Source organism: Loxodonta africana, chromosome 11, assembly GCF_030014295.1.
Source record: "Loxodonta africana isolate mLoxAfr1 chromosome 11, mLoxAfr1.hap2, whole genome shotgun sequence".
Taxonomy (NCBI): domain Eukaryota; kingdom Metazoa; phylum Chordata; class Mammalia; order Proboscidea; family Elephantidae; genus Loxodonta; species Loxodonta africana.
In genome coordinates, this window is record NC_087352.1 from 56337830 (window position 1) to 56482008 (window position 144179).

The following is a 144179-nucleotide window of genomic DNA, read 5'->3' on the forward strand; positions in this document are numbered from 1 at the left end:
TCTAGGTGCTGAGTATACTTATCAGAAACAAAACAAAGTCCCTGACCGCCCAAAGTTTAAATTCTAGAGGAGGAAGATAGATAACAAACTAATGTGTAAATACATAATATGTGAGCTGGTGATAGTGCTATGGAGATGATTAAAGCACAGTAAAGAGAAAAGGAAGTGCAGGAGAAGGGGTTGCTGTCTTTGTAGGGAGGTCAGTCCAAGCCATTCTGATGAGGTGACATTTGAACAGAGACCTGAAGGAATTGAGGGGCTGAGCTCTGTAATAACTAGGGATGGAGCCTTTCAATCAGTAGAAACAGCAAGTGGAGAAGCCGTAAGGTGCAGGCAGGCTTGGAGTGCGAGGAACAGCAAGGAGACAAAGTGGACAGATGATTGGAAATGAGGCTGGAACAGAGGGAGATTCACTGCTAATCTCACTTGACTGGGCAACTGGAATTGTGGAGAGTTCTAGGTGGGGTGAGGGAGCCAGGCTGCAGTCTGGAAGCATTACTATGTCAGCATGTCTAGTAAATTGCCTGAAAAGATATCAGAAGAAAGGGACTGGGACTTTCAAGTCTCCAGTAAATCGTTGTGATTTGTTTTCTCGTTCTAAATAAATATCCAATTTTGCACCTAGCTTTATATTCCTAATTCGTATTCTTTTTCTGAGCATGCTCCCCTCCTCCTGCCCCCTGCCCCCGTATGGTATAAACTTTGGATCTCAAAAAATCTGGGTCTGCCCCAGACCAGAGAGGTTGGGGTGGGGATGGGTAGGTTTGATCAAGTAGGACCTGGTAGACTTCGGCCTTTACTCTTGAGCAAGATACAATATTCTGGGGAGTTCTGAGCTGAGGAGTGACATGATTTGAATTGTATTCTTAAAGGTTCACTCCGACTGCTGGCATTGTGAACAGACTGTCTAAAGCAGCACTGTCCAACTGAAATACAATGTGAATCGTATGTAATTTTTAATGTTCTAATAAAGACCAAACCCACTGCTGTTGAGTTGATTGCAACTCCTAGCGACCCTATAGGACAGAGTAGAACTGCCCCATAGGGTTTCCAAGGCTGTAAATCTTTATAGAAGCAGACTGCCACATCTTTCTCCCATGCAGCAGCTGGTAGGTTCAAACCACCAAACTTGTGGTTAGCAGCTGAGTGCTTTAACCACTGTGCCACCAGGGCCCCTCTATGTTCTAATAGTCACATTAAAAACAGGAAAAAAGAGACAGGTGAAATTAATTTAATAATGTTTTATTTAACCTAGTATGTTCAAAATATCATTTCAATATATAAACAATATAAAACTTACTACTGAAATAATTTGCTGTCAATTTTTTTTTTATACTGCTTGGAAACTCAATGGTTATTCACAGCACAATTTGATTTGAACTAGCCACATTTCAAGTGCTTAATAGCCACCTAGTGCTATAATAGTGGCTTTAACAGAGGTGGAAAGCAACTTGCTTTGCCCCACACTCCCCAAGCTGACAGGTGGCTGTAGGCACTCCCCACCTCACCCTGTGGGGTGGTAAAGCACTAAGAGGGCAATTTCTAAACCTTCTCAGGAATTAAACCTCATCTGAATGATGAGGGATCACCCTAGGCTCCAATTTGAGTTTAATAATGACAATATCTAATCTGTATATGGTACTTACTAAATGTTTTACATATGCTAAATCATTGGATTCAATACGCTAATTATTTCCTTTCTCTTAATGCCCTTCTTAAGTTTTGGCTGGCCTCATAAAATGTTCTAGGAGGTGTACCCTCTTTTATTTTCTGGTAGTGTTTGGGGAAGATCAGGTAGAAAACTGAAACGTAAGAATAGGCCAAGAATACGTGTGATGAGCATGTTGGTAGTATGAGTACCTGCTTCCTTAAACAGATGAATTCCAGCCCACAGACAAATAGTACAGGCTTTGGGTTAAGCCTGCAGGTTGTCTATCTTCCTTAATTGTTTAGAAGAATTCATAACAAAACCATCTGGGCTTGGAGAAGGTATTTAATACCTTGTAAGAAGGTATTTAATCACAAGTTCAATTTCATTAATAGATAGCAAACCGGAATAGTCCTATATTTCTTGTGTGAGCTCTGGCAAACTGTTTTTCTAGGAAGTAGTCCATTTTGTCTAAATTTTTTAATTTATTAGCATAAAGTTATTTATAGTGTCCTCTTTTATGTTATTAATGTTTGTAAGATTTGCAGAAATGTCTCCTTTTTCATTCCTGATATAGGTATTTTGTAAGAAATGTTTTTGATAATCTATCATTGGATCAGAGCCCTTGTGGGACAGTGGTTAAGAGCTACGGCTGTTAACCAAAAGGTCAGCAGTTAGAATCCACCAGCTGCTCCTTGGAAACCCTATGGGGCAGTTCTACTCTGTCTTATAGGGTGGCTATGAGTTGGAATTGACCCTACAGCAATGGCTTATCATTGGATCAACTGATGAATAAATAAACTATGATATATAGATACAATGGAATGTTATTCAGCCATAAAAGGAATGAAGTAGTGATATAAGCTACAACATGGATAAACCCTGAAACCATCATGCTAAATGAAAGAAGTCAGTCACAAAAGACCACATATTGTATGATTCAATTTATATGAAATATCCAGAAGAGGCAAACACATAGAGACAGAAAGTAGAATAGTGCTTGCCTACGGTTGCAGGATCCGCATTTCATTCTGTTACACACAAGGACGCCATTACTCAGAACCAACTCAATGGCGACCAACAACAATGGTTGGGAGGTTTGCTGGGAAATGGAAAGTGAATGCTAAAGGGTACAAAGTTGCTTTTTTGGGGTGGTGAAAATGTTCTAAAATTTGTTATAGTTATGGTTGCATGACTCTGTGAACATACCAAAAATCACTAAATTGCATGGTATGTGAATTAGATCTCAATAAAGCTGTTTAAAAAATTTATCATTGGACAACTTGACTAAATGCTCTTTTTTGTTCAAAGCAACAAATTGGAAACTACCTAACTTACAATACAATTTGTTACCCAGTAGTTCATCTTTTAACCCCAATACCAGTATTTCAATTGTCCCTTTCCTTGGTATCCCAGAGGTTTTTTCCTGCTGGGGCACTACACAATGGAACCAGCAAAGAATTTTGACCACTCAAGTTCTCAGCAAGTCAATTTTAGGAACTATTTCATATGAAAATACGCTTGTGTATCCTTAGACAAGCCTCTGCATATCCCCAGGGATACAAATGTCCTAGTTTGAAGGCCACTGCACTAGGCTATGGTGTCTCTCAGTATAGGCATGTGGTGGAGGGAATCAGTTATGTGCTATTGTCTGCTAGCTGTATGGAGATGAACTCCATGGCAGAGCCCTTCACGAGCCAGTTAGGATCAGCGTTTGGGTTGCTGACCCAGACACGGGTACATCTTCAAGGTCAGCTCCAGTCCAGGATGTTTGAAGGAGATTTGGCCATGGTCTCATTCCAACAAGTCTGTGATGTCTGGAAACCACAACATTCTAGAGAACTGCCTAGACAAAATAACTTTAGTGTCATTTGGTGACACTGAACTAAATGTTGCTTTGCTGTACCTGAGGCTGCCTGAGCAGTTTCTGGCAGTTCAAGGAGGATTTATACAGCTGGGAAACTTGATCCCTCGCCTTTCCCCTTTTACTTTTTTGTGGGCGAATTTAATCTTTGTACCTGCCATGTCTGCTGAGTGTATAATTAGCATGCTGACATCTGAGCAGCCGCGTTTCTCAGCTAGCTTTATTTAGGGGTGGAAATATTTTTTACTTTGGATAAACTTAGGCACCCCCCTTAACTTCCTTATTTATTATCCTGAATTTGACAGCTTTTTAACCTTTAAGTATGTGTGTCAAGGGCACAGTAATATGTTCTTGTTATTTTACATGTAATCCCGAGGTCTGCTGAAGTTACTCTGTCCTTTTATACGTGAAATCGGTTCGAAACTCCCATTCTATGGATTATGCAAAGGCCAGTGTCCTCCTCACAAATTTCCGAACACTTCCAGAAGACTTAGGGTCTCCTGGTCACCTCTGACTCCAGCTCCCATGATTTGTATTTGTTTGGGGATTGTCCCACCCTCCCACTCCTACAGTCCCTCTTCCACCCCAGGTCAACCTAGTCATGGACATCAGAACTTGTCCTTGTTTGATGGTGTGTACGGGTGGGGAAGGATCGCCAAATCACATGTGTCTAGCAAACCTCAAAGGAAGTTTGGGGAGAATGGAAGGATTTACCTCCAGGCAACACAAACCAAAACCAAGCCCGTTGCTGTAGAGTCAATTCCAACTCATGGCAACTCCATATGTTACAGAGTAGAACCACTCCATAGGGTTTTCTTGGCTGTAATCTTTTAGGAAGCTGGTTACCAGGCATTTCTTCTATGGTGCCACTGGGTAGGTTTGAACCTCCAACCTTTAGGTTAGTAGTTGAGCATAAGCCACTTATGCCACCTAAAGACCTCCCAAGCAACACTCGGAAAAAAACAAACCCGTTGCTGTGGAGTTGATTCCGACTCATAGCAACCCTATGGGACAGAGTAGAACTGAAAGCCTGAAATCTTTACAGAAGCAGACTGCCACATCTTTCTCCTGCAGAGTGGCTGATGGATTTGAACCACTGACCTTTTCATTAGCAGCCAAGTGCTTAACCACTGAGACACAGGGTTCCTTCCCAAGCAACACAGCCATCATAAAAGTAAATGTCAGGCATCTGTATTCTTTTTTTTTTTTTTAATTAATTTTTATTAAGCTTCAAGTGAACATTTACCATTCCAATCAGTCTGTCACATGTAGGTTTACATACATCTTACTCCCTTCTCCCACTTGCTCTCCCCCTATTGAGTCAGCCCTTTCAGTCTCTCGTTTCATGCCAATTTTGCCATCTTCCCTCTCTATCTTCCCATCCCCCCTCCAGTCAAGAGTTGCCAACACACTCTCCAGTGTCCACCTGATTTAATTAGCTCACTCTTCATCAGCATCTCTCTCCCCCCCCACTGACCAGTCCTTTTCATGCCTGATGAGTTGTCTTCGGGGATGGTTCCTGTCCTGTGTCATCAGAAGTTCTGGGGAGCACTGTCTCTGGGATTCCTCTAGTCGCAGTCATACCATTAGGTGTGGTCTTTTTATGAGAATTTGGGGTCTGTATCCCATTGTTCTCCTGCTCCCTCAGGAGCTGTCTGTTGTGCTCCCTGACAGGGCAGACATCGATTGTGGCCGGGCACCAACTAGTTCTTCTGGTCTCAGGATAATGTAGGTCTCTGGTTCATGTGGCCCTTTCTGTCTCTTGGGTTCTTAGTTGTCGTGTGACCTTGGTGTTCTTCCTTTGCCTTTGCTCCAGGTGGGTTGAGACCAATTGATGTATCTTAGATGGCCGCTTGTTGGCATTTAGGACCCCAGGCGCCACAATTCAAAGTGGGAAGGCATCTGTATTCTTAAGGTTCTTCCACAACTTTTCTACCCCAGTTCCAGGCTCCTGCATATCGCTCCATCTTCTATCTTCTTCCCTCTTCCTTTCTTATCTTTGTTCTGACTTTGCTATCCGTAGCAAAAGCCAAACATCCCAATTTCTTAGAGAAATTCATTTCTCCATGTCCTTCCCCAGCTCTAGATTTTTGTCTGTATATCTTAAGTTACCAAGCTAAAGCTTTAAAAAAACAAAAACAAAAAACGTAGGTCTCAGTCAACCATTCTTTTCCTTCTCAGTTTTAGATCAGAAATTAAGGGTACGGATTTTTATTTGTTTTTAATAATAATAATAATAAAGCCCTAGGAGAACAAGGTAATACATATTAATAGAATAACAGGATGGCAGAAAAAATCAAGCCAGTCAACACCATTTACTGAGTGCCTGGCATATTCCAAAGGCATGGGTAGTGCAAGTGGTTTGCAATCCGCTGCTAAGCTAAAGGCTAGCAGTTCAAACCCACCCAGCAGCTCCGCAGAAGAAAGGCCAGGCAAACCACTTGCATAAAGATTACAGCCACAAAAACCCTATGGAGCAGTTCTGCTCTGTAATACATCAGTCAGGGGTCGACTCAATGGCAGCTAACAACGACCACAGCCATGTTTCAGGCACTGAGCTAGCAGCTAGAGCAAAAAGAGAAGCATTAATCAAATATAAAAGCAAAATGCTTATGAAGTGGCGAGCACCAGGAAGGAGGGGTGCAGGTGCTGTGAGAATGAAATGCTACCTATTGGGGAGGTCAGGGAGTTTTCTGTGAGGATGTGGCTGCAGAGCTGTGATCTGAAGGCCAAGTAAGGGCTAATTCGGGGAGGGGAGAAAAGAGCATTCCAGACAGAGGGACCAGTCCATATAAAGGCCTTGTGACAACAGAGAACCCTGACAAAGGAGGGAAAGAAGGCCCGTGTGGCTGGGGCTGCAAAAATGAGGGGTAGGGGAGTAACATCAGGCTGAAAAGGTGGTCAAGGCAAGGCCATTAAAAGTTTTAAGCAGGAGTGTTAGGCTCAGAGTTGCACGTTGAAAAACACACTCTGGCTGCAGTATGGAGAATGGTTTGGAATGTTAAAAAGGCTTGTAAGGAACTGTCAACTGCCTGGAGCACCCCTTTGGAGACTAGTGATTGATATAATTATTTAGGGCAGTGTCTTATCTATGCGGATGTGTGTGTTTTAACATAATTTTTAAAAATGAAATAAATATGTCTACACACACAGGGATACATAGTTGAAAATACCAAATAGTTATCAACTAGCACTCATACTATTGTTGTTGTTGTTACGTGCCATTGAGTTGGTTCTGACTCATACTAATACTATTAAAAGAAAAAAAACATTGCCATTGAGTTGATTCTGACTCATAGTGACACTAATATTATTAGGCTTATAAAAAATAGCAATCACCTTGACCATCCCTTCCCACACCATTTACATCTTCCACTAGGGGCCCCTTCTTCCACTCTTCACTGTTCATCTGGTATTTACTTCCTTTTTTTCTTCTTGCATAATATGCTTAAAGTGGTATTTCTTTATTTTTCAGCTTTAGACATTAACAGTTTACTTCCTGCTATCGACGACACTGGGTTTTGATGGGATGGAAAAAAAACATTTCTTGATCTTACTCCATATCCCACTCCCTCCTCCAACTCTTTTCTTATCCAGCCAAAAGCGAACATTCAAAGCATCACAAACACTTCTTTTTTATTCTTCTCATATAGGAAAAATGCTCTGACTCATTTATTATCTGAAAAATCCATCAATCAGTAAAGACAGAACCAGTACATTTCACTATAAATTTATACCTTTGTGAGGACAAAAGTACCTTCACTGTACATTTGCCATGGGCATATTTGAAGCAGTAAGGGCTTTTACCCCTTTAGGCAAAAACTAGGAGCCCTGGTGGCGTAGTGGTCAAGCGCTTACGGCATTCAAACCCACCAGCCTCTTTGCAGAACAAAGATATGGCACTCTGCTTCCACAAAGATTTCAGTCTTAGAAACCCCATGGGGCAGCTCTACTCTGTCCTATAGGGCTGCTATGAGTTGGAATCGACTCAAGAGCAATGGGTTTGGCTTTTGGTTTTGGAAGCAAAAACTGCCAATTTTTTAAGCTGGCATAAAAATATTCAAGGAAACTACGATTGAACTCTGTGTTAGAAGGTATAATAACTCCATTTGCACTGTTGTTGATGTTAGGTGATGCTGACAGACTTCGGCTCACAGTGACCCCGTGTGACAGAGCAGAACTGCTCCATAGGATTTCACAGGTTGTAATCTTTATGGCAGCAGATCACCAAGTCCTTCTCCTGTGGAGCCGCTGAGTGGGTTGAAATCGCCAACCTTTTGTTTAGCAGCCGAGTGCTTAAACATTATACCAGCAACCCTCCTTTCATTTGTACTAGGAGGCAAAAAATAATATCTATAGGACTAGTATCTTAGAAAAGAAGTTTCAGAAAGGTCATTAATTGAGGATAATATTATATATCAATGGTGTAGCAAAACAGGCCTCTCACATGCTGCTGCTATGAGTGTGGGTCAGGAAATAAGTGTGTGAATCTTACCCAGAGTTTAAAGAAATAAATCATATATGTCTGACCCTCAGAGAAATCAGTCCCAAGGAAATACTCAGAGATAAAAATGATTTAAGCACAAGAATATTCATGACAGTATTATTACAATACTGGAAAACAATTTCGATACTCCAAAAGTAGGAAAATGGTTAAATTATATAACATCTACAGACTGGAATAATATAAAATCATTTCATTCATGTTTCCAAAGAACATTTAATGCTGTGGGAAAATGCTCATGATATGTTAAATGAGGAAAAGTTGAGGTGGTCAACAGACATGTAAAAATGTGTGATATACACCTATGTAAACATATTATGTATGTAAACATACACAAAATATATACACACACTCTAAGTTTTTTAAGTGTACAGAAAAAATTCTTCTCCCAATGTTGTCTGCTACCCATATATACTTCAGGATCACAGGGGGAGCTTATTAAAAATACAGATTCTTGGGTACCACTCCAGACCTACCAAATTAGTCTCTCTGGAAGCAGAGTCCAAGGGTCTCCATCTACCTACTCACTCTGAGTAATACTGTCTCACACCTCAGTTGAGGACCACTGGACCAGAAGTAGTAGCTCTCTCTGAATGGTGGAATTATGACTAATTCTTTCTCTTTTATCGAACCTTTTTAAAAAAATTCTTTACCGAGCATATGCTGCTTTTATGATTAAAAAGTCATTAAAAGCTTATGAATATTAGAAAACAGAGCTGACTTAGGGTGTATTCTGAAATCGACTTGACAGCAATGGATGATGATGAAACACCTTTAAAACGTGGACAGTGTTATTTCTCATCTACAACAAACAGGTATCTAACGATTCCTGACATGTGAAAGTCAGTTTAAGACAGAGAAAATACTATGCTAAGTGTACACATGCAATTCTTACCTCAATAAATTGTGCAGGTAAAAGATATAAATATAATAATTTTGAGAAGTATTAAGGACCAGCACTTCTCAGTGTTCCAAGATGTTCCTTGGCAAAAAAGAGGGTTCAGTGATCAAATAAGTTTGGGGCACGATTTACATAGTATAATACCCCCTAAGAGTCACAGAGCCCATGAGCAGATCACAGGCTCTGAGAGGTCCGATCTAAGCTTCATTCTCCGTTCTAGCTCCACAAATTCTTGGAATGATCTTATTATTAAGAACAAATTCTAGGCCAGAAGAGGGTCCTAGAAAGAATTCTCACCATGGACTGATACCCTACGTTCGATTCAACCTATCAATTTGTTCCCACGTTCCCATGGTCTCTAAAGGCTTAACCCACATATTAATGTATGTACGGCTGGATTCTAAGGGCACAGCTCAAATCAGTTACCAAGTAATGCTTAGAGGCAACAAAACTTAGTGCCAGGCTACAAGATTAGGAAAACATTTGAAAGAACGGTATATTTATTTTGTTTACCTATCTGTCCCTAGCATTAGACTGTGTGCTTGGGGCTGCAATTTTGTCTTACATTCATTTATGTATTACCAACACAATAAAGCATGACATTTAGTTGGTACTCAAAGAATGGTGCACTCAAACAAGGTGATTAAAAGTTTTTTGATAAGTACAGTATGAAATGGGGTAGGCACAGATGTATGTCCTAAAGTTTGCACACTAATTATATCAAGACTTCATTTAATTCAATTAACTTTCTGAGTGCTTACTAGGTGGGCATTTCCAAGAATGTACTGGTGGCCAAGACACACTCTCTATGCTCAAGAGCTCCATGCAGTAGAGATATCAGTCATTATAATAGAGATATTTGCCATTCTCTCATGTACAGTCCTGGGCCACAGCAAATATAAATGCATGCTTGTTTGGACTGAGTTTGGAAAACAAGTTGCACTTTAAGTTTGGTCAAATTTTAGTACTTTGAGAGCTGAGAGCTTAGAGTAGGACAGAATCAGACCATTCTAGAGACTGCTTCAGGATGATTGAGATCTAGGGTAACCAGATCAATCCCGACCATCACTACTTTGGAGACTCCGGAACTAGACAGAATTTTGACCAAAGAAGCTTGAGAACCCAAAGGAATTTGACACTATCAAAATGTTTCTTAATGCGTGTACTGTAAAATTCTCTAGTTCTTGTGATGTTAATAGATATTACATGGTGCAATAGGAATGAGAAAGGGCTTCAACAGAGTTGACATATCTCTGTACTATGCTATGCTCCTTATATGCCTTGTCTTGTTTATCTTCCTAACAGCCCTATGAAGTAGATCTTATTATTTTTCCCATTTTAAAGATAAACAAGCTGCAGCAACATGCTGCAGCCCTCACAGCTCAAAAGGTAAAGAATGGGATCTAGAAATCAAGTCTTTCTGGCCCCTAAGACTGGTTTATGATCACTCAAGCAATACTTTTTCATATGGTGATGGATACTACAACACTCCCAGAGGGACACATAGCATAACAGGTTTCTCCAACTGATTTGATTAGGGAGTCCTTCTGAATCAACCAGCGCTCGAGACTAGCTTTCTGTAGAAAACATTTTGAGAAATATTCTGGGGCAAAGGAGTCAGAGATAACCCATGGTGGACAGACGATGGACAGCTCAGAAGGACAAGTTATTCTAGAAAGGGCGCTTATTAAACTTGTGCACAAAGAAATATTAACAGGGATATATAAATCAAAGCTCAGTTTAACAGACATCATTTCTTTACCTCCTGATTCATAAGCTCCAGCTGATGGCTCATTTCTTTCAAATAATATTTGCTGTTACACTCCAATTCCAACATATTCACTTAGCTAGTTCTTTAGGATTGGTTGTAGGATTTGACTAGTAATTCAACTGGTTATGTTACTCATTTTGATAAGGTATATTCACATTGGAAGTACAAGTTTTAACTTGCTGTGTATCTCAACATGTCTGCAATTTGCATTTTGGGATGAGATAATTCTTCATTGCACAGGACTGACCCAAATTTTGCAGGACATCTAACATCCCTGGCCCCTGCCCACTAAGTACCAGTAGCGCCCCCAAGTCATTGTGACAACAAGAAAAACATTCCCACAATTTCAAAGCCCCCCAGGGGTGTGGTATCACTCTACCTGAGACCCTCAGAGTTACAGCAAACCAGGAAGTTCAGTAAAATATACATTGAAAGAGAAACACCTAGCCTGACCCTGCATTCAGTTTCCCAGCAAAGACTTCAAGATTTAACATGCTGTCTCCAATCTTACATGTTCAATGCCCCATTACATTTCTCTCTATTGTTAATAACAAGAGCAGATTCAACACAAACTGCCAAAATATCCCGAGCCCTTTGCCAATAATAGCAATAAGGCTGGGCAGAAGTTAAACACGGGATTGTATGGGGTATTGGCTTATAGCTGAGGCAGTAGTCACAAAACAAGAAGTGTATCTGAATAGCCTATCATTTTGTCAAATATGAACTTTAAAGAAAAGAAGGATGCCTGTTCTTTTTCTTTTTAAAATTATTTATTATCAAAAAGCTTGCTCCCTCTTACTGCTGAGTCAGTTCAGCAATGCAGCACCACCCTTTTTAGGGTTATTAAAAAAAAAATTTTTTTTTTGTTATTAGGCCCCAAATAATTTATTAGGCCCCAAGACCAAACAAACAAAAAACCCAGCTGGACTGGAGGTTCAGTAACATACCCACTGACGTGTCAATATGCATTCAGGAACACTGGTTTCATTTTTTGATTGGAATGCCAATCACCATAAAATCTTCTGCTAGAGTCACTTCTTGGAGATCTAACACTGATTCAGCTTGCTTTTTCAGTTCTGCAATACCATCTGTTTCTCCTTCTCTGGCCAAGGCAACTGGTTTGTACCTCTGACTGAAGTGAGTCAGAACCAGCCTCTTTGCTTGGCACAACTTTGCAAATGTTGCGGCCATCTGTGGTGTGCTATGGCCGTGTTCCTTTGCTTTGTCCATCTGGGTATCATCCAGGGTCGCTTCGTGGATCAACAGGTCTGCTTCAGAGCACAGCTTCACTCCTCCATCACCCACGACCCCTGAACAGTCACCTAAGATGCAGATTTTTCTTCCAACAATAGGCGTTTTTAAAACATCTTGGGGAAAAACTGTAACCCCGTTTTCCAGAACAACAGAAATTCCATTTTTCAGCTTCCCATAGGCAGGACCGGGTGGAACACCTAATGATGAAGGCAGATAATATTACATCATGGGAATGGAATTTATGGCTTCCTAAAGGAGTCTCTTTTAATAGTACAGCAAATAGCAAATGGAAAAGGCATCCATTTCTTTTCATAATTATTGTGTTTTTACTACTTGTATAAAACTGGAATATTTAGATATTTTTTTAAATTTATTTTTAACCTATTGATATTAGAATGCCCTAGTACTTAAAGTACTCCCCACATATATGTGTCAGATGAGTTTTAAGCTCCTAAGTCCCACTAAGACTTCATTACAGTCAAAACAACAGCCTCTGCTTCGCATGGGAATGACAGTTTTGAGAGTGCTTTCTTTAATATGTTTATCTTCAGGTAAAATTAAAGAATACATTTAAATAACAACATAATCAATGCCTAATTAAGACAGGTACCTACAAACTGGCTCACTTAATAAAAACATTATAAAAGGAGATTGTTTGGATCACAGGATTAAGTGAAATTTCAGGGAATCATACATAATCCACTTTCTTGGTAGACAGAGGCAGCTCCACATTTACCAAACTGGGCTTAAGTCTCATAGAAATCTAGAATAACACCTAGTCATCATGCTGGGCAAAACCTGTATCAAATATAATGTGATCACCAATTCCAATACAGATCACGTTTAAAGTTTCCAAATAGAACAGTAGCTCTTCATGCTTTTATGTAATAAAACTACCTTTGGCCAAAGTGGAAACCCTGGTGGTACAGTGGTTAAGTGCTACGGCTGCTAACCAAAGGGTCAGCAGTTCGATCCGCCAGGCGCTCCTCGGAAACTCTACAGGGCAGTTCCACTCTGTCCTATAGGGTTGCTATGAGTTGGAATCAACTTGACGGCAACTTTTTTTTTTTTGCCAAAGTTACTTTTCCTTAGTATCTATCTTTATGTTTTAGTTGGGGAGGAAGGAAAAGATTGTGCAAACATAGAAACAAACATACAAAAACACCACCATGCTTTTTAGAGTCCCTGCTGTGACCATGCCAAGAAGGGCAGTGATGCTGGAGGAATAACGGGCTTGGACGCTGTTTCACAAGACGTGCAGGGGACCCATCTCACGCAGGATGGCCTAGCACAGGGGAGTGTGAAGGTTTACAAGGGGCCCAGCCCATCTTTGTGTGCTTTGCTTCCAACTGTGATGATCCTAGGTATGTAAAATTGGTAGAGATGGTGTGTTCTAAACACCAGATTAACTTAATCAAGGTTGAAAGAGCAGACTGTAGTTGCAAGTTTATTAAGAACTATGGCAAGAAAGATTTCAGGCCAAAGATGTCAACAAAAAGATCTTTCAAATGCAAGGCATATGCAAATAAATGCCCAGATCTAAAACAACCACCACCAGCAGCACCCAAACCACTCCTGCCAACCAAGAGAGCATAAACTGAAGAGAGGACAAACTAAGAATTTGGTTTTTGGTCTGAATAGCATCCTTCTGGCTCCAAGGCTTTCCCTTAACAAATAAGCAAACTTTGGGCAAGGAAATAGAAAACGTATTAGTTTTAGGCCTGGGAGACAGGAAAGGAAGAATACTATGATACTTGTAATAGCTCCAGTTAACACGAGCGGGATTGATGAGAAGGGGGAAAAAAACAAACTTACCCAGGTCTTTTAGTTTCTGTGCGTTGAGTTTACCTGGGCGTTTCTTCTCCATGACTGAAAATCCAAAGGAGGGAATTCGGTGAAAGAGGCGAAATGCTTTGACAACAAACTGTTCATCATCAACCAAAAGGTATGAGTTTTCTTCTGAGTCTAACAGGATAGTTCTCCCTTGTCCTTCCTTGGGAGGGCTGTCTGCTCTTTTCACATGAGTGAATTCTTTCTGTTCTTCTGTAGGACACTGATCTGCAGTGGGTACCAGCTCATGGACCACATATGGGAAGACCAGTTCTGTCTGAGAGAGTTCCATGGTTTGCCAGATAAAGTCCCGAAGACCTACAGGGCCATAGATTTCGAGAGGCTGTTTGGTGACCATGGAGCCACTCTGCAGACTGATTGTGCAGAGGAGGCCAGGAAGTCCAAAGAAATGGTCTCCATGAAGATGTGTGATGAAGATCTTGGTAATTCTCCCTTTTGATTAAGATAGAGAAACAACATTGGAAATTTTTTAGAAATGAAAACTCATACAAAGCTATTTGAAACAGGTATAACAATTTATATAAGAAGCAGTAAAATGAATTTAGAAATTCTACTTACCACTATGAACTAACATGTCTGCATTTTTTCACATGATTTCAGAAACAACAAAGATAGACTTTATTTCACTGGATGGTTTTAACATTACTTTTTTTTCATAAAACATCTTCAAATTTTACAGTTTTACAGTTTTCAGAGTATTTTCCTACATATCTCTCATCTAAAAATAAGTGAAATACACAAGTGTACCAAAATAATTTATATACTAGATAGGCCTCAAGTGTCAAAAGCACTGGCAGTCATACTGCCCCCTACTGCTCCCTCTAAGAATGGCAAGCATGTACTTTCAGCAAAACAAATGTTCCACTGGCTCCAAATGACTGGACGAGTGCCCTGAACCCAAAACTGCCTTTTAAGGACTCTCTACGCTGGCCAGAGATTAACCAGCCAAGTCAGATTCTGCTTGTTTGGAAGAGGTTGGAGGGAGAGGACAAGAAAGGAGGGGGGTGAGGGAGGAAAAGGGTAGGGAGGTGAGGGAAACAGGGAGGTGGGAGAGGAATGGGCTGAGGAAGGGAGAGGAGAGGAGGTGGGTAGTAGACACTGGAATGCAGTTCAGAGATCTGATCTGCTCTGGTATTATGCAAGGGTACTTGGGCTCATCTCTTCCTTTCAGTCTGAATTAACACAACAGCTTTTTCAGTTTATATTGGCTCAGGTTGTAACCTGATTTAGGCAGTGGTGAACTGAGTTTACTGCTGGTATGTGGCAGGAGGTCACATCAGCATTTTTCTGAGATGCACCACAAGGCATTTGAAAAGTGACAATCACAATTGAACACATTTTCAGTATAACAGAGGCTTCCACTGCTAGCTCATGGCCCATGTATTTCAAATATGTGATACCAAAGAACGGAACGGTTTACTTGTAACGTGATTTCCAATGACTTCAAGGCAAAAGTGTTCTCCAAGCAAGTCTTGCCAGCTTACCACACCAAGGGCTAGGAACCAGGAGACAGAGAACACTAGCTGGAACAGAGGTCAAGTTTGGACCTTGAGAATTCCAGGAGGCACTCTAGAAATTTCTCCATACTCCTCTTTTTCTTTATAGCTCTTGTTTTTGCTGTTATTTGACTTCTAGAACCCTTCCATTTTCTTCTTCACCCATCCAGGCTGCTGAGCACCTCTAATGTGTCCTGAGGCCTCCGGAGACACAAAAGCTAGGGTGGCTGCTAAGTCCCACTGGTCTCAAACCTGCCAACATCAGACTTTTGGGGCCCTCTCCCTATCTCTCCAAAACAAAGCCAGAACTGAACACCAAAACAACCTGAGAACACAAACCAAGTGAGACAAATTAAGCAGGCAAAAAATTGCTTCCCACAGTTATCACAGTTTCACAGAAGACAAACATTCCATTTTTCAAGAAACTTGATTTCACAAGGAGAAGGAATGGCAACCACAATTATCAAAGATATGAGGAAGTTATAAAATGAAGAGAAAAATGCATGAGTTCTTTTTCATTTGAGAACAAAAAAGTTATGGGGGGAGGAAATATGTCATCCCATAAAGGACTAGAATACCAAACATCCACTAAAAAGGATGATGCAGTTATATTTACTGCCATGGGAAAGTGCCTGCAATATATTGTTCAGTGAAAAAAAATTCAGGTTACACCTAGTATGATCCCATTTATACAAAACTACACATACATACACACACATACAGATACACCCATGTTGTTGTTAGGTGCTGTCGAGTCGGTTCCAACTCATAGTGACCCTATATACAACAGAACAAAACGCTGCGCAGTCCAGCCCACTGCTGCAGCCTTTGTGTCAATTCATCTGTTGAGGGTTTTCCGTTTTTTCGCTGACCCTCTACCTTGCCAAGCATGACGTCCTTCTCCAGGGACTGGTCCCTTCTGATAACATGTCCAAAGTACATGGCACTAAGTCTCACCATCCTCGCTTCCAAGGAGTACTCTGTACTTCTTCCAAGACAGATTTATTCGTTCTTCTGGCAGTCCATGGTATATTCAATATTCTTCTCCAATACCATAATTCAAAGGCATCAATTCTTCTTCAGTCTTCCTTATTCACTGTCCAGCTTTCACATATATGATGCGATTGAAAATACCATGGCTTGGGTCTGGCACACCTTAGTCCTCAAAGTGACATCTTTGCTTTTTAACACTTTAAAGAGGTCTTTTGCAGCAGATTTGCCCAATGCAATGCGTTGTTTGGTTTCTTGACTGCTGCTTCCGTGAAACTGATTGTGGATCCAGGTAAAAGGAAATCCTTGACAACTTCAATATTTTCTCCATTTATCATTATGTTGCTTATTGGTCCAGTTGTGAAGATTTTTGCTTTCTTTCTTTCTTAATAGAGTTTATTATGCCAATTGACTTAGACGTCCCCTGAAACCATGGTCCCCAAACCCCCGCCCCTGCTACACTGGCCTTCAAAGCATTCAGTTTATTCTGGAAACTTCTTTGCTTTTGGTTTAGTCCAGTTGTGATCTCGCCTGTGTTGTGTTATCTTTCCCATCACCTAAAGTAGTTCTTATCTTCTACCTAATTAGTGAATACCCCTCTCCCACCCTTCCCTCCCTCCCTTCCCCCTCTAGTAACCATCAAAGAATATTTTCTTCTCTATTTAAACTATTTCTCAAGTGGTCTCAATATTGTCCTTTTGCAACTAATTTCACTCAGCATAATGCCTTCCAGATTCCTCCATGTTATGAAATGTTTCACAGATTCGTCACTGTTCTTTATCAATGTGTAGTATTCAACTGTGTGAATATACCATAATTTATTTATCCATTCATCCGTTGATGGGCACCTTGGTTGCTTCCATCTTTTTGCTATTGTAACCAGTGCCGCAATGAACATGGGTGTGCATATATCTGTTCCTGTAAAGGCTCTTATTTCTCTAGAATATATTCCAAGGAGTGGGATCGCTGGATTGTATGGTAGTTCTGTTTCTAACTTTTTAAGGAAACGCCAAAACGATTTCCAAAGTGGTTATACCATTTTACATTCCCACCAGCAGTGTATAAGTGTTCCAGTCTCTCCAGAACCTCTCCAACATTTATTGTTTTGTGTTTTTTGGATTAATGCCAACCTTGTTGGAGTGAGATGAAATCTCGTTGTAGTTTTGATTTGCATTTCTCTAATGGCTAAGGATCCTGAGCATCTCTTCATGTATCTGTTAGCTACCTGAATGTCTTCTTTAGTGAAGTATCTGTTCATATCTTTTGCCCATTTTTTAACTGGGTTATTTCTCATTCTGCAGTTGAGTTTTTGCAGTATTAGGTAGATTTTAGAGATCAGGCACTGATCGGAAATGTCACAGCTAAAAACCTTTCCCCAGTGTGTAAGTGATCTTTTTACTCTTTTGGTGAAGTCTTTGGATGAGCATAGGTGTTTGATTTTTAGGAGCTCCCAGTTATCTAGTTTTTCTTCTGCATTGTTAGTGATGTTTTGTATACTGTTTATGCCATGTATTAGAGGTCCTAATGTTGTCCTTATTTTTTCTTCCATGATCTTTATCGTTTTAGATTTTATATTTAGGTCTTTGATCCATTTTGAGCTCGTTTTTGTGCATGGAGTGAGGTATGGGGTATTTTTGTTTTCTTTATATTGAGGTGTAATCCATAATGAAGGTTGTAATCTTTGATCTTCACCAGTATGTGCTTCAAGTCCTCTTCACTTTCAGGAAGCAAGGTCGTGTCATCTGCATATCACAGGTTATTAACGAGTCTTCCTCCAATCCTGACGCCGCATTCCTCATATAGTCCAGTTTCTTGGATTACTTGCTCAGCATACAGACTGAATAGGTACGGTGAAAGGATACAACCCTTACGCATAACTTTCCTGATTTTAAACCATGCAGTATCCCCTTGTTCTGTCTGAACGACTGCCTCTTGGTCTATGCACAGGTTCCTCATTAGTATAATTAAGTGTTCTGGAATTCCCATTCTTCACAATGTTACCCATAGTTTGTTATGATCCACACAGTCAAATGTCTTTGCATAGTCAACAAAACACAAGTAAACATCTTTCTGGTATTCTCTGCTTTCAGCCAAGATCCATGTGACATCAGTAATGACATCCCTCATTCCACGTCCTCTTCTGAATCTGGCTTAAATTTCTGGCAGTTCCCTTTCGATGTATCGTTGCAACTGATTTTGAATTATCTGCCACAAAATTTTACTTGCCTGTGATATTAATGATATTGCTTGGTAATTTTTGCATTTTGATATATCACCTTTCTTTGGAACAGGCACAAATAAGGATCTCTTCCAGTCAGTTGGCCAGGTAGCTATGTTCCAAATTTCTTGGCCTAGATGAGTGAGCACTTCCAGTGTTGCATTCATTTGCTAAAATATCTCAGTGGGCATTTTGTCAATTCCTGGAGCCTTGTTTTTCACCAATGCCTTCAGGGCAGCTTGGGCTTCTCCCTTCACTACCATTGGTTCTTGATCAATGCTAACTCCTGAAATGGCTGAACATCGACCAATTCTTTTTGGTAGGATGACTCTGTGTATTCTTTCCATCTTCTTTTGATGTTTCCTGCATCATTCAATATTTTGCCATAGAATCCTTCAATATTACAACTTGAAGCTTGAATTTTTTCTTTAGTTCTTTCAGCTTGAGAAATGCTGAGCATGTTCTTCCCTTTTGATTTCTAACTCCAGGTCTTTGCACATGTCATTATAACATGTTACTTTTGTCTTCTCAAGCCGCCCTTTGAAATCTTCTGTTTAGCTCTTTTACTTCCTCATTTTTTTCCATTTGCTTTAGCTACTCTATGTTCAAGAGCAAGTTTCAGAGAGTCTCCTGACATCCATTTTGGTCTTTTCAAATACACCCATACCATTATTATATCTACCTGCACAGAAAATTTATCTATGAGCAATGGACTTGGGCTTTTTCTTATTTAGACTTTTCTGCTTTGTTTGAACTTTTAAAATAAGCACATATACCTTTTGTGATTATACTTTTGTATTTTTTTATCATTTTATAACCCTTTTTGAAGAGAAAAAAGGATTATGCTCATTCTTTAAAATTATGAAAGATACAGACACGTGAACTTGTTAATCAAATGCTTACATATTAGAACCATGGAAGCTTAAAAGATGTATGTTTAGATAAATAGAAGGTATTTCCTTATTAAACTCAGAAAACATACTATTCCCAGAGGTAGTAGCAGCTGTAAAGAGTTTCAATAAATCAAATAATGAATGTTCCATTATGGGTTACTGAGAAAAACCAGTGTGTACTGAGGGTGCTTCTTTCCAGTTTGAGACTGGCAGCATTTGAGATGCTAGAGACATAGGTAATGCTCTGGGATTACCATCCTGCCTTCCTCTCTAAGGACAAGAATTTTTTTTCAAGATAATAAAAATTTAGTAAACTAAAGGTTCCCTTTGGCCTTTTTGTTCTTGTTTCTGCCAGGTTGGTTTAGCTTTGTATGTTTATTTAAATATACACATATATATAATAATTGTAAAATATAAAATATTACAGAAGAGTATTACTGCAAGAAGATCTAAGGTAGCCTCCATGATCTCTGCCTCCTGGTGTTCACATCCTTCTGTAATCCCCTTTGTTTGAGTGTGGGTGGAACTTGTGACTTGTTTCTAAATAGCAGAAAAGGGCACAGGGATGTGACATGATTCTGTTATGTAAGACTCTGTCTTGCAAGATGACTCACTCTAGAGTCTCTCTTTCCTTTGCTGGCTATGAAGAAGCTACCATAGAGCAGATGCCCCACATGGCAAGGAACTTTGGGCCACCTCTAGGAGCTGAGGGCAGGCTTGGTTCTACAACTGCAAGGATACTGACAATAGCCTGAGTGAGGTTGGAAGCAGATTCTTCCCCAGTTTAGCCTCTGATGAGACCAGAGCCCTAGCCAACCCCTGACTGCAGCCTACTGAGACCCTGAAACAGAGGACCCAGCTAAGCAGGGTCTAGACTCCCTGACTCACAGAAACTATGAGATAATAAATGTGTGTTGTTTTAAGGCTGTAGGTTTGTGGTAATTTGTTATGTAGCATTAAATAACTTAGAAAGGTATTAAATAAAAAGTAAAGATTCACCCCTACTCCCAAAACTCTGAAAGCCACACTAAACAGTTCCTTGTTTCTATTTTAATCCACTGCCTACCCCATCTCAACTCCTATTCTCTAAGATGTTAAATATCACAGCTTCCACTCTGGCCCGTGCCTACCCTGAGAGTGCTCATGAAAAGAACACCGGTGTAATCCAAGGAACGTGAAGCGTACAGTATCTACCCTCACCTCAAGGTTTCAACACAAGACAGTATATAATTAGGGTTGAACCGCATGCACCTCAAGGCCTTGTGTCCCAAACTCTATGCATTAGTTCCTTCCTCCAACAGCTCTTTTCCTAGCTCCCTATTTTGGTCCAGGGCATCATCACTGGTGACCTGTTACACTTTCAGTTCTTCACTTCCTCACACCCTAGACATCTAATCAGTCACCACTTCCCGTTGACTCCACAAGTATCTGTAAGTTGAGTTCTTTGTCTCCATCCCTACCCCTACTTCCTGCTTCAATGTCCTCATCCACTCTTTCAGATGAATGCAACTGCCTTGGAACTGGTCTCCCTAATGGTAGTCTCTCTCTCAATCTATTTGTTATCAGAAAACTCTCTCCTAAAACACAAGACAAATCATGTTAGCCCTCTGACTAAAAACTTTTAATGGTTTCTTAGTCCAATAGAATAATAAAGTCCAGATACCTTAACATGCATAGAAGACTTCTGCCCTCACTTTTTTTTTCAGCATTCTCATTTCCCATTTCTCCTAGCCAAGTACTCAATGCTGGATGGCTTAATGTTCCCCAAACATGCCATTTCTTTCCTGGAAACTCCCTGACTTTCTGTTCACTTTGTTATCTCTTCCTGGAACATCCACCCCTATTCCTCTCCCTGGAGATACGTCTATTCATCTTTTAAATCTTAGTCCAACTGTCACCATCTCTGGGATGCTTTCTTTGAACATGCAGGCATTTAGTGTCGCCCTCCCTCATGCTCAAAAAGTTCTCAGAAACACCCCTATTATTCTGCTTATCATCTTACACTGCACCTGTCTGTTTGCACATCAGTTTCCATCAGTAGGCCAAGGATCCTCAGACTCTGGAAGTATCTTTCCTAAATTACAAAATGCCATGCACTGTGATGGAATAATGACTTTCGTAACTACCATTTACCAAGACCTGAAGAGTGAGAGGCATCAAACTAAGTGCTTAGCATCTTATCACTCATTAGCTAAACACTATCTATTAGGCACCTACTGATACATAATTGGAACCTTGGTGGCACAGTGGTTAAGAGCTTGGCTGCTAACCAAATGTTCAGCAGTTCGAATCCACCAGCTGCTCCTTGGAAACCCTATGAGGCAGTTCTACCTTGTCCTATAGTGCCGCTACGAGTTGGAATCAACTCAACAACGAGTTTGGGTTTTTTTTTTTTTTTAATACATAATTGACCACTGAGCTTACTTTGTAGTGCAAGGACACGGACAGTGAATACAGAAACTATTTAGATAACATTATTTCAGATATTGATGATGCTAAGAAGTCAATAAAATAGGACAAAGCAGTAGAATGACTGGGGTGAAAGAGGAAATACTTAATCCAAGAGGCTCAGAAATCCTCTGAGAAATGGCATTTGAGCTAAGATTTAATTGATGATAAGGAGGCAACCACACAGAGATGGGCCCATTACATATAATTCTCATAACACCTCTTCTAAATAGAGTTTTCCCCTCATTTTCAACACAAAGACATTAAAGCTTAAGAATGACTGGCTGATCTGCTAAGATCACAAGCTCAAGACAGAGCTTCGACTGGAACCCAGATTTGCCTGATTGGGCAATCAGTCTCCCCGGTGCTGGGCTTTTGTTCATTCCACTCCCTCTGACTAGAATGCCCTTCCTCTCCTCATCCTTCAACAACTCAGAGGCCACCTTCTCTGGGATGTCCCCCTCCTCTGAACATTTAGTGCCCTTTGCATCCCTCTCCTGATACTTCTATCTCCTGTTGGAAATAAGTATGTGCACCACTTCTCTTTACTGAGCTGCTGGGGCAGTATCCATTTACTGTGCCTGATGTAGCCCATGCCACGCTCCCTCAAGCCTACATAAATCCTTGCTCTCAACATTTAGAGGATAAATGAAAAGCAAATAAATAAACAAATGAGCCTCAGTGGCCATAGCCAGATGACTGGGGGCCTTCCAAATTTTGTCAGGGCTCCAGCGCTGAAGTGGACACAGGACTGTTTCTGAACAAAAGAGCCAATGAAAGCCAAGAAAATGAAGCACAGCCAGAAATCATCATAATGAGGTAGCTGAATGCACACTAACCTGCTTTAAGCTGGCTTTTCATAAGCTGTGTCTGAGTTCCCTCTCCACAGTCAAAGAGCCAGCATTCGCCCTCACACCGAAGGACCACAGCAGAAGCACCTCGGGTTGGGGATGGGTATGCTGCACCTGTTCCCAGAAACGTCACATCCATCGACATCTTCCACCCTGCAATGGAAAGATCACCTGGGGAGTATTTCACAGAACTACTCACAATCACCAAAAACAGGTTCCTGTGAGATCACTGCTAGTTATTTTTTGGTTATTCAGAACAGTTTGAATCCCTGTCCTCTAACAGTTTTCCACACAAATCCAAAGTAAGATTTCTGTGGAAAAAATCCAAACTCCTAATTGGCTAAAACCACAAGTTATCAAATGTTGTGTGACTGCTAATAACAAAACAAAACAAAGCAGCCGAGCTCAGTCAATTAAAAGTTGTAGCTGAGGTTCTGGGCAAGAGATGGACTTTAATTATGTTCACCAAGTGGTGACTCTGGGGCACACTGAGCAACCATAAATAACAGTAATGCTCTACGGTACTCTACAGTAACGCTGGTACTTCACAGTAATGCTGAGTGAATGTCTCACCAGCTCAAATGACAGGGTCCATGACTGGTTGGGACTTCAAACACAAAAATCCCATTGCCATTGAGTCAATTCCAACTCACAGCAACCTCACTGGACAGAGCAGAACTGCACCAAAGGACTTCCAAGGCTGTAATCTTTACAGAAGCAGAGTGCCACATCTCTCACAGAGCTGTTGGTGGGTTTGAACTGCCGATCTTTTGGTTAACGGCTGAGCACTTAACCACCGCACCACCAGGGCTCCTGGGTTAGTACTTAGGACTCTGCTATTGTAAGTGATCAGCAGTCACCTGTTGAATGTGTAGATTCCTGCCAACTGGTAGCACTGCTCTTTTTTCTTTCACTATTTCTGGGAACATCTCCTGTCTCTGGTATACTCCTGGGATGGAAGATGTGCATCAAACAGAATAAATGTGAATAAACTGAAACTTACAGACGGCCAATGATAGATTATTCACATTGATGGCAAGGAGGAAAACAGACATATAAATAATTCTAAGAATTACTTATATAATTATTATATAACTCTTATACATTACCGGTGGCGGAGAGATGAATTGCTACTATGTTTTGGGGGGTAATCTGGTAATACATATTACCAATAATAATGATGATGTTGATAATACCCTTTAGATCAGCAATTCCATTTTTGGTGATTTACCCTACAGAAATAAAGGATCTATGTAGGATGTTCATCGTGGTAGGATTTAAGACGGCTAAAAATTGGAAGCAACCTGAATATATGTCAACAGGGAAATGGTTGAATATTTTATTGTACATCCACACCATGAACCATTTATTCTTCAGCTAATAGTTAGGTTCGCAACTATTGTCCTGGAGGGATGACAATGAAAACGTTACAGATGGCTATGGCATGATCTCATTTTTATGACAACAATCTCCCAAGTCCCTACATTTATATAAATGGAGAAAGTCTGGAGTGGAAGGATATATATGCTACACTGTTAATATTGGTTATCTCAGGGATGATTACAATGAGAGGTGATTATTAACTTCTAAACTTTTGGATTGTTTCTGCTTGCCATGAGCAGCATTAACTTTTATAAAATAAAATATTTGATAAATTTTTTTAAATGTGTCATAAGGATGAATGTGCTTTTCTAACCACACATCATCTAGTCTTCCTTTCCATTCTGGGATCCAGTACGCTCCACATCCCACCCCACAAAAAAAGGTAATGCATCTCTCTACCCCACACACAGACCCTGAGGTTCTCTCTAGTGTCCCTTCCAGGTGTTACTCCACATTTTCACCTCCAAGATCAAGCCTCCCTCCCGGAGCCTTCCCTATTGGATTGCAGTTTGCAAGAGAGGCGAGAATAAACAGTGTACAAAGCTTTAAAAAAAAAAAAAAAAGCAGGCGCTAATAATGCAGGAGGAATGATACAGTATCATCATTTTTTTTTTTTTTTTTTAACAAATAATAGATCTAGGCCAGTGAAACACACCCTGGAAGTATATTAGAATCACCTGGAGTGCTTTGGAAACCTATCAATTATTGGGCTCCATCCCAGAACAATGCAGTAAATTCCTTCAGTGAGATGTGAGTTTCACTATTAAAAAAAAAAAAAAACTTCCCGTGATTCTAATGTGCAGTCAAATTTGAGAATCACTTAGTAAAAAGCTAATGAAATCTATAATGGATGGATCAGGCTGGCCTGAAATTACTAGTCAAGTAATCAATCCATTTTTTAAAAACTTTCTATTATGAAAAATTTCAAACACATACAAAAGTAGAGAGATTAATATAATGCGTTGCCATGTATCCATCATCGAGTTTCAACAATTATCAACTCATGGCCAATCTTGTTTTGTCTATATCCCCACCCCACCCCCATTCCTCCAAGTGTACTTGATAGGTGCTATTAGGCATTTCCATCAGGTGGCACTTCCATCAGCAGGCTGTATCTCTTGATGTTAGTAACTACTACTGATTGCTGCCAGGAGCCATTATTTCAGTAGGGGTTGCTAAAAGATGGTATTGGAATTCTCTTATTCCTTTTGGAGTTATTAGCTGTCATCTTTGTATAATTGCCTGGACAATTATTTAGTTACTCAGTGGTACAGCTGGAAACCCTGGTGGTGTAGTGGGTAAGTGCTACAGCTGCTAACCAAGAGGTCGGCAGTTCGAATTTACCAGCTGCTCCTTGGAAGCTCTATGGGGTAGTTCTACCCTGTCCTATAGGGTCACTATGAGTCAGAATCACCTCGGCAGCAGTGGGTTTAGTTTTTTTTTTTTTTGGTGGTACGATTTGTACAGAAAAGCTCCACTGACTAATCTTAATCACGAAGAGAAACAAGACCTTATCTAACTCCTGATGGATGCAATTTGAAGTTCCAATAACCTCTATGAGGTTTTCTTGCCAAAAAGTAGAACCTGAATCTGAAAAAACCTGTGGATCTAAATACCAGTTTGTTAAAGGACATCTCCGGGATAGAAAAAGCAAAATCTAGTATGTGGGAAACTTTACAGGACAAATGACCTGTATGTTGCAAGAAAAAATAATAATAAAGAGGGAAAGGAAACACAAATTAAATGTTGAGATGTTAACCAATGGCAACATGTGTAGCTTGTTTGGGTCCTGATTTGGACAAACTGATGCTGGGAAAGAGACAACTGGGGAAGTTTAAACACCTGATAGCAGATGATAATGTGAAATTCCTATTAGATTGGCAATGGCATTACGTTTATAAACGTAAGTTAATTAATGAATGAAATGTCATATTTTAGATCTGCTTTCAAAACAATTCAGTGGAGGCAGGGTAACAGATGAAACAAGCTTGATCATGAGTTGAGCCAAAAACAAACCCCAGTGCCGTCGAGTCAATTCGGACTCATAGCGACCCTATAAGGGTTCATTGTATTATTGTACTTTCATATATGTTTGAAAGTTTCCACAACAAAAAGATTAAAAACAAACTAGTCAAGCCCTTCCAGTACAGCAGGAAGTAATCAGAAATTTATCTAATCATCAAAATTTAGGGAGCTCCATTATTTGGCATGCACCATTCTTGGCACTAGGAATTAAGAGTTAGCAAACCCTGTCTTGACGAAAAATGGCTGGCTGCGTGCTTTCTCATGACTATGATCCACCTTCGACAAAATGCACATTTCTGGTCGAGGTACTGTGGGACGCAAAACACGTTCGCAGGCCTGGCTACATATCACAATCACCTGGTGATTCCGGAGCTACAGTAGTTGGAAGACTTTCCAAGCGATTCTAATGGATGCCGGGGTTGAGAACCAGCGCTCAGAGACTGCTGCCCTCCATTTCAGAGCTGAAAGAACGGTAGCCCGGAGCGACTGAAGCAGGACAGAGCCAGGCCAGGTCTTCGGCCACTCGAGGGAGCACAGGCTCTCTCTCCTGTAAGACAGGGTTAGCCTCGCTAAAGAGCGAGAGCGCTGGGAGGCAGAGTCTCGGGCTCCTCCGGGCGGCCACAGCGCGCCTTCCCTCTCGGGCCTGAGTCCTCCGCGCAGGGCCAGACCCTGCCCTGCCCGTGCGGCGCGCCCGGCCCCACTCACCCACTCCCCAGGCCCGCGGAAGGAGCTAGCAAGGGCAGGCCGCAACGACACCCAGACGTCCGCAAGGCGGCAACTGGTGCGGGCGGAAGTGCGCCGCCGCCTGCGAGGCCGCGCGGCCGCTCTAGGACTCTCGGAGGTCCGCGCTCCGTGGCACCCGCCCCGGGACAGGCCGCCGGGGGAGGGTCCACACTCTTTCTCGCGCATAGTAAGCCCCGAGGAAAACGCTTGTAGATCCTTCACCTTCTTCGTCGCTTGCCGCAGTTTGCTGTCTGTAAGATGGTGGCGGTGACCCGTCAGGGCCGGAGCCTGGTTGTTAAATTTCGACTGCTGGAACGTTAAGCACCAAAATTGAAAACATTTACTGCTCTTACCCCCGCCCCTTAATTTTTTTTTTGCGTGCAGTGTTTTCAAACAACAGTATTCTTCGTGATGTTTTGCTCATACGTGTTTGCCTAATTTTTATTCATGCGTTGGGATGAACCCTACTGTTTTTCAACTACTAAACCTGAAAGTTTAACCGTGAGGGGCCTTGAGAGGAAAAAACATGGCTTTGAATCACAGTTCATATCAGCATTACCATATGTCATGAGCCTGCGCTAGCACTCCATTTTCTCGGTGTCACACTGGTCGGCAGAATAACCAGCTACTCCTTGGAAACCCTATGGAGCCCTTCTCCTCCGCCCTGTAGGGCCGCTGAGACTTGGATTTGACGAGCGACAACGGGTTTTTTTTTTTTTAATTCTAAGGCTAGGGCCCTGGAAGAGGCAAACGGCTTGCTTTCATCTATTAACCTAAACGGTTGGTAGTTCAAACTCGCCTAGTGGCACCACAGAAGGCCTGGCAATCTGCTCCCGTTAAGATTGTTGTCCATTAAGATTGTCGTTGTGTGCCATTGAGTCAGTTCTGACTCATAGTGGCACTATATGACAGGAGTAGAATTGTCCCACAGGGTTTCCCAGGCTGTCATCTTTTTTTTTTTTTTTTTAGCATTTTATTGTGCTTTAGGTGAAAGTTTACATAGTGAATGGTATCCGGCAGCTTCGTAACAGGAATCTGCGTGCCTTTTCTGGGGTGTTTTGAAACTACTAAGAGAGAGGTGTCAAGAACTTCCCCACCACACACACTGCTTTTCTCAACCAAACATTAATTGATCTACTTCTTGGCCTCTTACAGAGCCTTTATTTATTCAAGTATTAAGCCCCAACTTTGTGGATAGTATTATTTTAGGCACTGAGAGAATTTTAAAAAATATGTCATGGTTCCTGGTTTTAAGAAGTCTACACTCACTCTGGTTGGGAAAGGATGTATACTGAGGAAACAGCCAACTTAAAGGAACAAATGAGAAAGCACAACAAGTTGTAGGACTATAGAAAGATGGAGAGAGGTCAGAGAAGACATAGTACTTGAGCTGGATCTTGTAGGATGGGTAAGACTTAGACTAATGTTGTGGAAATGGAAAAAATAAGGTTGACTTGATCAAGTGAGGCCAGATTTAGTAAACTTGAAAGTCATTTATCCTGGCACTTGCCTTCCTAAGAATTTTTCAAGAAGACGTGTATCATTGGTCTTTTTACAATGCTTAACGACACGAACTTTTAGATACTTGAGTTTGAGTCTGAATTTTGCCTGTTTGTATTTGAGTGACCTTGGTTGGGTCATTTAACCTTTCTGAGCCTCTGTTTTTCCATGGGTAAAATGAGGATAATAATTGCCCTTCTTACCTCAAACTTGTGTTACAAGGACTAAATGGCATTTGTTGAAAATGCTTTGTAAACTGTTATTCAAATGTGAGTCATTCCAAAGTGATACCTGGCACATCTAATAATATAATTCATACAGATGGGAGACAGTTGCATTTTCTTTTCTCTCTCTCTCTACTGAGAAGTAACCTACATATAATATAATAGTGGTCTTCTAGAATCAGAAAATATTCCTGCCTATTGCTTCCTCTCTAAGTGTATGGACCTAGAATTAAGGTGGCAGGATAATACCTATGCTTACAAATTAGTAAAAAGTAGAGACGAGTTTCAGAGCCAGCAAAGTGTTAACACTGTAGACTCTGTGACTTTATTTTCTTCATTCAAATTATGTTCAGAAATTATTTATCACTTGATTACATGAAATCAATCACCACCTAAACCTATGTTCGAGAGAAAGTGAACTGCACTGGGTGAGAAAGAGATTGTGAGACTATACAAAAATAAACAAAAGACATCATCCTAACCCTCAAATTGCTTTAAATCTAATGGTATGGGCTGATACATACATACTTACCAATGTTGTTGTTGTTAGGTACCATGGAGTCAGTTCTTAGAAATCCTATGGGACAGTTCTACTCTGTTCTACAGGGTCACTATGAGTTGGAATCAACCCAATGGCAATGTGTTTGTTTTGTTTTGTTTTTTTCAATGGCTAATATAAGCAAACATTTGTTCATATGTCTGTTAGCCACCTGAATGTCTTCTTTGGTGAAGTGTCTGTTCATATCCTTTGTCCATTCTTTAACTGGATTGTCTTTTTATTGTTGAGGTGTTAAAGTATTTTGTAGATTTTAGGGATTAAACCCTTTTCTGATGTTGAAGCCAAATTTTTCCCCGGTCTGTAGTTTTGATGGTATTTTTAAACACCATCCATCTCTTCCAAATCTGTGGTAACTATTTTCTAAATCAGCTTCGGATATATGATCTGTTACAATGGCTATAGCTTGCTTAGAAATATTTCAGTGTATTCATGTGATATGATGTATACGTCAATTGATTTAAGCTTTAATTTTAAGGGTGGTAAGCTAATATAGAAAGAAGCCCTGGTGGTGTGGTGGTTAAGCGCTTGGCTGCTAACCAGAAGGTTGACGGTTCAAACCCACCAGCTACTCTGTGGGAGAAAGATGTGGCAGTCTGCTCTCATAAAGATTACCCAAACCCAGAAGCAGATTACAGCCTTGGAAACCCTAGGTGGCACTTCTACTCTGTCCTATAGAGTCACTATGAGTAGAAATTGACTTGAAGGAAATGGGTTTCGTTTGGAAGCTAATATACAAGGAGCAACTTTCACCCAAAATGCAGTAAAATATTGAAAAAAAAAATATGTACAAGGAACCCTGATGGTGCAATGGTTAAATGCTTGGCTGCTAACCAAAAGGTTGGTGGTTTGAACCCATCCAGTGGCTCTCTGGGAGAAAGACCTGGTGATCTATTCCCATAAAGATTCAGAAACCAAAGCCATTGCTGTCAAGTTGGTTCTGACTCATAGTGATCCTATATGACAGAGTAGAGCTGCCCCACAGGGTTACCAATGCTGTAATCTTTACGGAAGCAGACTACCACATCTTCCTTCTACGGAGTGGCTGGTGGGTTCGAACCACTGATCTTTTGGTTAACAGGGGAGCGCTTAACCACTGTACCACCAGGACTTCTCCCTATAAAGATTACAGCCTAGGAAACCCTATGGGACAGCTCTGTCACATGGGGTCACTGTGAGTCAAAAATTGACTCGACAGCACCTAACAACAAAACAAGCTAATATGTTATCAAGAGTCCTGTAGGGATCGTGTTAGAAAGGACTACACTGCGCAAGTTGTTACCACAAGACCTCCTTCTGCTATCATTTTGATCAAAGACCGTGGATGTCAAAAGTGGATTTTATTGGTAACTCTAGTTACTTGTTAATTAGCATGATGAATATTAGAAATGGGCTCTCATTGGTGAAATGCATGTTGTTCAACATAGGTGGATTGGCTAAAATAATTCAGAGTCACTCTCCACTCTTGCAGGAATAGGATTAAAGAATCCCTGAGTCTATAACCTATACCCTTGGAATGGCACCTTAGGTTGGATTCCTTGTCTGTCTTGGGTGGAGCCATTTTTATTTCCATGATGGCAGATAGAGGGCACAGAATCCTGCCTCTGAAATGTTGTTCACCTTGAGTGAACCTTTCCTGCAAGGTGTGTCTGCGTACGTGGCAGCATTTGGTCTGAGACTTGTTTTCATTAAAACTTGTGTTAGTTTGGATCCTCCAAGAAGCAGACATAGAGACAGGATTAAACACACAAAAAGTGTGTTAGAGGAAATGCCTATGAGAGAAAGCAGGGAGGGAGATGAGCAGGCTGTGAGCCTTCAGGCCGTGATGCAGGTCTAACTCCAACTGGAGGGGAGAGGGAAGGAAGAAAGTCTGGAGCGATGAGGGGAAGCACTTTAGATTGAAGCACAGCTCTGAGAAGAGCTCAGCAAGCCCATAGGTAGGGCTTCAACCAAAGTTACCTGTCAGAAGAGTCCCCTGTCTGCCAGGAACAGGTCCGCTTTGTAGGATCCTTACTGCAAGAAGAGAGCACCTGCTGGAAGCATGTCTTCCATGTGAATGTGGTGATGGATTTCAGAGTGCAGCTGGGGTTGTTAGGCACTTATGCTCCCAGTGGTCAGAGATCTAGGAGCCCTGGTGGCACAGTGATTAAGTGCACAGCTGCTAACCAAAAGGTCGGTGGTTCGAATCCACCAGTCACTCTGTGGGAGAAAGATATGGCGGTCTGTTTCTGTAAAATTACAGCCTTGGCAACCCTATAGGTCAGTTCTACTCTGCCTTGTAGGGTTGCTATGAGTTGGAATGGCAACAGGTATGAGGGTCAGAGATCTGAGAGGCACAATCTCATGGTGGTTGTGCTTGCAGTCTGATATTTAGACCAGTTTGAGAAAGAAAATTATTTGTTTTTTTGAAGTTGCCTTCTATTCAGTTTAGACGTAGAATAGATGGTATTTGAGGTCCATATTGTTCAGCATTAGAAAACAGAGCAGTTACTCTTTGGGGCAGGGGGTCTTGAGCTCTGCTATTGGTAGCATATCTGAGGTATTGACGTCAGGAGTATGGAGTAACTTTAGAACATCCTTTGAGGAGTTTTGGCTTGAAGAATAGTGATTTAGGGCAATAACCAGAGGTGAAGAGGTCAAGAATGCGAGAAATGACAGCAAAGGGGGATATTGATGATGCAGGATGATGCAGGAAAGGGAGGATTGATGAAGCAAGGCCTTCATGAGGCTAAGCAGCAATGGGACCTAGTGCTCAAGTTACAGTGAGCACAGTTGGTTCTTAGGCATGTGGGTGCAGATGCAAATTATCAGTGGCCTCCAGCCAAAGACCGCTGGAAACACATCTGCAGTTGATCAAGTTGGGTTTATTAACCCGTCATGGTGAGGGAGAACACACACCATGGCGGCAACTCTGGACATCTCCATAAGAGGGTGTTAGAAAGCACCTATTACAAGATTTGGGCTTTGGTTGGGTGATTTTTGTGAAGGGTCCGTGGAAATGGGAGAAAGGGGAGGAGGGAGTTCTCCATGAATTGGGTGCTGTCAGGAAGCAGGGACAGTTCTATGCTTGGATACCTCAGTAAATCTTAACCTACAGGAAGTGCAGACTTAAATGAGGAGAGAGCTATAATTGGTGAGGTGTCATCAGTCAGGCATATTAGCCAGGGAAGGGGGATATTTGGTCATTTTTGTAGGTTGGGCAATGTTTTGTCTGTGTATAGACGCAATGATAGAGGGACTTTGTTTTTTTCAGGAGTGGGCCGCCTGATGATGTTCTGTGAAACTGTTTACATCTAACAGAACACCCAGGTCCAGTTGTGAGTACCAGGCCGGCTCCTGGATGCCAGGGGCTGCTTTTCCTTTTTTCAGGCACCTGGGAAGATGAAGGCAGGGGGTACTTGAGGACATTCTCTTCTGATTGTTCAGTTCCCTGTGAAGTAGGAAGGAAGGTCATCGACTGAGAGTGCAGATGCAGGAGAATGTCCGAGATTTGAGCAGGGAAGGTATAGGAGTCACTGGATGGGACATGCAGGCAGCATTATGGGTTTCTTGAAGGTGACTATGACTGTGATTTTTCTCTAGACATGTTCTGCTTCATGGGCTGTAGGCTCAGAGGAGGCAGACAGTCTGGTTTAAACGTGATTGGGGTTTGGTCAAACCATGATGTGAGGTTTGAATCCTAACTTTGCTCTTTTAGTAGCTACATGATCGTAACCTCTTTGCGCCTGATTCTCCACCTGTAAGATTGGAAAACATTAGTACCTACACCCCTAAATGGAGACCTGATGGTATAATGGTTAAAAACTCAGCTGCTCACTGAAAGGTCAGGGATTCAAAGCCATTAGCAGCTCTGCCAGAGAAAAGACTTGGTGATCTGTTCCTGTAAAGATTACAGACTAGAAACCCCGTGGGGCAGTTCTACTCTGTCACATGGGGTTGCTATGAATAGGAATCAACTCAGTGGCACACGCCACCACCTCCTAAGGTTGTTGTGATATATAAATTAGTAGGTAGGGAGGCGGGTAAGGAGAGAGAGAGGAAAGGAGAGGGGGAAAGACTGAGGGAGACAGGAACTTAAGAACACTGCCTAGCTTGAAGTAAGCACCCAATATGTTGTTGTTGTTAGGTGCTGTCTAGTCAGTTCCAACTCATAGCGATCCCATGTACCACAGAATGAAGCACTGCCCGGTCCTGCGCCATGCTCATAATTGTTGTTATGCTTGAGCCCATTGTTGCAGCCACTGTGTCAGTCCATCTTGTTGAGGGTCTTCCTCTTTTTCGCTGACCCTGTATTTTACCCTCCTGAAAACATGTCCAATGTATGTAAGACACAGTCTTGCCATCCTTGTTTCTAAGGAGCTTTCTGGTAGTACTTCCTCCAAGACAGATTTGTTCATTCTTCTGGCAGTCCATGGTATAATCAGTATTCTTCGCTAACACCACAATTTAAAGGCATCAGTTTTTCGGTCTGCCTTATTCATTGTCCAGCTTTTGCATGCATATGATGTGATTAAAAAATACCATGGCTTGGGTCAGGCACAGCTTAGTCTTCAAGGTGACATCTTTGCTTTTTAACACTTTAAAGAGGTCCTTTGCAGCAGATTTGCCCAATGCAACACGTCTTTTGATTTCTTGACTGCTGCTTCCATGGCTTTTAATTGTGGATCCAAGTAAAATGAAATCCTTGACAACTTCATTCTTTTCCCAGTATGTATTAGCAATTATATCTTTCAACCCCCTTGATCACAAAATCAACATACAATCTTTCCTGATTTAGTATTTCAGCATTAGTGTCTTTGGTTGTGAGGTGGGGAGGAAAGGTGAGAAATAATTCCTTTACTGTTATGCTTAAACAGAGAGAAAGAGTAGGAAGCTGAACATAAGGAAAGGAAAAGATGACAGCATGACTAGTGTTTATTGTGTGGATGTAAGTCTAGCAACATATTCCCAAGGGATCATGTATTGAGTGTGTTTGTGTGTGTGGTTTTTAAGTTTTAAGATAATACCAAGTTTTGAAAATGTCCTACACCCAGCAGTCTTTAAAAACAAGATCATAAAGCATTTTTTATGCATAAGAAAATATAAGAACACATCTCATTAAAAGTATATCACAAAAGAGAAAAAAACAATCCATACGATTATGGAAGTTTTAGACTGATTCCTGAACCGATCTGTCTTAAGTCAATTTGGTATAATATGTTCTTCACAAGGCACTCCCCTTTATTTAAATTAGAATTCCCCCAAGCAATCTAATGCTTGAGATGTTACCAAAGGGAACACAAAAAATACCAATTGCAAAAATATGGCTTTAATTTCAGTTACCTTTATAGGTCATTAGGCAAAGTATAATAAAACATGGGGTAAAAATTTTGTCAAATATTTAGCTAGAATATGTCTCAGAAATTCCTTATTCCACGCACACACTTTGTTACTATTTAATTGTTATCACCTTTTAATGGAAGAAGTTACATATGCATATAATACAACATATGTCATTTAAAATGTATCATAATTCAAATTCACATTGACACTGGTGGATTCACAAAGGATACAGGTGCTATTGAAAGTGATGTGCTCAGGAGTGACAGCAGTAGGTAGTTCTGTGAAGATTACCAAATCAAAGGATGTTAGTGAACTATTGAGAATCTTTGGTGTCATTTATTAAATTCAAATTCAAATCATTTATGCTTACATCGAATACTTACATATTACATTTGAGATGAACTGCTAAAATGTATTGAAAAGGACCTACCAAACCCAATCTACTGCCATTGACTCAATTCCAACTCATAGCGACTCAGTGTAGGGCAGAACTGCCCCATAGGGTTTCCAGGGCTATAAATCTCTATAGAAGCAGACTGTTAAATCTTTCTCCCACATTGCTCCTGGTGGTTTCAAGCCTCCAGCCTTTCGCTTAGGAGTCAATTATTTTAACCACTGCACCACCAGGGCTCTGTAAAAGAATCTAAAGCTAGTCTAGTAAGAATAGGTGATGAATTTTCATCTGAAATAACAATCTTAAAGATAACGTATTTAAGATCCCAGTAAAATTTCCTGGATCACAGAGGCCCTTCTTACCCTCTGAGAGGGGTCTGCAGCTAAGGGCCCTGACTAGGCTATTACTAGCTGACCCCTTGGGCAAGTTGTTTAACCTCTCTTGCCTCTGTGACCTCCTCTGTAAAACAGGCATAATAGCGAGGTATTATCAAGACTGAATGTGCCGATGCTGTAAAATCCTACAACAATGCCTGGCACAGAGTAGGTTTATCATTATCTGCCAAAAACTTCATACCAAACGTGTTGGTGATAATGCAGTAACTATCCAGGAATCATTGAGTTGCTAGAATGTACACTTAAAATAAGGAAAGCAGGGAAAATAATCTCTAGAACATAAAAGGAAACACTGGAAACTGAGGAACATACACCCAGAAATTTAACCTTAGTCTTAAAAAAGTATACTGAGTACCACAGTATGTAGGGAGAACTTTCCAAACAGCAAAGTGGTTAAGTTTTTACTTGGAAAAAAGCAAGATTAAATAGGCATAAAAAGAGTCAGTTTATTGGCAAAAAACTATTCCAGAAAGATTCAAAGTATTCAAAAGTCCTTGAGGAAATACAAAATGGGCTTGGGAAAAAACCTCCGGGAGCATGTAGATGAAGTCTTTTTTCTACGGCAAGGCTTCCTCCACTCCCTTACCATCCACCTTGGGCTACCTTTCTCAGTTACCTGAAAGCAATAACTAATGCAGCACACCTCTTAAAAATTATTATGCTTTGGTCTTAATTCATAGGCAACTCTTTCACAGAAATGTAGAATCCTATTTCTTTGAGAGGCTGATAATTTAGAGAAAGGGCAAAGGGTAGAGGAAGCCATGTCATGAAATATAACAGAGAAGAAATACCCATTTGATAGCTAATCTTCTTTTACAAATGAAAAATATTGGTTGTTGGGCATTAATAACTTAAATCTATAACTTAGAATTGAACAGTATTCTAGTTATATGTATTTTCAGAAAATCTGTTTAAAGGTTCTATATTAATTTTTGTTCTTATAAAAACTGGGTGAAAACTGTTTAAGAACATAAGTTCAGTTGATCTTTTTCATATAAAATTGAAGTATATAATTTACAGCACTGAACTTTTACTACACACTCCATACGCTGTCACAGTGCTACTCTGTGTTCTGTGTACCAGGAGCATGAGTGTCACCTCGGAGTGTGTTAGAAATGCAGAATCTCAGGTCCCAGCCCAGACTCACGAATCGCGTCTCCGGGCGGTGCCCAGGAATCTGTTAGCTTTCCAGATTATTCTCACGTCTGTTTAAAGGCAGTGATTGTGGGGGCAGGGGAAGCATGTGCCTCAGAATCACAGGTGGTCCAGTGGGCCGGGAGAGAGGGGAGCGGAGGCATCTGTATTTTAAACAAGCTCCAGGGGTTAACCTGAAGCAGCCTTCAGGTTAAAAATCCATATTTTAAAAATATTTTAACCAAAATCTTCAAAACTTTCCCCATTAGACTTACATATTTAGCCTTATCCTGACTTTTTCCCCCCGAGTTGCCACTGAGCTGATTCGGAGCCATGGCGACCTCATGCGTGTCAGAGTAGAACTGTGTTCCACAGGGTTTTTAAGGGCTGATTTTTTAGAAGTAGATCACCAGGTCTTCTGAGGTGCCTCTGGTTGGACTCAAAGCTCCAACCCTTCAGTTAGCAGGCAAGTGTATTAACAGTTCCCACCAACCAGGGACCCTTAGCTTTGCTAGTTATCCAGCTTGCTTCACACTACAGGTGGTGGTGCCAGATTAGAAAAACATGTATTCTCACTTTTTCCTACTAAATAATTTGACAAACTAATTTACAGAATGTCTTCTCTATTCAAAAGAATGAATGTGACTCTCCATTGCTGTTTTTTAAAATAATTACTTCTTGCTAGGTAAAAGTTTCCACAGAAAGTCAAGATGTTTTAGTTTTTTTTTTCAATTTCATGCCATCATGGCCTCCCCTGTTCTACCCCCTCAATGCTAATAGTTCCTGCTTGTATTCTTAGCTTAAATCTTAAAATATTTCTTCGAGGGAGAAAAGTCCTGGCAGTCAGTGCCCATAAAGAACACAGCCTAGGAAACTACAGGGCAGTTCTACCCTGACCTATAGGGCCACTATGAGTGGGAATCGACTTGACAGCACACAACAACAAACACTTGTAACATTAAACTGAAATCAAGATTTCACACGAGAATATTTTTAGTGGTGATTTTTTTTTTTTTTTTGACAAGGATAACATGAAAAACAAACTTTCCATCTTAATTAAAAGAAACGTATTGTGCCTTAGCTGATTATTTTGTGAAGCGGATTTAGAAACAGACTTTTTACTACTCATCTATTAAATGGATTAACCAATTGCATTTTCAAATGACAGCAGCATTTGGAGCACTCTTAAAATGTTAAATTATATTCAGAATTATTATTAATCTCTATCTATCGGTAGGTGAAAAAAAAAGAAGTCCCCTTTTCCTTACCGAATGTCACATTCTAACATATCAGTGACTGTGGAGAGAAAAATCAAAATGTGAATGCTGATAGGTAACTATGAATAATTTTTTGTTCTTGTTAATATTTGAGAATGAGCATTTAAAAATTTTGTTCCCTCAAAGCAACCACTGTTTCTCGAAATGCTTTTGGATTTTCCTTTAGAACTCTCCAATATGTAAGCTACACATGAAAACTGGCCTCACTAGCCAATTATTTACCCATTTCACTGGGATTAAAAATGGCATTTCCTTTTGAATACCTACTTCAGTCATTCTCACTTAGCTCTAAATCGGAGATAGTGTTGTCACTAATTATATTCAAAGGAATGTATCATAGGAACATTTCCAAAATTATCTTAAGTAATAAAGAACATCATTGTTGGAAGAAAGGTGTAGCCTCTCCAGTTACATACAACTCATTTAGATATGAAACACGACTAATTTCTTTTAAAAAATCACGTTAGTCATAATTTATGCATTAAGTAAGCTGTACCCCATCCTTAGAATCATCTAGAAGTAAAGAAAATAAAAATACGGTTTTCACGATAACCAAACCTGAATTTTCAGCCGGGCAACAAAATAGCATAATCAAAGCAATTAAATTCAAGATGTTACTTTTATTAAATAAAAAAGTTAGACTATGATTTTTATACACTGTTGAAACAATGACTTTTGCTCGTCTAAAGACAGCAGTTCCCATTTCTTTCACACTATTATCTGAATCTAGTTGCAGAAAATAAATAATAGGGTACATTTTTCATATTTCCCTAGATTTGCCTAGTGTAAAGGAACTTCAGAAGAGGAAGGTAAGATGAAGAAGAAATGAAAGAGCATTTTTAGATACTGACAATAATTTTCCCTTAGAAATTGGATAAATTTGGCTTCTTCTAAAAATTTTGTACTCACATCTACAGAAGTGAGTTTCTATTTTAATAGCCCTAAAAGAATTCAGTGAGAAAAGATTATTACCATAATGGTAAAGAGCAAATACTTTAGAAAGAGTGAACAAGAATACAAGTGGAGATGTTTACAAACACACCTTTTAACATCTGATGTGGTACCGGCTACACGTTAGAATGAAAGTATTATGGTTACTCGATTGTAGGGTGCTGGTGGGCATTTGCAATACAGTCGACACATCTACCTCCAAAAGACGTGTAGATCCGTGGGCAAAAATTAGACAAGCAAAGTGTTGGGAGAGAATAAAACACAGGAAAAAGCCACAAATTTGAGAACATTATTTCTTTTTGCTGAATAAAAGGGGTTCCCTGAAGCATGGAAAGTGATCATCAGCAGGAGTGCTTCTAGTCTGCTATCTGGGGAGGCTTTGATGCGGATTCTGGCCACTCGTACACATCTGGCAGCAGGGACTCATATTCACTTCGCCATAGTCTTTCTCTAACATACTTGGCTTTGTCTTCAGGCTCTGGGTATCGGAAAGCCATTTTCTTAGCATACAGGTATTCTATAACCTGAAAAATAAATAAGATTACTGTGCAGGCTCCAAGTATTAACCCAGGAGAGAGAAGAAGTACTATCACAACACAGAAGAGTGAGCCCCGTGGCATTTCTTTTTGTTTTTAAATTGAAAAATAACATTACTTTGACTCATTTAAGAAAACTCAAAAACTATGGAAAGTTTAAAAGATAAAATAAAAATCATCTGCAATCTCACCATAAGTCTGACATGTCTTAAAGTTACCCTCTACCAAACAAGGAGAATTATTAGCATTTCCCTAATATTTCAATCCAACGAACAATTTTAAGTTCTATATATGTCAGTCTAGTAGACCCACTTGGGTAGCCAGCCCAGCTGATATCCTTCCCCCACAGCCCCACCGAAAGGGTGGCTTTGTGGGGCCCATGTCTAGGGGCCTCTTCACCCTAACCATAGCTGACTAGACCAGGGTGAAAACCTAACCCAAAATGAGATGGTGTTTTTGCTCTAGAACTTGGGTTAAGAGATACAGAAATTAGTATAAATGAGGTGTTAAGACACTAGAACTGTAAGGTCATGTAAAGTTAGGGCTAGAATGCATACATGGCAACTCACCATCACCGAGTGCCAGGCACGTCCTATGTGCTTTACGTGGATATCTCATTTAATTCTCACAAGACCCATGTAAGTACCATTATTCTCATTTTACATATGAGGACATTGAAGTACAAGTAGTTTAAATAACTTGCCAGGGTAGTAAAGTGAGAGCTGCATTTCAAACCCATAGTGTTCTGATTCTAGATTCCAGACCCTAAAACAGTTAAAGTAGATTACCTCTCAAATTGGCTTGAGAGGATTTCTGATCTTTGCTCCCAGGCCATACCACGATTGGTGGTGAGGATAAACACTTTGAGCCTTAGTGTTTTTCTATGTAAAATGAGGTAGCATGAAAAGCTTCTTCACAGGGTAAGCGCAGTGCCTGTCATATAGTGAGTTCTCAATTTACGTATGTGGTGCCCACAAAAAAGACTGAGGTCAAGCCATAACTTCGGAAAGAGCTCCCTTCAGCATGTAGACACGTAGGAGGTGACTGATGGCTATACGGGGGCCTCGTATACAGCAAACTCTCCTGCCTGTGGGGCTGAAAGGAGGTGACCAGCAACTGCAGGCTGGGTCAGGGACAGTCACAAGCACCTCCCTCGCCCCCCGCCACCCTTGACTTTCCTAACCCTTTTCTCCTTTGGTCCTAAAAAAGAAAGTTTTCAGCCACTGAAGCAGCGTATCCTCTACCCCTGAGGAAGGGGGGAGACGCATAACTCTAGGTCTATGATTCTAAACCAATGCCAAGCAGAGGTCTCCTCTATTCCTCATGTGTAACCTTTCATTTGGACATGAGAGTCATCTCCTAAGTGACTGACATCTTCCAAAATCTGCCCCATCTGTAATACCATTCTCTAAATTCTAAAGTTCAACTCCATTCATCCTAATCTAGGGATCTAAAATCCTCAATTGTTTTGCAGTAGTAAGGTGTTCAGGCTCCTTAGCCTGGCCTTAGTAAAACTCATATCTTCTCTCATGCCACTTCCCTATGGAGGCCTCAGCTTAGCTGGATTTGCCGTTATTCTCTGAGTATATCATGCTTTACTAATTCCAATCTTTGCTTAGCTTATGAGCATCAAAACAATGCAATAATAACATTATCAAAAAGGTAAAATCTTATGATCATCTTTACACAGGCTGAAAATGTGGCTGATAAATTCCACATCTACGCCTGTTGTTAAGAAAATCTTAGTAAACTAAAAACAGAAGTCTGCCTCTTTAAAAAGACAGAAAATACTTATTTCAACAAAAATTCTAGCATCACATTTAATCATTAGAATACAAGGATGTGCTTATCAAGCCAACTGCTTAACACGGGTCTAAAGTCACAACCAATTTAGTAAGACAGGGAAGAAAAGAGCTATATACATATTTATAAAAGAAAATGAAATTATTTGCAGATGATTCAAAACTCAACAATTCCAAAAGAACCAACTGAAAAACCATTAAAAGAATTAGGACTGTTCATCAAAGAAACAGGTTATAAGAAAATTCATAAAAAAGTAATACTTTTCTCATTAGCAATGGCCAGTGAGAAAATATGTATGGAAAAAAGAAACCTATAAACAATAACAAAAATTTAAAATTATCTAGGAAAAGAAGTAGTAAGATACATACCACATTCTGATGAAGAAAACATTATAAAATTGAAAGACTTAAAAGACCTTAATAAGTGAAGAGAGACAGACACTGAATGGGGGAAGGCTTCAGTACTGAAAGACTCTATTTCCCCAACTTAATTATAAATGTAACATTTACAAAATTGCAGGGTTCTCTATGAATTTAAAAACTGATTCAAAAATTCATTTAAAAAGAATAAACAGTTTAGAACAGCCAAGAGAATACAAAAAAGCCTAATGGAGGAAAACACACATACCAAATACTAATGTCTATTATACACACTATAATAATTAAACAATGACTAATAATAGACAAAAATGTTCAGGAACAAACATTCCAGTAACAGATGAAGTTTTCTATGTTAATAAAAGTAGCATTCCAATCATCTGGAAACAAGAGATGGGGTAGTCAATAATAGTGCTGGGGCAACTGGTTGACTATTAGAAAAAAAATGTTTCCTGTCTAACATCATACATTAAAATAAATCTCAAAGGGATTAAAAAGTTGTATGTTATTAAAATATGCAGGTGGGTATATTTATATTTTGAAGTAGAAGAAGGTCTTAACATTCATAAAAATTGAGAAAGGAGTTCATAAAATAAACAGATAATTCCATAAAAAAAAAAACTTAAAGAATGGCATGCCAAAAAATCATGTAAAGTTAACATAAATGACAAATAGGAAAAAAATCTATAACACAGCAAATAGAAGGATCGCTAACCTCGATACATAAAGGGCCCTTATAAATCAATACTAGAAAGTAGAAGGACAAATATCCTAATACAAAAATGAGTAAAGGTCATAAACACACAGTTCACATAAGAAATAGAATTGTTCAATAAGCAAAAAATTATTCAATTTCACTAAAAAAATGCTTTAAATAAAAATATATAATTTTCACCTATTACATATGTAAGATTTAAAAAACAGCTTCAGGTATTGGCAAAAGAGTGGGAAAACAGATAACATGTATATCTAACTGGTGCAATGTAGGTCAGTACCTTTTTTCTGAAGAGGTACTTGGCAATATATATCAGAAGCCTTAAACACACTAATACCTTCTGTTCTTGCAATTAGGAATTTATCTTAAGGGAAAACAATCACACATGCACATAAATACTTATCTATAAGGATGTTCATTACAGCATTAGTTCTAAAAATAAACAAAAACTAACAATGCTTAAATGTCCAAAAATAGAGGAATAGTTAAATTATGGCATAATAATAAAGATAATACCATGCAACATTAATGATCATTCTGAGAATAATTTTTTACTTACATGCGAAAAGATCTGTAATATATTAAGTGGAAAAAGCACAGTGTAATTATAAAAGCCAACTATAAAAACAGGCTTAGGTACATGTGCATACGTAGGTATGTGTATGTATGTATATGTTTACAGTGGAAAAAAGGGCTAGATGACTACAAACCCAAAATACTAATGTAGCTTATACTCCAGCAGTAAAAACATGGGAAATTTCTTCTTTGCACTCTTCTAAATGCTTCAATTTATCTCTAATAAATTTGTATTACTTGTATAATAAAAGCATTAAGATTTATGGGAAGAAATAAATTATTACTTACTTTAATAGCAATGTTAATAGAAACTTCCTGAATATTAGCAAGTGGAGGGTAAAGTCTCCCTCGGGATAGCTCTTTATCCGTCAATTGACCTGTTAGTGCCTGTAGTGAAAAACAGCATTTTACTTTTGTTTGTTTAAATAACCCAGAATAATTAGAACCTAATAAAATGGAAAGGGGGTTGAGAGAACAGAGAATAGTACTGGTAACATAATTCTCCTTATTTCTTAAACCACTGCAGAAACACTACTAAATAGTAAAGAATTAACCAGTTTTAAAGACTAACTGATCTATATTCTACTTAATACACACAAATCTTAACACAATTAGGATCACAACAGCTACTATGAAAACTGACATTAATATCTGTATTAATGTTTGTTCTTCAGAACTCCTATCTTGAAGTCTGGAGCTCCAACACACCAGCACTCCAAGTAAACCAGTATTTTTCTAATAAAAACTGCAAGGAGTTATAGTTTATGTTTTTGATAATGAAAAAAAAATTAAAAATTTTTTTTTATCATGATATGTTACCTTCAGATATATACGAGTACAATGCACGTGTTATAAATCTGAAACAATTCATAGCTTACAATAAAAAACTGGAAAAAGCATGATTTAAAAAGTTAATTTTCTACAAAAAGTAGATGGACAAATCCAAAAAGTTACTGATTGGTAACTTCTCATTCATAAGGCAAATTTAGTTAATGCTTGCTCTCTCTCTCTCTACTTTTAAGATCCATTCATCTTTATAATCCACCCTTTAAAACATTTACCTTTGCAGCTTCTAGGAAAACAGTGTCACAAATATGCCGGGTGCCACTGAGAATAACAGCTAAAGCCACACCTAGAATACATCGTAAATAAGTTATTTAGTAAAGTCACTTTTCAGATTATGAAATTATTATCAAAGAAGCCAAATAAATTCCTAGATTTAAGCAAATAATGGTAACTCACCTCCACCCCAAATACCCTCCCCCAAAACAGCAAGCTGCCAAGAGAACAGAAATCTAACACTTAAAATGGAATCAAATGATCATTGTTAACGATCACTGTTTTAATTATTTTTCACTGAAAACTGTAGAAATATCAAACAGCTTTTCTCAATTTAAAAAAAAAAATTTATCTAAACTATAACCCATTAAAAAACCTGTTGCCGCTGAGTCGATTCCAACTTATAGCTATCCTATAGGACAGAGTAGAGCTGCCCCATATGGTTTCCAAGGAGTCCCTGGTGGATTCGAACTGCTGACCTTTTGGCTAGCAGCCTTGGCTGTTAACTACTACACCAAATGCACACATTTCATTGAGGCTTGTTACAAAAGACAGCAGTTCCCAGTCTACCTATGACCCTCCACTTCTTGCTCTATAGAGGCAAGTACTTTTCTTTCTGCTGATAATTTTTATATTTTTCTCACTCCCTCTTAACATGCTTGTATTTCTTCCGAATTTTTAGTTTTATAGATTACCTATTGTCACCTTCTTGTGGAAAAAATGTATTTAGCTCTTTTTCACATTCTACCCTTCTCTCTTCCTCCCAATATAGCTTAGGGGCATAATTTTGGTTCTATCGATATCCGCTGTTTATATTATTATGATTTCATAAATACTATTCATAGCTGAGCTATGTATTAATACCATGATTACTTTTCCTTTTCTGCATAACTTTGTTTTCCCTGTAATTAATGACTGTATTTTCCCTTTACTTTGTTTCTTCAGTATTTAACATTCTTTCACCCTGAAACTCTCACTCAATTGTCTAAATCTTCTAGTATTTGGGTGACCTCACATATTCTACAATTTCGTCTTCTAGAATAAATCTCTGCTGAGGCCTTCTGCCTGCTCCAATCTGGTCTAGCTGCTCTCCATTCCAGATCTAGAGCTATCATTCTAGAAAATCCCTTTATAATTTCCTAAATTCCACTTCTTCATAATTTTTGGTTATTCCCTCTTTTTGGTAGGGTATATTCTTCTGTGGTTTGCTGAGAAATAGTGCATGGGAGATACATTTTTTGAAATCTTCAATTTCTGAAAATGTACTTCTTCCTACTTATTTGATAGCTTCTCTGGGTTTAGAACTCTAGTTTGGAAATAATTTTCCTTCAGAATTATTGAGGCATTATTCCAATACCAAGGCCATATTTTCCAACTACCAATCCTTCTTGTTTTCAACTTTCGCATTCCAATTGCCAGTAATTATCAATGCAACTCGATTGCACATTTGATCAATTTCAGACTGCAGCAGCCGATAAAAATCTATTTCTTCATCTTTGGCCCTAGTGGTTGGTGTGTAAATTTGAATAATAGTCGTATTAACTGGTCTTCCTTGTAGGCATTCCTATCACCAAGGATGGATATTATCCTATCACTGACAGCGTTGTACTTCAGGATAGCTCTTGAAACACTTTTTTTGACGATGAATGCAACACCATTCCTCTTCGAGCTGTCATTCCCAGCATAGTAGACTATATGACTGTCTGATTCAAAATGGCCAATACCTGTCCATTTCAGCTCACTAATGCCTAGGATATTGATGTTTATGCGTTCCATTTCATTTTTAATGATTTTCAATTTTCCTAGATTCATACTTTGTACATTCCAGGTTCCAATTATTAATGGATGTTTGCAGCTGTTTCTTCTCATTTTGAGTTGTGCCACATCAGTGAATGAAGGTCCCGAAAGCTTTACTTCCATCCACATCATTAAGGTCGACTCTGCTTTTAGGAGACAGCTCTTCCCCAGTCATCCTTTGAGTGCCTTCCAACCTGGGGGGCTCATCTTCCAGCATTCAATATTCTGCTGTTATTCATAAGGTTTTCACTGGCTAATGCTTTTCAGAAGTAGACTGCTGGGTCCTTCTTCCCAGTCTGTCTTAGTCTGGAAGCTCAGCTGAAACTTGTCCTCCATGGGTGACCCTGCTGGTATCTGAAAACCGGTGGCATAGCTTCCAGCATCACAGCAACACACAAGCCCCCACAGTACGACAAACTGACAGACACGTGGCCTTGGTGACAGAAACAATGCCGGAGATTGAATGATAGAATTGTGCAAGACCAACAACAACTTCATCACAAATACCTTCTTTCACCAACATAAACGGTGACTATACACATGGACCTCGCCAGATGGAACACAGAGAAATCAAACTGACTACATCTGTGGATAGAGATGATGGAAAAGCTCAATATCATCAGTCAGAACAAGGCCAGGGCCCAACTGTGGAACAGACTGCAAGTTCAAGCTGAAACTGAAGAAAATCAGAGCAAGTCCACAAGAGCCAAAATATGACCTTGAGTATATCCCACCTGAATTTGGAGACAATCTGAAGAACAGATTTGATTTATTGAACACTAGTGACCGAAGACCAGACGAGTTGTGGAATGACATCGAGGACATCATACATGAAGAAAGCAAGAGGTCACTGAAAAGACAGGAAAGAAAGAAAAGACTGAAACGGATGTCAGAGGAGACTCTGAAACTTGCTCTTGAGCATTGAGCAGCTAAAGCAAAAGGAAGAATTGATAAAGTGAAAGAACTGAACAGAAGATTTCAAAGGGTGTCTCGAGAAGACAAAGTAAAGTATGCGAAGAGCTGGAGATGGAAAACCAAAAGGGAAGAACACACTTGGCATTTCTCAAGCTGAAAGAACTGAAGTAAAAATTCAAGCCTCGACTTGCAACAGTGAAGGGCTCCATGGGGAAAATATTAAACAACGCAGGAAACATCAAAAGAAGATGGAAGGAATACACAGAGTCATTATAACAAAAAGAATTAGTCGATGTTCAACCATTTCAAGAGGTGGCATATGATCAGGAACTGATGGTACTGAAGGAAGAAGTCCAAGCTGCTCTGAAGGCATTGCTGAAAAACAAGGCTCCAGGAATTGATGGAGTATCAATTGAGATGTTTCAACAAACAGATGCATCACTGGAGGTGCTCACTCATCTATGCCAAGAAATATGGAAGACAGCTTCCTGGCCAACTGATTGGAAGAGATCCATATTTATGCCTATTCCCAAGAAAGATGATCCAACCGAATGTGGAAATTATAGAACAATATCATTAATATAACACACAAGCAAAATTTTGCTGAAGATCATTCAAAACCGGGTGCAGCAGTGTATCAACAGAGAACTGCCAGAAATTCAGGCCAGTTTCAGAAGAGGACATGGAACCGGGGACATCAATGCTGATGTCAGATGGATCCTGGCTGAAAGCAGAGAATACCAGAAGGATGTTTACCTGTGTTTATTGACTACGCAAAGGCATTCGACTGTGTGGATCATAACAAACTATGGATAACATTGCGAAGAATGGGAATTCCAGAACACTTAATTGTGCTCATGAGGAACCTTTACATAGATCAAGAGGCAGTTGTTCAGACAGAACAAGGGGATACTGATTGATTCAAAGTCAAGAAAGGTGTGCGTCAGGGTTGTATTCTTTCACCATACCTATTTAATCTGTATGCTTAGCAAATAATACGAGAAGCTGGACTATATGAAGAAGAATGGGGCATCAGGGTTGGAGGAAGATTCATTAACAACCTGCGTTATGCAGATGACACAGCCTGGCTTTCTGAAAGTGAAGAGGACTTGAAGCACTTACTAATGAAGACCAAAGACCATAGCCTTCAGTATGGATTGCACCTCAACATAAAGAAAACAAAAATCCTCACAACTGGACCAATGAGCAACATCATGATAAGCGGAGAAAAGACTGAAGTTGTCAAGAATTTCATTTTACTTGGATCCACAATCAACAGCCATGGAAGCAGCAGTCAAGATATCAAAAGACCCATTGCACTGGGTAAATCTGCTGCAAAGGATCTCTTTAAAGTGTTGAAGAGCAAAGATGTCACCCTGAAGACTAAGCTGTGCCTGACCCAAGCCATGGTATTTTCAATCGCATCATATGCATGTGAAAGCTGGACAATGAATAAGGAGGACCGAAGAAGAATTGATGCCTTTGAATTGTGGTGTTGGTGAAGATTATTGAATATACCATGGACTGCCAAAAGAATGAAAAAATCTGTCTTAGAAGTACAACCAGAATACTCCTTAAAGGCAAAGATGGCGATACTGCATCTTACATACTTTGGACATGTTGTCAGGAGGGATCAGTCCCTGGAGAAGGACATCATGCTTGGCAGGGTACAGGGTCAGGAGAAGAGAGGAAGACCCTCAAGAAGGTGGATTGACACAGTAGCTGCAACAATGAGCTCACGCATAACAATGATTGTAAGGATGGCTCAGGACAGGGCAGTGTTTTGTTCTGTTGTGCACAGGGTTGTTATGAGTCGGAACCGACTTGACGGCACCTAACAACAACACTCCAATACCTTCTAGCTTCCAGGGTTGCTGGTGACAAGTCCAGTGCCAGATTCCAGATCTTTTTAGGTACTGTCTTTTTGTTTCACCTCTGGGAATGTATACCTAATGTTCTGAAATTTCAAATAATATGCCCTGAGGTGTGTTATTTTCACTCACCATGTTTGGAACTTGATGAGCCCTTTCTATCTGGCACTTGGGTCTTTCGGTTTTGGGAAATTTCTTCAAGTCTTAGAATTCTCTCTCCCTGGAATTTTTACTATTCTGATACTATACCTCCTGGACTAGTCCTCTAATCTTCTTTTTTTATTTTCCATTTCCTGTCCTTCGCTTTATTTGTAGGTGACTACCTCAACTTTTTCTTCTAATCCTTCTGCTATCATACTTTTAATGATTTTAATTTCAAGAGCTCATTTTTGTTTTCAAAAAAAAAATTTTTTAACAGAACTCCATCTTGTTTCAGGGATACAATATTTTCTTTTTGTCTCCAGTAGAACATTGATAGTGTTTTTGTCTTTAAACTTTTCCTTTACTCCACATAATCCCTTGTTTTTTCCCCAAGTTGCTTTTTTCTGTTTGTCAGCTTTGGACTCTTTTATAAGAATCTCTAGAGAGATATGAGAGAATTTTGCAACCTTACGAAAAAGCCACTATTAAAAAAGGGCAATTACAGAATAAGTTATTTGGAATCAAGAACGATTGTTGAACTGACTGAATTGATGATATGTAATATTAAGCAATTATTGTTAATTTCCTTTGGTGTGATAGTAGTATTGTGGTTAAGTTAAAAAAAATACTTTTTTGGAGATACATAATGAAGTAGTTATGAATGAAATTATATGATCTCTGATTTGCTTTAAAATAACCCAGTGAAGGTGGGGTGGGTAGATTAAATAAGGCTGGCTACATGCTGATAACTACTGAAAGATGAAACATGGGACTTCACTGAACTATTCTCTCTATTTGTGTACATGTTTAAAAATTTCTATAATAAAAAGAAAAAAAGTAACTGTTGAAGTAAAACACACACTAAAAGTACAAAACAAAACAAAAAACAGAACAGACATAGATGAATGAGGAAATACCACAGAAATTTTACAGACTCAAACAAGCACAGGTGAAAACATGGAATAAAATTTACAAATCAAGGAAAACAGAGGATTTGACCATGGTCTAGTACAAGTGCCATAAGGAAAAAACAGAAATAATGGAAGAAAAGAAATGATTACAGAAAAAAAAATCCTTTGACAAAGAAGATATTTTTATAGCAAAATGGCCCACCTACACACAAGCATAAGAAATGGAAAATAAACCCAAATCTAGATGCATTCCAGTAAAACTTCAGAAATAAAAGATATACAGAAAATGTTAAATACTTTTATGGAGAAAAAGCTAGTATGCATAAAGGAATGAGAATCTCACTGATGTCAGATTTCTCATCAGCAGCCTTGGATGCTAAAAATGAACAGAGGAATGTTTTCAAAGGCCTGAGGAAAATGACTTTGGATATATAATCTCTACCCAGCCAAACTATCAAATGAGAAGAGAAAAAAAAGACACTTTGATATGTAAAAAATATGAAAAGCAAGACAGAGAGTGAAAGAATGCTCATGCACGGGAGAGAGAAGACTAAGAACAACATGGTATACAAGAAATAGTTTGCTGTGAAGTAGGATCATGAAGAAATGAAGCTGACAGGAAATTAAAAGAGGATTCATTATATTTGATGCTTTCAAGGTTTTATTCAGAGTGTGAAAAATTCAGCAATATAAAATTCGATATTCTACTATATTTATCAAATCACACTCTTATTTAGACATGAATAACATTTACATAACTAAGGTTTTTAGTTTTCAGAATCAATCCGTAAACAAAGCATAGAAGACGATGGAACACAATGTAAACATCACAAAACGACAAAACTCTACAATGTAGAAATATTAACTAGCCAAAATTGGGAGATGGAATGAGAAGAGACAAGAAAGCTAAACATGAGTTTTTCTTTTTTCCCTGTGATGAGCTAATAAAAACTGTCTTAATTTGTTAACAAAAATTCTTTCTTTAAATATATTATGTAAAGATAAAAGGACTAGAAAAACTAAAAGTAGTAACAAAAATTGAGCACTAGAGAGGGGAAGCAAGTATTAGAAGGCATAATATTACTCATATTTCATACTGGGAAATTCATAATACAGTCCAGAGTTGATGAGTCAAGATAAAGACGGATAAGTGTGTCAACTATGATGGTAACCATCAGAAAAACTAAAAGGAAAGCATTGACAGTGATTATATCTAAGAAGTGTGATAAAGAGGTACATAGGGAAGACAGTCCTCATTTTATACCATTCTGTTCTTTTTGCATTTTTATAAACCACATACTGTATGATTTCTATAGTAAAAACAAGCTTAATTAACAATATAAATAAATAAATCTTCAGTGGAAATAGAGCAAATATGAGGCTTGTTGAATTCCCCGTACTTTTATACCAAAATTCTATAAATTCTGTTGCTCATTTTAATCTTAACTTCTCAAGAATCCTCAAAATAATTTTATGTAATTAACTATTACTCTCTAACAAGCAGTGGTGGCATTTACCTGGAAATATATATGCATTGTTCCCTTGACCTGGCATAAATACTTGCCCATCACTGAGTCTCACTGGCTCAAATGGACTGCCACTTGCAAACAGACACCTTCCCTGTTAATGAAATGAAATTATCTTAATTGTGTTACTTTATGCGGACTAGAAAATTAAGGTGAATTCAGACAAAATTAAATCCTGTAGTAGGGCAGACCAATATATTACTTGGAAAAAAAAAAAAGTAAAGCATAATTTATTATATTAACAATCTTTTCATTAATACCCTTTCATCAGAGTAAGATTCGTTTTACACATAGTATATATTCAAATAAAGTTGAAAAACATCAATTAATAAACGTAAACAATCTTGACAATACTTCAATCGCCACTAAAAATTTTAAACTGTATATGGCCAATAAATACCATCAAAGATTGATGTAAACATCTGTGAATAAATGGGAAAACATCAAAAATTAAGCTGCTGTTTATTGTACCTCTGCTGTTTTTAGCTCCCTACCAGTTGCTTTACCATGTTAATTCAGTTAATTTAATCCGTATAAAAACCTTGAGAAGCTATCACCATCTCCAGTTCACTGATAAAAAGATGAGAAAACAAGTACGCTGCAGAAAAATCACACATCAAAAACTTTAGCAATTATACTAGAATCCAGATTTTTTTCATAATTTTAAGGCCCATGGTCTTTTTTTTTTTTTTTTTATTGTGCTTTAAGTTTACAAATCAAGTCAGTCTCTCATACAAAAATTTATACACACCTTGCTATACGCTCCTAGTTACTCTCCCTCACTGAGACAGCACACTCCTTCCCTCGACACTCTATTTTTGTGTCCGTTCGGCCAGCTTCTGACCCCCTCTGCCCTCTCATCTCTCCTCCAGACAAGAGATGCCAACATAGTCTCATAGGTCTCCTTGATCCAAGAAGCTCATTCTTCACCAGTATCATTTTCTATCCCATAGCCCAGTCCAATCTCTGTCTGAAAAGTTGGCTTTGGGAATGGATCCTGTCTTGGGCTAACAGAAGGTCTGGGGACCATAACCTCTGGGGTCCTTCTAGTCTCAGACCATTAAGTCTGGTCTCTTCATGAGAATTTGGGGTCTGCATCCCACTGCTCTCCTGCTCCCTTAGGGGCTCTCCGTTGTACTCCCTGTCAGGGCAGTCACTGGTTGTAATCAGGTACCATCTAGCTCTTCTATCTCGGGCCGATGCAGTGTCTGGTTTATGTGGCCCTTTCTGTCTCTTGGGCTCATAATTACCTTGTGTCTTTGGTGTTCTCCATTCTCCTTTGCTCCAGGTGGGTTGAGACCCATTGACGCATCCTAGATGGCTGCTTGCTAGCGTTTAAGACTCCAGAAGCCACTCTCCAAAGTGGGATGCAGAATGTTTTCTTAATAGATTTTATTATGCCAGTTGACTTAGATGTCCCCTGAAACCATGGTCCCCAAACCTCCACCCCTGCTACGCTGACCTTTGAAGCATTCAGTTTATTCAGGAAACTTGTTTTTAGGTTAGTCCAGTTGTGTTGACCTCGCTGTATTGTGTGTTATCCTTCCCTTCACTCAGAATAATTCCTATCCACTATCTAACCAATGAAAACCCCTCTCCCTCCCTCCCTTGCTCCCCCTCTCATAACCATCAAAGAATTTTTTTCTCTGTTTAAACTATTTCTCCAGTTATTATAATAGTGGTCTTATACAATATTTGTCCTTCTGCAACTGACTAATTTCACTCAGCATAATGCCTTCCAGATTCCTCCATGTTATGAAATGTTTCACGGATTCATCATTGTTCTTTATTGATGTGTAGTATTCCATTGTGTGAATATAACATAATTTATTTATCCATTCATCTGTTGATGGGCACCTTGATTGCTTCCAACTTTTTGCTATTGTAAACAGCGCTGCAATGAACATGGGTGTGCATATATCTGTTCATGTAAAGGCTCTTAATTCTCTAGGATACATTTCAAGGAGTGGGACTGCTGGATCATATAGTAATTCTATTTCTAGTTTTTTAAGGAAGCAACAAATCAATTTCCAAAGTGCTTGTACCATTTGACATTCCCACCAGCCATGCGTTAAGTGTTCCAGTCTCTCTACAACCTCTCCAACATTTATTATTTTGTGTTTTTTGGATTAATGCCAGCCTTGTTGGAGTGAGATGGAATCTCATTGTAGTTTTGATTTGCATTTCTCTAATGGCTAATGATCGTGAGCATTTCTTTATGTATCTTTTAGCTACCTGAATATCTTCTTTAGTGAAGTGCCTGTTATATCCTTTGCCCATTTTTTAATTGAGTTATTTCTTATCTTATGGTTGAGTTTTTGCAGTATCATGTAGATTTTAGAGATCAGATGCTGATCAGAAATATCATAGCTAAAAACTTTTTCCCAGTCTGTAGGTAGCCTTTTTATTCTTTTGGTGAAGTCTTTGGATGTGCGTACGTGTTTGATTTTTCGGAGCTCCCAGTTATCTGGTTTCTCTTCTGCATTGTTAGTAATGTTTTGTATACTGTTTATGCCATGTATTAGGGCTCCTAGCATCCTTATTTTTTCTTCCATGATCTTTATCATTTTAGATTTTATATTTAGGTCTTTGATCCATTTTGAGTTAGTTTTTGTGCACAGTGTGAGATATGGGTCTTGATTCATTTTTCTGCAGATGGATATCCAGTTATGCCAGCACCATTTGTTAAACAGACTATCTTTTCTCCATTTAACTGACCTGGGGCCTTTGTCAAATATCAGCTGCTCATATGTGGATGGATTTATGCCTGGATTCTCAATTCTGTTCCACTGGTCTATGTATCTGTTGTTGTACCAGTACCAGGCTGTTTTGACTACTGTGGCAGTGTAATAGGTTCTAAAACCAGATAGAGTGAGGCCTCCCACTTTGTTCTTCTTTTTTAGTAATGCCTTATTTATCCGGGGCCTCTTTCTCTTCCATATGAAGTTGGTGATTTTCTTATCCACCTCATTAAAAAATGTCATTGTATCTATATATCACTTTTGGTACAATGGACATTTTTATAATGTTAAGTCTTCCTATCCATGAGCAAGGTATGTTTTTCCACTTATGTAGATCTCTTTTGGTTTCTTCCAGTACTGTCATGTAGTTTTCTTTGTATAAGTCTTTTACATCTCTGGTAAGATTTATTCCTAAGTATTTTATTTTCTTCGGGGCTACTGTAAATGGTATTGATTTGGTGATTTCCTCTTCGACATTCTTTTTGTTGGGGTAGAGGAATCCAACTGATTTTTATGTGTTTATCTTGTATCCCGATATTCTGCTGAACTCTTCTATTAATTCAGTAGTTTTCTTGAGGATTCTTTAGGGTTTTCTGTGTACAAGATCACGTCATCTGCAAATAGAGATAATTTTACTTCTTCCTTACCAATCCGGGTGCCCTTTATTTCTTTACCTAGCCTAGTTCCTCTGGCTCGGACATCCAGCACAATGTTGAGTAAGAGTGGTGATAAAGGGCATCCTTCTCTGGTTCCCGATCTTAAGGGCAATGCTTTCAGACTCTCTCCATTTAGGATGATGTTGGCTGTTGGCTTTGCCCTTTATTATGTTAAGGAATTTTCCTTCTATTCCTATTTTGCGGAGAGTTTTTATCATGAATGGCTGTTGAACTTTGTTAAATGCCTTTTCTGCATCAATTGATAAAATCATGTGGTTCTTGTCTTTTGTTTTATTTATATGATAGATTACATTGATTGTTTTTCTAATGTTGAACCATCCCTGCATACCTGGTATGCATACCATGGCTTTTTTTTGTTGGGAGTTTTTAAATTACCTTTTCAATCTCTTCTTTTTTTATGGGTCTATTTAGTTGTTCTACCTGTTTGTATTAGTTTAGGTAGGTAGTGTGTTTCTAGGAATTCATCCATTTCCACCAGGTTTTCAAATTTGTTAGAGCAGAATTTTTCGTGGTAATCTGATATGATTTAATTTCAGTTGGGTCTTATTCAGGTTATGTGCTTCCTATTTTTCTTTTGGCCAATGGTTTATCAATTTTGTTAATTTTTTCAAAGAGCCAGCTTTTGGTCTTGTTAACTCTTTGAATTGTTTTTCTGTTTTCTATTTCATTTAATTTTTATTCTTTGCTTTCTTCTGGTACCTAAGGGTTTCTTTTTTGCTCTCTATTTGTTCAAGTTGTAGGGATATTCTTTGATTTTGGCCCTTTCTTCTTTTTTGTACATGTGTGTTTATTGATATAAATTGACCTCTGAGCACTGCTTTCGCTGTGTCCCAAAGGTTCTGACAGGAAGTGTTTTCATTCTCATTGGATTCTCTGAATTTCTTTATTCCATCCTTAATGTCTTCTATAACCCAGTCTTTTTTCAGCAGGGTATTGTTCAGTTTCCAAGTGCTTGATTTCTTTTCCCTGCTTTTTCTGTTATTAATTTCCACTTTTATGGCCTTATGGTCAGAGAGGATGCTTTGTAATATTTCAATGTTTTGGATTCTGCTAAGGCTTGCTTTATGACCTAATATGTGGTCTATTTTAGAGAATGTTCCATGTGTAACAGAAAAGAAAGTATACTTGGTTGCTGTTGGGTGAAGTGTTCTGTGTATGTCTATGAGGTCAAGTTGGTTGATCGTGGCATTTAGATTTTCCGTGTCTTTATTGAGCTTCTTTCTGGATGTCTTGTCCTTCAACAAAAGTGGTATGTTGAAGTCTCCTACTATAATTGTGGAGCTGTCTATCTCACTTTTCAATGCTGTCAGTTTGTTTTATATATCTTGCAGCCCTGTCATTGGATGCATAAATATTTAATATGGTTATAGACTCCTGGTATCTTCTCCCTTTAATCATTATATAGTGTTCCTCCTTGTCCTTTGTGATAGATTTAACTTTAAAGTCTGTTTTGTCAGAAATTAATACTGCCACTCCTACTCTTTTTTTAATAATTTTTATTGTGCTTTAAGTGAAAGTTTACAAATCAAGTCAGTCTCTCACGTATAAACTTATACACACCTTACTCCATACTCCCATTTACTCTCCCCCTAATGAGTCAGCCTGCTCCCTCCTTCTAGTCTCTCCTTTTGTGACCGTTTTGCCCGTTTCTAACCCTCTCTACCCTCCCATCTCCCCTCCAGACAGGAGGTGCCAACACAGTCTCAAGTGTCCACCTGATACAAGTAGCTCACTCTTCATCAGCATCTCTCTCCAACCCATTGTCTAGTCCATTCCATGTCTGATGAGTTGTCTTCAGGAATGGTTCCTATCCTGGGCCAATAGAAGTTTTGGGGACCATGACCGCCGGGATTCTTCTAGTCTCAGTCAGACCATTAAGTCTGGTCTTTTTATGAGAATTTGGGGTCTGCATCCCACTGTTCTCCTGCTCCCTCAGGGGTTCTCTGTTATGCTTCCTGGCAGGGCAGTCATAGGTTTTGGTCGGGTACCACCTGGTTCTTCTGGTCTCAGGATGATATAAATCTCTAGTTCATGTGGCCCTTTCTGTCTCTTGGGCTCATAATTATCTTGTGACCTTGGTGTTCTTCATTCTCCTTTGATCCAGGTGGGTTGAGACCAGTTGATGCATCTTAGACGGCCACTTGTTAGCATTTAAGACCCCAGATGCCACACTTCAAAGTGGGATGCAGAATGTTTTAATAGAATTTATTTTGCCAATTGACTTAGATGTCCCCTAAAGCCATAGTCCCCAAACCCCCGACCTTGCTCTGCTGACCTTCGAAGCATTCAGTTTATCCAGGAAACTTCTTTGCTTTTGGTCCAGTCCAGTTGTCCTGCTCTTTTTTGATGCTTATTTGCTGGATATATATTTTTTCCATCCTTTGAGTTTTAGTTTGTTTGTGTCTCTAAGCCTAAGATGTGTCTCTTGTTTTTTAATCCATTCTGCCACTCTCTGTCTCTTTATTGGTGCATTTAGTCTATTTACGCTCAGCGTAATTACAGATAGGTATGAGTTTAGTGGTGTCATTTTGATGTCTTTTTTTGTGTGTTGTTGACAGTTTCTTTTTCCCACTTAATTTTTTGTGCTGAGTAGTTCAGCTTTATATATTGTGTTTTCCTCTTACTCGTTGTTGTTGATTTTCTATCTGCTGAGTCTCATTTTTTTCTTGTATTTTATTTTGATGAGTAGGATAGTTAGTCTCCTTTGTGGTTACCTTAATATTTACCCCTATTTCTCTAAGTTTAAACCTAACCTTTATTTCTTTATATCGCCTTGTCTTCCTCTCCATATGAAAGATCTATAACTACATTTCTTAGTCCCTCTTTATTATTTAAATGTTGTCTTCTTTTACGTAATGACGTTGCTGTTTCCCTGTTTCAAGCATTTTTTTATCTTGATTTATTTTTGTGATTTCACTGTCTGGGGTGATCTCTGATTGCTCTGTCCAGTGTTCGAGTCTTGGGTTGATAATTGATATTGTTGATCTTCTAACCAAAGTACTCCCTCTAGTATTTCTTGTAGTTTTGGTTTGGTTTTTATGAATTCCCTGAAGTTCTGTTTATCTGAAAATGTCCTAATTTCACCTCCATATTTGAGAGAGTTTTGCTGGATATATGATTCTTGGAGGGCAATTTTTTTTTTCCTTCAATGCTTTATATAAATCATCCCATTGCCTTCTTGCCTGCATGGTTTCTGCTGAGTAGTCCGAGCTTATTCTTCTTGACTCTCCTTTTCAGGTGACTTTTCATTTATCCCTAGCTGCTCTTAAAATTCTCTATCTTTGGTTTTGGCAAGTTTGATTATAATATGTCTTGGTGACTTTCTTTTAAAATCTACCTTACGTAGAGTTTGATGAGCATCTTGGACAGATATCTTCTTATCTTTCATGATATGAGAGAAGTTTTCTGCCAACGAAACTTTAATAATTCTCTCTGTATTTTCTGTTGTCCCTTCCTGTTCTGGTACTGCAATTGCTTGTAGGTTATTTCTCTTGATAGAGTCCCATATCACTCTTAAGTTTTCTTCATTTTTCTTAATTCTTTTATCTTATTTTTCCTCAGATATATTGGTGCCAAGTGCCTTGTCGAAGAAAATAAAGTCTCCAAATTGCTGTATCCATTGATTTCAGTACTGTGCTCTTTGGTGACATAGAATAAATGTTACTGTCTCATTCAGTATTTCTAAGAAAATTAGATTGCCTGTGCAATTGAAATGCACCTGAAAGTTAATTTATAAAACAAATTTTTTTGTATTATTTTTTTCCCACAAGTGTCTCCCCCTAAAAAAAGACAAAGAGCAAGGAGAAAATAGTGATAGATCACAAACAGAAAATTTATCTTAAAATACTCAATAATACAGTGGCTGTAACAATGGGCTCAAGCATAACAATGATCATGAGGATGGTGCAGGACTGGGCAGTGTTTTATTCTAGTGTACACAGGGTCACTGTGAGTCAGAACCAACTTGACAGGATCTAACAACAACATGTTTAAACAGCCTCTTGGATTGAGGTAAAAGGTGATTTATAGAATATGAATTATCTCCAGAGTAGGATGGACAAATTATCATGTTATTATTAAGTGTCTGGATACTGTGTTGTCTTCTTTTCTCCAGAGCTAAAAAGACATACTATCCCAAGAGTGATTATTTTTTCAAGTATAGTAGACCCGTGGCATTAGTGGATTTAACATTCAAGATTTTGACTTTTTGGGCAATCTGAAGGTCTACAATGCATAGTAATTACTTTTATAAGACATACCATCAAGTCAGTTCTGATTCATAGTGACCCTATTACAACAGAATGAAACACTGTCTGGTCCTGTGCCATCTTCACAATCAATACTATGTTTGAGCCCATTGCTGTAGCCACTGTGTCAATTCGTCTTGTTGAGGGTCTTCTTCTTTTTCGGTGACCCACTAACTTTACCAAGCATGATGTCCTTCTCCAGAGACTGGTCCCTCTTGATAACATGTCCAAAGCATGTGAGACGAAGTCTCATCAGCCTCACTTCTAAGGAGCATTCTGGCGGTACTTCTTCCAAGACAGATTTGTTTGTTCTTCTGGCAGTCCACGGTATATTCAATATTCTTTGCCAGTATCATAATTCAAAGATATCATCTTTTTTAGTCTTCCTTATTCAGTGTCCAGCTTTTGCATGCATATGAGGCAACTGAAAATATGTCAGGCACACCTTAGTCCTCAAGGTGACATTTTTGCTTTTGAACCCTTTAAAGAGGTCTTTTGTAGCAGATCTGCCCAATGTGATGTGTCATTTGATTTCTTGACTGCTGCTTCCATGGGTGTTGATTGTGGATCCAAGCTGTTATGGGTTGAATTGCATCCCCCCAAAATGAGTGTCAACTTCGCTAGACCATGATTCCCAGCTGTCCACCATTTTGTCATCTGATGTGATTTTCCTATATGTTGTAAATCCTACCTCTATAATGTTAAAGAGATAGGATTAGAGGTAGTTATGTTAATGAGGCAGGACTCAATCTACAAGATTAGGTTGTGTCTTGAGTCAATCTCTTTTTGAGATATAAAAGAGAGAAGCGAGCAGAGAGACAGGCGGACCTCATGCCACCAAGAACGCATCCTTTGGACCCAGGGTTCCTGCACTAAGAATCTCCTAGATCAGGGGAAGATTGATGACAAGGACTTTCCCCTAGAGCTGACACAGAGAGAGACAGAGAGAGAGCCTATTCCGGGAGCTGGCACCCTGAATACAGACTTCTAGCCTCCTAGACTGTGACAGAGTAAATTTCTTTTTGTTAAACACATCAACTTGTGTATTTCTGTTATAGCAGCACTAGATAACTAAGACACAAGTAAAATGAAATCCCTGAAAACTTCAATATTTTCTCCATTTATCATGATGTTGCTTATGGGTCCAGTTGAGTAGAATTTTGTTTTCTTTATGTTAAGGTGTAATCCACACTGAAGGGTGTAGTCTACATATACCTATATCATTCCCTACTTGTGATGAAAATTTTGTTTCTTTGCAGATTAAAGTTAGTTCATGGTTAATGTTATACATGTTACCACATAATGATGTAAGAGAATAAGGGAGAGATTATTTTTGTGACATGATTAATTTTAACAGCTTTATAAATTAGACTATATAACATGGCACTTTAGAGGAGTAATGTTATATTCTCACGATAGCACTAAAATTGAAGATTTATAAAGATCTTGGGAATGTCCTCTAGAACGGCAAGATTCCTCAGCAGTTCACCTTCTCCGGGCCATCCCTTTCCTCCCCATAATCAACTCATAGCTTAAACATGGCCAAACCTTAATGATACCAGCACTCTGATTTTGAAGTCCAAGCTAGCCTATTTGTTCTATAAGCAACTGACCATTAAAATGGGGACGTCAAAATTTTTTTTTTACCGAGCAGCAGAGGGTGCTAGAGTAACACCAAGATATCTCTGTACTGAAAACTAGAGACAAACATTTAAGAGGTGACTGCAAGTACACAAAAATTTTTGCTATTATTTTTAAGAAGGAAGGCTGTTGTAAATTAAACTATGACAATGTTTAATTATTACTTTTTGAAAGAGACAGCACAATTTTAAAGTTACAAAAAATATAAAAAATCTGCATCTTAAAATTGATACAATACACTATATATCAAAACAGTCTCCTCGGGGAGTTTCTATTCATTCCAATGGTGTGCATTTATTATAACAACACTGATTCTAAAAATTAAATTCTTAAATACTCGAACAGTCTTCTAGTGATATGTACTCTTCAAAAGATTTAAAATTTTTATATTTTAGAAGTATTGAGTATACTGATCAATAATCATTGCGTAAGATTAAGGTTTAATTTCTTGGCGCAATAACCATTAGTTTTAAGTAGTAAAGACTGGTGAGTAGGGTGAGCAATCAAGCTAAAAACAAGTAATATGATAGTTTGGTAAACCAGTTAAGACAGAAAACTATAGAGACTGATTTTTTGGTTTGTTTTTTTATATCTATATGCTGACTTTGTAGATGACTTTAAAAGATTTCAATTATTACTACAGGTGTCATAATTATAATTATTAAGTAAAAGCAGCATAGTTGGAAATCACAAGTAAAAAATATTTTGACTATCAGAGAGTGACATAGAAACAACAGGAATTTTGAAGAAATACATGTATCAGCATAAAATTTTTAACAATGAGAAAAAAATGCTAACTGTATCAAGAGCATGAATATTATGTTCAGAAAGTTCTGGGAGCTCTGTGTTGGCAATGGTCTCCTGGGTTGTTTTATTACCAGTTCTCCCTCTGGTAACAAAAAGGAACACTGGACAAAATGTACTTTAAAAAATTTTTTTGAAGGAAGCCAATCACTACCAAGATAATGAGAGCTTAGGGGTGGGAGATACCCAAAATCCAAAAGAAGAAGAAGGTAAGATAGGGGCCCAGCATTTGAAGCTTTCCCCCTCAAGGTGATTTCTGATTTCAAAAGCAAAAGTGTGGCTGAGAGCCTGATATGCAAAGCTATCAGGAGTCTCATGACGCTGGAGAGAAAAATTAAGCTCAGGGTCCACGAAGAATGAGGAGTGCTAGTAAACACCCCAGGGCTTCTGAATGGCACCCAAAGGAGTTCACGTCAAAAGAGAAAAGGTGACCTGATTAGGGTGATCTGCCCCAGCCTACTAGCCTCCAGAAGAAAAGGTACAGCTCCTGTAGAGGAAAATAACTTTATCTAGAGCCTCGAATTATCAGTACAATTATTATCCACACTATCCAGCATTCAATAAAAAACAACCAGGCTTACAAAAAGGCAAGAACTGATGACCAAGAGGAAAAAAACAAAAATAAAACAACAAAAAAAACCCCACCAAAAAATAGATAACAGAAACAGACTCACTGAGAGTTGAGATATTAGGAACTACTGAACATTAATTTTAAAATAATCATTCATTTATTCAAGAAATTAAACGATAAGGTAAAAATTTCAGCAGAAATGGCAAGCTGTACAAAAGGATCAAATAAGTGTTTAAGATTATTGTTAAAATTGTAAGGTGTAACAATACCGTGATAATATTTTTAAAAGAATCCTTAACTTTTAGAGATATATACCATAATAATTATAAGGAAATGATATGATGATATGATCTGCTTCAAAATAATCCCGGGGGAGGGTGGGAGTAGGTGAAACAAGACTGGCGATGAGCTGATTGTGTTTGACTGGTACACGGGTGTTGAATATACTATTCTACTTTTGTATATGTTTGAAATTTTCCATTAAAAATTTTTTAAAAGAGGAGAGATGAAAACATTTGTCACAAATTTATTTATCATCCTCAAGGTCTTAACAGTTATAACTGCCAGATATCACTGTAAATAAGTCTGCAAATATCACTTCCTAGAAACAGTTAAAGATCACTTACAAGAACAATACAGAAAGTGACTGCATTATGAAGATTACAAACATATGTCTACAGAATGGTAGGAAAAAACAACTGTCCTAAGGGCATACAAGCAGGTACTTGTAATTGGGATAAACCTTCCTTCCAGTAGGGGCATCAATGGATTCAAAAGAACTGATCTCAAACAACCTGGATAGAAGCAAAGATTTGTTCCAGACAACTGTCAGATGACTCAAAAAAAAAAAAAAAGCCCTAATGAAGACAAACACTGATAAAGACGCATTTAAAGAGGGTAAAAAGAACTGTTTCCCAAAACATGAGGGCAAGAAGGCAGTATGTAAAAACGATTACTTCTCTAATACATGATCTAAGTCTGTGTCACTGAATTAAGAAATTATTATAAGAAGAAAATAGAAATTCTAAAAATGAAGAATACAACAATAGAAATTAAGAACCTAACAATAGATTAGTGCAGCTGAAAAAAGATATCTGTGAGCTGGAAGATAAGCCCAATAGGTCCAAAGAAAATCACCAGACTAAAGTACAGGGAGTTAAAAAAAAAAAAAAATAGAATAGAATATATAGGAAATAGTTGAAGAGATGTATGGCGGATGGTGGAAAAGTCTTACATTCCTACAGCTGGAGTCCCAGAGGAGCAAAGAGAAAATGTGGCCAAAGCAGAGATACTGGCTGAAATTCTTCCAGGACAGATAAAAAAGACATCAAGTCACCGATTCAGGAGCATTATAATCCCCAGGTGGAATAAAGACAAAGAAAACTGGGCCTATCATACATAGGGAAACTGCTCAAACCTAAAACAACGATGCCAAATGATTTATCAGACGGAAAATACAAGTCAGAAAGCAACAAGGTATCTTCAAGGTGCTGAAATAACTACCAGCCTTTAAGTCTATGCACTGTAAAAATGTCCTTTAAGATGAAAACAAAATAAAGAAATCTGCAGACACAGAAAGAACTAAGAGAATTCACCAGACCCACAGGTAAGGACATGTTAAAAGGAGTTCTTCAGGTAGAAGGAAAATAATCCTAGATAGAAGCACAGACATACAGGTATGAAGAGCAAGAGAAAAAATGTAGTAAATCTAAATAATTTTGAATAGAACAACAATAATGTCTTTTGCGGTTTAAAATACAAGCAGAATTAAAATTCACAACAATGGCCCAAAAGGTGCAATAAGGTTAAAATGGAGTTAAAGGTAATTACTTTACAGAAGTGGTACAAACTAAAAACCAAATCCGTTGCGGTCGAGTCAGTTCTGACTCTTTGCTGACCCATGGATGCACACTGTAATCTCTAGGGTAACCACTAGAATTATGCAAGAATGTGTAACTAACAAGCTACAATGGAAAATACAGAAAACTAATCCACTCATGTGATTATATGGATTAATACCTCTGTAAGTGTATATGCTTCCTCAGCCGTGCATTCAGCCTTTGCTGTAGGATTGCTTAAGGCAAATATGACCGGTCTTTCATTGATAGAGGCCATGGCTTTGATTACATTAGGAGTAAAAAGTCGGCCAGCACCTGCAACTCCTGTAATAAATAACGAGGAAAAGAACAGCTTCATTACTGGTATTAGAAAGCAATTCTTATTAACAGCATTTCTACAGTCAGTTTACCATAGCAAAGTCACAGATAAATGCCCATTACAAAGAAAGATTTCACATTGCTAAGATGCTGCTACGGGAACACAATTTCAAATCTGAAAGAAAAAAACAGCGCAATACTTTATTTAAATATTTACTGTCTGCCACACATATATACTAAGTCATGGAAAATTAGAAAAAAATGTGTAGGACCATCTCCGCCACTCTAAGACAAATCTCGTGTCTCAACTGTTAAACTCCGTGGTACTCATTACAGCATAATAGGAATTCAGAAGGGATCACAGGTTATTTTGACTACAGCAATCCATTTTCTTGATACAGTTCAGTTTAACAACCTTTTATTATGCCCCCACAATGTCTCAGGTACTGTATTATACCATTAGGATATAAAACAAGTATAATGCAGGCAGCTTAGAGCTGAGGAAAAAAACCAGCAACAAAAAAATCAGAAAGCCTGTAATAGGCGTTGGCCTAGAACTCCAGAATAACCCAGATAATGAGTTATGGAAGCACAACAGGAAGGAAGAATACCTTGCCCTGGGTGGGAATTTGGGGATACCTAAGCTAAGTACTCATACATTTCATCCAGTAAGAATACTAATATTAAATACAGTGAAAATAATTTTTAATTCAATTTTTATAAACTCTGTTATATGACAGAGAAAACTGATCTGGAGACCTGGGTTTTAGTACTCGCTCCATCCCTACTGGCTATATGAAATATTGTCAGAATTGGGGCAAGTTGCTTAGCATCTCTGGACTTGTTTTCCTATGTAAAACACCAGTGTTTCTCTATGTGAAGGTATGTGAACAAATTCTTACAGATCCATCACCACTGGAACTCTGTGGTTGTGATTTTGTTTTACTGTCTGACATTCAATAGGGATAATATTCAAGGAGCCCTGATGGTATAGCAGTTAAGTACTTGTCTGCTAACCAAAAGGTTGATGATTTGAACCCACCAGCCGCTCCGTGTGAGAAAGATGTGGCAGTCTGCTTCCATAAAGATTACTGCCTTGGAACCCTATGGGGCAGTTCTACTTTGTCCTATAGAGCCTGAATCGATTCAGTAGTAATGGGTTTGGTTTTGGGTTTTAGGGATATACTCATCTAGGTATCTTTCATGAAATTGATAAAATTACAAGAAATATTGTAGATTAAAATCCTATAGCCATACTGAAAATTAAATAGCTCCTCTTTTAAAAGACTTTTACTTTATTTGCTGAGAACTTCATGCCCTGTTGGCACCATCTAATAACAGTCTATGTATGCAACACCTGACTCTCAAAACGCACCAAAAGTTTTCAGCTTTGTCGTCAATGAAAAATTTTGCCTCCACGTAGGACCTGCCTTACAGTCTGTCAAATCACCCTGCTCTTTTCCAGGTTTTGGGTCTAACAGTCACACCAATCCTAAAAGCAAAGCATGATGAACTGCATAGTTTCTAGGACTTGAAAGTGTAAGACACATCCCTTAACTGAACTTTCATGCAGTGTAACCAAAAAGCTATCAGAGAAAAGCTATCGTATATGCTGAAAGCTAGAGAAAAACCTGTCAGTTCATTTTTAGTAATTTACATGGTAGTTATGATGGGCAACATACATTTAAATAAATTATTTACCAACAACTTTACTCACCAATTATAGCTGAAGGCTTAAGTACATTTACTGCATCTTCAAAAGTATTAGGTATGCTCTCTGGGGCTAGGTGAGCAAATGGTTCCTGATGAGTATCTATTTTAGATTTCCGTCCCTGAATTTTTAGATAAAATACAGTATTTTTCACTGGATGCATACTTAGAATTAACTGAAGAGAAATCATTATGAGTCAGATATTATTTCTATAATAGAAATGTCTTTTCATTTTCATCTACTGTTCTCTTCAACCCACATCTTCCAATGCTACCTTCACAGTGTAAACTCAAATATAAAATACAAATCAAATCCCATAAATACCTAGAAACTTTCTAGTCTCTCTCAAAAACTCATCTACTCTGTGAATTTCTCCTAAATCCAATATGGCACAAAGGTCTACAATGCCTTTTCCGGGCTACATGTGTTTTGGAATTCAAAATTTTTCATATTTTAGAAATGTAATATAGTAATAAATCAAGCATTACAAACCCCACCAATTACATAGCACCCCACAGTTGTACACAACTTATGAAGAGTCACACCAAGTATGAGAGGTTAAGACTACAAATTAGCCTCACAGTAGTTCAGGTCAAGTTTACTACCAGATAAGTCAGGTCAGTCAGATTTGTTACCAAATGAATTTCAGGAAAAAAAAAAAATTGAATTTCAGAGTTTTTAGGATTTTAGAATTGCAGCTAGAGATTGAGGACTGGTAGTACCAAGAATTCAGAAACAAGGGGAATAGGGAATTCTGGTTCAAGATGGCTACATGAAGATATATGCTACACTTCCCCTACAAATCCCTGGTCAAAACCTGTAAGAATGAAGTTCTTATTAGTGCTACAAATCCAGGAGAGGTACCACTAACAGACTAGGATAATGAAGGCTTTCTCAAAGATTTAAATCAGGCAAAAACATACTGAATGCAAAACCCAACTAGGCTGAGAAACCCATATCCTCCTATCAGCAAAAGAGAAGACCTCCCCTGAAAAGAGAATTTTTCCATCGGAACTCCAGAATAACCCAGATAAGAACCAGCAGGGGCTGGGAAAAGAAGTATGGCATCATCAGTTGGCTGGGAAGTTAAAGGACTGAAATAAAGCCTCAACAGATACATGTTCTCAGAACGGTGGCTTCTTGTGCTCGTCCTGACCAGGACTAAGGCTCTCCAATACGGGAGTTTGTCATGAATTGAACTGTGTCCCCCCAAAAATATGTGTCAACTTGGTTAGGCCACGACTCCCAGTATTGTGTGGTTGTTCTCCATTTTATGATTGTAATTGCATGTTAAAAGGATTAGGGTGGGATTGTAATACCACCCTTACCCAAGTCAGATCCATTAGCCAATGTAAAGGGATTTTCCCTGAGGTGGGGCCTGAACCACCTTTTATCTCTAAAGAGATAAAAGGGAAGCAAAGCAAGCAGAGAGCTGGGGACCTCATACCACCAAGAAAGCAGCACCAGGGGCAGAGCGCGTCCTTTGGACATGGGGTCCCTGTGCCTGAGAAGCTCCTCAACCAGGGAAGATTGAGGACAAGGACCTTCCTCCAGAGCCGACAGACCTGAATTTGGACTTGTAACCTACTACTAGAGACTGTGAGAAAATAAATTTCTCTTTGTTAAAGCCATCCACCTGTGGTATTTCTGTTATAGCTGCACTAGATAACTAAGACAGGATTCAACTGGAAACTTTCAAAGTCTCAAAAAGGAGGGCAGTGTTTAGGGCCAGTAGGACTAAAGTCCATAGGTCAAGCTACCTGACACGCTCAAAGAAATATATCCTCAGATGAATAGGGATTCTCATGTGGGCTAAAGAAATACACTGCAGCTACCAATACCATTTCATTCTAGACATGGCCTGCAAACATTATAAAGAATCACAAAACATTTGATGAAAACCAATGTCACAAAAAAGAAGTGCCAAATTAATTGTGTGCCAGTAAAAATGCATATCCCTCCAATATCCTTGTACTGGTATGATGTCTTATGATCCTTGAGTCCTATATGCTAATAAATACAGTAGTTAAAGCCCACTTGGGAGGCAGTGCTGTTCAATGGTTAAGTGCACAGGCTTCACAGTTAGGTTACTTGGTTATGAATCCAATCCCCATCATTTACAAGGTGATGGAGCCTGTTTCCTCATCTTTAAAACATTACAGGTTCTTGAGAGGATAAATGAGACAACACATGTAAAGCCTTATCCTAATAAGACTAGTACATTTCAAACTACTATTATTTGAAGTTATGTATAATTTAAGCACTCAAGATTTTTCACTCACATATTTTTTATTTTATTCTTTGTACTAACAGAATATTGGTACTAATTAAGAAGAAAAAATTTCAGGACTGAAGCAAAATGCACTGAAATAGCTTGCTTTATGGATGTAAATGACAAATAGCTGTATAGCATTAGATTATAGGAAAAATATAAGAGCACTGTGTACTGGATAGGTTCAACTATAAAGCGGTTTACCTATATTTCAATGTATTACAAAATGTAAGACATATATTTGTTAAGCTAATAAAAACGGCAATCAATGCTAAGAAAGGCAGGCTCAAAGGGTACTAGTTAATCTAGGAGAAGAGCTCTTTATCTTTTATCCATGACTTGGTTTTAGTAGTATGTACCTCCTCTGGAAAAGTATTCACAGATTTTATTAGAATGCTAGAGAGGATTATGGTCTCCAAAGGGTCAAAGAATTCCTGCACAAATATCAGATGTACTGCTGGCAATTTAACTTAATTAGTTCCCATTAGAAACCTAGTTTTAGAAAGGTCAAATACAACCTTATTTGTACAATAGCTCTTTGACTTTTTAAGAGTCAGAGAAGAAAGAAAGAATGAGTAAGTCTGGTGCCAACACAGAGATTATGATTTGAATATGACGCAAGAGTCTTTTTAGAAGACAGAAGTTTGAGACTGGAGGATTTTGTTAAGAATACACAGGAATGTCCCAATCAGTACAATCTGGATAGTCCAGTGAGACGTAAGATTTTAAGGAATAATAATATTTTAAAAATTCAACTTAAAATATTATAGCAACAACATTCTTTTGCTTCTCCAAGTTTTAAATACCTTACCTTAACTAATAAGCCAAACTTGTCGAACATCCAGATTTTCTTTTGTGCCTCTTCTTCTGAAAGGCCATTTTCCACCATAGACATAATTATAAGGTTTGCGATTCCGAGAGCAGCCTGTCCAACGAAACATAAATTAAAAAAATAAAGACTACAGTATGCTGCAATGCTTTAGTTACTTTATATAGTAAGATCACATACTATGAGGAATATTTGAGGAATACTCGTTCCTTACAAATCACACAAAAGTTGATTCGTTGTGATATTCTCTCTAAACTTATTTTAAATCACCTAATTTACAAAGAGGTCTTCAATTCATATCCTCCATCTCAACAAAATTATAAGCTTGGTCATAATGATCTTTTATGTAATGTCAACATTCTGTCTCTCCTTCCAGTTCTAAAAGAGGGTGTTGTTTTAAATTTTAGAAGCTTAACAAAACTTACCTCTCCTGCTCCAAGAAATAAGATTTTGTGTTCTGAGATCGGTTTATCAATAACTTTTTGTACTGCAAGAAGACCCGCGAGAGCTACTGCAGCAGTCCCTAAAAACAAAAAACAAATATTTTTTAAAATAACAAATGAACACATTAAAAACGGTTTTAAAGTAGGAATCAAAGCCTTCAAGTTTTCTTTTTGCTTTACCTTGAATATCATCATTGAAGGTACAGTATTTTTCTCGATATTTTCTCAAGAACCTGAATGCGTTATGATTTCCAAAGTCTTCAAACTGAATAAGCGTGTTCCGGCCATATCTAAAAACAGCAAGCCCCATAATAACTGAAAATACTACTATTAAACAGCTTTTCTGTCTAACATTCTTTATGACAGCATTTTACAATAATGTATTACACGTTAGCTCAATTAAGGGCATCTGGCACTTTTCAGATCCTATGAGACTAGGCCCAAAATATAGAAATTTATTACTCATTCAAAAAATATTCATGGGGTGCTTAAAACGAACGTAGCACACTGTGACAGGGCCTTATGCGATAACAATCTGTATAAACTCTTTCCAGGTGCCTATGACGGTATCCAGTACATATGAACACTAGCTATATATATATATTTTTTATATATTTCAGGCTCAGATTACAGTATAAGGGATAAGACAGTTAAGGTAGGTTGGGGTCAGACAAGGGAAAATCTTGAATGCCAAATTAAGGAATGGGGACTCCACCCTTCAGCCTGTGTAGAATCTCCGATGGCTTCAGAGAAGGAAAGAATTCATGTTCAAATCCCTTTGGGAAGGATGAACCTGTCAGTGATGCATAGCATACATTCGTGTGGGAACACGAGAAAGGAGAAGAAGCTAGGAAGCTACTGTGATATGAGAACAAGAAGATCTGAAGCAGAAGCCGTAGAAAGTAAAAGGGACAACTATGAGACATTAAAATGAACCAACAGAACTTGATGTTAAGGACCAACTGGGAAGTGAGGGAGAAGCTGTTAAAATGCCAAGGCAACATGGATGACTAAGAAGGTTTTATTTAGTTGTCCAAGGTAGGGAAATGAGGGGGAGAAAAGAGGGATGGCAATTTCTGGGGAGAAGAAAAGTTCAGTTTAAGATATGCCAACTCTGACTGTGAAAAAGAGTAAATTTTTAAATATCTTCCATGTGCCAGTAATTTGAAAGGCTGGCCAGGGCCAGATCATAAACATAAGGACTTTAAACTTTATCTTACGGAAGTAGAAAATCACTAAGAGACTTCAAGCAAAAGAATGGCCTAATGAAGTACACGTTTTAAAAATATTAATCTGATGGTAAGGTGGAGATGAACTGAGGAGGACAGAAATCATAAGAAACTTTTAGAAGAATCCAGAAGAGACAAAAGGCTCTGCAGTAAGGCTGTGGCAATGGAAAAAAGAAGATATATTTCTGAGGCACTTGAGTGGCAGTACCACCTGCATGGGTGGCTGATGGAGAAAGAGGGAGAGTCAAAGATGACATTAAGATCAAATGCTTAGCAACAGGGTGAATGTTCCTGCCATTCATTAATAGAGGCTGGGAGTATACACATCCAATCAGGAATGCTAAAAATCAAAGTTAAGCTCCTGCTGCCTATCTTTACAAGGGATAAAGGAAAACAAGACAAAATTGTGGTCCTTTAAAAAAAAAAACTAAAGATGCTTTTACATACTCAAGTATTTTTTTAATACCTGTCAGTAATGGCTTTCATAAACTCATCAATCAGATCATCATAACGTTGTGAGCGATCTCTTTTCTGATACAAGCCCAAGTAAAATGGATCTTTTAAGAGTGCCTAGAAAGTAAATCAAATGTAAAAATAATACCACTTTTTATTATATTACCAGTTTAAACATGTTATATAAGAAAAATTCCAAAATTAAAAACAATTATTAATATCATTTTTAACCTTAATATCCTTCTTCAAGAAAATTTTCAAAAAATACTTAATTTTTTTGTTTTAGGTTTCAAAAAAATTGTAGAGAGTAGACAGTTGCTATATGCCCCTCTTCCCCCGCACACTCTCCTAATATTAACGTCTTGTATTCATGTGGTACATTGGTTACAATTGACAAACTAATATTGATGCATTATTACTAACTACAATCCACAGTTAACATTAGGGTTCACTCTTTGTGCTGCATAGTTCTATGGGTAATGCATAATGTCATATGTCCGCTATTACAGTATCATGCAGAATAGTTTCACTGCCTAAAAATGTTCTATGCTCCACCTATTCATGCCTTCCCCTTCCTCTGGCAACCACTGATCTTTTCACTTTCTCTACAGTTTTGCCTTTTCCAGGATGTCATATAGCTGGAATCATACAGTATGTAGCTTTTTCAACTTGGTTGCTTTCATTTAGTAGTATGTATTTAAAATTCATCCGTATCTTTTTACAGCTTGTAGCTCATTTCATTTTATTGCTGAGTAATATTCCATTATACGGATACACCACAGTTTATCTATTTACCTACTGAGGGACATCTTGTTTGCTTCCAGTTTTTGGCAATTATGAATAAAGTCGCTATAAACATTCATGTGTGGACATAAATTTTCAAATCAGTTGGGTAAATACCTAAGAGTGCAACTGTTTGATCAAATAGTAAGATTATATTTAGTTTTGTAAAAAACACTGCTTAATTGCCTTCTGAAGTAGCTATGTGCCATTTTTCATATGATGAACAGAAGGTCCTGTTGCTCCACACCCTCACCGGCATTTGGTGGTGTCAGCATTTTGGATTTTAGCCATTCTAATAAGCATGTAGCGGTATCTCATTGTTTTCATTAGTAATTCCCTAATGACATAAAAGTCATGTCAACTGACTCAACGGCAACTAACAACAATGACATAAGATGTTGCACATCTTTTCATATGCTTACTTGCCAGCTATATAATATCTTCTTTGGTGAGGTGTCTGTTCATACCTTTCGCTCATTTTGTAATTGTGTTGTTTTCTTATTGCTGAATTTTAGGAGTTCTTTCTATATTTTGGATACAAGTTCTTTATCGGATATGTGTTTTACAAATATTTTCTCCCAGTCTGTGGCTTGTCTTTTCATTTTCTTAACAGGAGAAGTTTTTAGTTTTAATAAAATCTAACATCAATTTTTTCTTTATGGGTCATGCTTTTGGTGTTGTATCTAAAAAGTCATTGCCAAACCCAAGGTCACCTAGAGTTTTTCCTATGTTATTTTCTAGAAGTGATATAGTTTTGTCTTACATTTAGGTCTGTGATCCATTTTGAGTTAGTTTTTGTGAATGATGAAAGCTCTATCTAGATTTATACGCTTAACTTACTATTATTTGTATAAAATTAAAAAAGTGGAGTTTAAGGAAAAGACTAACATCTAATCACAAAATTTTCTTCTTACATTATTATAATCCAAAAAGGAATATAATAAAATTTTTTAAGTACAGAAGGAGGGTCAAAAGGGGACAATAATGTTACTTACTGGATTATCAGTTCCCACGTCAATACACACAGGCAGGCATTTATCAGGCCGTATTCCTGCACAAGCTGTATACAAACAAAGTTTTCCTACTGGAATTCCCATTCCATAGACACCCAGATCTCCAAGACCCAGAATTCTCTCTCCATCAGTCACCACAACGGCCTTAATAACAAAAAAATACCAATTAAAAGGTGCCAAAAATGGGACGCCAGGGAAAAGCATTTTCAAAAAGGCTGCTTTTCTTCATATGCTTTCTCTCTCATTTTTAAAAATAAAATTGTTTCTTGACTAACTTCCAAAGTAAACCAACCAGTCATACTTAAAATTCTAGAATTTCTATTAAGAGATGTTTAAAAAAAAAAGAAAAAAAAAACTAGTTTTGAATTCCCTTTGGCTTTGGTTTAGGAGTAGAATACTTCTGACTGGAGGACCAACATAAATACTGTCAGAAAAACTAAATATGGGAGAGATAAACAAATTTTTGGTAAAGAGATTCCAACACACTATTCCAACACACATAAGCTATGTCAAACAAACAAAAAATCTTTAGTATAACACTGAAAGAGAAAAAGGTCTAGAATAAAAAAATATACCTACCTACAGGATTTTAAGATGACATCGTGAGTTTCAATCAACTGACCAAATATTTTTCTATATTATTAAACTAATGATTATTCACCAATGTTATATTTTGGTAAGGAAACCATAAAATAAAGGCATGTAAGATTACTGCCTGTAATAAACACAAAAGCCTACCAAAAGACCTTAAAAGTAAAAGTTACTTAGTCTTATTTATGAAAGTCAGCCAGACTAAGGTTCATGTCTGCCAAATTCAAAACTCCACAAGTTTTATATTTGCTAAGAATCTAAATCTGCCTTAGATTTAGAAGAAAACGAGCAAAACCAATCCTCTCCAGCACCCGCCAGAGTAAAATTTTTTTCCGGCATTTTAAGGTATTTTCTCTACCTAAAATAATATTAGTTGAAATAGAAAAGGAATATGGAAAAAGCAAAAGACATCAGTTGTACTGACAATAAACAGATTCCAACTCCTTCCTGAGTCAAACTCCATACCAGTTCCCCAGTTTGTAACTATCACTATTATAATATCCTCAGATACAAAGCACAAACTTTGCATTTATGTAAGTGCAAAATCAATCAGAGCAACAATGAAAAACTGTTCTCAGAAATTTAGAGGGAACTTACAAGGAAAGAAAAAGCATTGTGAAAGGGAGGGTTGTGCTATTAGTACCTTAACATCATTTTCTGGCCAGTTATCCACAATTGATTTAATATGGCCTCTGTCTGAGATTGAAATAAATAATCCCCTGCAACAGAACAAAAACACCTTTGCATTTCACAACAGTTTTTGTTTGTTTGTAAGTTTCTGTTCGTAACTGGAATATCTAGAGATTATAATAAAACATCAAGACATGGTATAATTTCCAAGTAGATTTAGTTAAAGTCACACTGCTTATTTTCAACTACTCCAAACTGTCCTTACATTGCTCATACAACAGCTGCAACAAAGATTATTGTTAAATGATGTGACTATTTTACCCAAGAAGAAATGTATCCAACATCTCATGTTTAAATAAACTTGCTACAGCTCCAGTAAAAAATGATATAAAGATAAATCACTAGAACAGGTGAGCATAATAAGGATAATTATCATTAATACTCAATGAAACTCAAAATATGAAATCTGAAAGAACAGGAAGGGAGGGAACAAAATCACAGGAAATTTACATAAAAGATGGCACGCCTGGAGGGCTAGGACAAAATGAATATTTTAAATATAGCATATTGTTATCCAATTGAGATTTAAAATAAAAATGGAAACACAGATTCTAGAAAATAGGTCAGGCAGAAATGAGGGTCAGATTCTCACACTTAACTTTCTCGCTGGAATCTTAACTTTGGCATTACTGTTCTAGCTCAAATAATCAGTTCAGTTCAGCGATTTCTTAACCATGGCTGCAAATTAAAATCATCACATGAGCTTTTGAAAAATGCCAGATGCCCAGGGTCCCATGCCCAAAGATTCTGATTTCAAGTTTCATGCCATTATGTTCGGCAAAGATACTGACCATGCCTTTAATCTTTTTAAATTTATTGAGACTTGCTTTGTGATCTAATACGTCATATGGTCTATGCTGGGGAATAATCCATGTGTACCAGAAAAGAATGTACATTGGGCTGTTGCTGGGTACAGTGATCTATATCTATCAATCTATTTGCTGGGTTTAGTTGGTTTACTGTGTTGTTCAAATCCTCTATTTCTTTATTGACCTTCTTTCTAGACATTCTATGTACTATCGAAAGTAGTGTACTAAAGTCTCCAACTATTATTGTAAAATGGTCTATTTCTCCCCTTGATATTAAAGTTGCCACCTCAGCTCTCTTTTGGTTACTATTTTCATGGGATATTTTTTTCCATCCTTTCATTTTCAACCTATTTGTGTCCTTGGGCCCAAGATGTGTCTCTTGTAGACAGAGTATAGTTGGATCATGTTTTTTAATTCATTCTGCCATTTTGCCTTTTGACTGGAGCATTTAGTCCATTTATATTCATTGTATCTACTGATAAGGAAAGACATTTCTGCCATTTTGTTGTTTTTTGTGTGCCTTATACCTTTAAACGGAGCCCTGGTGGCACAGTGGTTAAGAGCCTGACTGCTAACCAAAAGGTGAGCAGTTCAAATCCACCAGCCGCTCCTTGGAAACCCTGTGGGGCAGTTCTATTCTGTCCTATAGAGTCACTATGAGTTGGAACCTACTCGACGGCACCTAACAACAACAATATATCTTCTTTGTCTCTCATTTCCTCCCATAGTGCCTTCTTTTGTGTGTAACTAATTTTTTGTAGTGAATCACTCTGTTTCCCTTCTCCTTTCCTTTTGTATATACTTTTTAGTTATTTTTCCTTCAGAGAGTCTGATTTAATTGGCCTGGAGTTTGGATCAGTCAACCAAGCAAGATGTACTGATTATCTTCTATGCAAAAACAAACAAATGAACCCAAAACCACTGCACGGTACACTGCACAAATAATACACAATATCTGGCCTCACCCAAAAGCTATGCTTCTCATGTTTCATGTCAATTCTCAATCCTTGCACATTAGAATCACCCAGGAGCTTTTATGAGACACCAACACTTGGGCCTAACTCTAGACTAACTGAATCAGAATCTCTGGGGTTGGGGCCCAGGCATCAGTGTTTTTTTGTTTCCCTTCTTCCTTTAATCTGGTTGAAGAAATACTATTCTGAGTAAAAAATCTATTTTAAAGGAGTTGAACAGCTGGGATATATCATAAAAATGGTTTAGAAACATTAACTGATGCCAGCATATGGGCTAGAATAGACAATGTTTCTCAAGTGTCTTCTGGGGAATATCTGCAACAAAATCACTAAGTGTGTTCATTAATATCTGGACCCAGACCTCTCTTTCATCAGATTTCGGGGATGGGAAGGAGAGGGGAGTGGACAGGTTATCAACACTTTTAATAATTATCAACACTTCTAGTAAGTCTCACAGATGTCTCTCATGCACATTGAAGTCTGAGAGGAGGAGAAATGGAAGGTAAATGCTATCACACTTTTGAATTTCTACGTTTGTATCGATGCTAGCTGAACACGGGAAAGATACTAGGAGTGAGGAGAATTCTACTAGGTTAAAGGAACAAGAAAACTGAAATTAAGTGAAAATCACATTTATAGAACGCTTACAATTTTACAAAGAACCATCATATCAGTTTCTGCATCTAATCTCGAAAGCTCTTTGACAGGTACTGTTATCCCTATTTACAGATGAAAAAACAAATTCAGAGGGATTGGGCTGACTCAGCTAAGGACTTGAGTCAGTGACCCATTCCAATAGTCTTTCCACTTAAAAAATCTGGAGGTGCTAGAATTATTTACACTAAAATTTATGAAAGTTCATAAAAAAAAAAAAGAAAAGAAAAAATAGAAATTAAAGCTGACAAAAACTGAGAAATAATCAATTTGTTAATGTGGTCAGATTGCCAAAAACTTTGATGATAATTCTGGAGAATCTGCCACCAAAATTAAAACTATTTTATTTTTGTACAAAAAAACATAATAATCCCCTAAAAATCACAATAATTTAAAGAAGGTCAGGAATGAATGATGCTATTTCTACACAAATAGAAAATATGTGATTGGGATAGTTTACAACACATAAAATGAAAATGTAATAGGTATTATGGAGTAATTTTTTTCCCCCTTACATGTAATCATTTACATATATATTTTTTAAAATAAGCCTTACTTAGGTCTTCTAAAGATGTTTCCATACTGGCAGCAGGCAAGGCCAACTGTCGGTGTATATACAATTGGCATTAGACTTTCAATATCATCTTCTAGTATTCTATAAAATAATTTCTCATTTCTTTCCTGAATTCCCATGATATAGATGTATCTGAAATTAAGCACAGTAAACAGTGTCAAAGTCAACCTGCATAACATTCAAAGTTTTGGTTTTTGGAAGTTAAACCTAAAGGTCTAAAACTGAGCCCCCGCCCAAAACCCCAAAAGAGACCAAAACCCTAAATTATCACTATATTGTTACTAAGATTAAAAAACTAATAAGAATGAAAATATACTTTAATGGTAGGTGATGATGAGGATGAAAATGATGGTGATGAAGAAGAAAATAACAGAACCAACAGCTAACATTTACTGAGCCTTTGCTGTGAGCCAGGTCGTATGCGTGGCATTGGAAATACAAAGATGAACATGAGGCCCCTACTCTAAAGGAACTAATCTTGTAAAAGGAGACTGACATGTAAATGAGGTAGCAGAATAAAACAGCATTCATTCAAGTGTTTGCTGAACACTAACTACATGCCAGGCACTATTCTGAAGACCAGGGATATAAGAAGTGACCTCTATCGTTATGGAGTTTATAATCCAGTAGGGTTAAAGGCATTATAAGGTTGATATACCGTAGAGCACAGAGGTAGCACCATTTGGTGAGATGATAAGAGGAAGAGAAATAAGTTTTGGGGAAAGATGACGAGTTCTATTTGAGACATATTTAATTCAAAATGATTATTGATTATTTAAGCCAATATTTCCCAGTTTTTTTAATTTTATTTTTTGAAAAACAGTTATAAGCAGTCCTTATTATTCAAGATTCTTTATCAGTGAATTTGCCTACTCCCTAAAATTTCTTTTTAATTGCAAAATCTATACTTGTGATGCTTTTGCCCCACATTCCACAAAGGGTGGAATGGTCAATTCTCATTATGTATGGTGTTACGTTCTACACTCGCTGCAAACACTGAATTAGAGAATACTACCTACTTGCCAGCCTTGCTTCCTCCATGCTGAACTTACTTTAGTTCCTCAAATGCACCACAAGTCTTACCTTGCAGTTGGTACACACGATGCCCCGTTGCCTGGAACACCCTATCCAGGCATAGTCCTGTGTTCATGCTCTCAGAACGCAGCTCAAGTGGCACATTCTCTGGGGGTTCTTTTCTGCCCATCTCCCACCTCCACCACCTCCTATTTTCTGGTCTCATAATACGCTATGCCCTTTTTATAACTCACTCCACTTTCCCTGTCCTAGATTATACCATGAGTTTGAGACAAGCACCTTATACACTTTCATATTTTCAGGAACCCAGCAAAACCCAAACCAGATCAATGTTATATTTTTATCTTTCTTGTGGGAAAATAACATTGTTGTGCGAATAGCATCAATACAAACAAGATCATACCACGAGGCCTTCAGGTGATCTTTGTTCAGCTTCCTCTCATGACTAAATGGCTCTTCTAAACATCACTCTTTTGAACAACCTATTCAATTTTAGCCCATCTATGATCTTCATATTCTACTTCATAAGGAAAATCAAGGTCACCAGGCGTGATGAGTATCCACAATCTCTGCTCCATCTCCTGTAAACTTATCTGTACTTATACCTGTATTTGCCTCCTTGTCCCTGCCTCAGAGAACAAGCTTTTCTTTGTTCTTATTCAAGGCCAGCCTCTTCATCTCTGCACAGACCCTATGCCCTCTCCCTTTCTTTGGGACTCTGCTCTATCCATTATCCTTTCTCCTGTGCTCATTCCTCACACTATAAACATGTTCAACTTTCTTCTAGTCTGACAACATATCCCCTTAAGCTCAAATCCCAGTCTTTCTTCCCCCTCTGTGATTGTTACGGTTGTGTGTCAACTTGATTGGGCCAGGATTCTCAGTGGTCTGGTAGTTATGATGTAGTTTGGCAGTTGTACAATGATGTAATCACTTCCATGATGAGATGTGATATAATGTGATCACCTCCATGATAGGATCTGCTGTGAGTAGCTAATCAGTTCAAGGGACGTTTCCTTTAGGGAGTGGCCTGCATTCAATATAGGTGGGCTTTCTGGCAAAGCTCATGGGCTTTTGCTCGACCTGGATCCTGCCGCTGGCTCCTGTTTGTCTGACCTCCAGTTTTTGGAACTTGTGCTAGCAGCTTATCTGCTGCTGTCTTGCCTGCCAATCTTGGGATTCAGTCACCACAGCTTGTGAGCCAGGAGAAGCCTCCAGTTTGACCCATGGACTTGGGACTTTGCAGCCTCTACAACTCTGTGAGCCATATCCTTAATATAAACCTCTCTCTATATATACTTGTACACTTTACTGCCTTTGCTTCACTAGAGAACCCAGCCTAAGGCATTTGGTGTCAAGAGTGGTTCTAGAGAAACAAAATTGTAAGGATGAGTTTTCTAAATTAGTTCTTGTGTCTGGTTAGTCTTAAAGACGTTGAAGACTCTGCTTCTAGTAGTAAACAGAGCACTATTAATGCATGGCATGAGATGGCAATAGAAATACGCAAAATATCACCACCAATACATCAGGTATTAGCGAGAGGCGAGACTCTGGGTGATCACGTTTGATACGCTTCTACAATTTTGTCATAATGAGAAGTATAAGAAAGCTGGATGGTTGGATCTACTTTTGCTAGACAAAGTAGTGAAAGAGATGAGCTCAGGGCTTCAGAGTCAAAGCTCAAGCTCTGTATAAACAACCTTAATATTTCCACTTCTGCCTTGAAGGAAAGCCTTATTTCTTGCCATAACAGAGCTGATATTGCTGAAAACCAAACCCAGAGTCTTATAAGAATGGCTGAATTATAACACCAACTGAATTCCCAACCTTGAGTAGTGTCTGAAGTTAAAGTAAGGGCACTGATTGGGAAGAAATGGGGTCCTGAAATTTGGGATGGGGACATATGGGCAGATATCAGGAAGCTGTGGACAATGACCCCCTAAATTCCACTGAATCACTCCTGCCAACAGAACCAGCCCTCTCACTCCCATGTGAAGAGATTACTCCATCTTTGTCTAAGCCATCCTCCTCAGTAAAACCATTAACCAATCCACCTCCATCTGATGAGATTAACTCGGCTGTGTCTGAACAGCCTTTGTCTGAGTCATTCCCTGTGGCATCACCTGAGGCAGATGCCCTACAAGACAATGCTGAATATTCTCAAAACACATCACCACCCATTTTGACTTCTAGATTTATAATTACACTTCATTCCCAGCCAGCCCCAAAAGGTGAAGCACAAAGTGAGACCCAGGAGGAGGTACACTACACTCCAAAAGAACTTATGACTTTTCTAATATGTACAAACAGAAATCTGGGAAGTATGTATGGGAATGATTATTAAGGGTGTAGTATAATGGTAAAAGGAACATAAAGATGGATCAGTCTGAGTTTACTCATACAAGCCCTCTAGGCACAGATTCTTCATTCAGTGTTTCAGCTCAAGAGGTTAGCAAAGGATCTAGTAGTTTATCTGGTTAGGTTGCTGAAGCATGAATTATGCGGTGGCCTACGGTATACCGAGTTGAAGCACCAGACCTGCCTTGGTATATTATAGAAGAAGGTATCCAAAGGCTTAGGGAAATTGGCATGTTAGAGTGGATATATAAAGTTAGAGCCACAGACCCACATATGGTGTGCCCAGAGGACACACATTTCACCACAATGGTGAGGAACAAATTTGGGAAGGGAGTGCCGGCATCCTTGAAGACTGCTGTAATTGTTTATAGACATCAGATTTGACAGTGGGAACTGCCCTAACTGAATTAAGACACCTAACTACAATGAAGTCCTGGTGGCAGTGGTTAACTGGCTACTAGCCAAAAGGTTGGCAGTTCAAATCTTCCAGGCACTCCTTGGGAAACCTATGGGGCAGCTCTACCCTGTCGTATAGAGTTGCTATGAGTTGGATTTGACTCAACAGCAATGGCAACTACAGTGGGGCTGGACTGGACCGCATGGTAATAGGGTCCAAGTGGCAGCACTCAATCGACAAAGACAACGGGGGCATGGTGATCGTAACGGACAGCCAAGTCAAAGCAGAAATGAGAATAGTCTGACTCGTATGGACTTATGACACTGGCTACTTAGTCATGGTGTCCCTAGGAATGAAATAAATAGGAAATTTACTGAATATTTACTTCATCTGTACAAAGGAAGATTTATAGGTCAATTGAACAGCAGTCAAAGTCGAATTGCCAGGATAGAGTGTCAAGCCATTTAATCAATTCCCAGAATTGAGAGAGTTTACAGACCCACAACCCCTTGAATGAAGGGGAGGCGGGTCCCCTTGAGGAAGGACTCCACTACACTGCCAAAAGTTTATACTGTTAATCTTTCTCCCAGTCTTCCCTCAAAGAACCTATGGCCTTTTACAAAAGTGACTGTTCACTGGGGAAAAGGAAATAATGAGACTTTTCAGGGAATACTGATACTAGCTCTGAACTGAAACTAATTCCAAGAGATCCAAAATGTCACCATGGCCTACCAGACAAAGTGGGGGACATATGGGATCAGGTTATTAAGGAAGTCTTAGCTCATATCCATGTCACAGTAGGTCCAGTGGGTCCCTGAACCCATTCTGTAGTGATTTCCCCAGTTCCAGAATGCTTAATTGGAACAGATATACTCACGGCAACTGATGAAACCCCCACACTGGGTCCCTGACAAGTGGAGTAAGGGCTATTATGGTAGGAAAAGCCAAGTGGAAGCCATTAGAACTGACCCTACGTAGGAAAACAGTAAAACAAAAACAATATGGCATTCCTGGAGGGATTGTAGAGACTTGAAGGATGCAGGGGTTGTGATTCCCACCATATCCCCATTCAACTCGCATATTTGGCCTATGCAAAAAACATGGATTGTGGAGAATGACAGTGCAATATCAAAAACTCAATCAGGTGGTGATTCCAGTTGCAGCTGTTGTTCCAGATGTAGTTTCATTGCTTGAGCAAATTAATACACCTCCTGGTACCTGGTATGCAGCTATTGATCTGGCTAATATCTTTTTCTCCATACCTGTATCAAAGGCCCACCAGAAGCAGTTTGCCTTCAGCTGACAAGGCCAGCAATATACCTTCAGTGTCCTACCTCAGAGCTATAGCAACTCTCCGGCCCTATGTCATAATTAGTCTGCAGGGACCTTGACTGCCTTTACCTTCCACAAGATGTCACACTGGTCCGTTACACTGAAGACATTATGCTGATTGGCCCTAGTAAGGAAGACATGGCAACGACTCTGGACTTGCTGGTAAAACGATGCTAGAGGGTGGGAAATTAATCCAACAAAAATTCAGGCACCTTCCACCTTAGTGAAATTTCTAGGGGTCCAGTGGTGTGGGGTATGTCAAGATATTCCTTATAAAATGAAAGATAAGTTATTGCATCTGGCCCCTCCCACAACTAAAAAGGAGGTACAACACCTAGTGGGCCTCTTTGGACTTTGGAGGCAACATATCCCTCATTTGGGTGTGCTACTCCAGCCTATTTATCAAATGACTCAAAAAGCAGCTAGTTTTGAGTGGGGCACAGAACAAAAGACAGCTCTGCAACAGGTTCAGGCTGCCGTGCAAGCAGCTCTGCCACGTGGGCCATATGATCTGGTTGATCCAATGTTACGTGAAGTGGCAGTAGCAAACAGAGATGCTGTTTAGCATCTTTGGCAGGCCCCTATTGGTAAATCACACAGCAGGCCCTTAGGATTTTGGAGCAACACGCTGCCATCCTCTGCAAATAACTACTCTTATTTTGGGAAACAGGTTTTGGCCTGTTACTGGGCCTTAGTAGAGACTAATGCTTAACCATGGGCCACCAAGTCACCATCCAGCCTGAGGTGCCCATCATGAACTGGGTGTTGTCTCTCCCACAGAGCCATAAAGTTGGACAAGCATAGCAGCACTCCATCATTCAACAGAAGTGGTATATATGAGATTGACCCTGAGAAGAACTGAAGGCACAAGTAAGTTGCATGAGGAAGTGGCCCAAATTCCCATGGTCTCCACTCCTGTCACACTACCTTCCATCTTCCAGTCTGCACCTATGGCCTCCTCGGGAGTTCATTATGATCAGCTGACTGAGGAAGACCAACCTCATGCCTAGTTTAGAGATGGTTCTGCACGATATGCAGGCACTACTCAAAAGGGGACAGTGGGCAGCACCACAGCCCCTTTCTGGCACCTCCCTGACAGACAGTGGTTAAGGGAAATCCTCCCAATGGGCAGAACTTAAAGCACTGCATCTAACTGTTCACTTTGCTCAGAAGGAGAAATGGCCAAATGTACAACTGTATGGTGATTCATGGGCTGTGTCCAGTGGTTTGGCTGGATGGTCAGGGACTTGGAAGGAACATGATTGGAAAATCGGAGATGTTTGTGGAAGAGGTATGTAGACAGAACTCTCTGAATGGGCAAAGAAGTGAAGATATTTGTGTCTCATGTGAATGCTCACCAAAGGGTGACCTTGGCAGAGGAGGATTTTAACAATCAAGTGGATAGGATGACGCGTTCTGTGGAAACTAGTCATCCTCTTTCCCTAGCCACTCCTGTCACTGCCCAATGGGCTCATGAGCCAAGTGGCCATGGTGGCAGGGATGGAGATTACGCATGGGCTCAGCAACATGGACTTCTACTCACTACGGCCAGTTTGGCTATAGCCCCTGCTGGGTGCTCAATCTGCCAGCAACAGAGACTAACACTGAGTCCCTGGTATGGTACCATTCCTCGAGTTGATCAGCCAGCAACCTAGTAACAGGTTGATTACACTGGACTGCTTACATCATGGAAAAGACAGTGTTATTATTGGAACAGACACTCTGGATATAGATTTGCCTTCCCTGCACACAGTGTTTCTACCAAAACTACCACCCATGGACTTACAGAATGCCTTATCCACCATCACGGTATCCCACACAGCATCGCCTCGGATCAAGGGCCTCATTTCACAACACATAAGTCTGGCGGTGGGCCCACGCTCATGGAATGCACTGGTCTTACCATGTTCCCTACCATCCTGAAGCAGCTGGCTTGCTAGAACAATGGAATGGCCTTCTAAACACAATTACAGTGCCAGCTAGCTGGCAATACCTTGCCGGGATGGAGCAATGTTCTCTAGGCAGCTGTATATGCTCTAAACCAGTGTCCAATATATGGTGCTATGTGTCCTACAGGCAGGATTCATGGGTCCAGGAATCAAAGAGTGGAAGGACAGTGGCACCACTCACTATTACTCCTAGTGACCCACTCGCAAAATTTTTGCTTCCGGTCCCTGCAACCCTATGCTCTGCAGGTCTAAAGGTCTTAGTTCCAGAGGGAGGAAAGCTCCCACCTGGAGATACATCACTTATTCCACTGAACTGGAAGTTAAGAATGTCACCTGGCCATTTTGGGCTTTTTAACCTCTGGATCAACAGGCAAAAAAGGGAATTACCATATTGGCTGGTGTGGTTGATCTTGATTACCAAGAAAAATTCGATTGATATTACATAATGGAGGTAAAGAAGAGTATGTCTGGAATGCAGGAGATCCCTTATGACATCTCTTAGTACTACCATGCCCTGTGATTAAAATCAATGAAAAACTACAGCAGCCCAATTTCAACATGAATACTAATGTCCCAGATCCTTCAGGAATGAAGGTTTGGTTTGCCCCATTAGGCAAAGAACCATGACCAGCTGAGGTGCTTGTTGAGGACAAAGGGAATATGGAATGGGTGGTTGAAAAAGGTTCTTCTAAATACCAGTCACGACCATATGACCAGTTGCAAAAATGAGGACTGTACTGTTCTATTTCTTACTTTTATGTCTATAGGGTCGCTATGAGTCAGAATTGACTCAACGGCACTGGGTTCACTGGGTTATGGGTGCATCAAGTATTTTTGTATTCTTCACTTATAAAATACAAGATGTAAACAGGGCCAGTGCGTTTTCAGTTGTACATGTTAGTTGTATCCTGTTAGGTGCAAGTATGACTTTGTCTTTATTCAGAGATTATGAGATTATGTATAGTTTATGGAGATGTGTGCAGGGGGCAGGATGACGAGGCATGGACTGTGATCGTGAAGGTTGTGTGTCGACTTGGCTGGGCCATGATTCTCAGTGGTCTGGCAGTTATGATATAGTTTGGCAGTCATATGATGATGTAAGCGCCACCATGGTGAGATGTGGTATAATGTAATCACCTCCATGACGGGATTTGCTGTGAGTAGACAATCAGTTGAAAGGCAGTTTCCCTGGGGGTGTGGCCTGCATCAAATATGTAAGTTTACCTTCTGGTAAGACTCGTGGACTTTTGCTCACTTTGGATCCTGCAGCTGGCTCCTGTTAATCTGACCTCTGGTTCTTGGGACCTGGCCTAGCAGGTTACCTGCTGTCTTGCCCGCCAATCTTGGGATTCACGGGTCTCCACAGCTTGTGAGCCAAAAGCCTCCAGTCTGACCCAGGGACTTGGGACTTTCCAATCTCTACAACCGCACGAGCCATTTTCTTGATATAAATCTCTCTATATATATATTTTTATATGCTTTACTGCTTTTGCTTCTCTAGAGAACCCACTCTGAGGCACCCTCTTACCTAATCTTCTTGAAAGAGTAGTCTATGTTTTCTCCCCTTCCATTCATTCCTGAACTTACTGCAATCTGCCATTAGCCTCAGGACATCAAAGAAACCACTCTCATCAGTTACCAAAAACCTCCTATATTTAACAAACCCAATAGATATTTTTATTCACGTATTCAACCTGAATGCTCTACCCAGAATACCTTGTCCTTCTCTCTTATTTGCCTGCTACCTACAACAAATTATTAAAATTCAGCTCTGTTCAACACATCTTCCAGGAAGCTTTATCTGATTCCCCATGTGGGGCGAGGTGCCCTCTTTATTCTTTCAGGATATACCCTGCATGTATCTTTTTCTCGTTGTACTATACACTCTAGTATAGAGTACAATGGTAGTCAGAGTGTAACTCTCTGTTGATGAGTTCCTAGAAAGCAGGGCTGTTTGGTCTTAGGGTGACTATATGCTCTAGTTTGCCTAGGACAATTTGGTTATGCATCTTTTTCATTCCCCACAATGTCACGGATTGGATGATATATAGTTACCCTATTACCCACTTTATAACCTCAGTGGTTAGTACAGTGGCACACACAAAGTAGGTGCTTATTATGGATTGAATTGTGTCCCCCAAAAATGTGCGTCAACTTGGCTAGGCCACGGTTCCCAGTATTGTGTGACTGTCCACCATTTTGTCATCTGATGTGTTGTGTGTTGTAAATCCTACATCTATGTTAATGAGGCAAGATTAGAAACAGTTACATTAATGAGGCAGGACTCATTTTATAAGATTAGGCTGTATCTTTTGTTTTTACATATTTTTTCTGGACTTATCTTTTTAGTTTTTTTTTTTTTTTTAATGGTACTTTAGATGAAGGTTTACAGAGCAAACTAGTTTCTCATTAAACCATACACATACTGTTTTGTGACACTGGTTGCCAGATTAGCTTGTATCTTGAGTAGATCTCTTTTGAGATACAAAAGAAGAAGCAAACAAAAAGACAGGAGGACCTAATACCACCAAGAAAGCATTGCTGGGAATACAGCACGTCCTTTGAATTCGGGGTTCCTGCACTGAGAAGCTCCTAGACCAGGGGGAGATTGATGACGAGGACCTTCCCCCAGAGCCAACAGAGAATGAAAGCCTTCCCCTAGAACCGGCACCTTGAATTTGGACTTCTGGCCTCCTAAACTGTAAGAGAACAAATTTTTATTTGTTAAAGCCATCCACTTGTGGTATTTCTGTTATAGTAGCACTAGATTTTTTTTTTTTTTTTAGATAACTAGGAGTGCTAAATAAAAGTTGTTGAATAAACTGGGTGGAAATCAGATGGTATTCTTCGCTTCTAAAGTTCCATTCAAACCTGAAATGTTCAGTGATTTTAAGCATAAAAACCTGACTTTGGGTAAATTTTACTATTGTGAACAAAAGTGAATTATTTACTAAAGTGAGTAAAACAAAAACTCCAGTATAAAAACACCAGTTAACTGACAAAAATACGAACTTCATTATGAGACTATATATTTCTCATGCCACAATAACCATAACCCTCCCAATTTTGCTGATCAAAACATCAATAAAAGAATGAACATCTAAAAAACTCTTACTTTTCCAAAGGGTCACTCATTTTTTTCAAGTTTCTCTTGAATCGTAAGGCTTGAATATCTTGTGTCTCTATTTTGGGAGGTAGAAGTCCTTGAAGGCCAAGCATTTGTCGTTCCTGTAATGTAAATGCCATTCCCTAAAAAGGAAAAACAAAATTAAAAATTATTACTTGCTGGATGAACAATAATGCTGTCCCTTTTTTTTTTTTTAAATCTAGTTTAAATGCAAATTTAAAAAATCAATTTTTTTTTCCACCACGCTTTCCCCATGCTGCTTAAAATTTATGAGACTGATAATATCCAGTATTGACAAGGGTGTAGTAAAAGAGGCACTCTCACATACCACTGCTGGGAGCATAAGCTGGTTAAGGAAGACAATTTTAAAGTATACATCATTTTTTAATGCACATACTCTAAAACAGGCAGTTTTATCTCTAGATAACCATCCTAGAGAAACAGTCATACATGAAGTAAAGAAGCTTTATCTATAAAGAGACTAGCTGTAGAGCTGTTTCTAGTTCTTCTGGCTGTTACAAACTAACTAGAAGTCTACCAATTATGGAATAGTTAAAGAACTCGTGGTAATATTCAAACCATGGAATACCATGTAAGAGTTAAAAATAGAATGTGGTCAATATACCTACAAGTATATAGTAGAAGGATCTCTAAGACACACTGTTAAGAGGAAAAAAGAAACAAGCTGCAAATCAAAACACTTGCTGTTAGAAAACCTACACAAAGTAAACTAAACACGTACACACACATTATAAATGAAATCAACAGAATACAGTCTGGAAGAACACAAACCAAACTGACAACAGAGGCTACCTCCCCAGAAAGGAATGAAGTTGACAGAGGGAAGGGTAAGGAGGGACAAATGATACTTATGAAAAAATTAATCTGTATCATAAGAAAATCTTTTCTGATTTGTGGTATTTAGCTGTCAGTTAAATTCTGTGTATTGACGTGATGTCAGTGAAAATGACAAGAGTAACAAAGTCTTTAAAAAATCTTTTTCTCCATAAAATCAGGAATGGTACTGGCAAAATTATCAGAATCAACTTTGTCAAAACTCTGGAAACTAACCAAAGGCTTGCAGAAATTCAGCAATTATTTATTCAAGAAAAATGGCTGAATCTTGGTAAGAACAGCAAGATTTACATCTTTTTACCTTGCCCTATTTCCACTCCTCACTCCCCAGCTGCTAGGTAGCCTTGAAAATCAACAGTCACTGAAAATCAGTACCTAGTAGCCACTGGAGGGAGTATTCCCAGGGAACTGTCATTACTTGACTTGTCTGTTGGTTTCCTGGAAGACTCCATTTGCAAAACTGCCTTTATTTGACCTGACTCCTAACTTGCCCAGAGTGAACTGCCTTTTCCCCAGGAGGTGTTTGTTGAAAACAATCAGAGGCAATTATTTAACATGGCAGCTGCCTGGGGTGGTGGATAACAATGGAGGTTAGCAATGGGGGTAAACAGTAGGCTAACCAAAAAGCTTAAAAGGAAAACTAGGGAGTGAGATATTCATAAGGAGTTTTGAAAAACTCTGACATAGTACATGAGTAGAGCTGTGGGCATGTCTAGGAAAGACCTGAGAAGGCTCTAAGCTCTTATATCTTTTTAACCCTGAGGTCCTGTGCAATCAGGAAGTATAGTTGTAAACTGCCTGACCCAGTGCTGAAGGTGTGCCCTGACACACACACAGAACTGCTTGACAAAGACTGGAGTCTTATTCATTCAGGCCTTTAAGGAAATCTCTGTCTAATCATTAGCTGATCACTAACCTGAGTAGAGACATTAATAGCCATACACAACAAGAATACAAACTTTAAAGAACTAGTTCAAATACAAAACAAGTAAGCAACAACAAGTAGCAACAATGACAAAAGCTGGAAGGGAAGTATCTGAGTTCCAGAACTGCCATGTTGTTTTAAATGCCCAGTTTTCAACAAAAAATTATGAGACACAAAAAGAAACAGGACAGTCTGGTCCATACTCAGGGAAAAAGGAGGTTAGTAGAAGCAGACCCCGAGGATGCTCAGACATTGGGCTTACTAGACAAAGCCTTTAAATCTTCTATTTTAAATATTTTCAATGAACTAAAGGACACTATGCCTGAAGAACTAAAGACAAGTATAAGAACACGATCTTACAAAATAAAGAATATTGATAAAGAGATAAAAATTATAAAAAGAAATTCTAGGATTAAAAAATACAATAACTTAAGTAAAAAACTTCACTAGAGGGGCTCAACAGCAGATTTGAGCAGGTGGAAGAAAGAAGTGGCGAACTTAGAGAGGTCAACTGAGATTATCCAGTCTGAGAGACAGAAAAAAAAAATAGTGAAGAAATACAAACAGAGCCTCAAAAACCTGTGAGACACCATCAAGTGTACCTACATATGCATAACGGGAATTTCAGAAAGAAAGCAGAGAGAGAGAAAGGGGCAGAAGAATATTAAAAGAAATTAATGGCCCAAAATGTTCTAAATTTGATGGAAAACATTAATCTACATATCCAAGAAGTTTACACTTTGATTCAAAGATACAAATAGGTTGAAAGAAAAAGAATGGAAAAAGATACACCATGCATATAGTAAGAAAAGAGCTGAAGTAGCTACAGTAATAACAGACAAAATAGACTTTAAAATAAAAATTGTTACTAGAAACAAGGAAGGATTTTTGTAACAAAAGGATCAACCTTCAAGAAGATACAATTACAAACATATATGTACCTAACAAAAGATGCTCAGAATCTATGAAGCAAAAACTGACAGAATTGAAGGGAGAAATACACAATTCAACAAAATAGCTGGAGACTTCAATACCCCCTTTCAAAAATGGATAGAACAACTAGACAGAAGATCTGCAAGGAAAAAGAAGACCTGAACACTATAAAAAACAATACAAGCAGGAGAGCAGTGGGATGCAGACCCCAAATTCTCATAAGACCAGGCTTAATGGTCTGACTGAGACTAGAAGGACCCCGGTGGTCATGGCCCCCAGACATTCTGTTGGCCCAGGACAGGAACCATTCCTGAAGCCAACTCTTCAGACATGGATTGGACTGGACAATGGGTTGGAGAGGGATGCTGGTGAGGAGTGAGCTTCTTGCATCAGGTGGACACTTGAGACTATGTTGGCATCTCCTGCCTGGAGGGGAGATGGGAGGGTGGAGGGGGTTAGAAGCTGGCAAAATGGACACAAAAAGAGAAAGTGGAGGAAGAGAGCAAGCTGTCTCATAATGGGGAGAGTAATTGGGAGTGTGTAGCAAGGTGTATATGGGTTTTTGTGTGAGAGACTGACTTGATTTGTAAACTTTCACTTAAAGCACAATAAAAATTATTTTAAAAAAAGAAAAAACAACAATACAGACCAACTAGAACTGACATCCACAGAACACTCCATCCCACAGTAGTGGAATACAAACACTTCAAAAGTATACACGGAATATTCTCCAGGACAGATTGTGTATTAGGCTATAAAACAAGTCTCAATAAATTTAAAAGGATTGAAATCATTCAGAAGTATGTTTTATGACTACAATGCAATGAAATTAGAAATCAAAAACAGAAGGAAACGTGGGGATTTCACAAATATGTGGAAATTAAATAACAACTCCTATATAACCAATGGGTGAAAGAAGAAATCACAACAGAAATTAGAAAATAATTTGGGATGAATTAGAACAAAAACACAACAAACCAAAACTTATGGGATGCAGTGAAGCCAGTACTTAGAAGGAATTTATAGCTGCAAATGCCTATATATAAAAAGCAGAAATATCTCAAATCAATAACCTAACCTTCCACCGTAAGAAATGAGAAAAAGGAATGAGCACACCAAACTCAAAGCAAGAAGATGACAGAAATAATAAACACTAGACAAAATAAATGAAACAAAGACTAGAAAAACAACAGGAAAAAAAAATCAATGAAACAAAAAGTTGGTTCCTTTAAGAAAAAAAATCAATAAATCTTTAGCTAGACTGACCAAAAAAAAAAAAAAGAGAGAAAGAGTGAAAGTGAGAGACAAAACTCAAATTACTAAATCCTTCATGTCTCATGTTTCCCTTCATGAGACTTTATCAAAGGTTAAGAGCTACAGCTGCTAACCAAAATGTCGGCAGTTCAAATCCACCTGCTTCTTGGAAACCCTATAGGGCAGTTCTACTCTGTCCTATAGGGTTGCTATGAATCAGAATTGACTCGAAGGCAACAAGTTTTAAGAAATACAAAGGAGGTGAAACCAAAAGTGTCACTCTTGCGTCCTTATTCCAACTCCAGGAAATGGCTAAAGTAAAAATGCTACAATTTATGTTTAAATGAACTATGTAGTTCATTTAAAATGGCTTCACCAACCTTACTGCCAAAAATAAATGAGTTGGCTACACAAAGTTTCATCGTCTATCTCCTATTTAGATTTAAGGGACACTCAAAAGTGTTTTATTTACGAAGCAGGGTAAAAGATAAGTAATTTTTCTGTAATTGGTATTTATGTTAATAGCTGAACAAACTCTTGAATCTGCTAGCTAGAACAAAATACTAGATGCTGGTGTTAATAAGCAAAGTAAGCCTGCAAAGAAGACATGAGTTTAAAATGAATGCCTTGTTTAGTTCTTTAACATTCAGCAGAAATAATCTTTCTCTTACCTGCCCTTCTACCATGCTTCTCTCCGTTCCCCTGTGCCACTTCTCCCACCCAAAGTCTGCCTTCTTCTCATCGATGCCCCAGCAATGACTTCCAATTTACATAGTAGAGGTTTACCTCCTTCAGCTGATGCTGAAAGATCCTCTGAGCTATTTTCCTTTAGTCACATGCTGTTTTTCCACATAAGTCAATATTGATAAAAATCCCTTAACTAGACTCTTGACTGTGCAGATAAGCATGCCAGGTGGAAATAATAACAAAACAAAACAAAAAAAAACCAAACTCACTGCCATCGAGTCAATTCCGGCTCATAGTCTCCAAATCGCAGTTAGAATAATCTCTCAGGGATTAGGAAATAAGCAAATACTTAAAAAACTATTCGAGTAATGGTTTATAATGTCAAAATTGGAAACAACATTCAACAATAGGGTCATGGCTAACTAAATTATAAAACATCACCTGAAAGAAATAACAGATCATATTAACATAGCATTTTGCAGTACATAATGCAGATCTATAGTTTATTCTTTTCTCTGCAACAATCTAGATGAGGAAATTGGGGTCCAAAGGGGTTGTATCTATGTTTAATATTACACAGGCAGTAAGGAGTCAAATTGGAACACTCACCAGTCTTCCTGATTCCAAATCTATCTACTAAACCGTTATGTAGTTGTATATTATAAAGCTTGTGTAGCATCATGGAAATGTATTTATAATATACTTTTCCCAGTAGTAAAACAGCATATAAAACTGTATCTATACAACAATCGTAAAAGTAAGTGTACTTTTAAGGGAGTCATCATAAAATAAAAACAAGTGTATAGTAGAATTGGCAGAAACATGGTAATCTTCCTTTCATTAAAAAAAAAAAAAAAAAAAAAACTCATTGCCTTTGAGTCAATCCTGATCCCACAGGACACAGTAGAACTGCCCTATAGGGTTTCCAAGGAGTGGCTGGTAGATATGAACTGCTGACCTTCTGGTTCGTAGCTGAACTCTTAACCACTACACCACTTTTCTTTCTTTCATTAGTCCCAATATTATTTACATAAGAATCACAAGAAAAACTTGAATTAGCTTATCTATTAGAGAACTGGAAACCCTGGTGGTGTAATGGTTAAGTGCTATGGCTGCTAACCAAGAGGTCAGCAGTTCAAATCCGCCAGGGGTTCCTTGGAAACTCTATGGGGCAGTTCTACTCTGTCCTATAGGGTTGCTATGAGTTGGAATCGACTCGAGGGCAGTGGGTTTTTTGGTTTATTAGGGAACTAGCCTGGGAAAGTTAAAATAACCACCAAGAAACAAAACCAACACTGAACTAAGAATCAGAAAAGAAGACCTCTAAATACAAAGTTTGGGCAAATCATTAAACCTCTTAGTGTTTAAGTTTCCTAACCCGTAAGGTGAACCAGTTATTAATTCTCTTTTTCAACACTCCTTCTCCAATTAAATTAACGGTTTGCATAGGATCTTGGTCTTTTAGTTCTAAGTTTATGGTTCTGTTATTCAAATTTGTAAGAAATAAATCAGAATCTGTAGTAATATCTCTTCATAACCTTCCATCTTAAAAAAAATACTTAATTTAAAAGAGATGTTCACTAATATTATGGAACAAATTCGGAAAACAGAAAATATAAATGGCAGGGGGCTTTGACAATTATTGGTTGATGGCAATGATATTCCATTTTTTTTTCTAATTTTAGAAGGACTCCTATGTATTTAACACTTATACCACTTCGTCAATGAAAATGTTGGTTTCTCTCTTGCTTATCTCTCTTAATAAGGCAGAAAGCATGTGAAGAAAAGTGAAAGAGCATGTAGTACAGAGTCAGCCCATCTTGTAGCAAGCAACTACTCAGTTTTACTGTTGTAATCATAATAAAGCCCCACCCTGAACACTCCCCATATTTCCTGTTTGAGAAACACTGCCCTAGGTAAGCATTACTAAAATGTAGAATAAAACAACAGTTGTGATAACCTCTGTTGTTGTTGTCGTTAGGTGCCAACAAGTTGGTTCCGACTAATAGCGACCCTACATACAAGAGAATGCAACACTGCCCAGTCCTGTGCCATCCTCACAAATGTTGCTATGTTTGAGCCCACTGTTGCAGCCACTGTGTCATTCTATCTCTATGACCCTCTATTTTACCAAGCATGATGTTCCCTCTCCAGGAACTAGTTCCTCCTGATAACGCGTCCAAAGTAAGTGAGACGAAGTCTCGCCATCCTCACTTCTAAGGAGCATTACGGCTGTACTTCTTCCAAGACAGGTTTGTTCGTTCTTCTGGCAGTTCATGGTATATTCTGTATTCTTCACCAACACCATAATTCAAAGGCATCAATTCTTCTTCGGCAATTCTTTTTCATTGTCCAGCTTTCGCATGCCTATGAAGTGACTGAAAATACCATTGCTTCGATTAGGTAAACCTTAGTCCTCAAAGTGACACCTTTGCTTTTCAACACTTAAAAGAGGTATTTTACAGCAATTTGCCTGATGCAATGCATCATATGATATCTTGACTGCCCTTTCCATAAGCGTTGATTGTGGATCCAAGTAAAATGAAATCCTTGACAACTTCAATCTTTTCTCTGTTTATCATGATGTTACTTATTGGTCCGGTTTTGTGGATTTTCGTTTTCTTTATGTTGAGGTGTAATCCATACTGTAGGCTGTAGTTTCTGATCTTCATCAATAAGGGCTTCAAGTCCTCTTCACTTTCAGCAAGCAAGGTTGTGTCATCTGCATGTTGCAGGTTGTTAACAAGTCTTCCTCCAATCCCGATGCCACGTTCTTCTTCATATAGTCCAGCTTCTCGGATCATTTGCTCGGCATACAGATTGATAAGTGTGGTGAAAGCAAACAACCCTGATGCACACCTTTCCTGATTTCAAATCACACACTATCCCCTTGTTCCGTTGGAACAACTGCCTCTTGGTCTATGTACAGGTTCTGTATAAGTGCAATTAAGTGTTTTGGAATTCCCATTCTTTGAAATGTTATCCATAATTTGTTATGATTCACACAACTGAATGCCTTTGCATAGTCAGTAAAACATCTTTCTGGTATTTTCTGCTTTCAGCTAAGATCCATCTGACATCAGCAATGATATCCCTCATTCCACATCCTCTTCTGAATTCAGCTTGAATTTCTCGCAGTTCCCTGTTGATGTACTGCTGCAACCATTTTTAAATTATCTTCAGCAAAATTTTACTTGCATGTGATATTCATAATATTGTTTGATAATTTCTGCATTCTGTTGGATTATCTCTTTGGAATGGGCAAAAAGATGGATCTCTTCCAGTTGGTTGGCCAGGTAGCTGTCTTCCAAATTTCTTGGCTTCCTGTGTTACATCCATTTACTGAAATATCTCACTTGTTTTTTGGCAATGCCTTCAGTGCTGCTTGTACTTCTTCCCTTAATACCATCAGTTCTTGATCATATGCTCCCTCCTGAAATGGCTGAATATTTACCAATTCTTTTCTGTACGGTGACTCTGTACATTCCTTTCATCTTCTTTGGATGCTTCCTGCGTCATTCAATATTTTGCCCAGAGAATCCTTCAATATTGCAACTTGAGGCTTGACTTTTTTCTTCAGTTCCTTCAGCTTGAGAAATGCTAAGTATGTTCTTCCCTTCTGGTTTTCTAACTTCAGGTTTTTCCACATTTCATTATAATACTTGTCTTCTCTAGCTGCCCTTTGAAATCTTTTGTTTAGCTCTTTTACGTGATCATTTCTTCTATTCGCTTTAGCTACTCTACCTTCAAGGGCAAGTTTCACAGTCTCTTCTGACATCTGTTTTAGTCTTTTCTTTCTTTCCTCCTATCTTTTAAGTCATCCTTCTTCATGTATGATGTCCTTGATGTCACCCCACAACTCATCTGGTCTTCGGTAATTAGCATTCAGTGCGTCAAATCTATGCCTGAGATAGCCTCTAAACTCAGGTGAGATATACTCAAGGTCATACTTTGGCTTTCATGGACTTGTTTTAATTTTCTTCAGCTTCAACTTCAACTTGCATATGAGCAACTGATGGTCTGTTCCACAGCTGGCCCATAACCTTGTTCTGACTGATGGTACTGAGCTCTAAAAACTTCAAATCTGCACTGAAAAATGAAGATACAATTACTTTCCCATCCCTCTATGCTTCAACACAGTATTTATTAATACTCATTTTATACTTTAAAGTATATTTTTTCCTAAATCTTTAATCCTTTTATAAGTTAATACAAAATATATATTCTGAGAGAGTAATAAAAATAAGACAATTTTTCAGACCCGCTAATATTAACTTGGGTTCGTGATGAGAAACAGGAGAAAGAAGGCAAACAATTCAGGAGAGAGAATCCACTTAAATAACATATTTCCTTAACTTCAATATGAATAGGCACTATACAGACAACTTTTCACTAATTAAAGGTAATTCAGGAAGATTCAAGTGCTTGTCTAGATTTCTGAAAATTTGTTAAACGAGATGAAATTGCACTGAAAAGGGCAAACTAGCTAAGCAGCAAGATCACATCAGATGTTCTAAATGGTTTATGTTGCTTGTTAAACTGAACACATAATTAAATTAGAAATAAAATGTGCTCATCAACTAAAAATATTTTTAACGTAACTTATAATTATTCTTACTTTTTTTAAAAAATACCACCATATAACTTAATTAGCTAACAATTTGTGAAATGAAATGGGCTCAAGGAAAACACAAAAAATAATTTTGTTCTAGTCAGCACACTGGGAGAAGAGTTATGAATGTGAATCTTCTTATTTGCAAGAGTAGGTAACAGCTCCAGCTGAATCCCAAACTTCTTTCCTGGAAACAAAACCTGTGTTTAATTGTCAGCCAAAATCAGCAGCACCAGTCACTTCAAACTTGGTTTTTCTATCTGTTCATTTGTTTATTCACCCATCCATCTATCCAGCATGTACTAGGGCTCTGTGTGTTCTCAGTGCTATGCTAAGGTGAAGAGGATATAGAAATAAGCCATGATCCTTGTCCTCAATGAGGTCACAGTCTTATGGAGGAGCTAGGTAATCCCAACAGAGTATGACAAATGATAATGATTGAGGGAAGCATAATAATGCTAAGAGAACATATCAGAAGGGGTAACTCACCTCTCACTCACCAGCGTGGAAGAGAAGTGGGGGGAAAAGAGTTGGAGAAACTTCTTAGAGGAAAAGATGCAGAATTGAGTTTTAAAAATTTATTTTAAAAAATTAGGCAAATGAACTGCTGGTGGGAATGTAAAATGGTACAACCACTTTGGAAAACAATATGGTGCTTCCTCAAAAAGCTAGAAATAGAAATACCTCATGATCTAGTAATCCCACTCCTAGGAATATACTTGAGAGAAATAAGAGCCATCAAACAAATAGACATATGCACACCCACGTTCACTGCAGCACTATTCACAATAGCAGAAAGATGGAAGCAAGCTAAGGGCCCATCAACAGATGAACGGATAAATTATGGTACATACACACAATGGAATACTATGCAATGATGAAGAACAATAATGAATCTGTGAAACATCTCACAACATGGATTCATCTAGAGGGCATTATGCTTAATGAAATTAGTCACCAAAAGACAAATATTGTATGAGACCACAATTATAAGAACTCGAGAAAAGGTTTACACACAGAAAAATGCATTCTTTGATATTTATGAGGGTGGGGAGGGAGAGGAGGGAAATTCACTAACTAGATAGTAGATAAGGATCAACTTTGGTGAAGGGAAGGACAACGCACAATACAGGGGAAGTCAGCACAACTAGACCAAAGCAAAAGCTAAGAGGTTTCCTGGACCCATCCAAACACTTTGAGGGTCACAGTAGCTGGGGCTGGGGCCCGGGGACCACTGTTTTGGGGATTAGCTAGGTTAGTTGGCATGATAAATTTTATTAAGAAAATATTCTGAATCCCACTTTGGTGAGTGGCGTCTGGGTGTTAAAAGCTTGCGAGCAGCCTCCTAAGGTGCATCAATTGGTCCCATCCCACTTGGAGCAAAGGACAATGAAGAACACCAAAGACACAAGGAAAATACTAGCCGACATGAACCAGAGACTCCACCATTCTGAGACCAGAAGAGCTCAATGGTGCCTGACTACCACCAATGACAGCCCTGGCAGGGAACACAACAGAGAGTCCTGGAAGGAGCAGGAGAAAAGTATGGAGAAGGACTCAAATTTACATAAAAAGACGAGGCTAAATGGTCTGACAGAGACTGGAAGAACCCCCGAAACTATGGCCCCTAGAGGGTCTCTTAATCATAACCGAAACTATTCCCGAAGCCTACTCTTCAGACAAAGATTAGACAGGACTATAAAACAAAAAATAATACATGTAAGGAACATGCTTCTTAGTTCAATCAGATACACAAGACCAAATGGGCATCTCCTGTCTGGTGGCAGGATGGGACAGGAACTGGTCAAATGGACACAGGAAGCCTGGGGTGGAAAGGGGGAATGTGCCATCACATTCTGGGGATTGCAACTAATGTTACAAAACAACATGTGTATAAATTTTTGTATGAGATTAACTTGAGCTGTAAACTTTCACCTAAAGCACAATTAAAAAAAAAAAAAAAGCTTTAGAGAAATAAAATATTCAACTCTCCCCGCCCCGCAGGAAAAAAAAAAAAAAAAAAGGCAAATGAATATGGGGAGGAAAGGAGAAATCCAATCGTACACTCGTACAGCCCTTTAAATGTGTCAAAGTGAGAAATCAGAGGTCTAGAAAGGTTCAATAATTTGCCAAGGTTTCATGGCTAGTAAACAGCAGAGCTCAAATTAGCACCTAAGCTCCTGCTCATAACCTAGCATAATGATGCCCAATCCTTTAAAGTATATGGACTTTTTCTTTCAATTTCAGAAAAGTTTCAAGCCATAATAGGCAAATCCATAGATATAGAAAGCAGATTAGTGGTTTCCAGGGATGGAGGTGGGGTAGGTGGGATTGGGGGAGATGGGGAGTAACTCCTTAGTGGGCTTCTGCTTAATGGGTTTCTATCTGAGGTGATATAAAAGTGCTGGAACTACATAGTGGTGACGGGTTATACAACATTGTGAATGTACTTAATGCCACTGAATTATATACTTTCAAACAGTTAAAATGTTATTTTACTACAATTTTAAAAAGTTTCATCAATCTCCTACATAATAACAGGTATATCTTTAGTAGACAGTGATTACAGATACACACTTAAAAGACTAAAAATTCAGAATTGCTTAGTTACTATTTTATTAATCACAGCAGCAAAGTACTCTTAAAAACAGTATATATAAATATGTGAAAATTACTATGTCAGTCTATAATGTTTGAAGCACAAATTTGATTTCTTAACTTGGTAAGTCCTTAAGGAGGCCATGACCCACAAGCTGGGAATCACTGACCTATGTTCTTTCTTAAACAAAAACAACAAAACCCGCTTCTTGATGCTTAGAAATGATGGTTAAGAGGGCTTGTAGAAGTGGTCCTTCAATGAGGCACCACATGGATGCTATCCATATTTTAGAAGGCCAGAGTGCTAGATTTTATTTTCTTTATGCATTTTAGGCTATCCTCTTTGAAGTCCATTTAGAATTTCATGTGCTTTATAAATTTCTTATAAGCTCTAAGTCCCCAGAGTAGGTTTTAAATAAACTATTTCTACAAGGGATAAAAATAAAATACAGACAATAAAAATTATTTATCAAATTCCACTATACTCATGGCACTGAAAAAGATACAAAGAAGTATGTGAATGGTTCCCGCCCAAAAGGAACCTGAAACATAGTCAAGATTTAAATTCATGAAAACTTCAATACTATAAATGGTTTCAATGGCAGCCTAAGACATGAAAAGAAGCACACATATTGATTACTACCTGCCAGATCAACAGGAAGGTAAAAACTGCTACATACAGGGTTTCAAACCAAAAAACCAAACCCACTGCCATCGAGTTGATTCTGACTTATAGTGACCCCATAGGGTTTCCAAGGCTGTAAATGTCTATGGAAGCAGATTGCCACATCTTTCTCCCATGGAGCCACTGGTGGTTTCAAATTGCCAACCTTTCGGTTAGCAGTCGATTGCTTTAACTACTGTGTCACGAGGGCTCCATATAAGGTTTCAAAGAAGGGAGGAGCAATTACTCCAGTCTATGGTGGTGTGAAAACGCTCTACAGTAGAAATGGATTTTGAATGAGAGGTGCATCTTGGAGAACAAGCAAGATTTGGAGCGGTGAGGCAAAAACAAGAGAGGATATTCTAAGCTTCCTTTAATTCACTGTTTGCTGAATTCTCATTCTGTGCCAAGCACCAAGAATGCAAAGATGAGATGGTCTGTGTGACCCTCGGTCAAATTCCCCTTTGTAGGTCTGAAACCTCCCCAAAAAAACTTACAATACTATACAATTAATTATTCCCATCCTCCACACTGGAAAACAAATGGGACTGGCAGACTCTGATGGCTGACTATTGTTTGAAACTAGACCACCGCTTAATCTGAATGCTTCTTCCCCAAAAGGTGAATTTCACATATTGCAACAAACCCAAGGTGCAATGCTTGAAAGATTCCTGTAAGAGAATCTCCTTCCACAACCATGTTTACTTACCATTTAACAATGCCATCAAAAATCAGAACGGACTTCCCTACTGAACCCAGCTTAGGTGAGGAATGAAGATATGACTATCTCAATATTGTGCATTATTCCACCTCCAGGAGGGTAATAATAAGGGTCAGAGGCTTCTCTCCTTTGAAGCAGTTGTCTAACTAATGGGAAGAATCATTTGTGTGCCTACCAGTCTAAAAACCCGGGCAGAGATTGGCTGGGGTGGACTTTAAGTTTGCTTCTTGTCAGTGAGAAGAGGCAGAAACACATAAAGAAGAAAACAGCAGTCATCCATAATCTTTCTCACCAGGGTAAAGGATCTGGGGCATTTTGACATATTTTCCATTGAAGGTTTTTGATCGGGAAAGTGATGGTATTTAAGGAGATTAAGCTGACAGTAGAACACAAGGTGGAAGAAGCAGAAGAGAAAGGGGGCCATTTAAGAGGCTGGCATGAGAGTATTAATGTTGACAGCGCAGCTGCTGCCTGCTGAGCATCCTGGCTGCACAGGGCACCATTCGAAATCCTTTACATTCACTGTGCTCCTCGCTCAGCCCTAACAGGCAGGCATTGCTTTCCGGGAGTCCCTGAGCGCAGCAAACGACTAACACTTGGCTGCTAATCAAAAGGGTGATGGTTCGAGTCTACTTAGAGCCACCTTGGAAGAAAGGCCTGGTGATCTACTTCTGAAAAATCAATCACTGAAAACTTGTGGAGCACAGTTCTCCTCTGTCACACATGAAATCACTGTGAGTGAGTCAATTTCATGGCAATTGTTTTTTTTTTTTTTTAATTTTATTGTGCTTTAGGTGAAAAGTTTACAATGTAAATTAGTTCCTCATTTGAAAATTTATATACAAATTGTTTTGTGACATTGGTTGCAATCCCTGCAATGTGTCATCATTTCATAAATTTGACCCTACCTCCAAAGGCCTGATCTGAGCAGGGTAAATCTAAATACACCACAGCTGGCCAAAATCCTGGCCAGGGTGCTACTCTGAGGACTTTTTTTCTGCACTAGAACCAGGAAGTAAAGTCAGTTCTTTTCTGGTGGTAAAAGTTGTGAGGAGTGAAACCTGGGAGTATAAAATAGCCTAAATTCTTGTCATGTGGAAGAGAGTGAAGAGCTCCCGCAGAAAAGCAAATACCTCTGAAAAGTTTTCAAATAAAGCTACAAAATACAAAAACTTTCATACCTTATCAGTCCAAAATATATCAAACTTCCACCAGGAAAAGGGAAAAAGTAGTTAGCATTAATATTACTAACCTTGTTTGTTCTTGGGTTCAACATAAGTGGCTTGCCTTTCTCTTTTCTGTGCAAATGACGACATACCAAATTATAAGGACTGGCAACTACTCTTAACCGGGATAACATCTTTTCTTTCACCTGGGAAAAGCAAAGCAAATGTAACCACAGGTGAGAAATAAATTACAGAACAGCATATACACAAGTATCAGATTTCAAAAACAGATTTACAAAGTGTCTTAGTTATCTAGTGCTGCTATAACAGAAATACCACAAGCAGATGGCTTTAACAAACAAAGATTTATTCTCTCACAGTCTAAGAGGCTAGAAGTCCAAATTCAAGGTGCCAGCTCCAGGGGAAGGCTTTCTCTCCCTGTTGGTTCTAGGGGAAGGTCCTTGTCATCAATGTTTCCCTGGTCTAGGAGCTTCTCAGGTGCAGGGACCCCAGGTTCGAAGGATGTGCTCTGCTCCTTGCACTGTTTTCTTGGTCGTATGAGGTCCCCTCGTCTCTCTGCTTACTTCTCTCTTTTATCTCTCAAAAGAGGTGGGTTTAAGATGCAACCCAGTCTTATAGGTTGAGTCCTGCCTCATTAGCATAACTGCCACTAATCCCATCTCGTTAACACCAGAGATAGAATTTACAACACATAGCAAATCACATCAGATGACAAAATGGTAGACAATCACACAATACTGGGAATGGTCTAGCCAAGCTTCCAGATACTTTCGTGGGACACAATTCAATCCATGACAGAAAGCTTATCTTTCCATATATGAAAAAACTTTTTATAAAGACCTTAATGTCAGTCTCTTCCACAAATGGTGCTGGGACGACTGGATTTCTACATGCAAAAGAAAGAATCTGGTGCCATACCTCACACTGTATACAAAAATTAACTCAAAATATATCAATGACCTAAACATAAGAGCTAAAGCTCTAAAATTCTGAGAAGAGAACATAGGGGTAAAGCTTCAGGACCTTCTTTCAGGCAATGGATTCTCAGACACGACACCAAAAGCATCAGCAGTAAGAGAAAAAAATAAACTGGACTTCATGAAAATTTTTTCATGAAAATTAAAAACTTTTGTGCATCAAGGGACATTATCAAGAAAGTGAAAAGACAACATACAGAATGGGAGAAAAGACTGGGAAACCATATGTCTTAGTCATCTAGTGCTGCTAAACCAGAAATAACACAAGTGGGTGGTTTTAACAAAGAGAAATTTATTTCCTCACAGTCTCATAGGTTACAAGTCCAGGGGAAGGCTTTTTCTCTATCAGCTCTGGAAGAAGGTCCTTGTCCTCAATCTTCCCATGGTTGAGAAGCTTCTCAGGCATAGGGACCCTGGGTCCAAAAGATGTGCTCTGCTCCTGGTGCTGCTTTCTTGGTGGTACGAGGTCCCCAACTCTCTACTTGCTTCCGTTTCTTTTTATCTCTTGAGAGGTAAAAGGTGGCACAGGCAACACCCCAGGGAAACTCCCTTTACCTTGGATCAGGGAGGTAACCTGAGTAAGGGTGGTGTTACCATCCCACCCAAATCCTTTTTAACATAAAATTGCAATCACAAAATGAAAGACAACCACAGAATACTGGGAATCATGGCTCAGCCAAATTGATACATATTTTGGGGGGACACAATTCAATGCATTACACCATATTATCAGATAAAGATTTGATATCCAGAATATATAAAGAACTCCTAAAATTCAACAAAAAGACAAACAATCCAATTAACAAATGGGCAAATGACTTGAATAGGCATTTCTCCAAAGGAGACATACAAATAGCAAACAAGCAGATCAAAAGATGCTCAACATCATTGGTCATTAGGGAAATGCCAATCAAAACTACAATGATATGCCACTTCACAGCCACTAAGATGGTACAAATGGTTAACATGCTTGGCTGCTAACCCAGAGGTTGGAGGTTCGAGTCCACCCAGAAGTACCGCAGAAGAAAAGCCTGACGAACTACTTCTGAAAAAGAAGCCCCTGAAAATGCTATGGAGCACAGAGCTCTACTGTGACACACAGGAGGGTCACCATGAGTCAGAACTGACCTGACAGCAACTGGAAAAGGATGGCTAGTATCAGAAAAAAAAAACACAGAAAATAGCTGTTGGTGAGGGTACGGAGAAATTGAACACTCTTACATTTTTGACGGCACTGGGTTTATTACATTGATGGTGGGAACGTAAGATGGTGTAGCCTCTGTGGAAAAGTTTGGCAGTTCCTAAAAAAGTTAAACATAGAACTACCATATGAGCCAAAAATTATACTCCAAGGTCTATACCCAAGACTTGAAAACAGTGACTCAAGCAGAAACATGTCCATCAATGTTCACCGCAGCTTTATTCACGATAGCCAAAAGGTAGAAAAAACTGAAATGCTCATGAGCAGATAAAAAGATAAGCAAAATATGGTATATAAACACAACGGAATATTATTCTGCCATAAAGAGAAATGAAGTTCTGGATACATGCCACCACATGGATTAACTCTGAAAACATTATGCTATGTGAAGTAAGTTAGACACAAATGGACAAATACCATATGATCCCACATATATGAAGTATCTAGAATAGATAAGTCTATGGAGACAAAAGAAAATTAGTGGTTACAAGGAGATACGGAGAGGAGGGAGGGGGGGAATACTCATTTAGTATTAATTTATTTTATGCAGTATGGTTATTCTCTTTAAGCCCTTAAGTACATTTATACTGAAATTATAGGGATTTACTCCTTTAGATAGTAATAAAGCATTTAAATAACACTTTTTTAATAAAATGAATGTTAACTTATATTTCTGTTTGATAACCATAATGTAAATATCCATGAATGAGTTTTTTAAAAAATGATTTCAAAACAGACCAAAAAAAAAAAAATTTAACCCCCCAGTGAGAAAAAATAAATACTTCTTGGAAGAAATGAGATGGGGAATATAAAACACATTTGGATGAAGAAGGGGGATATATTTGGTGGCAAGGAAGGGGACAGAAATGGCATTTTAAATGATTTGGAAATAACGTGGAATCTGTGGGTTGACCAAAAAATGATGGGGTTTCTGATTTTTATAGTTTAAAATCCTTTAGGGAATATTAGAGCAGGCATTGTAGCCTTGTCTTTTTTAGACAGGGACAGTGACGTGCAAAGGGTTTAACTGGGTTGGGCAAGGTCATGCAACTAATAAATGCCAGAATCAAAACCTAAATCTAGAACTCATGCATATTGGTCCAGAGCTCTTTCCACTACAGCACACTGGTATAGGAGTGAACTCGACTTAGGCAACCAAAGACCCTCAAAGTTTGTGTCACTGGGAAGGGAAACTTGTGGCCATTCCCTGCATTTTGCTTCCTAAATCTGCTCTTAAAAATCCTCAACTAAAAGATCTATTACAGTGGCATTAACTCATTCACACATTTATCTTATGGTTCTACCACTACGCAAATAAAAAAAAAGGAGAGATGAAGATTTACTGACGCAGGCAACTCCATTTGTCATTCTACTAAATAAGCTTATGCCCCTGAGAGACCATGAGGACAGAGAAATAAACCTGGCTATTCTCACAGAAAATTTCTTATTCTAAGTATGATTCTAGTGTTTAAAGGCATGCATATTTCATAAAACACTAAACCTAAAAAACAGAAACTGTTGCTCGAAGTTCCAACACTGAAAGAAAAACTATTGTGCTTGCTGCAAAATGGCATATTAGTCTTAAAGGTGGTGCCTAAATATGACCACAAAAAAATGAACATGCTCACTGGCACTGTCAAGAACCAAGAGAGACATACCACAAAATAACTGATGTTTTCTTCAAAAACTAGACTATGGAACTATTGTGGTTTAAAAAAGACTAAATAAACAAATATGACAACTGAATGTAAAATCAATCATCCTGAACTGGATTGTATATTGGGAAAAAAAAATGCTATAAAAGACATTACTGAGATAAACTGACCCAAACTGGAAGGTACATGGTAGATTACATAAAAGTATTATATAACGTTAAACTTTCTGAATTTGATAACTGTACTATGGAGTTATGTTTACCTTTGTTCTGAAAATGCACACTGAAGTATTACGGGATAAAGGGGCATAATACATGCAACTGAGCCTTTGAAACAATTTTAAAACAAAGATAGAAATCTAAATGGTAGCATCAAGTGCACTAATAAATGCTATAGTAACAACCCAGCTGCATGATAAGACCTCAGTGAAGACTGATAGAGTATAAAATGTAGGTCTGGAAGACAGAACTTTGAACTATGTACCTACTGACAGCAACATGTTAACATGTTACAAGGAAAAGCCTTGGCTTCACTTCTGTCTTCCAATTTCCCACCAAAGAGGAGCAGCCTCCCAAGAAGTTCGAAGCCACCCAAGGATATAGCTTAAGAACTTTGGGAACTACATCAACCACAAAAATAATGTAGACTGCCAGTGAGGCTGCATTTGTTTATAAAGACAAAACGAAAGCCTAGCTTGACCAAATAAAGAAAATGCTAGAAGAAAAGGACTATCTTTCTAGAACAAGATTTTTTAGATAATCTTCTAATTTCCAGTAATTTTAGATTTCCCCTTCACCCAGTTTCAGTTTCCTCTAATGTTTGGAACAGGTTCTTCAAGGGGAAAAAAAAAAAAAGCCCATCAGGCTTTACTTTAATCATCAGAAAGACTAGGTGCCAGCTTCAGGGCATCTCCAAGTTGAACTGTTTTATGCTCTAAGCAATATTACTTTATGGTAGTACAGCTGGGCACTTGAAGTTGGGCTTGCTTTTCTTAAAAAATAGGCTGGCGGCCTTTTTTTTTTTTTATAAGGCCCTTGAACTAAGAATGGTTTTTACATTTTTATACAGTTGTAGAAAACAAAGAATATGTTACAGAAATGTATGTGACCCCCAAAACCTAAAATATTTACTATCTGGCCCTTTACAAAGTTTGCCGACCCCTGCTATAAAGGCTACAGATCCCTGTGATCCAAAAGGCAAGAAGTATAATCTGCTTCACTCCAGGCATGTGCACACACATGCACACATACCAGTCACATGTACACACACACACACACAGAAGCTTGACTGGTGGCAGCACCACTGGATTAGTTCCACATATATTTCAATCCAGAGGTCAGGTAGGACTTCAAATACAAGATATTTTTAAGTACTGCTGATAACTTACTCCTGGGCACTGAAACACTCCAGTCTGCAGGAAACTATGCTGAAGTTGTCTTTCAATTCTGATACCACTTCCACTCAGGAATTTCTGAAACAAGGTGTGATTTGCTGTTTCAACACTGTTTGCACAAGGCTCCTCGTCTCACCAACACGTAAGACAACTGTGGATGGTGGTCCCAATATTAAGAGAGATGTGGTGTTGGACATTCTTCAATATTACCAATGAAGGCATTATTTACATTAAATAGTCATGGATGCGATCAAGCTTTTAAATAGTCACAGCATGTAGGAAAATAAAACAAGACGGATGCATGAATGATTGGAAAGGCTTTCTGATCTTTGAGAAAAAAAAAGTGAAAAGCATTGTACAAGTAGTCAAATCAAGAGAATAGTGATGGCTTTGCTCACATTTTCAAGGAATACACTTATAAATTAATTGTGGGCCTTAAAGCACTGACAATGTACAAAATAGGAAGAGTTCAGCAATCTGAACTCTTCATAAATCTACTGAAGTATCCAAAAATGATTTAATTTCTGAAAAATTTTCTTAATTCCTATGTACAGAATGAAACCTGGAAATTATATGTAGAAGATTTGAGACCCTTCTAAGAAATATTTCAGCTATTTCAGCTGCTCAAGAGACAGTCAGGAGGAAAAACAACCAGATGAGCCTCTGCAAACAATTTTTTGAGACAAACAAGCAAATCACTCCCTCTATTACTCAATCTCTACTACCCAAAACTACTCAATCATCTTCTGGGGAGACACCAAGCTCTAACAACTTCCTGATAGTCTTTTCAGGGGAACAAAAAGACAAATTATTGTAATTATGTTATGTCGTGAAATTGTCTTATCATTCATTATGCAGATGTTATACCCTCATCCTCATCATTTTTCATTGCTACTTTCCCATTACCATAATCAGGGTTTTCAACAGCTGATTTCTCCCCCCCGCCAAGGCTTTTGTTCCGAGGCACCTCTGGGTAGGCTTGAACCTCCAACTTTTTGGTTAGCAGCCAAGTACATTAATTATTTGCACCACACAGGGATTCATAGACAACTGTGATGATCAAAGGAGAGAATATATGCAAAAGAGTATATAATGAAAGACTTTTAAAAAAGTGTTAAATCACCCAAATTATTAGAGAACTTTATTTCATCACCAAATAATAGAGTAAAACGAAATATTAAAGTAATTTTAACAGTATCTTTAAAATAAGTAGGCATAAGTAAAATAATAATAATAATAATAACTTAAGGAACAGAAAACTGGTCATGGGGAACCCAAGGTCGAGAGGGGGGACAGTGTTGACATGGCATGGGGTTGGCAACCAGTGTCACAAAACAATATGTGTATTGTTTAATGAGAAACTAGTTTGCTCCATAAAATTTCACCCAAAATACAATTAAAAAAAAAGAATCAGAAAAAAACCGACCTCTGCTAAAATTAGAACCAAAGACAGGTAAAAAGATACAGACAGACAGTAGACAGGTAAGCTTACCACCACCAACTGGAGGCAACATGATAAAATGGGGAAAATACACCTAACTCCTTATGCTATACAGCTATAGTGGAAAGACAACTGCAGGACCAGCCTGATGCCAGGTGCAAATGGTTAACCTGTTCAGCGGCTAACCAAAAGGCTGGCGGTTCAAATCTACCAGGGGGTGCCTCAGAGGAAAGGCCTGGTGATCTACTTCTAAAAAATCAAACACTGAAAACCCTACAGAGCACAGTTCTACTCTGAGACACATGGGGTTGCCATGAGTTGAAATTAACTCAACAGCAACTGGTTTTGTGTAAGAGTGGCTCATGGAGGTGCTGGGCAATGAGTGAAGACAAGAAGCAAAAAAAGGCGGGGCTTTTAATTCTGAATGACTATGTGTGTAAGACCAAACCTGCTTACTTGAGAATTTCTTCAGTGTGGGGTATGCCTGTGGTTTCTCCCCTTGGTGTAGCCACTGTCCATCTACATAAATCACTGTGAGCAGATTCACACTGCCTTGCTCTTTCTATGAGTCAGCACTGATGACAGGAGGGGTTCTTAAAGATGAGGAGTCTGGCTCCTGACTAAAATTCTATGTGTGATCCTTCAGGCCTGACTACATAGGCAATTACAAAGACTTCAGCTGGCAGGCCTCTGGGAGAAAAGCTGCCCTCTCCACACCAAAACAAGTTTCTACAATGAAAATCTATTATTTTTATAATTTGGAAAATAGTGCCATATTGCACAGAATATTAATTATTACAACAACACTGTGGTGAGAACATATACTGGATAGCTATCCCCACCCTCCCCACCCCCAGCCATGCCCTATACACATCTGCATTCCTAGCCTAAGTGGCTTGGTCTGGAGGCCTCTTTAAAGGGTAGGGGGTAGAGTTTCAAAGACACTTTTCTCGACTGTGACTCAGTTTTCAGCACCCTTCCACTCCTTTTTGTTCTGAGCTCCCCACAGGCGGCCCTCACAGGAAGTGAATAAAGGCTTACTTGATACTTTCAGTTTGGTTTGTTGTCTTAATTGACCAGCTTGGTGCCTGGCAGCTCAGCTCTCTCTGCAGCTCAGTTCTGGACGGGAGGCAGTGACCCCGGGACGGTGTTTATAAACTGGATTGACACTGAAACTGCTAGGCCGTTGGCTGCTTGAGACTACTCTCCCTGTTCCCACCTCCCTGGGGATAGAAAGAATACCTGGAAAAGACTGCTTAAAAAAAAAAAAAACCCGTTGCCATGGAGTCAATTCTGACTCATAGAGACCCTATAGGACAGAATAGAACTATCCCATACGGTTTCCAAGGATGTGAACTGCTGACCTTTCGGTTAGCAGCTGTGCTCTTAACCACTGCGCCACCCAGCCTCCATAGAGCAAAGTTATGACTTGGGGCCAAAAGCACAAACTCTGCAGTCAAACAGACCTGAGTTTGGCTCTGGACTCAGCCGATTACCACTTTGGAATCAGCTGTGTCACCCTGGCATTCCCAAACTACAGTCTCTGAACTGGTGTTAGTCTGGACATGTTTTTCACCGGTCTGTGACCAAATGAGAAAAATGAGGACAATGTAACAGCTTTTCATGACACTAAATTTACTGTTTTTGTATTGCAATTATGACCTCTGTAGCTTTTTAGTGGTAAAAATGTCCATTGTTTCATGCAAAGATGGAGATAGTAGATCGCAGTCATTTTTTTAAAGTCCTCAGCTGGGAAAAAACCAAAAGTTGGCAATCTTAAGTCTGTTGCCACATACTTTCTTTTTTAACTCATCAACAAAGTCAAAACACTTTTAAGCCTCATTTTGCTCAACAATAAAATGGGAGAGGAGAAATTATCTTGCAGAGCTGTGCATGGTAATGATGACATAAAGTATCAAACCCATAAAACTTCATCATCATCATCATAAAGAACATGACTCCCTGACTTGAAGTTCTATTCAATAAAACCCATACCAAGGCAGTCTAGCGCAATGGTTAGAAGGCAAGCTCTAGAGTCAGCCTGCCTGGCTTTGCCATTTGCTAGCTCAGTGATCTTGAATAAGTCACAACTGCCCTGAGTTGCAGTCTTCTCATCATTCAAATGAGGGTAAAAACCAAGTACTACTAAGTTCTACTATGCAGAGCTGTTTTAAACTTTAGATAATCCATGTAAGATGCTTATCACAGTGCCCTATCAGTGCTCTACAAATGTTAGTTATTATAAGCATTATTGTTATCAGTAGTAACAGAATAAGGTAGTCAGAAGGTGCCTTCTAAATTCCTGTCCGTTTCTGCATCAGCATCTCCTGATGGTGAAATTTGGAGGAAGAGAGTGTGAGGATAATCATGGTAAACACTTACTTAATATATTTCAAATTAAATCTCTAGGTCAAGAATAAAACTTTGGATGGTACACACATCCACATGGTTCTGCCATGAGTTAGAGTCAGTAACTAACAACATAGATCCGGGTACCGTTAAATGTCATCCTAAACGATAGCTACAGAATCAACATTTTTTTTCATTACTGTTGAAATTTGTTAGTGTCTATCAAAAGAAGTATACAGCTATACAATCAAAACGGTGATTTTTCAAGTAAATAGTTAACTACTTTTTAGTTACTCTTCATAAAATCAAATGTAAAGTAACTTGTTACTTATTGAGAATTTTGTCTTCTGATATCAACCCTAAGAAAACTTTTTCAAATTGTGCTGTAGGTTAAAGTTTACAGTGCAAATTAGTTTTCTCATTCAAAAATTTATACACAAATTGTTTTGTGTCAGCACCCTCCCCCCTCGTTCCCAGTGTCCATTTGTCCAGTGTCGCTCCCCCTCTTTCATCTTTACTTTTGGGCAGGTGTTGCCCATTTGGTCTTATATACTTTACTGAACTAGGAAGCACGATGCTAACAGGCCTGTCTAACCTTTGGCTTAAATGTGGACTTTCGGCGTGGCCTCAGTTCTGAGCTGGCAGGGTGTCCGGGAGCCATAATCTCGAAGGTTTAGGGAAGAAGGTAACATAAATGTTCTCAAATTATCTTCAGAGCCAGGAGAGAAAGTCAAATCCAGGGCCACAAATTAACACAAGCAGAGAGATGCTTCTCATGAGCACCAAACACCTGCCAATCCTACTCCATAGATGCCACTTCATGTGAATGACAGACCGTTCTAATTGTAGAACTCTCTGGTCTGCAACAAACCCCTTCCTACAAAATGAGGAACAAGCGCACACCGCATACGTTGCCTAATTCGTGTCACTAATTCATCCTGGCTGAAAAAGAGACCTATTTCCTAATGGGGCCTCAAGCCACAAAATCGGTCTTTAAGCAGAGGGAAGAGGAGATGCTCTTGGGGGCCAAGGAGCCTCACTCCAGGGCGCGGAGCGGGATACCCTGGGATCGGCGAGTCCAGAAATCGCAACCTAAACCCATTCGCCAAGGTCGCACTGGAGGTCCCTGCGGTCTGTCCGCACCTGGCCCCAGTCCGGACTCAGCGAACCCCTTCCCTTGACTCCTTCAAACCCCGCTTCCGCCAGGCAGCTACCGAGGCGGCTGCAGTGCGCGGAGGCCAGCGGCAGGCCGCGCTCGCTACCAGGGCACGCGAGCAGGAGGCGTCGCCCGCCCCTTGATGGCGCTCCCGCCGGGCCCCGCCGGGCCCCGCCGGGCCCCGCCAAGCCCGAGCCCAGCCGTCCGCACTGCGCACTGCGCGCTGCGCGGAGCCTACCCCGAATGTCTCCCAGCGACAGGTGGTGCTACCTACCGGCGGGGAGGCCGTGCGCTCAGACGATGCCCCGCTCCGGCCCGGCCCTTCCCTCCTCCGCGCGCCCGGTGGCGGCGCCGACTCTGGCTCGGACTAGCGTGGGCAGCCGAACCCTAGCCCAGGAAGCCAGTAAGGAAGCCTAGTGAGCGGAGGGAGCCGGACCAGGGTCGGCGCGGCCCGGCGGGCGGGGACGGACGGGCGCGCGGGCCAATGAGCACGCAGGGACCCGCCTCCAGAGGGGCGGGGCTCCGCCTCCGGCCTTATTGGACCGTGCGCTTCGGTTCCTGCTGAGCAGGGGTTTTCTTCGCTTCCTTGAGGTTGCTGTTGTGTGCCCGGGCGCGAGCATGTGAGAGGGGCCGGGCCCAGTAGGAGAAACCCGGAGACACTCGCGACCCCTGTCGCTCCAGGAAAGGAGCCGGACCTGGCCGCCCTGGCAGCCCGCATCCCCGTGTCAGGCGGGGGTGGCGGGTTGACAGCAGCAGCCTCACGCGAGAAGAGGCTCTGCGCAGGCGCGGGCCGGTGTCGGCGGGTACCAGTTTCGAGCCGCAGCCGGCGAGAGGAAAGCTGGGAGTTTGCGTCCCTCCCGGTCGACCTGTGGTGGAAGGGAGAGAATGGAACAGAATTAAGAGCTGGATACCGGATGGGAGAGTGCAAAGGCGGAATAAAGAGGACCCAGGAAATCCCAGGCCTCCGCGCTTTCGGAACGCTTTATTTTTAGTAGTGGAAAATTTAATTCGTAGTTATAGGATTTGCACTTCTGCAAAATTCTTTGTCGCTCCCCGCAGCTGCCGGCACAGTTATTGGCCCCCCGGAAATTTACTAATCATCCCTACTGTCACAATTAACCATAAATAGACATTCAGCGTTTTCGTTCAGAAAAACACTGGGAACACTAAATTACCTCCTTGAAAGTCACAGGGACCCTACCTTAATACACCTGTGCCCACCCAAAACCTTGGTATTGGAGAATATTTATTTTATTTCAGGAAATGTTTTCAGGAAAAAAAAAAGCCTTTAATGTAATCGAGCATGTGTACCCTTAAAACAAGGTACGGTCATGATAATTTTAAAATAAAGATGTGAAGTATGGAATAAGAAAATTAAAAATGATGGAAAAGTAGGCTAAGAAAACAGAGCCCAAGTAACGAACAGTAAATTGACCCCTCTTTAACTCCTTGACAATTATGTAAAGTCTGGAACAACTGAGCCACTTTGAACATTGAAGGGTGGGGCATGTGAGGGAATACTTCGTAGTTGATAAATGATAGGCATGGCTGCTATAGTAACCACCAAGTAAAAGAGAGACTATAAAAAAGCATGACCTAAAATAACCGCGGAAAGCTGGTGGTCTAGTGACTAAGAGCTAAGGCTGCTAACCAAAACATCTGCAGTTCCAATCTAGCAGGCACTTGGTGGAAGCTCCATGGGGCGCTTCTACTCTGTCCTGTAGGGTCACTATGCGTCAGAATCAACTGGAGGACGGTGGGTTTGGTTTTTTGGTTTTAAAATAACCCTGCTGGCCAGGAACTGTCAAGATGCAGCAAGCCGAAAGAGGGAAACTCCAAAAATTGGAAGTGTTTTAATAAATGCTTCATTACTAATGGTGAAATTCTTTTGTCTTTGAAAGATAGTTTGTTCTACATTGGAATAATTGAAAGCTGAAGGGCTGTTAAGTGCTATAATTTAGAGCCCTGGTGGCGCAGTGGTTAAGAGCTCAGCCGCTAACCGAAAGGTCGGCAGTTCAATCCACCAACTGCTCTTTGGAAACCTTATGGGGCAGTTCTACTCTGCCCTACAGGGTCGCTATGAGTCAGAATCCCCTGGATGGCGGTGAATTTGAGTTTTTAAATGTATGGGACTTATTTCTTATGCAATGAAAAATCTGCTAATGCCAAGGAGGCACACACTGCTTTTTGGCTGGTCCACCCCACTTCACAGCCTCCTCCTTCTCCCTAGCGTGTTCTGGTGATTGGTCTAAGGCTTCCTCCTCAATGTGGTAATGAGTGGCTATTGAGCACTTGAAATGTGGTTAGTCAAAATTAAGATATGCTGTTCCTGTAAAATGCACACTAGATTTTAAAGACAGTACAAAAAAAGAATGTTAAAATATCAGTAATTTTTATATAGATAACATGTTCAAATGACAATTTTTTGGATTAGATAAAAATATTAAAATTAGTTTAATATTTTGGGGTTAAATAAAAATATTATTACAATTAATTTTACCTGTTTCTTTTTATTTTTTATGTGGTTACTAGAAAGTTTTAAATTACATATGTAGCTCTCACTTGTGGCTTGCATTGTATTTCATTTGGACAACACTGGTCTAAGGGGACCCTGCTAAAGCCACATACATAGAAGCTGCTGGCTGGGACTTGTGTTTTTTTAAAGAACAGATTTCAACTGGCATGTGCCTTTGGCTTTTTTGACTGTTGTAGGGCAAAAAACATCACAAAGTTTAGTAAAGCAAAAAGAAAGGTTTTATTCAACATATGTTCAAAGAGGCAAAAGTGGGAAATAGACAAGCATGCTGCCACAGCCATGTCTGCCCAAGTCAAAGGAAATATTACAGAATAGCCAAGAATGGGAAAAAGGACAAGCATACTGCTAGAGCCATGTGTGTCCAAGTTCAAGGAACTTACAGAATCATCAGCATATAGTAACATTATAAAATGGGCAAAACCATTGAAAGCTTCGCCTTTTCACAGATTGGCTAGAAACTGAATCGTCTTAATAATCATTAGTACTGGTTTCAATAACAACAGTCAGGAGGGTCCTCATTAGAACAACAAATCTACTCACTAAAGGCTAATAAAAAAGATAAGAGTGGAAAGTATATGGGTCTTTTGTGCTGTGTTTTATGATTTATGTGAAAGTGTCCTTAAAAGATGTTTTCTAAGATTATCCTAGCTATTGTCTTTATACTTCAGGGCCCAGTTGATGTGTCCTTGTGAGTTCTTGTGAGTCCAGATCCAGCTGGGTCACATTTTAGGACAGGAAATAATACCTAATGATGGGCTGCAATATTGTCTCCTAAATCATTCCCTCCTTTTGATCAGAGATCGGAGATAACACATCAGTGATCAATTCCTGGACTTAGTTAACAATCAATATCTGGACTTAGTCGAGCTCTTAGATGGCAGCCATAGAAGGCTCTTTAAATTCATAGTGCTAGTTTTCCACTGGATTAAAAAAAAAAAATGATCTTAAGAGAACATTGCCAAAGAGAACAGATTCAATGTACACCAATATTTTAGCCTGAGGCTTCTTTTGCCTTTTAAGTATATAAGACAATAGAAAATAAGTTTTATTATGCCTAATACTACCAGGATGCAGACTAAGAATATTACTATCCCTTGCAGTAGTGATCTAACCCATGTACTTATTCCAGATGGTAACCAACCAGATAAACCAGATAAACCAGGTTTTTGTAAGACTGTTACAGTGTGTAACCAAGTAGCTTACCAATTCTATGTATATCCTGTTCTACACTTCCTGTGTTATTTATCCAAATATAACCAGAGGTATTTGCTACAGCACAGACTATACTTTTGAGGGCTAATAAAAAAATCTAAGGCTCTCCTGTTATCTCATGTCACCTTGGATTAATGACGTCAGAGATTGCTGTTGTGTTTCCACCCTATTAGCAACTTTGTCTGCTATTTGTCCCGTAGTGATTCATAAATTTCTTAAAGATTTTTCTAATTCAGCTATACCGTAAGTAGGAATTAAAACTACCAACTCCACCCTGCGTGTTGGACCAATGAGTTTTCTTCTTTCATTTTACAATGTGTAACAATTTAACATTACCTTTCCAATATTTACTAGCATCATTTCTGTGAATACCTAAAGGTAGTTCTAAAGTTCCTTAAGTGCATTGCCCATGCATTCACCAGGAATCTAAACAAGAAATTGCTCGCATAAATTCTGTATCAGTTAGAAAGGATCATCTAAACTAGTATAGTTGGATCCACCACACAAAAACATACATCCATAAGGAGCACACAGTTTGTCTAGAGAAAACAGAAAATATAGAAAAATTTATGTGACAAACAAGTTCCCATTAGAGAGTTCATGATTAGCAAGATAATACAGGATGTACCTCTCCTGTTGGAGGTCTTCAGTTAATCTCTTTAAAACATACTAAGTATTCTTCCCGAGGACAAGCTGCCCTTCCTTGGTTTACCTATTAACAGTCATGGGTCATTTTCTCAGAAGCAGAAGTAGAACCTAAGACAAAATAGATTCTGAGCCATGAGATCAATCCCCTCTGAGAACCTGGTTCCTTTAAGATACATAACTTTCTACATAGTAAGAGGGTGAGAATTTGATTATAAACATTAGACAGGTATTGTAGACTAATTAAACTGATTACTAACTTACGTCAAACTTAGCTCTCAGTCTCATCTTTGGAGTCAGTTTCCCAAAACAGACTGAATTCTTAAAAAAAAAAAAAGTAACTACTGATGATTTTAATTTTAACATTGTGATTCTTTATTGAGAAACTATATCATGAAACAGATAAGGAGCTACCACTTCTCCCTGCAAATTTCGTAACATAGGTCAGGAGCTGGCACCTCCCCCTGAGAATTTGGCAAACCAGGTTGGGAACTGTCATCTCCACCTGCAAATTTGGGAAACAGAGCACTATTTTCCGAGTCACAGAAAGAACCCTAACAAGGAATACCACTGGGTTTGGACAGAGTTTTGCCTAGACCATGTGTACCTGCAGGAGAGTTTGCTCGTGGGTGGCAGGCAGCCTAGTGCTCTTCCTGTCTCTCGGCCACCTTATCCTGTTACACTTGTGATGAATGCCAGCAACCACCCTAATAGATTTTACTGGTTGACCCACGTCCAAATTTTCTGGTTTGTAATGATCCAAAGCTCTTTGAAAGTAGAATTACCTCTTTAATGTTTCAAAAACCCAAATCTGGACCTAAACTGCAGTTCACTAAAAGAGTTTCTAAAAGTAACTCTTAACCAATCAAGCAAAAATCTAAGAAAGATTCTCCTTAATCAAACAATCGGTTTTTCAAACAAATATGCCAAACAAAACTTAAGAAAACGTGAGAAAAAGAACAAAAAAGAATAAGCAAAGTTTCGCTTTCCAAGAGCACTTTACCCGTAGCGCAACAGTTTAACATTTGGCTGTTAACCAAAAGGTTGGCATTTGGAACCACCAAGTAGTTCTTCCAGAGAAAGACCTGGAAATCTGCTCGCATAAAGATTAAACCAAAAGCAAAACCAAGCCCAGTGCCGTCGAGTCGATTCCCACTCATAGTGACCCTATGGGACAGAGTAGAAACTGCCCCATAGAGTTTCCAAGGAGTGCCTGGAGGATTTCAACTGACAACCCTTTTTGGTTAGCAGCCGTAGCACTTAACCACTATGCCACCAGGGTGTCCTCATAAAGATTACAGCTTAGAAAATCCTATGGGGGCAATTCTCTGTCACATGGGGTTATATTCACATATAACTACTTCATAACAGAGTCTAGTATTTGGCCAAACAATTGGGCACCATAGTCTAGCCAAGTTGACACATAAAATTTACCATCTTGTCCTCGTATAGGATTAACAAAAACAACAACAAAAAACTCATTGCCAGCAAGTCGATTCCAATTTATAGTGACCCTAAAGGACAGGACAGAGTAGAACTGCCCCACTGTGTTTCCAAGGAATAGCTGGTGGGTTCGAACTGCTGACCTTTTGGTTAGTGGCCATAGCTTGATGTAGCTCTTAACCACTATACCACCGGGTTCCAATAGGACTAATACTTGAGTAAATTATAAAAGCATCCATTTTATTTGGGCAGGTATATCAATGTCAAGGAGTCCTCATGACACAATGGTTAAGCATTTGGCTTCTAACTGAAATGTCCGCAGTTCGAATCCACCAAGTGACATTGTGGAAGAAAAGACCTGGCGATCTGCTTCTGTGAAGATTACAGCCTAGAAAACCCTATGGGGCAGTTTTACCGTGTCCTATAGGATCGCTATGGGTCACAATTGACTAGACCACACATAACAACAACAACATATCAAGTCAATGTCTTCCTTGCTTTAAAGCAGTGATTTTCAAAGTGTGAACAGCAGTAGCAGCATCAGCTGAGAACTTGTTAGAAATTCAAATTCTTAGACTCCACCCCAAGACCCTCCTCCCCAGAAAAACCAAACCTGTTGCCGTGGAGTAGATTCCAACTCACAGCGACCCTATGAGACAGAGTAGATGTGCCCCATACAATTTACCAAGGAGCCCCTGGTGGATTCGAGCTGCCAACTGTTGGTTAGCAGCTGCAGCTCTTAACCACTACACCACCAGGGATTCCAGACTCTGCTCCAGACCTGCTGAATCAGAAACTCTTGGGGTTGGGACACAGCTATCTGTGTTTAAAAAAGGCCTCCAGGTGATTTGGTTGCTCGCTTAAGTTTCATAGCCACTCCACAGTGTCACGCATTTATCAAAAGCAATCCTCAGAGCGGAATTTATCTTGCCTTATAAAACTTTCTGCTGAGATGAACTCATTAGAAATCGGGAATGAAAAAGACACAATACTTGTCATCAAAGGAATCTACAGAATAATATGAAGATAAGCATTCACTCATATAAATACGATTTTAAAAAGCCTGTGTTAATTAAATATTTACAGGTGAAGTAACCTCATCAAGATGTCTTAGATTTACTTTAAATTACTCTAGGGAAAGAAATGCGGATAAATGAAACAAGCTTGGCAAAATGTCAATATTTGTTAAACCTGGGTGATTTGTGGGGGGTCATTATACTACATTCTCTACTTTTGTGTATAATTGAGCATTTCATTATGAAAAACGGCTTTTTTAAGGCGCATGAAGAAAGAGCTCAAAGTGCTGTAGTCATTCAAAAAATGAAACAATGACTTTTTAACCTTGATTACTTAAGAGAGCTTTGTGGAGGACAGGCCATCAGAGTGAGCCTTGACTTAATTAGAAAAGCTTTTTTTTATTCTTAAGTAATATGTTATCTGCCACAGGTCCACAAACTCTTATTTGCAACTCCAAAATCCAAAAGTCGTTTTGTATTTTTTTTAAGTGTGTCATTTAGGTAGTGAAGGAATTTATTTGGTGGCAAATAAGAACTTGTCACAAGGCTATTTGTAATCTTTATTTCCCCAATGTTATGTAAATATTAATCCATTTCTCTGCAGAAATATGAACGTGTTTACCAGACACTGCCCCGGATCCAACTGTATTACGTATTGGGCTGTATATGTTCTTTTTCATGTTTTCCCAAATCTAAAGTTTCAGAATTCTGAAACCCAACTGGCTCCAAGGGTTTCAGACAATGTACATCGTGAATCTCCATTTGTATGAACAAAAGTGCAAACCTCTTATGGCACAAGAAATGAGGAACAGGTTATGTGTAGTTCTTTATTTCAATTTTGCTAGGAGGAAGCAGACAATTTAAAGAATTGCTTACAACGTTACTTAGAAAGCTAAACTCCTTGTGAGCAAACAACGCTTATGACATTTTACTTGTTGTTATGAGTAGAGAAATGACCAATAAGGTCAGTTATAAAAACGCAGCTTTTAAGGTGAAATTCGTTGTGCTAGAAGTCAACAGTGAGGCAACCTTTGGGGGGTTGGCTGAGAAGAGACACAAGCGAAACTTTTGGGGGGCGAAAGTGTTCTATATCTCAAGCTGAGTGAGGGCTACACAGGTGTGTAGGCATGTAAAAGTTTATCAAGCTGCACCCTCAAACTTTATACACTTTACATACCTCATTGTATGGATTTTGTATCCACACTAATAAATACATAAAGTGATTTAGGAAATAATATTGGAGTCATTATTCCCTGTCCTTGAGCATAGAGAATGTGACCCAGCTGGAGCTGGACTCACAAGGACACATCAACTAGGCCCTGAGGTATAAAGACAATAGCTAGGATAATCTTGGAAAACATCTTATAAAGGAATCATAAAATAGAACACAAAAGAGTTTCCACTCTTATCTTTTTCCATTAGCATTTAGTGAATAGATAATTTGTTGGGCCAATAAAGACCCTTCTTCTGACTGTCCTTACTGAAACCTGTACCAATGATTGTTTAAGAAAGACAATTCAAAACGTAGGATCACAGTTGTTAGCCATTCTGTGAAAAGGTGAAACTGTCATGGCTTCACCCATTTGTAATGTTAATATACACTGATGATTCGTAATATTTCCTTGGACTTGGGCAGACGTGGCTCTAGCAGCATGCTTGTCCGTTTTCCTATTCTTGCCTATTCTGTAATATTCCTTGGATTTGGGCACACATTAGCTTTGGCAGCATGCTTGCCCACTTCCCCCTTTTGCCTTTTTGAACATATGCCAAATAAAACTTTCTTTTTGCTTTATTAAATTTTGTGATGTTTTTACCCTACAACAAAAGTAAACAATTTGCATTGTGCATCTCTGTCCTTTCAGAGTAAATGCCCCCTGGAACTCTGCCGTGAACCCAATGCCTTCAATATGGGATTCCTCCTTGGTATCCTTCGCTGGACCTTCTGAGAGCCAGGAGGAGCCATTTTTGGCACACAGAGATGTACCCACCCAAGGCTGCCCAGAACATAGCTCATGAGGCCTTAGTCAGAGTTGTCAAAATGGCCATACAGACAGCACAAAACAAGGCTGAGCCTAGAAAAAAGACACAAGCTCTTTCTGGAAAAAGGATGAGTTTCAAGGCAGGGGATGAGATAAAACAAAGTGCCCAGGCTACAATTGACAAGAGACTGGCAGGAAGAGATAGGTGGGGCAAATAGAGAAGGGCGTGGGCGTGGATCAGTGCAGGGGTGTGGATCAGTGCAGGAGGCTGAGTCCTGTGCGGCTGAGAGTTGAGGCTGGTGTTTCAGACTTTTCTGTGGTTTGGCCCCCTTACACACCTGGCACATGATTTCCCCTGTAGCACTCTTCAGCGGCAGAGTTTAAAGAGGTAAATATGCCATTATCTCAAGATAGGCCCGAAGTCACTGGTCATTTCAGGAAGATGCCTGGAAAAGATTTTGTCTCCGTTACTATGGAGAGAGAGTCACTTTATTTCATCCAAACACCACAATGTGTTTCTTAAAGGAAAACCCATATTACCGAGGGTTCAAAGAACTATGGAAGGTCATTTTCTTTTTAATAGAGTGTGGTATGTATGAATAAAATCGTTGATTTTAGGTTGACAGCAAAGGCAGATAGACTGTACTAATCACATCTTTAGATTTACACAATTCCACCTGCCATAGAATGGAAAACATTAATAATGAATACTGACTGTGCTGACGGGAACTATTCTTCAATAAATTAGGGTCATTAAAAATGCAAGAGAAAGTAAACAGATATCTAAAGGTACTTGTGCTCAACACTCTACAGAAACAGGACTTCTAGCAGCCTAGGCTGGAAGTGAGACATAAAAGCATTTGGTGTAGGTAAGTACTATCATTAAGAAAAAATAATGTTTCCGTTATTCTGAAAACACAATGAAGTGTTAATGGCAGTAATTACCTACGAAAAGAGTACTAATGAACTTTATGTAATTAAAATAAATGTAACTTTTCAGCCTGTCTAGAAGAGTAAAATAATACCATAATAAGCAGTGTCTTCATTACCCAAATATTTTAAGGAAAGTTCTAGAAATTTCACGAAGAACAAAGAACGTAGTTATCATAGGCTTAGTGGCATTAGAAGAACCTTTAGTCTTTAAGGAAAAGCAGTGCTTTAATGTTTATGAATGATACTGTACCAGATTCAATTTTTCTCCAAGGGCTTATTAGGTAATCTGGATGGAGTAAGGCAAAAATTGAGTAGGGTTGGGGCATTGTGCAAATTTCCTCTTTCTTTTATGCAAGTGATCCAGTCTTGCTAAAGCTGCACCCCTAAAATCTTCTCAAGCCACAGGGTGCTTAGAATCAGCAACACTGGCATCACTTAGACTCTTGATAGAAAGGCAAAACCTGAGCCCCCACCCATCCAGACCCAGGGTATCAGAATCTGCAGCGTAAGCAGCTTCCTGGGTGATTCCATGCACATTAACATTTGAGAAGTACTAAGGACTTCTGAAGTTCTAATTTCTGTGAACTCACATTGCTGTGAATGGTTTTTTATTCCTAGTTATGGGATAATGAGAAGCCCGTACTACTTTCTTTACCTTCAAGAAGTTCCTGTGACAAGGCAAACACATAGTTGTTCTTTCCCGGCCACACTGAGAATATATTATGCTTAAACCATGAGCAATACAGTTTTATCGTTCACTAGGTGTGTAGACATGAACTAGATAACAAGTAGAAAGTCTGCACCAAATAGGATGGATGCAAAGTCCAAATGGCTCCTAACATCTTGAGCATAACTCTGTGTAAAGTGTCTTTAATTGACCCTGCCGGCTTCATCATTTTCAAACTACATGGGTATGAAAAGCTACCTCTTAGATGTTCTCTCTTGGGCCAGTGCAAGGACATTTTTCTACAAAGTGTTCAAGGTTCTTTTGGTCGACAGAGCAGCTACAAAAGATATAGTAATTTAAGAGAACCTAAATTAATAAATGGGGTTCGATTACCCAACATCTTCTTTCCACTAAGCAATAAATACTGAGTTCTTTGGCATTCAGGGTTTCAGACCCTAAAAACAGCTTTGACGTTGTTAAGTGGCTATTTCACGTATTTTTACATCCACAAGATGTGGTCTAAGTACTGAAGAGGTTTCCCAGGTATGCCCCACTCCTTTTTTTTTACTTTGAAATTGCTAGCATTCTGAAATACTTCCCGATAGGATCATACTCTACCCCTAGCTGCTCTCCTGGGTTGGGAAATTTGTTCAGACATTCATCTGTTGGACATTTGGGTCGTTTCCACCCTTTGACTACTGTGAATAATGCTTCAATGAACATTAATGTACAAGTATCTGTTTGAGTTCCTGCTTTCAAGTCTTTGGGGTATATTCCCAGAAGATGAATTTCTAGCTCATATGGTAATTCTATGTTTAATGTTCTGAGGAACTATCAAACCATTTTCCACAGCTTCTGTACCATTTTCCATTCCCACCAGTAATGCAAGAAATTTCTAATTTCTCCACATCCTCATCAATATTTGTTATTTTCCATTTTTTCTGATCATACCCATTCTAGTGGGCGTAAAGTGGTATCTCATTGTGGTTTTAATGTGCATTTCCCTAATTAATAATGGTGTTGAGCATCTTTTCATCTGCTTTTTGGTTGGACATTCATATATCTTCTTTGGGTAAATGCCTATTCAAGTTCTTTGACTATTTGGGGGCTTTTTATCATTTTGCTATTGAGTTGTATGAGTTCTTTATATATTCTGGATATTAACTTATCAAATATATGGTTACCAAGTATTTTATCCCATTCTGTAGATTGTCTCTTCACTTTCTTGATAATGTTCTTTGATGGGCCAAAGTTTTAAATTTTGACGAAGTCCAATGTATCTTTTTTTTTCTTTTGTTATTCATGCTTTTGGTGTCAAATTTAAGAATCCATTGTCAAAAACAATGTCTTAAAGCTTTACCTCTATCTATGTTTTCTTCTAAGAATTTTGTGGTTTTAGTTCTTATATTTAGGTCATTGATTCATTTTGAGCTGATTTTTACATACGGTTTGAGGTATGAGCCCAAGGTCATTCTTTAGCATGTGGAGATCCAGTTGTTCCCAGTACCACGTGTTGAAGAGACTATACTTTCCTTATTGAATGGATTTGGCACTTTTGTTGAAAATCAGTCAGCCGTAGATGTATGGGTTTATTTCTGGAGGCTATCAGTTTTTAATCTAAGCTCAGTAAGAACCTCATTTTACCTGTCAGCTGTTTACGTGTTCAACTTGTGATACTGGAAAGCACTTTCCTGTAGCAATTGCTTTGGTCAGCTCTTTAATTTCAAGGTTATGTTGAGACATTTGTTGTCAGTGGATCTTTGGTGACATTGCATTTCAGATTTGTTGAGCTCTGCTTGGAACAACTTTAGCTGGGCTTTCCTGTTGCTGGGTGAATCAATTATGACACAAATTCAGGTTTAACTGATTGGCATTGCAGGAGTTCCTTTCATGTTGAAGATTGGCCAAACTCTTCAGCCTCCAAGGCTTATAATTTAGGAAATTTCTCTTAGTCATCCTCTGTTCTTTATTAAGAAGAATTCGTTCATGCCTTTTCTTGTAGCAAAGGCACATACTGTCAGATGTGCTAAGAAAGTAATTACTGACATTCTTACTCTTGAACATCTTTTGAAAGCCTATTACAGAGGATTTTTAAAAAGCATTTACCACCTTTTTTGGTAAAAAAATACATTTCAGCTCCTTTTGTGAAGAAACATGATATATTCATATTTTCATATTCCAGTCACATTCTCTGAATAGTCATGAATAGCAATACTAATCATTGTGTAAGCTAGGGGGAAGGAATGGAGTTTTATTTTATGCCAATTGTGAAAGTAATATTCAAAAATCATTATGCCAACATCGAGAAAAGGGAAATTGAACTGTTCTCCTAGACTCTATGATTCTCAGCCCATTCTGTGATTATTGAAGCAGAAAAAAGTGACAAGAAGATGAGAGAGAGAATGTTCTGGAGGTCAGTTTACTCTGTCCATAAGGGGGAGCTTTATTCTTTCATATTGCCAAGCACTTTCAACAAATGAGGCCCTGGTGGCTCAGTGGTTAAGCACTAGGCTGCTGACCAAAAGTCAGCAGTTCGAATCCACCAGTCGCTTGTTGGAAATCCTATGGGGCAGTTGTACGCTGTCCCATAGGGTCGTGATGAGTCGGAATCAACTCAATGGCAATGGGTTTTTTGGTTTGTTTCAACAAACAGCCTACAAATAGGCTCTTTCCTATGATATCAGCCCCTCTTCATCTCCTACAATCTGGCTTCCATTTCTACAACTTTTTAAAAACTGTGCAAAATTTCCTCCTTTTTTTGGTGAAATTCACAACTGTTTCTCAGTCCTCAACCATTGTGATCTTTATTCTTTCAGCAAAATTTGACACAACCAACCTTCCCTTCCCTCTTGAAACACTTCCATTAGCTCCCCTAGCTCAGTAGTCTTCTGGGTCTCTTGCCTTACCTTTGTCATCTCCTCTTCCTCCTCCGGCTCCATAATTGATGGTGATCCCCAAGGTTCAATCCTAAACTAACTCCTATGTTAAGTTCATTAACTTCTATTAACTCCATTGAGGTGACTCCCTAAGATGAGTCTTCCACCCTAAATTCTCACCTTTGATGCAGTCCTTTTCCCTAATAGGGTCCATTCGTTTAGTAAGCTTTTTTTTTTTTTTGATTGTTTTCTTGGTTTTAAACAAACATATGATTGTCCCTGTCCTAAAGAAGCTCTCAGGTGGTGTAAGGGATGGCAGGTGAAGGACTGATTGGTGAAGAGAGGTGGGAGACAGGTACATCTACAGGTAATTATATGTCAGTACAATAATAGAAATAAGCATTACAGTGTATAATATAATACAGAAGAGATATATAACCCATCTGAGACGGGGCTGAGAAAATTAACTAATTTTGATTCAACAAGCATTTAGTGAGGACCTGCAATGTGCCAGCCATCAAGCTAGGCACTAAGATTGCAAAAGCAAACAAGATAGGCCTGGTCCTTGCCTTCATGGAACTAATTGTTGCCAGCTACCATCTAGTTGCCCCCATCTCATGACAATCTCATGCACGATGAAAGGAAACGCTGCCCAGTCCTACACCATTCCTATGACTAGTTGGGCATTGGACCATTGTGATCCATAAGGATTTCATTGGCTTATTTTTGGGAGTTGATTACTAGGCCTTTCTTTCTAGTCAGTCTAAGTCTGGAAGTTTCGCTGAAACTTGTTCAGCATCACAGCGATATACATGACTCCACTGAAAGATGAGGGGTGACTGCACAAAAGGTTCATTATCTGGGAATCAACCCAGGTCTCCCACTTGGAAAACAAGTATTCTACTAAATGAGAGAAACAAACATTAAGCAATTTATACAATTTTATTGCTGTAATAAGTGCTATAAAGAGATAAGCACAAAGTGCCAGAGAGTGTTTCACACGGAGATCTAATCTGGCCTAGAAATGAGTAAAGGCTCCCCAAGGAAATGATATTTAAACTGAGGCCTGAAAGTTGAGTAGAAATTTGTTAGGCAAAGTGAGGAAAGAGTAGTCAGGGTTTACAATGACTCTAAGATAGGAAGCTACCACTTGTCTGTCAGTTTGTCATACTGTGGTAGCTTGCCTGTTGCTGTGATGCTAGAAGCTATGTCACCAGTATTTCAAATACAAGCAGGGTCACATATTGTGGACAGGTTTCAGCAGAGCTTCTAGACTAAGATAGACTAGGAAGAAGGACCTGGCAGTCTACTTCTGAAAAAATTGTCCAGTGAAAACCTTAGGAACAGCAGTGGAACATTGTCTGATATAGTGCTGAAAAATGAGCCCCTCAAGTTGGAAGGCACTCAAAATATGACTGGGGAAGAGCTGCCTCCTCAAAGTAGAGTCAACCTTAATGACATAGAGGGAGTCAAGCTTTTGAGACCTTCGTATGCTGATGTGACATGACTCAAAATGAGAAGAGCTGCAAACATTCGTTCATAAACGGAACATGGAAAATTGAAAGTTATCAAAAATGAAATAGAATGCATAAAGATTGATATCCTAGGCATTAGTGAGCTGAAATGGACTGGTATGGGCCATTTTGAATTGGACAACCTTATGGTCTACTACGCCAAGAATACAAATGGAAGAGGAATGAAATCTCCTTCATAGTCAAAAAGAACACTGAAATTGATCAAACATGCAAGCAACAGGCACTGATGATTACTGGTGATTAGAATGTGAAATTTGAAAACAAAGAAGGATTAGTAGTTGGAAAACTTGGCCTTGGTGATAGAAAGGATCTCAGAGATCACAAGATAGAATTTTGCAAGACCAATGACTTCTTCACTGCAAATACCTTCTTTCAGCAACAAAAATGGTAACTATACACGTGGACCTCAGATGGAATACACGTGGACCTCAGATGGAATACACAGGAATCAAATTGACTACATCTGTGGAAAGAGGCAAAGGAGAAGTTCAATATCATCAGTTAGAGCAAGGCTAAGGGCCACTTGTGGAACAGACCATCAATTGCTCACGTGCATGTTCAAGTTGAATCTGAAGAAAATTAGAGCAGGTCCACAAGAGCCAAAATTTGAACTTGATTATATCCCACCTGAATTTGGAGGCCATATCAAGAACATATTTGACACATTGCACACTAATGACCGAATACTGGATGAGTTGTGGGACGACATCAAGCATATCATACATGAAGAAAGCAAAAGGTCATTAAAAAGACAGTAAAGACAGAAAAGACCAAAATAGGCGTCAGAAAATATCTGAAACTTGCTCTTAAATGTAGGGTAGCTAAAGCAAATGGAAGAAATAGTCACGTAAAAAAAAGCTGAACAGAAGATTTCAAAGGGCAGCTAGAGAAGACAAAGTAATGTATTATAATGAAATGTGCAAAGAAAATAAAATAAAAATCCTCACAAATGGGCCAATAAACAACATCATGATAAACGGAGAAAAGATTGAAGTTGTCAAGGATTTCATTTTACTTGGATCCATAATCAATGCCCATGGAAGCAGCAGTCAAGAAATCAGACAACATATTGCCTTGGGCAAATCTGCTGCAAAACACCTCTTGAAAGTGTTAAAAAGCAAAGGTGTCAGTTTGGGGCCTAAGGTGTGTGTGACCCAAGCCATGGTATTTTCAATCACCTCATATGCATGTGAAAGCTGAACGATGAATAAGGAAAATGGAAGAAGAATTTATGCCTTTAAGTTATGGTGTTGGTGAAGAATATTGAACATACCATGGACTGCCAGAAAACCCAACAAATTTGTCTTGGAAGAAGTACAGCCAGAACACTTCTTAGGAGTGAGGATGGAGAGACTTCGTCTCACATACTTTGGACATGGTGTCAGGAGGGACCAGTCTCTGGAGAAGGACATTATGCTTGGTAAAGTAGAGGGTCATTGAAAAAGAGGAAGACCCTCGAGGAGATAGATTGACAAAGTGGCTGCAACAACAGGCTCAAACATAGCAACAATTGTGAGGGTGGTGCAGGACCAGGCAGTGTTTTTTTCTGTTGTACATAGGGTTGCTCTGAGTCGGAATTGACTCCTTGGCACCTAACAACAAGAGCAAAGACAGGAAGTAGAATTTTACCAAGACGTTGTAGTTAAATAACTTAGCCTTTATCTTAAAAACAAAGCCCATCTTTTAACAAGTAGATCACAAGATTAGCGAGGCAGTGGAGCTCAATGGATCTGTGCAAGGGCTGCTTTCATGTGAGTTGGGATGGAAAAGAAGGCTGTGAGACAGGTCAGCACAGAACGCCTCCATTTGGATGTCCCACCAGTAGCTCAGATTCATGTGTCCAAAATCAGAGCCAGCATATTTCCTTTCCATGAACCATTTCCAACTGTGCGTTTTCTATAAATGCTATTTATCTAAATCCTTTATGTCACGAAGAGAAAATGGGACTTGTTGTCATGACACCTGGATTCAAATTTTGCTCTACCACTAATGAGCCATGGATCATGGTGATCCTCTCATCTCTCATAAAACTCATCTCTGCAGGGTAGTTATGAAGATCAAATAAAGTGGAAATGTGAAAACACCCATGTGAATAAATAGAAATGTAATAAGTGCTTGGTAAATATCGATGGAATCTGAACATGGGTTTTCCTTTATCCTCTATAAAGAGTTTATTACCAAGACCTGATTCCCGTTCTTTTACATTGCCTTTCCCAAAACCCGTTGCCACTGAGTCAATTCCAACTTATAGCAATCCCATGTGACAGAGTGGAACTGCCCTGTAGTGCTTCCAGGGCCGTGATCTTTTTTTTTTTTAATTTCTTGCTTGCATTTGGACAGGAGTTGCCCATTTGGTCTTGCATATTTGATAGAACTAAGAAGAACATTTGTCATGTGTGTTATTTTTGTTTTGTAGACCTGTCTAATCTTTGTCTGAAAAGTGGGCTTCAGAAATGTTTTCATTTCTAAGTTAGCAGAGTGTAAGGGGGCCATAATCTCAGGGGTTCCTCCAGTCTCTGTCAGACAAGTAAGTCTGGTCTTTTTTCTTGAATTTGAATTCTGTTCTACACCTTTCTCCCATTATGTGTGGGACTCTCTGTTGTGATCCCTTTCAGAGCAGTTGGTGGTGGCAGCCGGGTACTATCTAGTGCTTCTGGCCTCAGCCTGGTGGAGTATCTGGTTCATTTGGTCCTTTAGGCTAATATTTTCTGTGTGTCTTTGGTTTTCTTCATTCTCCTTTGCTCCAAACAGGATGGGACAGACAGATGTATCTTAGATGGCACTCGCAAGCTTTTAAGACCCCAGACTCTACTCATCAAAGTAGGATGTAGAACATTTTCTTTATGAACTAAAAAAAATGAACTATGTTATGCTAGTTGACCTAGATGTCCCCTGAGATGAGGCTGTAATCTTTATGAGAACAGATTGCCACATCTTTCTCCTGAGAACCCAATGGTGGGTTCGAACCACCAACCTTTCAGTTAGCAGAGGTTAACTACTGTGCTACCAGGGCTCCTTATTGCGTACCCCAGCCTTCGTTAATTGCCACAGCTCCTAACTGGTCACATTTCTGTCTCCCTCTTTTTCCTGCGCTCATTCACCAATTCAACAATTTTATCATATCATGCGTCCACGTGAGTATACTGGAAGAAGCGCTGGACTTTAACTCAGAAGTCCAGGCAAACATTTCCTTTCACCCATCTCAGGTTCTTCATATTCCCAGAGTCTGGGGAGGTGTGGTGCAGGGGCTGGAGGTGACCAGCCTGTACAAATTACTGGAGCCTGATGGTTCAGAAGAGGGCCTGGAATTAATTCCTCATCAAGATTTTTAGCTAGGGTACTACTGTTGAGGGGCCTGAAATATTTTTTCACCTGTAGGCTGAACCAGCTGTCTTTTTTTCTCACACAGTTCTTAGGGTGCTGTGAGACTCAGATGGGATAAGAGATGTTTTATAAAAGTCTGAAGTCTAATTCTTCGCCTCCTCACCAACCCCTTTCCCATTCTGCCCACTTCCTCCTTCTCTTGTCCTTCTGCTACCTTTCTCCCAGGAGTCGATCCCATTTTATTTCTTCCCTATTCTATTCTCTCACTTTGTTGTAAATTTTTTTTTCCCCACATGTATTAGTTATGCCCTCCCTAGTTGGGCTGTAGTTTCTTTTGTACTTCCAAGGAATGCAGCAAAGTCACTCACTTAGAATATTTACTGACTAATTGAGTGAAATTCTCCGATCACAGCTTTGGAGCTAGAGGGGCCCTAAGTTCCCTAAGTGCAAGTCGTCATCATCCTCTAAAGGTAGGCCTCAACAGGTGTGTGAACTGTCAGTCCCCTGGAGACCCACAGCTGGTGGGGGCTGGTCTAACACCCCGGCAATCCTGACGGCTGAGCCAGAGCTCACTCTGTCCACATGCCGCACTGGCAGGGAAGCCTTTTCTCTACAAAACACCTTTCTTCAGCATCGCATGTGAGATGTTGGCCGGATCTCATGGTTTATTAATCAGCACCATCATGCGTGACTCTCCCACAGTTCTGAGAGCCAGCACCCCTGTGATCTCAGCGGAAAACTTTCCCTCAACTTGCAACGTTCTAAATGTAATCTCTGCCCTCATTTGCCGGGAACCTTGAATATGTTCCTTACCCTTCCGGTTTTGTTTCCTCTCCTGACTCACGGGGAACACAAGAGAGCTGGTTTTAAATAAAGTGCCAGATAGGCAATACACAGTTATCTGGAGTGTAAATGACTTGGACTTATAATTAAAACTCATCTCTATGAAGATTCACCTCTGGACTGAGCAAAGATGAACTTCATATGATTATATGAGAAATGATTAACATAATTTTGTGGTGGAATGTGTCCAAATTTAAAGAGTTTGAACTTGAAATTGAAGCTATTTATCTATAAAGAAAAGTTGTTGATTAAATTCACCACTGGTGTTAATGGGTTTAACAAATATTTTATTAAGTAACTTTATATAAGAAAATGTGCTAGACATTGAAAGAGAGATAAAGACCAATGATGCTTTCCTTGAACTTAGGGAGTTTGTGGTTTGAAAGAGGAAACAGGATATGCACATAAGTTACTGTAATGCACAGTAAAACATATAAGTGCTATGAAAGTTGTACATATAAGTACCTTGAGAGCAGAGAGTAGGAAGAAAGCATTTCAAGTAGGGGAAATTGAGCAAGGCTTGTGTAGCAGTTGCCATTTGACCTGAGCCTTGAAGGATAGCTAGGGCTTAGAGAAGTTGGAATACATTCCAGACAGAGGAGTGCATGTAAAATCTCGGAGCTAGTTCCATGAGCAGAAACTTAGGGTATAAGGATGTTAAGACTAGACTGGCTGATTGGGGCTCAAATGTGGAAGCCTCGAATGCCATGCTAAGCAATTTGATGTTTGTTCTACAAGCAATGGAGAGTTACTGAAAAGTTTTTTTGGGGTGAGAATGGAGACATGACCAAAATTTACTTTAGAGATACCATTCTGGAGTGACATAAAAAATCAGATGACTTTTCTTAGGAAAGCAGAGCAATAGCCTGAACTAGTTAAACTATTTAAAAAAACAAAACAAAACCCAAACTTGACTTCTAAGTCAATTGGCAAAATAATTCTATTATGAAAATATTCTGCATCCCACTTTGAAATGTGGTGTCTGGGGTCTTAAATGCTAACAAGCGGCCATCTAAGATGCATCAATTGATCTCAACCCACCTGGATCAAAGGACAATGAAGAACACCAAGGTCACACAACAACTATGAGCCCAAGAGACAGAAAGGACCACATGAACCAGAGACTTACATCATCCTGAGACCAGAAGAACTAGATGGTGTCCAGCCACAACCGATGACTGCCCTGACAGGGAGCACAACAGAGAACCCCTGAGGGAGCAGGAGATCAGTGGGATGCAGACCCCAAATTCTCATAAAAAGACCATACTTAATGGTCTGAGTGGGACTAGAGGAATCCCGGTGGTCATGGTCCCCAAACCTGCTGTTGGCCCAGGACAGGAACCATCCCCAAAGACAACTCATCAGACATGGAAGGGACTGGACAATGGGTAGGAAAGAGATGCTGATGAAGAGTGAGCTACTTGTATCAGGTGGACACTTGAGACTGTGTTGGCATCTCCTGTCTGGAGGGGGGATGGGAGGATAGAGAGAGTTGGAAGCTGGCAAAATTGTCATGAAAGGAGAGACTGGAAGGGCTGACTCATTAGGGGGAGAGTAAGTGGGAGTATGGAGTAAGGTGTATATAAGCTTATATGTGACTGACTGACTTGATTTGTAAACGTTCACTTAAAGCTCAATAAAAATCATTAAAAAAAAAAACAACCCAAACTTGTTGCTGTCTAATGGATTCTGACTCACGGCGGCCCCAAGTGTTACAGAGTAGAACTGCTCCATAGGGTTTTCTTGGCTGTAATCTTTACGGAAGCAGATTGCCAGGCCTTTCTTCCATGGTGCTACTGAGTAGGTGCCAACCTTTAGGTTAGTAGTGAATTGCAAATCACTCGCATCACCCAGGAACCTTGGTTAAACCATTAAGAGAGCCTCCAGCAGGGCAGTGGTAATAGAAATGGAAAGGAAGGAACAAAGTATAGAGCTTTGCAGGTTTAAGACAGAGAAAAAGGAGTTCTTCTAATGTTTTAAGACTAGTTTGTTTTAAGAAAACGATGTGAGAAAATGTGAAATGATAATGCTTTGGTCAGGGAGAGCCTCAGAATCAGGACAGTCTTCGAAATGTAAACTGACTGCTTGATAAAAGTCAGCTCAATTGTTCTGCAGGTCCTGCACACGCCCGGGCTGTTGGTCAGGACACAAAGAAAGGGATAGCCAGGCTTTGATTAGCATCACTTTTGGAAACAGAGCTTGGAAGCCCCTCAGACTATGGCCTTTTGAACTCTGTGTTACTTATTTATAGCCAACTCCTGTTTCCTCTGTCATCAGAGTAGCTATAAAACCCTTCATAAAAAAGGGGTTGGATAACTCCTTCCTTTGACTTAACTATGGTTTTGGTGGCAATCCTTAGATGAAGAGGGCAAACTTCAGCTTCATCCAGGGAGGTTGCAGCAAGGGTAGGAGGAAACCCTGGCAGCTAAGCAGGTCCAGGAAAGGTCCTTTGGGGCTGGGGAGTAGAAAGGGCTGTAAGGCTTCCTGACCTGGCAAATGGATCTGTATACCAAGGATTGAGAAACTAAGAGAGAAGCAGCCTTGGCCTGGAAGAAGTGAAGGGCTCTATTCTGGGCAAGTTGAACTTGAGATCCTGGCTCTATAAAGACAGATCAGTCATGGGGGCCAGACTTGGGCTGATGGCGCCCATTGGTTTGAAGCTGAGTTTGCATCAAATAAAAATAAGATCTAAATTTGGGAAGGATGGTCTGATAAACAGTATTTGGGTACTGTGCCCTTTAATCCATTTTGAGACAGAGGGTTCTGCCTCCAGATCCCTGCTGAGTTTCTGTGACCCAAGGTAAGTTTTTGCTCCTTTGCGGTCAGGAGAGGCTTCTAAGTGAGCCAGCCGATTGCTCTGACAGAAAAACACTTACATCTAGGAAGGAATTAACCTGGCTTCTAAGCTTTTTTTTTCTAAGCTTGTCTGTGGTTATTTCAAAGTCCCTGGGTCGTACAAATGGTTAATGCGCTCAGCGGCTAATCAAAAGGTTGAAGGTTTGAGTTCACCCAGAGGCACCTCAAAAGAAAAGTCTGGCCATCTACTTCCAAAAAATCGACTGTTGAAAACCCTATGGAGTACGGTTCTACCCTGACACACATGGGGTCACCATGAGCCGGAGCCAACTCAGCAGCCACTTCTCATTTCAGGCTTCCACAAGTATTGTGGGAAAGGGGACAAGTGAACTAGTTTTAGCAAGCAGAGTTGGAAAGGAACTTGAAAAGAAGGAAAACACAAGGTATGAAGCAAAGAATCACCCTTAAAAATAAGAAGTGCCTAGCCTCATCCTCTCCCTCCTCTATCTGCTCCTGGTTTGTTTAGGCACAATTCCTTTATTTAATCAGTTGGCTTTTAATCCACTTTCTCTTCTGCTTCCTCACTTCCTCTTGAATATTTCCTTAAAGGGTTTTTTCATGTGGGAAAGTCTCCTTTTTTCTTCTTCCCTTCCTTCATTCCTCCCTCAATTTACTGAGAGTCTTTTTCCTGTAAGATGTTGTGCTAAATGTGTCTGGCTACACATGATGTTCAAGACAGAGTTCCTGACACTAAGAATTTTACAGTCTTAAAAAACAAAAACAAAAAGACCAAACCAAACCCGTTGATGTAGAGTTGATTCTGGCTGTCTTAGGCTGGGTTCTCTATAGAAGCAAAACCAGTGAAGCATATATATATAAATACATACAGAGAGATTCATCTCAAGGAAATGGCTCACTCGGTTGTAGAGGCTGGCAAATCTCAAATTCATGGGTCAGGTTTCAGGCTGGAGGCTTCTCCTGACTCATGTGGTTACAGGACTGATGAATCCACAGTGGCTCAGGGAGCTAAGGAAGCTGGTGAATCCCAGAATGGACAGGTTAGATGACAGACTCAAATCCTAAGAACTGGAGCTTAGATGATGGCAAGTCAGATGCTGGATCCAGAGCAAGAGTGAGCTTTGCCAGAGATATATATTACATGTAGGTTACACCATCAAGGAAACTCCCCTTACATCAGATACTTGAGTAAAGTGGTGACTTGAGTAAGGGTGTGACTTGAGTCACACCTTCAAGACACACCACACACTAATCCTGCCACATTAACATACAGATGTTTAGGATTTACAACACATTAAATGGAGGATAATTACATCAGATCACAAAATAGAGGACAATTACACAATACTAGGAATCATTGCCTAACCACACTGACACGTACCATTAACCATCACACACACTCATGAGGAAAAAAAGGTTTTTTCATTTTTTACCATAACATAAAGGGGGAAGAAATTGATCAGTGCCATTAGATTGAGTCAAACATACTAAAAACATACAGGGTTTTCAAGGCTGTGACGTTTTGGAAACAGATCGCCAGCCTTTCTTCCAAGGCTCCTCTGGGTGGGTTCAAACTGCTGCCAACCTTTCAGTGAGTAATTCAGCGTTTAACCGTTTATGCCACCCAGGGAAGCTGCTAGTAAATAAACATTGTAAAGCACAGACCAGTTGCCGTGGAGGTGACTCCAACTCATGGGCACTTGACGTGTGCCAGAGAAAAGCTGTGCTCTAGGGTGCTATGTTTTCAAAGGCTGATTTTTTTTTTTTTAATCGGGTAAGTAAGTTTTATTTTTTGCTGGGCTAACTGCAATAACTACATATGCTGGCCTCATGTCAAAGCAGCTTGAATGTAGTGGGGGCCTACAAAAAGAAATGTAGTAAATGGAAAGATGTTGAATGTAAGAAATAGCACTGAATTGGGATAACATTCACTGTTATTAAAACAAGCCAGATGTTACAGCACCAAACACAAGAGGTATTTCAATGGCTGATTTTTTTGGAAGTAGGTTGCCAGGCCTTTCTTCCAAGGAGCCTCTGGATGGACTTGAACCTGCACCTCTCAGTTAGCAGCTGGGCACATGAACCGTTTGCACCACCCAGGGACTCCTTTTAAAGCTTTCCATTACTGTCAGAGTTGATTCCGACCCATAGCGACCCTACAGGACGGAGTAGAACTGCCCCAGAGGGCTTCTGAGGCTGTAAATCTTTACGGAAGCAGACTGCCACATCTTTCTCCTGCAGAGCAGCTGATGGGTTCAAACTGCCTGTCAGTTAGCAGCTGAGTGCTTTAACCCCTGTGCCACCAGGGCTCCTTTATTAAAGCATAGCCTGCTGCTATTGTTCCACCCCCGACCTTCAGAATCTGAGAAATGCCAAGTCATCAGCTCTTCAGCTTCAGATAACTGGTGGTGGTGTAGTAGAAAGAATGCAAACATCTTCTTGATGGACGGATGGGTGGTGACGGACCCAGTTACCCTTATTTCTGCATAATGTACCTTCCAACACTGAACCTCTAGATGTTAGCACTTTTAAAGATAATAACATGGTTGATTGACTCATATCCCTGTTTTGTAGATGCAGAAGCTGATTTAACACATCTCGGGTCACAAAGAGGAAAAAAAAGTGACAAGTCAGTATGACAACAGATGTCAGTGTGTGACAAATGAGAAAAACAAGGACACTGCAATGACTTTTCATAAACTTAAATGCATTAAACACAGGATTATCTTTTATTTAGAAATAAATTGTTGGTCTTAAAATGGCTTGTTAAAATGTCATACAGTGATGTTGGCAGGACAGTGGTACTAAAAATAAAAAAAAACTCCTTACTTGACAAAATAAAAAGCTGATAAGCCTATGAACATGCCACAGAAAAAAACGGGGGGGTGGAAGAATCTTACTGATCTCTGAAATCTTGAAACTAAATGCTCAGAAAACTAAGAAAGTTACTGATCTAAGCAGGGAGGTGGTTTGTGCATACAGAGTCAAACAACGTCAGAACTGAAGGAAACATGGCGATCACTCAGTTCCTGCAGCCTGCTCATCTTACAGATGAGAAATCTGAGGCCTGGCAATGTTAAGTGGTTTGCCAAAGTCACCTTTCCTTTTACTTTTGTATTTTCAAGTGGCCTTACTTACAGTGAGCATGATTTGTGTGTAAGCATACATTATGGGAAAAAAAAAAAAATCAATGAGTAATCATTACTAAAGATATTTATCATAACCTAAAATTCTGTTTAGAAAACTTACATGTTTGACATCACTTACCCTCAGTCTGTTACTATTTATAAGTACTTGTGTTGTGTTCCACTGTTCTGCACCCAAGAACCTCAAGAACTTACAGGATCATCCGGAGCACTGACCTGTCAAAATGCCCTTCCCGTGCTTTCTCACCTGTGCAAAAGCAAAACATTCATACCACTCATTAACTGCTCTGCTCCGGTAATTATAATCAAATGGGTGCTATGACCTGCTCCGTGGGCTTCAAGGTTCATTTGTTTGGATTTACACAGTGTCTACTCTGTGTTACTCATTGCTCAGGCTTACACCAGGGGGTCAACAAGACCAACTTTGCCATCCAGGAGGTGCCAGTCTAGTAGAGAAGTTTCAATTATGAAGGGCCTCAACCACCTGCCAGTGGACAATAGACTGATGCTGTAGAGGCACCAGGGACCTCTAAATGTTTGCTTCAAGGAATGACTCAATGAAGATGGCATTTCACAAAGATATCTAACAGGTATGTACCAGGCAGATGGGGTGGAAAGGAGACTAGAACAAGAGATGGTATAGTCATCCTGTGGTTGCTGAGGACTTGCACTGGGTGAGAAGAGAGAAAGAGAGAACATGAGACTTTTTAAGGAAATAATGCCTAGAAATTTGATGGGAATGGGACAAGGGAGATACGAAAGAAGGGTGAGTCAAAAATAGCACCAAGTTTTGGAATTTAAATCTGGGGTGATTGAGAAATTGGTGGTGGCGTTAGACAAAGGCAGGGAAGCTAGGAAGAAGGTTTCAACCCTAAGTTGAGGGGAAGAGAACTGGGTTCTAGTACTCTGGTAGAAGTGACTCTGTCCTGTACTTTTAGGAGTCTGCATTTTAATGAGTTCATCTGAAAGCCGATTAATCTCGTTAATAGTAGCTTCTTATTTTATTTTTAATAGATAACTCTATCACTTAAAACCCCCTGTCTTTGAGTTGATTCCAACTCACAGACTCTACAGGACAGAGCAGAACTGCCCCGTAGGGTTTTCAAGGCTGTAAATCTTTTCAAAAGCAGACTGCCACATCTTTCTCCTGTGGAGCTGCTGGTGGGTTTGAACCACCGACCTTTTGGTTAGCAGCCAAGCGCTTTAAGCACTGCACCACCAGAGCTCTTTAATTGTATCACAGAGAAGCAAAAAACAATCTCAGATTGGCCCGGATTATCCTTTTTTGGCTACCTTTATGTCAGGAGTGGTTAAGAGCTATGGTTGTTAACCAGAAGGTCAGCAGCTCAAATCCACCAGGTGGTCCTTAGAAACTGTATGGGGCAGTTCTACTCCGTCCTATAGGATCACTTTGAGTCAGAATCGACTTGACGGCAATGAGTTTGGTTTTTTTGGTTTTTTATGTCAGGAATCAACGAGGTTTGAATTTGTTTTGGGAATTAGGAGCGCCATACAACCTGGCAGAGGTTATGTACTTCTGTCCCCATCTTGTTCTAGAATGAGGGTAGCTTATAGCTCTGATTCTATTCTTGGACCTGAAAAGCTGGACGTTTGGGAGTGGACTTGTTTTCAAGACCAAAGGGGCATGCATTGAAACAGGACTTTAAATAAACAACTGTGATCCTGCTCTGACTTTTAACTCAACAAGTATTGGGCCTGCTCCCAGGCTGTAGGCCTGGAATGTCCTCACACCTCAAAGTGAAGCCAGAGTGCGGCTATCAGCCTATCTCGAGGGTAGGTATTTGGCTCTGGTGATTGAGTTATATTCAGCCTTCAAAACACAGGCTATTTTGGGTTTCCTGTGTCACTCTGGAACCCTATGATGTGTCTTGATATAGTTAGAGAAAGGACAAACAATACACAGCTGCCTCCATAACAATGAAGACTATATTGTTCCTAACTTGTGAGGCTGTTAAATCTCGTGAAAGATGCTCCACAAAAAATGCATTCGCCTAGTTGAAAGATTTCTGCTTCCACTTTTACCAGCATATCCACCAGTGAACTGTGAACAGTGTTCTCAATCACTCTTAACTTTTGTCCCTGTAATGCCCTCTTTTACAGGAAACCGCACTACCCATGAGTAATGTATCTAGTGAAGGTCGCACAACGTGGTGAATATAATTAATGTCATTAAATTATACACTTAAAATGGCAATTTTTTTGTTATATGTATTTTACCACAATAAAAAATTTTTTAAAACTTAAAAAATATATACTTTGTCAGGCTTTAAATTACATAAGCCTTGTTTTATTAAACAGTAGGTATATTGGGTGGGTATTTTCAAACCGCACAGCGACGTTGTTTGAAAATTATGGGGCTAGAAGTTTGAGGGTGGCTGCTGAAGACTGAGGCTGAGGTCACTTTAATAACTAGTTAAAAGCAACCAGCAATTTAGAGATGCACATAACTAGAAAGGAAAGCCCTCCTTCCTGCATCTGTTTTTTTTAACGCTAAAACCGTATAACCCATTATGTAAATTATCTTGGCATTTTACACTGCCCTTTTTCCTAAATAATGTAAATAAAATTAATTGGTTTGTCTCTTCCAAGTGGGGATACTGTTGGAGCATTTCTGTACCATTAATATCATGGCTCTTTGCTGACATTCATGTTATGAGCAAAATCTTAGGTGCACGGGTAAAAAGTTAATGCTTTTGCCCTGGATAGCTCTGCACCATCTGAAAAGGGCGCATCGTACCTACGAACATCCTCCCCCAAAAAACAAAAACAAAAGACAGTTGCTGTTGAGTTGACTTCGGCGCCTGGTAACCCCATGCGTTGGAGTAGAACTGTGCTCCACAGGATTTCCAGTGGCTGTAAATTAGATCACCAGGCCTTTCTTCCATAATGCCTCCGGGTGGACTTGAACCACTAACCTTTTTTTTAAATCCATTTTATTTATTTTTATTGTACTTTAGATGAAGGCTTACAGAACAAACTAGCTTCTCATTAAACAATTAGCACACACATTATTTTGTGACATTGGATGCCAAGCCCATGACATGTCAACACTCTCTTGTTTTTGACCTTGGGTTCCCTATTACCAGCTTTCCTGTCCCCTCCTGCCTCCTTGTCCTTGCTCCCAGACTGGTGTGCCCATTTAGTTTCATTTTGTTTTATGGGCCTGTCTCATCTTTGGCTGAAGGGTGAACCTCAGGAGTGACTTCATTACTGAGCTAAAGGAGTGTCCGGGGGCCATATTCTTGAGGTTTCTTCAGTCTCTGTCAGACGAGTAAGTCTGGTCTTTGTGTGTGTGTGTGTGTGCATGTGTGTGAGTTAGAATTTCGTTCTACCTTTTTCTGCAGCTCTGTCTGGGGCCCTCTATTGTGATCTCTGTCAGAGCAGTCAGTGGTGGTAGCTAGGCACCATCTAGTTGTGCTTAACTCAGTCTGGTGGAGGTTGTAGTATTTGTGGTCCATTAATCATTTGCACTAATCTTTTCCTTGTGTCTTTGGTTTTCTTCATTCTCCCTTGCTCTAGATAGGGTGAGATCAGTGAAGTATCTTAGATGGCTGCTCACAAGCTTTTAAGACTGCAGATGCTACTCACCAAATTAAAATGTAGGACATTTTCTTTATAAACTATGTTATGCCAATTGAGCTAGATGTTCCCTGAGACCATAGTCCTCACAGCCCTCAGTCCAGTAATTCGGTCCCTCAGGGAGTTTAGGTGTGTCCGTGGAGCTTCCTCGAACTTGTCTGGACAGGTTATGCTGGCTTCCCCAACACCGTGTGCTGTCTTACCCTTCACCAAAGTTACCACTTATCTATTGTCTAATTAGTGGTTTTCTCTCCCCACCCATCCCCTCCCTTGTAACCATCAAAAATTGTTTCTTTTTGTGTGTAAACCTTTTCATGAGTTCTTATAGTAGTGGTCTCATACAGTATTTGTTCTTTGGTGATTGACTTATTTCCCTCAGCATAATGCCCTGTAGATTCATCCGTGTTGTGAGCTGCTTCACAGATTCATCATTGTTCTTTATCGTTGCATAGTATTCCATTGTGTGTATGTACCATAGTTTTTTTATCCATTCATCTGATCTACCAAGCTTTTGATTAACAGCTGAGCAGGTTAACCATTTGTACCACCTGGGGACTCCCTCTTTTGGAGTCCCAGAACTTTTGGAGTAGGAAGGTTGAAAAAGGAAGAACCCAACTCCCTGGTTGCTCCTGTGTCTGCGGGGCATCACAATGTCATGCCCCCAAGCCAGGTCTTAGCCATCACTGTTTTCTTAACCCAGTGCCCCTGCACAGCGTGGCCCCCTTGCCAAAGGCAAGGAGAGGACTCTGGAATCCATAAGAAGACCTACCAGAAGCAGGAAAAGGAGATGGAAGAGCAAGGGGTGCTGGCAACTAGGGGCTTGGCCTGAATCTGGCAAGCTTCAGTTTCCTGGGTCCAGCATGAGACCCTCAGGGGCATGTCTTGGACACCGACAGCTGTGATGGCTCTAGACGTGGGGAGCTGAGCCTGTTGAGGCACAGTGAGAACGTGACCTCTAGTGGCAGTGGTAGTTTTGTGGGGACAGGAACAGGAGACAGACATTATAGCCCAGAAAGATAAGCATTTAGCACCTAAAGCCTGAAAAAGGAACACTGGAGACCAAGACTGTGACAGTCTCTGCCGAGGAAGGAACCCGGTGCCCAGCTGCTCTGATTGGCCATGAGGATAGAACTAGTGCTCCGGAAGCTGATAAGGGCCAGAAGCTCTGTTTGCTAATGGTCCATCGTATCCATGCTTTCACAAAGTTGTCCTCTGGACATCTGGTTAGAGACCTTAGATCTAGTTTGTACAGCAGATGGCGGTCAAGCCAAGTTAAAGATTAGGAAGCAGTTTGAGTAAATGGAAGGCGTCATCCCTAAAAAAAAGAATGTTAACTCAATCTGACTAAGCTTTGAGAGCCTGCTGATGCCCTGCATTTTCACAAAATTCAATGAGGGGTTGCAATGATCGTGCTGTGTACACTGTTTGGCTTAGTAATTATTTGTTGTATAAATCCTTAAACACACATACAAATCAGTTCAATTCAACAAATATTTTCTAGATGGATAATAAGTGCCTTCATGGGGATTGGAGTCTAGTTGGATGGCTTAACTTTTTGACTGTGACACAGAAAGAAATATATTTTATGTTGTGACTCAGTACACACGCACACACACACACAATTGGAACAAACTTTTATGAAACAACCTTTGCCTTATATGAAGCAATACATTCTGATATTTCCTATTCTCCTCCTTAAAAAAAAATTATTATGGTCCATTGAATTGACTTCATGACTCATTAATGAGTCATAATGTGCATGTTGGGAAGCACTAGTTGATGCGTGAGGTTACTGACTCAGGAACTTTTGCAGATCTTCCTAGGAGATCTCTAACTTAGTGCTGCTATGACAGGAATACCACAAATGGATGGCTTTAACTAATAGAAATGTATTTTCTCACAGTTTAGGAGGCTAGAAGCCTGAATTCAGGGCACCAGCTCTAGTGGAAAGCTATCTCTGTTCATTCTGGGGGAAAATCCTTGTTTCATCTTCTTGGTGTTCCTTGGAGATCTTCAGCGGGCTTGAGCTTTCCTCTGTTCTTCATTGCTTTCTTCTGTGTCTGATCTGCATTTTTATGTCTCAAAAAGTGGTTGGGGAGGCGGGGCCAAGATGGCGGACTAGGTGGACGGTACCGCGGATCCCTCTTGCAACAAAGACTCAGAAAAACAAGTGAATCGATTACATACATAACAATCTACGAACTCTGAACAACAAACACAGACTTAGAGACGAAAAACGAACAAATACAGGCAGAAAGCGACCATTTTCAGAACTAGGAGCCAGCGTACCAGGCCCGTGACCTTCGGAGCCCGATCTGGGGCAGAGCCCAGGGGGCAGACGGCACAGACAAGGGGCCCAGCCCTACCCCCCCGAACCCATCCCGGGAGAAAGTCTAGCTGGTTGGCTCGGGTGGCGTAGCAGCGCAGTCGGTGGGAGAAGCACCTGGGAGGCAGTGACTGATCTTGGAGTGGGGAGAGCAGTGTCCCAGCCGGGGAGCCGTCCCGCCGGGAGTTTGGCAGGAAGCGGGCGTGGCGCGAGCGGGGGGATCAGCTATATTTCCCTAAAGCGACCCCGGGGGGGGGGCCCACACGTTCGTGCGGGGGACGCCCACCCAGTTCGCGCGTGCGGGGCGGCGCACCGGAGAGAGAAGTCCCTGGGAGGAAGTGACTGGTCTTGGAGCGGGGAGAGCAGCGTCCCAGCCGGGGAGCTGTCCCGCTGGGATTTTGGCTAAAGTGGGCGGGGTGTGAGCGCGGGGATCAGTTATAGTCCCCTGAATTGACCCAGGGGGCGGGCCCACCTGGTCGTGCGGGTGATGCCCACCCAGTTCGCGCGAGCGGTGCGGCACACCGAAGGGAGAAGTCCCCGGGAGGAAGTGACTGGTCTCGGAGCGGGGAGAGTAGCGTCCCAGCCGGGGAGCCATCCCGCCAGGATTTTGGCGCACGGGGGTGGAGCGTGAACGCAGGGATCAGCTCTATATTCTATGGTGCTACACTCCTAGATCTCTGATCCCTCCCCCACCCTCCCCAGGTGGCTCCATTAACATCCGAATACCCTGAGCCAGAGGGAGAATTCAGATAGGGATCTGACTGCATTTTTTTTTTAGCTGATTACATGGAAAATCTAGTGTCCCAGTGATGGCTACGAGACAGCAGTCCATATCAAACCACATAAAGAAGCAGACCATGACAGCTTCTCCAACCCCCCAAACAAAAGAATCGAAATCTTTCCCAAATGAAGATACAATCCTGGAATTATCAGATACAGAATATAAAAAACTAATTTACAGAATGCTTAAAGATATCACAAATGAAATTAGGATAACTGCAGAAAAAGCCAAGGAACACACTGATAAAACTGTTGAAGAACTCAAAAAGATTATTCAAGAATGTAGTGGAAAAATTAATAAGTTGCAAGAATCCATAGAGAGACAGCATGTAGAAATCCAAAAGATTAACAATAAAATTACAGAATTAGACAACGCAATAGAAAGTCAGAGGAGCAGACTCGAGCAATTAGAATGTAGACTGGGACTTCTGGAGGACCAGGGAATCAACTCCAACACAGCTGGAAAAAAATCAGATAAAAGAATTAAAAAAAATGAAAAAACCCTAAGAATCACGTGGGACTCTATCAAGAAGGATAACTTGCGAGTGATTGGAGTCCCAGAACAGGGAGGGAGGACAGAAAACACAGAGAAAATAGTTGAAGAACTCCTGACACAAAACTTCCCTGACATCATGAAAGACGAAAGGATATCTATCTAAGATGCTCATCGAACCCCATTTAAGATTGATCCAAAAAGAAAAACACCAAGACATATTATCATCAAACTTGCCAAAACCAAAGATAAACAGAAAATTTTAAAAGCAGCCAGGGAGAAAAGAAAGGTTTCCTTCAAGGGAGAATCAATAAGAATAAGTTCAGACTACTCAGCAGAAACCATGCAGGCAAGAAGGGAATGGGACAACGTATACAGAGCACTGAAGGAGAAAAACTGCCAACCAAGGATCATATATCCAGCAAAACTCTCTCTGAAATATGAAGGAGAAATTAAGATATTTACAGATAAACACAAGTTTAGAGAATTTGCAAAAACTAAACCAAGACTGCAAGAAATGCTAAAGGAGATTGTTTGGCCTGA

General features: G+C 39.5%; 2 protein-coding genes across 8 annotated transcripts; both read right to left on the bottom strand.

The window, feature by feature from the left end:
- Positions 1–11436: 11436 nt before the first annotated feature.
- On the bottom strand, positions 11437–26909 carry ELAC1 (elaC ribonuclease Z 1). 6 transcript variants are annotated; one of them, XM_064294510.1, is made up of 6 exons: positions 26803–26909; positions 26455–26644; positions 23550–23638; positions 22678–22842; positions 13758–14225; positions 11437–12139 (listed from the first exon to the last, which is right to left on the bottom strand). In XM_064294510.1, the coding sequence occupies exons 4-6, from the start codon at positions 22832–22834 to the stop codon at positions 11673–11675; spliced, it is 1092 nt and encodes a 363-aa protein (XP_064150580.1). In that variant the 5' UTR covers positions 22835–22842; positions 23550–23638; positions 26455–26644; positions 26803–26909; the 3' UTR covers positions 11437–11672. The 6 variants fall into 6 exon arrangements, with proteins under 6 accessions (XP_064150580.1, XP_064150581.1, XP_064150582.1 ...); XM_064294511.1 differs by lacking the exon at positions 23550–23638; XM_064294512.1 differs by lacking the exon at positions 23550–23638 and having other exon boundaries at positions 22678–22860.
- A 7450-nt stretch (positions 26910–34359) lies between these two features.
- Positions 34360–111897, bottom strand: ME2 (malic enzyme 2). Of its 2 annotated transcripts, none has more exons than XM_064294508.1 (16): positions 101362–101475; positions 93646–95603; positions 86849–86982; positions 76645–76794; positions 73605–73680; positions 72353–72514; positions 70588–70691; positions 69073–69182; positions 68875–68972; positions 68432–68545; positions 65355–65469; positions 63501–63643; positions 50792–50894; positions 43642–43712; positions 42869–42967; positions 34360–39097 (listed from the first exon to the last, which is right to left on the bottom strand). In XM_064294508.1, exons 2-16 carry the CDS (start codon positions 93820–93822, stop codon positions 38930–38932), a joined length of 1824 nt encoding a protein of 607 aa, XP_064150578.1. In that variant the 5' UTR covers positions 93823–95603; positions 101362–101475; the 3' UTR covers positions 34360–38929. The 2 variants fall into 2 exon arrangements, with proteins under 2 accessions (XP_064150578.1, XP_003406344.1); XM_003406296.4 differs by lacking the exon at positions 93646–95603 and adding an exon at positions 111743–111897 and having other exon boundaries at positions 34387–39097; positions 101362–101481.
- Positions 111898–144179: the final 32282 nt, after the last annotated feature.

What these genes read in the sequence shown, in the direction of transcription:
- ELAC1 (XM_023543787.2), bottom strand. Translation starts at nt 23,658, where the DNA reads ATGCACATCTTCCATCCCAGGAGTATACCAGAGACAGGAGATGTTCCC. An exon ending in GGAATCTACACATTCAACAG is followed by an intron (nt 22,843 to 23,549) that starts GTGACTGCTGAT and finishes TTTCCATTGCAG; the next exon opens with GGTGGAAGATGTCGATGGAT. An exon ending in ACAGAAACTAAAAGACCTGG is followed by an intron (nt 12,140 to 13,757) that starts GTAAGTTTGTTT and finishes CTTCATCATTAG; the next exon opens with GTGTTCCACCCGGTCCTGCC.
- ME2 (XM_064294508.1), bottom strand. Translation starts at nt 93,822, where the DNA reads ATGGTGTTGGTGAAGAATACAGAATATACCATGAACTGCCAGAAGAAC. An exon ending in AGTTTGGCTTATTAGTTAAG is followed by an intron (nt 65,470 to 68,431) that starts GTAAGGTATTTA and finishes CTAAAAATTCAG; the next exon opens with GGACGGAAATCTAAAATAGA. An exon ending in TTTTCCTAGAAGCTGCAAAG is followed by an intron (nt 42,968 to 43,641) that starts GTAAATGTTTTA and finishes TTTTCACTACAG; the next exon opens with GCACTAACAGGTCAATTGAC.